The sequence below is a fragment of the Ursus americanus genome, chromosome 28 (genome assembly GCF_024610735.1).
Source record: "Ursus americanus isolate L20-20 chromosome 28, mUrsAme1.1.p, whole genome shotgun sequence".
Classification (NCBI taxonomy): Eukaryota; Metazoa; Chordata; class Mammalia; order Carnivora; family Ursidae; genus Ursus; species Ursus americanus.
This window is the reverse complement of record NC_142154.1, coordinates 2,109,660-2,241,991: the sequence shown is the minus strand read 5'-3', so window position 1 is coordinate 2,241,991 and position 132,332 is coordinate 2,109,660. Positions and strand designations below refer to the sequence as shown.

At 52.5% G+C, this 132,332-nt stretch overlaps 3 protein-coding genes across 5 annotated transcripts in view; all 3 read right to left on the bottom strand.

Moving 5' to 3' along the window:
• Window positions 1-2,469: 2,469 nt before the first annotated feature.
• Window positions 2,470-15,171, bottom strand: LOC123802416 (pro-interleukin-16). 3 transcript variants are annotated; one of them, XM_045813084.2, is made up of 8 exons: window positions 15,013-15,171; window positions 14,646-14,796; window positions 11,635-12,727; window positions 9,966-10,134; window positions 7,763-7,864; window positions 4,936-5,194; window positions 4,578-4,700; window positions 2,470-2,933 (listed from the first exon to the last, which is right to left on the bottom strand). In XM_045813084.2, the coding sequence occupies exons 3-8, from the start codon at window positions 12,675-12,677 to the stop codon at window positions 2,740-2,742; spliced, it is 1,890 nt and encodes a 629-aa protein (XP_045669040.1). In that variant the 5' UTR covers window positions 12,678-12,727; window positions 14,646-14,796; window positions 15,013-15,171; the 3' UTR covers window positions 2,470-2,739. The 3 variants fall into 3 exon arrangements, with proteins under 3 accessions (XP_045669040.1, XP_045669042.1, XP_045669041.1); XM_045813086.2 differs by lacking the exon at window positions 15,013-15,171 and having other exon boundaries at window positions 14,581-14,719; XM_045813085.2 differs by lacking the exons at window positions 14,646-14,796; window positions 15,013-15,171 and adding an exon at window positions 13,343-13,777.
• Window positions 15,172-28,422: 13,251 nt separating this feature from the next.
• Window positions 28,423-103,238, bottom strand: LOC148107537 (pro-interleukin-16-like). Its single transcript, XM_087856583.1, has 8 exons — window positions 102,833-103,238; window positions 73,217-73,632; window positions 40,721-40,829; window positions 37,434-37,576; window positions 35,549-35,659; window positions 35,165-35,280; window positions 29,160-29,233; window positions 28,423-28,483 (listed from the first exon to the last, which is right to left on the bottom strand). The coding sequence occupies exons 1-7, from the start codon at window positions 102,870-102,872 to the stop codon at window positions 29,227-29,229; spliced, it is 942 nt and encodes a 313-aa protein (XP_087712709.1). The 5' UTR covers window positions 102,873-103,238; the 3' UTR covers window positions 28,423-28,483; window positions 29,160-29,226.
• A 24,444-nt stretch (window positions 103,239-127,682) lies between these two features.
• CFAP161 (cilia and flagella associated protein 161) overlaps window positions 127,683-132,332 on the bottom strand; it is a 10,154-nt gene continuing 5,504 nt past the window's right edge. The window contains exons 5-7 of the mRNA XM_045813032.2: window positions 130,936-131,094; window positions 129,053-129,126; window positions 127,683-128,463 (exon numbers count right to left, since the gene is read on the bottom strand). Coding sequence (XP_045668988.2) covers window positions 128,247-128,463; window positions 129,053-129,126; window positions 130,936-131,094 — 450 coding nt within the window. The 3' untranslated portion in view covers window positions 127,683-128,246. The remainder of the gene's footprint in view (window positions 128,464-129,052; window positions 129,127-130,935; window positions 131,095-132,332) is intronic.

Here is a 132,332-nt window from a genome sequence, read left to right as displayed (position 1 = left end):
ACAGTGGTGCTGTTGGGATCATCCAGCCAACTTACCAAGAAGTCTTCATCAGACTCTTGAATTTAGATTTCATTCTCTCGGTAAATACGTAGCAGGTCCCTACTCTGCCGGGTGCCAGCTGAGGAGACCCCAGAAGCCACTCATGCCTCCCTGTCCAGCAGGGTGGAAAGCCAGCCCCCTGAGGACCTGGGTCACAGGGTCCACCGGGTGAAAGTGCACTGGACTAGGAGTCAGAAGACATGCACCCGGGCCAGTGCCTGCCGCTCAGAATCTCTGTTCCTGAACAGCACCTGCCCCTGCCCGTGCTTTGACGTCCCGTGTTTATAGGACAATGAATAGCAAGCCCAACATAGCCTGCCGTTCAAGAGCCCGTGCAGACGAAATGACGTGTGGACTGGTATGACACGGCTCGAAAGGAACCAGGGCTGCCTGGGAGAGGCCCTGGGGAGGGTCCTGTCCATGGGGTGGAAGTGGGTCCCTGACAGTGAGCAGTGATGAGGTGTTCGGGGTTGACGGGAAATGTCTAGCCAAGGCCCTCTTCTGTGCTTCCTCTGCTCTGAAGACGTTGGCGCGGGAGGGCCAGATCTCCCGTGTCAATCCCGGCACCAGGAAGAACCAATGGACGAGCTCTTGGGTTAAGACCTTGCTGGTTCCCGGACTGAAGACCCTCCCCCCACCCCGAGCATGGAGACTGGAAACTTGACCGGTGGTGGTGTCCTGAGTGGGGAGAGGGGGACCCTCTGAAGCAGGAGGAGGGACTGGGAGGGCTGCAGGCTCACCGTTAGCTGCGCCCTAGTCCTGAGACAAGCCTGCCCAGACCTGCAGGACGGCTTCTCTGTGTCCCTGGCCCATGGCCAGCCCTGTGCTCCTGCATGTCACCTGCTCCCAGTCCCGACGGAAGGCCACTCCACCTTCCCTGGGCTGGTCCACATGCCTGACCCGGCTGCTGGCCCAGTAGTTGCCCAATTGTCCCTGAGAGGTGATGGGGGCATGGGTGTGCCTCCGAGTCTGCGTGGCCTCGTGGGCCAGCCCTGGGCAGGGTCCTATGGCGTGCGTGTGGAAGTGAGTCACGCCTCCCAGTGCCAGATCACAGTGATCGGCAGTGTTTTTAAACCTGAAGAACCTGTCCGCACGGTGTCTCAGAGTCCTTGCCCGGCGTGGGGCATGACAGGTTTCGGAAGGGGGTGCTCAAGGCGGCAGGCAGGACGCGACTACTGTAAGCCACTGCTTCCCGGGGTGAGTGGATCAGCGAGCTGACGCCCTCTGCAGTGACGTCACATGCGGCATTTGCGTGAAGAGGGGCCCCCGTTGGGTTTTCTAGGAGTTTACTGCCCGGAAACGGTCTTTGCTTCCTGTGGACCCTGGAGAAGCCACCAGACTCCACTGACGTGGCCTCAGCACTCCCAGCCTAAGGATAACTCACTTTCGTGTTGACTCCAGTCTCCGCCATAGTCACGGGGCTGGGGCAGGGCTGGGGCGGGGCTGGGGCAGGGCTGGGGCGGGGCTGGGATGCTGCCCGGGGTCTGGTCAGGGAGCCCTGGTTGCTGCTGATAGATCTCTGTCCTGAGCGTGGCCATCGGGCATTAAGAGATGAGCAAACCAGACATCCATTTGGTCGGGCACTGGCCTCTCCGTCTGTACCAGATCCCAGAAAAGAAGGGCTTAATCTCTGCCTCCTCATTCACCAGCATGGACAGGTCACCTGCCGTCTCCCGGTCTTGGCGCCCTCACCAATACAATGGCACAAAACCACACTCTGTAGACACCACTGTGATCAGTAAAGACCGTATCCCCTGAACGCCAGCCCAGTGCGCGGCGCGTGGCAGGGAAATGGTAGCCATTTCTAGTTCACCCTCTTGTACTCGTGCTGCTCTGTGCTGTTGGCACACCTGCTCACACCTTGAGTCTCACCTGACTCCTCTTTGCCTCCCTGCCCCACCACCCGGTACCACCCTTACCTAGGATCCTATCTCCAACCCAACCAAAACCAGTTTTGCAAGTGTTCTGTGGGGTGGGTTGTGTTTTCCCAAAACAGCCCAGCAGCATCTCCCCACCCTTGCACCTGGGCCACCTCCTCCTGATAGCGCCCAGCAGAAGCTGCCGCGGGGCCCTGAGGCAGGGTCATAAGAAGGACACACTTTCTATCTGGCTCTCCCCCTTGCACCCAGCCCTCATGTGGTGAGGAAGCCCAGGCCCCAGGGCGAGTGTCCGGACTGGCCGCCCCAGCTCACTTCCCAGCCGACAGCCAGCATCAGCTGCCGGGGCCGCGAGAGACTGACCCTCGGGTGCTTGCAGCCCCCAGCCTTCGAGCTGCTCGGGCGGATGCCCAGGAAAGCAGCATGGCCTGTCCCTCCGAGCCCGCGCACATGGCAGATTCGTGAGAAAAGCAAATGCTGTCTGGGTGTGAATCGTTACACTTTTAGAGGACTTGGAAAATCTGCAAAGCAGGGCATGGATCGCGTACCAAACTAGAACATACCCCTTTTATTTACAGCACCACAGTATTATCAGCACGCTCTCTGTACATAGTCTGTAGTCTGTAGCACCCGGAGCGACGCTGCCCTTCCTTTCGGGACGACCCTCTTGCTGGGCGGCGTCCCAGAAGGTCTGGACCAGGGCAGCGACCCCAGGAAGCACATCTCTGCCTTCCCCACCCGGGCGGGGGTTAGCAGCGACCCTGAGAATTAGCGGTTGCGAGGAGCTGTGCGTTACTGGCTTTGGTCGGCCCCCAGACTCTGCCTACGGGTCTCCAGCAGCTGTGGTCCCCTTGGCCTGGAGGCTTTTCCTCCTGATGGCGATCGTGACCGGTCCGTCAGGCAACGTCTTAATGATGTTCCAGGCTTCAAACCGCGTGAGGCCCTGCACGGCCGTGCCAGCCAAGTGTAAGATTTCGTCCCCTGGCTGGACTGTCTCGCTCGGCTCCGAGGCTGCCCCTGAGAGGAGGAAGAAGAAGATAACGGGTTGCACAGGTGACTGGGGAACAAGGAAGGTTACCCCCGACCCTCAGTCTCTGAGGAGCCAGGACAACTCGGGAAGGAACAGGGTGCCCATCCCTTAGGAGCTCGGCAGTGGGTCTGAAAGGAGGCTTCTTGTCAGATGGTGACCTCAAGGTGGGCATGCCAGCCTCCAGCTCTGTGGCCCTTGGGAAAGGTGCAGCCTATGTGTCCCCAGAGAAGGGAGGTTCCAGGAAGCCTCGAGCCCAGAGCCAGGTGGAGACTTCATGGATCATAGAGGCCTCTGGGGAACTGCTTCCCCTCTGAGCCTCCACATTCACCAGCCCCACACCCTCCGTCCACATGCGGTCTCTCCCCTTCGAATGAGCTCCCAGGCACTGGGCGGTGTGGGAAGGGGGCTGGTGAGTGTTCACAGTGCCTGACTCTGCACGGCCTGGAGAAGACCCCCGCATCCGTGTGAAGAGGACGTAATCGTGTATGGCCCCCACTCTTTCAAAGCTGCCTACGGAAAGAGTGTTACTTTATTATCTATATTGAAAGAGGATTTCCCATCCGTTTGATACAATGATATTCAGAAATAGTGACTAACAGCTGATAGTAATGAGAATAAAAATTGCTGAAGTATATCGGCCTTTGTGCCTGTCAGGTGTCCTGCTAACACTACGCGTGTGGCAATAGTCCCATTGCACCTGCCAGGAGCCCGAGGACGCGGGTAACCAGCTGAGCTTCAGAGCTGCTAGTCCCCCTTCGAAAGTCAAAAACGTCTTTCCGAGAGTTGGAGTAAACATGGATTCCTGGGGACCCCCCCCCAGTGAGCCTCCGTGCACCCCGGGTCCAGACACACCCCACACCTCTGTGTGGACCAGGAGCCTCCGGCCCTGGAGACAGTGGTCGCTCAGCAAATGAGAGGCTGAGCTGGGGCCGGAACCCGGGTCCCTTGACTTCTGCCTGGTGCTCTCTGCCCACAGCTCCCCGCTCTGTGGGGCTGGGGCTCCAGCTTGAGGAGCAGTGAGGACAGGGATGGTTCTCCGTGGGAGCTGCAGGCCATTCACGATGTTCACGGGAAAGCCTGAGTGACCCCCCCCCCCCGCCTTTATGCCGGCTTGCACCTCAACCCGTGCTGAACAAAATGTCAACGTTTTGCATAAAACCAGGAGCTGACGGGTCCGGGATGAGGGGGAGGCGAGTGAGGTCGAGTGTGTACAAGTAGAAAGTCATACTCTGTCCTTAAACTTTGATGTTTTGTTCACTACAAATTTTGTTTAATTAATTTTAATTTTTAGAAATAGTGCGTTGAAATTGGCTACTGCAGATGTGGGGACCCCCTTCAGTGCTGTGCCCCCAGCAGTGCCTCCCCCAGCCTCGCCCTAGTCCCGGCCCTGCCCAGCAGAACCAAGCCCAGGGCTCAGTCACTTGCGAGGACCCAGCGAATGAGAAGGAGTAAGGGGATGTCTCGAGCCAAGGAGAAAAGGTAGAAAAAGCAGAATCGAGTCCCTAAGAGGCCTGCCCGTCTGCCTCCAGGAGGGCACGGGGCTGTGGGAAACCGACGTGGCCCAGAAGGTGCCCAGAAGCCTTGTGGGGGCCTGGCCCCAACACACACACAGACTCAGACGCACACCGCACCTTTGAAAATCCTGTTCACGGTGAGCGGCTTGTCACCGAGCAGGGAGCCCTTCCCACCTTCCAGGCTGAAGCCCAGTCCCGCAGAGGTCTTCTCCAGCGTCACCGTGTGCACTGTGGCCTCCGCTGCAGGGTAAGCACAGGGACGTTGTTAGGGACGCCCCCCTCTCCAGGGCAGCGCGCGAGCGGGGAAGGCCTCTGGCTGGACTTGCACCCGTGCCCGTGCTCGTACAAACACAGACACCCATCCCCAGCCCATGCCAGGCAGGCCACACGCGACTGAGCAGCCCCAGCAGGACTGGCCCCAAGTGGCCAAAGGCGATGTGACCCACGGGGCCTCGCCCAAGCTCAGGGCACTTACTGGAATCTACAGAAACGTCGCTGGCCACAGAGGCTGAGGCCGTGGAATCCGTGGAGGAGTTCAGGTCGGGCGTGGCTTCGAGAGCCGGCTTCCGGGTGACGATCACAGCTTGCCTGGGGTCCCGAGCTTGACGGAGGATGGCCAGGGCGTCGCTGTGCGTGGCCCCTTTGAGGGACTTGCCGTTGATGGACAGAACCTCGTTGCCCTTCTGAATAGTTCCCTCCTGGGAGGCCAGCCCGTTGGGGAACACTCTGTGGACCTGAACAAAGCCAAGGAAGTCAAGACCCAGGAGTCACCCAGCGTCAGATCCAGATTCTTGCAGGAGGCGGATCCCGACCAGTTAGTGGGACCTAGCCACCCAGAGCAGAGATCGCCAGCCACGATGGCCAGACTGGTCCTCAGAGCCCTTCCGAACACAAGGCCCTAGCCGATCACCACAACCCTAGTTAACAATCCCACTCAGATCTTTCACCTTCTGTTCTGCAACAGCGTTTCCCAGAGTGTTTTCTCCGAAGCACAGATTCTGTGCCACATTAACAGGCGTTGTATAAAGAAGGTCTCTAAGGTCTAAGGCAGTTAAGAATGCTGGATAAAACGAAAGTTCTGAAAACATCTACAGCCTGTTGAAAAAGGTATTGCAGGCTCTACGAAGCAAATTTACACGATGCTCCTGTGAGAACAGGCAGCACGATGCAGCGATCCCCCAAAGTGTTTCAGCGAACAATCCTTTTCTCCACGCGGAAATTCTCAGGCCCTCATCTTCCGCAGGATGCTTGTTTGAGAAACACTCTCCTAGGAAGTCTGGGCATTTTAAAGCTCCTCCCCCAGAAATTCTGATTCAATTAAAAGAGGTCACCCCACCTGTCCCCTTTCAGCAAAATATGTGGGATTTTTAAAAATCTCATGTCTTTGCCTCTGCCTCTTTCATGAGGTTGATTCTAACGTGCATAATTAAGAGGACCGCATGACAGCGTGCACGGGCTGTCACCGAGACATGCTACCTCGTCATGGAAACCAGGCTCTCTGTTTCTCTAAGTTATTGTGGTGTCCGAAAAATTCTGGGATGCGATCAGAGGCGGCGAGGATCCCCCCGCTCTGTATGAGACCCAAGTATGAAGCAGAAGCTCTGCCGGCATCTCAGTCCCTCCGCTGTAGTCCCTCCATGTCCAGCCCCCCTCCGAGTCATGGGGAAGATGATTTAGAGAAGCCAGTGAGCACCCAGCATGGCCCTCGGTCATGGACGGTGCTCAGCATCCGCCCTCTTGCAATGACTCGGGAAAGGAGCAGAAGCGTTCACGCACGGAGGGAGGAAGAGGAAGTCAGGTCCGAATGCCTGGCCAGTGTGCATTGTTTGGTGTTTGAGTGCTGGCCAAACGGGGTGCAGAGGTCACCGCTCAGGGCGGACCCAAAGATGCTGAGTATTATTCTCACAGGCAGCTCTCCCTGCTCCCCAGATGGAAAGTCAACTGCGCAGTCTTTGTAGCCCGTTGCTGCATGCTTAGGACAGAAATAGGTCCTGGGTGGTTTTATGTGCTTTTTATGTTTTGTGGTTGAGAGCCTGCTTGCAAAGCAGGAAGTCAGTGCTCACACACGGGTGGCTCTGAACAGACCAACAGGAACGGGCCAAGTCACCTGCTGGGGGGGTGTGTTTGATGCTGGCCCACGATGAGCTGCAGGGTTTGTGCTCCGCTGGGCGAAGGAATGTGCGTGAGCCCGCGGAATACACTGAGACAATACGGCCATCGATGAGGACAGTGCACCCCGCTGTGGAGACACGAAGCAGCCACGTCACAACTCAGCCCTTGAGGATGGGATGGCCAGAAACCGTCTGGGTCAGAGAGACGGGGTGGGCAGACAGGTGGGCTGCTGCCCGAGCAGATCGGACCACGTGGGCCAGAATAACGGGGTGCACAGAAGAGGTGCAGGTCCCCCCCCAAGCTCCAGCTCATCCCCAGACAACAGGGCTGGACCACATGATCCGAAGCCTCAGGCTGCAGCCTGCTCTGTGCTCTGTGAACCCACACAGGAACTGCTGCTTCTTCTTGCCAGCGTGGCCCTAGTGCCCCAGCCAGCCGTCGGCAGCCTCTCCCGTGTCCAAGCCAATACCCCCACTCTCCGGTGGGCAAACCAGGAAAGCAGCCTCCTTTACAGAGCCCGCCTTCCCCAGGTGTCTCTCTACCCAGGTGAGGCCCCTTGCATCCAGGTGTGCTGTGCTTTGTTATCAGGCCTGGTCTGCAGTCCCAGCTGCGCAGCCTTCCACGAGGCCTGTGCTCACAAACCACTCCTGTCTAAATGTTGAGTCACGAACGGGTTACTGGTCTCTTCGTCCAAAACGAGAGACACTGAAGAATATTTGCTTCGAGGTTTTGTTGCTGTTGTTGACTTGAAATTCGCATAACATACAATGAGCCACTTTAAAGTGTACTGTTCAGTGACGTTCAGTGGGTTTGAGTGTTTTAAAATGTCCTCTGAACCTGGAGAAATTCTGGTCCAGCAGTCCTGGTGTGAGGCTGAGACACCTGTATTTTTTTTTTAAGTTTCCACAAGTGAGTGAGACTTCGGGCCTATTCAAGTTGTTTGGGGTCCACAGACGCCTTCCTTGTTCAATGAAGGATCACGATGAGGATAGACTATGGAGTCACGTAGGTGACGTCACAGAGCTTCTTAGAAAGGATGGGGTCCCGACAGCTCCCCTTTAAAACCGTGCCCAGCGGCCTGCTGCCGGCCACTCGTCTGATCCCCAGAGTGAGGCCCTTGCCGACAGGTGTTCCCTCTGCTGGGGCCACTGCCTCTGGCTCTCACGTCCCCCCAGCACACGGCCACTCACTGTGATCACTTTGTTTTCTAGATCCGCTCCTCCTGCCAGGCTGAACCCAAGGCCAGCTCCCTCCTCCTTGTGCAAGATGGTGACGTGGATGCTGTCTAATTGCTGTGGAAGGAGACACGTATATTAAAGACGTGCACCGCACCAGCCCGAACAATTTAAGAAGCAAAGTCAGGCTGATTCGCTCTCCAAGCCCAGCGTGGCCACCTGCCAAGTTCTATCCCTTCCTCAACCCTGTTCCATCATCCGGACAGAGAGCACCGTGCTTTCTGGAGTTGCAGGAAGTTTAGAAGAGAGAGGGCATGTGTAAAATAACAGTGCCGTCTTGCCCCGGCCCGGCCGCCCAGCCCACACCCACAGGGAAACCCAGCACGTCGTAACGCAGCTCTGCTGTCTCGATGTGGGGCTGTGTGTGCCCCGAGGGCAGTACTGTTCTGCGAAGCTCACTGCTCCTGCTCTCTTCCTGCTCCCCCACGGGGCACCGCCGCCCATGGAAGAGCCCGGCCGAGTCCTGGCTGCAGCACCCACGGGCACCCGTGCCCACATGCGTGAGCACAGAAGCACATGCACTGCTTCCCACGTGCGCTCACAGGGAGCCTGAACGGCCCCTCCGTCCTGTCTGAAGTCAGAGACGCTCTTTTGGGTCTTGACCTGAGGCCTCAAGCTCAAATGCCTACGGTGGGGGGGCGGGGGTGTAGGCGGATCACTTAAAGGAGCAAACTAGACAGACGTGAGACATTTAGGGGTGACGGGAACTGCAGAGAACCCGGGAGCCCATCTCCTCTGCAGAAGAGCTGCTACCCGACCGCTCCCTGTCAACGAGGAGAGAAGCCAGACGACCAGGTATCAATTCAGGTTTTATCATCTTTAGAATACAATTATTCAGGGCGCCTGGGTGGCTCAGTCATTAAGCGTCTGCCTTCGGCCCGGGGCGTGATCCCAGAGTCCTGGGATCGAGCCCCGGCACGCCCCGCATCGGGCTCCCTGCTCCGCTGGGAGCCTGCTTCTTCCTCTCCCACTCCCCCTGCTTGTGTTCCCTCTCTCACTGGCTGTCTCTCTCTCTGTCAAATAAATAAAATCTTAAAAAAAAAAAAAAGAATACAATAATTGTAACAGTCACCACGCAGACCAGATAAAATGCACCTGCGGGTCTGAGTGGCTCTCGGGCCACCAATTTGCACCTGTGCAAGGGAATACCCTGACATCAAAGAATTCCCTTGCTCTGGCACCACAAGAGCTCCCGGCGTGCAGCTCTGTGACCCCTTGATTGGGAGTTCCCAAGACCCAGAGGGATGAGGGGTCCGCTCCACCCCCCGCTACCCCAGCGTTGGCCCAAATCTCCCCACTTTGACCCAAGTATCAGGTTACCTGCCCTAAAAGAGGCCCTCACCCAGCAGAAAAGCAAATGGTCTCCCAGTGACACCCTAGACAAGACAGCTCTTTGTTTTTGACAAAGCACTTTTGACCCTGTTACTCCGTGTGAATGAAGCCCTGGGGGACGATGGTACCAGGGTCCGGGTGATGAGTGAGTCTCAGTCCAGGCTGAGCCATACCCTTGGCCTCGGGAATTTCACCTACGATGCCTCCTTAATGCTTTCACCCCAGTCTGGGTGATTCTGGTGCAAAAAGCCTTGCCGATCCGGGACGACCCAGGAGGGCAAGCCCTGGAGCCGGTGCTCATCTGAGCTGAGCTGATCTCAGCTCTGCCTGGCCACTTCCCCTCCTCACGTCTCTGGGGTGTGCTCAGAAGCATATGGGAAGTGGGACTTTCACAATGACTTGAGTGAAATGGGGGAGTTCTTGCAAGCCCTGGGATCAATCACTTCTCCCTGTGCAGGGTAAGTCTCGGGGGGGGGGGGAGCTGGTAACCCAGGCTGCTTACAACAGCACGCTCCCATGAAGCCAGCACCTCCCTGGACACGCACGCCCGGCCACAGCCCGTGGGATGGGGACGCGGCACAGAACTCGGACAAAGAAAACTCTAGAGCCCCACCTTTCCTTTTTATAAAATGGTTGAAAAGCTGCAATAAGCCAATGATGAAAAGTACTTTATAAGCTGCAAAGCGTCCCTCGAGTGGCGGGTCTTGCTGTGGTCCAGTGAGGCAATGTCCCTCTCCCACGGGCACGACCCTGGGGCCTCTTCTGCACCCCCGGCCACGGCTCAGAGTACGGCCTTGGTCACTAAGTGCTTACAGAGGACGCCTACCTTTAACGTTGCTTCATCTAGAACTTTCACTTCCTCAATGAGCTTCTTTAATTCCTCGGAGCTCAGCAGGGAGATGACCGATTGGCCAGACTGAGGGGAGCAGTGGTCCCAGCTCTCAGCTTCCGTGGGCTCACTGAGCCCCTCCGTGTACTCTCTCAGCTCTGACAGGCTTTCATAGAGAAACAGCACATAGTACGAATCAGAATATTAACAGGAGCTCATGGTCGCTGTGAAATCACTCTGTTCCAGGCCTGGGCTAGGCCCCGGCATGCGTTCTGTAACTCGATATAATAAATCAGAGTGGAAACCAGTGTCCCTCCACCAAAGCCGCCAGGACACTGGGGCTTACAGAGGGTGAACGCCTTGCCTGTGCTCACCCGGCCGTGGAATGCCCAGATCCGGGATTCACGATCACAGATCATGGTGTGTCGGTCTCCGGGTCGGGGTTTCTGAATGTCAGCACCTCGCCCCAGAGTGCAGCGGGTACTCGGGACAATTGGCACCAACACTGCAGTGGGATCACGACCACGGCACCTCGCACACACTCACCCCTGCACTCCTTCACGGCTGCCGTCAGCACCTGCATATCCCCCCCAATTATTAGCACCTAATAACCACAAATAGGGCCCATGCAGGCAGCAACTGGTCTTCCTTTTTCTTTAGAACTTATTTCGATATTTGTAGCCAGCTTTTTTCAGCTACACCTCATATTTTGCAGGAAACTGTGGTTTTAGTCAGAAGACATTTTTCCTCCCTCTGATCGGCAGACCTTTACCGCCAGCAGGTGAAGAGAACTGCGTTCTAAAGGGGAGCCTCACAGTTCCGGCCAGAGAACAGCTTCTCAGCCAGGAAGAGCCAGCTCCGGGGAAACCTTAGTGTTACAGGGCACCTCTACGTCTGACCGGCTCCCAGGAGCTCCCCATGGGTCGGTCTGGCTCCCGAGACCCTGCCCTAGACGAGTGTCCAGGCTCGCTCCTGTTCCTTCCCAGGCTGTCTGCGGGGGCTGGAACAGGGTCAATGGGTCTCAAACATTTCTCAGCAGTCTAAGAATAAGAAATAAAGCTGGTAAATGCAGAGCTGTTCTCGTTCAAGGCAGGACCTCACCCTACAGTGGGAGCCCCAGGGAACAGTGGGGAGCCCCCCCCCCCCGTTTTTTGGAGCAGGTCCTGCCCACTTCCTAATCTCAACTGTAGGGCAAACCGTGAGAGTGAGGAACCTGATCACGGTCAGGGAGTCAGCGCCGGAGCCGGGACTGCATCCCAGACATCCTCACGCCCAGTCCTGGGGCCGCGACCCGTGCACAGAGTGCACAGATCACTTGGGGGGTGACGGGGGAGCAGGTCATCCTCTCCTGGCCTCCGTCTGGCCTTCCTGAGCAGGAGCGGGACATGTCGATGTCATTCGCTTTCCAAACCTTCATGGACAACTCACCAGGGACCAGCAGCGCCTCCCCCCTCCCACCCCTCCCAGACCAGGTGTGGTGAAACAATCCCCTTCCTATGGAGAGTGTAACACACACGCACACACACACGTCCACGCCCGGGGCAGAACAGGCAGAACAACCCCTTAGGGTGCCCAAGACATTGTTTTAAAGCTACGCACGGTTATGAAAGAAAGACTAGAAAGAACAGGAGGACAGGAAGCTGAAGGACAGGCTGGGCACACTCACTTGAGCGAGAAGCCTGTGTCCGAGGCAGGAGTTTCTGCAGAGCTGTTCGCGGCTGGGGCGTCACCGGCCCCCGACGTGGGCGAACCCCCTCCCTTAGGGCTGCAGGGAGTCTGGCCCCAGGAGATGGAAGACGGAAGGCACAGCAGGGACTTCATGACCGCCGACGACACCTGACTGCTGATGGAGTAGAGCTGACTGGTCTTCTCGTCCAGCGGCCTTACCTCCCAGGACTGGGTCCTGGACAGGGGGAAGCTCCGCGCACGCTGGCTCGGCATCTTGACAACGGGGCCTTGGGGCTCCTCGGTCTGTGTGGACAGCAGCCTCGAGAGAGGGTCGGCGTCAGGGAGGGGGGCTTTCTCACTGGACTGCCGTCCTGGCAGAGGGGACCCCGACACGCCTGGCTCACTGGTCTTGGAGGAAATGGGGGAGCCCCGCGGCAGCCGCTCCTGCTTTGGGGACTGCGGCTCGACGGTGGAGGGAGCCCCTCGCCCGGACGGGCCGGGAACCTGTCCTCCCTCTTGTTCCCCGGGAGGTGGTGCTGCTTCCCCCAAGGAGGCCTGGAGGCTCAGTCTCTGGGCTCCTCTGTGGGGCAGCTGAGAGGAGCCAAAGGTTTCAAAGGAGCTGATCCTCTGTCTGATGGAGGAGGAGAAGGTCCGAGTGGAGGGCCCCGGGCACTCCCGGGGCGCTGCTGCTGGCTGCGCGGGGGAGGCAGGGTCCGGCAGCCGCCTTGGCTCCGGGGCACGCGTCCTCAAACTTTTCAAGCTTTGGCGAAACCAGGCTGGCTTGGGGGCCACAGGGGGACCCTTCTTCACGGTGCCGCTGTCCGCTGACTTGTAAGCTTTGGGAGGACCGCTGGTGGCATCCAGCTTGGGCGGCGTCCCATCTGGGTGGCCCCGCACCCCGTCTTCTTCACCCAGACCGACGCTGGGCGGCAGAGGCATGTGGCCGTGGTTCTCACTCATGAGGGGGCTAAACAGGTTTTTGATGCAGTCAGAAATTCTAACCCAGGGGTCTTCGGCTGTGAGGTCAAGGCTATAGTCCATCCGAGCCTGCCTCTTAAGGACTGGGTGTTTGACTGGGGATGTCTGAGACCCTGGGGAGCAGAAACAAGGCCAAAGCTGAGCATTACGCCTCCGTCCTAGTTTCAGAGCTAAATAGCAAGGAGCGTTCTGGGGGAGGAGACCGACCCATGTGCTGAGCGCCGGTTGGGGGAGCAACTAACCCCCCCCCCCCGCCCCAGTGCCATTCCCTGACTGCAATGCCAGCAAGAAGCACAGCAGAACCAGAGTTAGCTTCTCCGCATTTTAGAGCTGGAAGGGTCTGCAGAGAATCTGGGCCAATCTCTGGCATTTCACAACTGAGAAATCCAACATTCACACGGGTAAGGGATCACCTGTTGGCACAGCCAGGGTGAGACCCACGTCTCCTGACTCTAAGTGTCCTTTCCGCTGCACTAAAGCAACGCCCGTAAGTCATTGCCAATTTAAAAGCCAAAGCCATTTTCTTACCTTCTAAAACTTGTAAGCCAAAGGTCCCAGATTGGTGGCCATATTTGCTTTGGACCCACCATCTCATTAAGCGGCACTGTGAACGTGCATGCCTTCAGATGGGGCGCGCCCCAGCTCACCTCGGTTCTTAACCCCCCCTCACTGCTCAGCACCTTACATATCTGTGCGTCTCCTCTGGAAAAGTGGGGAGACTCTCTTACCCAGGGACAGAGGGAGGCCGGCCCCCGAGCCCCACTCAACACAGACGCCAAGTGGACGCGTGACCCTCCTGGGGCCCCCAGGTCTGATCTTGCCTTGGTGAAGAGTACGCCACTCTGGATTTGTGCTCTGGGGGATGCTTAACACCCGAAAGCAGCCCAGCATGAGGAGGACTGACCCCTGCCGTCCCCTGTCTCGGTGCGGGGCCTCCAGGGATGCAAACCGTGACAGCGTTAAGCCTCCAACGTATCGGAGATTGTCTGCACAATCCGGAAGAGCTGTATGGTTATTACGGACCCCGGGGCTTTTCCAGGGGCCCCAGGCCTCTCAGCCCGGTTCTGCATTTATCCACCGCTCCATTGCAAGGGGCCGATCTAAAGCTCCGTAGTCGGAGGTTCCGCCGGCAAGGCCTTTGCACACGGGGGTTAGGTGCTCTTGCGAGCAGAGCACAGCACCGTGGTATTCTCCACTGTGTTCCTCAATTGGGGTGACTAAGGGAAAGGAGAGTGGAGGAGGGGAGCCCGCCGCAGTGGGGCACCTGCTCGGGGCAAGATGGGTCAGATGTTTCCACCCATAACGCCCCCCCCAACCCTCTGGGAGCCACTCATGGGCTTTTCATGGAGCATTTCTCGAACAGGCATATGGTTTGTAGCCACTACTGGGAGCTCCCAAGGCCTGAGCCGGTTTGCCTCCTCTCTAGGTCCCTCTGTCCCTCCCTCTCTCCAGCACTTAGCACAGAGCCTCAGGAAGCCAGGTTTCGATACATGTTGGGGAGACATGTGATTTTCCACACCTCGCTGATGAGTGATGGAGGCTCAGAAAAGCAAAGAAGGTCGCCCGGTGGGGCAGAACCAAGTGTCCTACGTGGGTCTCCCTGACCCCAAGTCTTCTGCCCTGACCCTAAATCCTATACATATTCATGTCTCGGCCCATGGGGGGTGCTCGGGAGCACGTCCTCCCTCACGGACGCATCGCCCGCCAGCGAATGCAATGCCTCATCCCCAGCCTGGGACACGAGGGGCACCGCATGCTGGAGTGCCGCCCCCTCCGTCCTCCTGCCGACTGTCTGGACCGAGCCCCTCCACAGCATCGCCGGTCCGACCACGGGGTCCCCAGCCCGGCAGCGGCCCCCACCATCCTGCCCCCCGGGCACCTCGGGGCTCCTGCCTGCTCACCAATGTGCATCCAGCTGCCACGTCAGGCACAACCCTCCATTCCCAGAGCAAACCCACATCCTCACCTTGTTCCCGGACCGAAACCCAGAAGGTCCTTCCTTCCTTCAGGAAGCCCGAGCTGAAAGCCTACCTGGGCTGCCTCCTCTCCTCCCAGGCTCGGCCTCCGAGGAGGGCGCCGTCGGCGGGCCTGCCGCAGGGCTTGGGCAGCAGGCGAGGGTGCGGGGGGCTCTCCCCGCTGTGTCTTCCTGCGGCGGTGGCGGTGGCAGCCGCTCTCTGGCTTCCTGTGGTGTAAACAGGAAGTGAGACCACGTGAAAACGGTGGCCTCAGCCGTGAGAGGCAGGCGCCCACGGCTGGCACTGGAGAGCCCACGCCCGGCTGCTCCCGTGACCGGCTCCCCGGCAGCCCTGCACACGGGGCCCCTTCCTCCCTGGTGCTGCCCGCTCACTGGAGGCCCAGGGCACCCGGGGCTTCCAGGGAGCCCGTGTGCTGCACACACCTCTTCTTTGCCAAGCGTCAAGTCCCTGGGCCCCGTGTGACAGGGACAAGAAGCTTGGGGTGTGGAGGGCGGCTGCCGCCAGGTGAAACCCTGCCCCGGGATGGCGGGAACAGCAGGCCCCTGGTCTTCGGAACGTAAGGTTAGGACACTCGGAGCCAGATGTGTGTCATCACTTCCTGCACGGCTCTCCATCACGGCTGTGTCGCAAGCACGCCGCGAGGATGCCAGGCCCTCGGCACCTGTGCCACGGCTGCCCTCTGCCGCACCTGCCGTGGCCTGGTCAGTCTCTGGCAGGCGTGTTCTCCCCACAGAACCTGGGATGCGGTCTCAGCCTCTTTCATTACACAGCCTCGGACAAGCCAGACCAGCCCCCGAGCCCCCGGCTCCTGCTGGCCTGGAGTTTGCATTCCCCCAGCACCAACGAGGTGCCGCCGGGGCCCCGAGGAAGCAGACAGGTGGATGAGGCTTCCTAGAGAAATGTGTTCTGTCTGATTCTTGAGCAAAGAGTAAGACTTTCCCAGGGAGAGACGCAGAAAAGGAGCGCTCCAGAGAGCAGGGCACAGTGAGAGGGACACGCGTGATGCCAGCCCAGACGAGAAGAAGGAGAAGGAGAAGTGTCATCACAGGGACGCCTCCACGTCCACTCGTGGGCAGGAGCAATGCTGGCCAACGCCGAGGGGGCCTCCGTGTTCTTTCATTCCGGGGTAGGTAGAATGACGGGCAGCTGTGTGATGAGGCTGCAGGCTCCCTCCCTCCCGAGAGGAAGGAAAGAAGGGGGAATAAATGCCTCGTTTGGGACTGAAACAGAGATGGCAGACGTCTGTGGCCTGAGACGAGCATCTGCGCAGGCAGTGAACGTTCTCTGACAGAGACTACAGAAGTGGAAATGTGTTCCAGAGCCTTGGCCCCCACTCAGGGGCCCCGTGGGAGACCTGAGCTCAGGGACAGCGTTTGGAAATACAGGGGGACCAAGCAACCCAGGAATCACTGAGCTCCTTGAACTAGTCCTTTGAAGGAGCGAGGCTGGGCCATGGCATTCGAAGCTTAAAATACTAAGTCGGTGGCATCTGGGTCCCTCATCACACAGGAAAAATGACATGTGGCTAGAATTCGACTTTGCTCATTTGGGAGCTCCGGAAGGTGACATTTGTCTACACCCGTGAACCACTGACACTCTTTCAGGCTGACACTCTGGTACCAACCACAGTAGTCAAAACAACTCTGCCTCTTGGAACAGACATGAATGTTAACAAAACAACAAAGTTTCGCTAACACATCTGATATTACACCCTCTTTGTGGGAGGGTTTTTTTTTTCCTCTTAATTAGCCCTGAAATAAATTCAAGTTTACTCGAATTTTTCTGAAAGCTTCTTTGAGCTCCCTCCCCAGCACAGTGCTCGGTGAGTGAGGGAGAAAGGGGGGAAAGGAGAAAAGACAGACACGTGGGCTTACAGGGCAGACCGTGGGTTTTCAGCCCAAGTGATGGTCTGAGCTGATTTCCTAGGAGGGAGAGAATTGGTCTTTTGTTGAAGGAACTATCCCGAGGGTCATTTTGGTTGTGGAAGTGAAGTCCCCATGAGTTACAGGGTGGGAAAGATTTGGGGCTGTCCTGGAGAGAAAAGGCTGCAGGGGGGGCTGGGACAGAAGGAGGAGGCAGAGGGAGGGACGGGGCCAAGGAGAGACATATCGCGTGAGAAACCTCCAGAAATGGTCCAGGAGACTTGAGGACTGAGATCCAGCCTTGCTTCCTGGTGTTGTCCTTTCTCTGCGACTCCCACTCCCAGTAGAAGTAGGTCATGTGGCTTGTGCTGCTGAGAGGGGCCTGCTGGCCACATGGGACCGAGCGGAGGGACAGAGAAGGACAGCTGCTGGCAGCAGTGGGGGGCGGGGGCGGACAGCGGACCCCAGCCCAGGGAAGGCTACCCAGAGAAAGTGTCCATGCTGAAGCCCCTGCCTGCACTTCCTGTAGAAACCCTGCTTCTCCCTCCAGCCAGCTCGCCTGGGGACACCCGCCGCCATCTATGGCCAGGGCATCCCCAGGAAGCCCCAGAGAGACCTCCCCTGGCAAAGCCACTCCTCCTTTCCTGAGTCTCTAGGAGCAAAGTGAAAAGTCTGGCTTCTCCACCCACCTGTTCCTCACTTGCTCCTCCGGACCCAGAGGAAAATGTGACATCTGCTTAAAGCAGGGGGCGGGGGAAGGGACCCACCTCCACAAGCCCGTCAGGCCCGGCTAAGCAGCCACATCTGCTGCTCTCTGCAGGACCTGCTTCCCTTTTGGCCTTCCTTCCGCTTCCTCCTCGGGTCACTTTCTCCCTCCTGCACAGAGCCTTCCCCCCCACCACCACCACTCTGGCCTTCCTCCCCTCCTGCTTGGTCAACCCGATGACTGGTGGTTAGGGGAATGTCCCAAGGGCCGCACTGCCACCTGCGTAGCCACAGCAGCTGCTGGGGTCCGGGGTGTGAAAGGCAGCGTAGCCTGGTGGTCGAGCTGCTGGCAGAGGGAGCTTGGGCTCGGCCCACCCTTTTCATGACTGGGTCCCTGCCCCCGGGGAGGGGAGGGGGGATAGGGCCGAACTGGGGCAGTGAGCGCTCAGCACACAGCCTGGGCGTAAGAATGCCCAAGCTGCAGCAACCGCCTGGCCGTCGGTGGGCCTTCCTCTACGGGGCTGGCACAGGGCTGCCGGGGCGGAAGCTGAGGTCGTTCACGGATGTGCTGGAGGAACAATCGCAGCCATGAACCCACGTGCACCTGAGATCCGACTGTGCATCGGCCTAGATGGTTCTACGGAACGTGCAGGGAGCCCCCACACAGCCCAGGGAACGGGAGGGGACACTGAGGCTCCGAGAACTTGGGATCCCCCCCCAAGCTCCACCTGGAAGGAAGTGGCAGCTGGGCAAGACACAGGGGCCAGGGTCTCACCCGCCCATGGACTAACTCACTTCTGGAAGCGGGTAACCAGCTCCTTGGGGAAGCCGCTCTGCCCGCCCCTCACCGAATGACCTTCCGGGGGCTCTGCTGGGGCTCCCTCAGGGCGAGCCTGAAAGGTGACCCCCGCGAAAGCAGCCGTAAACCCCACTGTATTTTAGAAGGGAGCCCAGAAGGCACTCCGCGGGAATGGGGCTTTCAGTTTTCTGCCAAGCTTCCAATCTTTGCACGGTCAGCCCTGAGCTCGAGCGGGCCTCTTCTCTCTGACGGACAGAGCGGGAGACGCCGTCCTTCCCCACGGCCGACGCTGGGGCTCGAGCTGAACAGCCATGCACACGACCAAGCGCAAACCTGAACAAGACCACGATTCCCGGCTCTGGAGCTCAGGAGAACATTCAACCGGTCAGACACCTCTCTTACCTGGCCACACGTGGCCAAGGTGTGCCCAGAAGGGCATAGGGAGTCCTCTCTCTCGTCCAGACTCTTCTGAGGGTCACTGTCACTTTTAAAGTATTTTCTGGGTGGAGGCTTGGGCTTGGAGGTCGTGGGCTTTCTCACCAAAATCTCGAAGGATTTCTTCAGTTTCAGGGGCGGGTGGCTGTCCTGCGTCCCAGGGAGGGGTGGGCTCTCCTGGGGCGGCCTGGAAGGAGCCGGGGGAAGCTCCCCCGGCTCCTGCCCCAGGGACAGGCTGGGGCTGTGGGAGAGGACTTCCAGGTCCGAAGGCTGCTGCTCGCAGCCGCTAATGGGACTCCCCCCGGGGGAGCCGGACATGTAGCTGCTGTCGCTGCTGGAACGGACCATGATCTTCTGGGCCCTGCGATGTGGGGGTGCTGAGTTCTTCTCTCTCTCCTTCTCCAAGGTCGGCCGCCCATGCCAGCTACTCTCCAGCCTTTTGACACCTGCTGTGGAAACACAGGGGACCCCCCACACCTGAGCTTGGAAGGCACACAGACCCTTGGCCGTCGTGCTCCCGACGGCTCCAGGCTGCACCCCGCACCCCCAGGCTGTCTGCTGCTCGTCTGAGGTCCCTTTGGATTTGGAGCCCAGCAGTCTTGGGTTTGGCCCCGGGGCGAGCTGTACGACTTTCATTTGGGAAAGTCACTCAACCTTTCTGAGTGTCCATGTGATGGAGATGGAGATACAACCCCAACTTGCCCATCGAGGAAGGGCTTGCTGTCCCACCCATGGGGAGCCCTCGTGGCAGGTGCTTGCCACTGTCAGCCTCTCCAGGGACTGCCTCCAGGGACCTGCCTCACCCAAGGGGCAGCTTGTTTCCAATGACTGATGGAGATGGGCTATAAAGGAGGGGCCGTTCCTGCCAACCAGACAGTTCTAACGTGTCGCTTAGCTGCCAAACTCGGGGGGCTGGCTGGAGCTGTGCGTCAGCTCTCCTCTCCCTCTACCCCCCCTCTGCTCCCCTCCCCTCCACAGGCTCCGATTCCTGGGACTCTTCCAAGGTAACATCCTGCCAAACACCATCTCAGAGCTGACTTCCGACGGAACCCAGCCAACAACACCCCATTTTCTCATCTGTAAAATGGGGATAATAATTCCAGGGCCACTGGGCTGGTTTTGGGGCTCAGTATGAAAAAGAGAAAACACCTGTGAATGTGTGCAGAGCCTTGTACCAAGAGGCTATCAGCTGGGGATGAATCAAGACCCCAAACCACAGTTTCTTAGGCAGAGGCCCCTTTCTCTTCCCTCTCATCCAGCCTTTCTTCCTGGGTCATCCCCCCAACACACCCATTCTCAGCACCAGGAGCCACCCACACAACCCTAAGAGGCCCTTTTCCTCTAGCGGCAAACTGTTCCAGGTGTTCCTTTCCTAGAATCAGTGCTCACAGGAGTGGGAGGAGGCTGAGGCCCAGCCTCTTGCTCAAATTCCAGCTCGTTCTGGAAGGCCCGGAGAGCAAGGAGAGCCCCATGGAAGAGAATCCTAAACCTTAGGAGAAAACCAAGGGCAGCCAAGCTCACAGTTCAAATCCTCTTAAAAAAAAAAAATTCTTTTGCTTTATCCTGGCCATAAAACAATGCACCCTCATTAGGAAAAAACTCAGCCACAAAAAGGAAGAAATGAAAGTGAAAGTTCACCTGCAGTCCTATCAGCTGGACATAACCACTGTCGAAATATTTGTGAGTCCCTCTGTTGCATTTTCCTGAGCATAAACGCGTGTGGAGTGGGTAGAGATGGTAGAATGTGGTTGGAGTAAAATGTCGAGACCATCCCTTTCTCTGAACATTTGCAGACAGTGTAGCCTCCTTGTCAATATTTGCATATTGTTCTATCATACGCTCCGTGATGACGTGGCCGATGCCCAGCAGCCGAGCGCCGAGCGCTTAGAGCCCAGGCGCTGGAGTCCGCTAACCCTGTTCCCGTCCAGATGCTCTGGGCAGTACACAGAGTGATTGTGGGTAAGAGAGCCTCTCGGGGACCCATCTTTTCCTTAGAAATGTGCATAAAGGGGCACCCGGGTGGCTCAGTGGGTTGAGCATCCAACTCTTGATTTTGGCTCAGGTCATGGTCTCAGGGTCTTGAGAACGGCCCTGTACAGGGATCTGAGCTCAGTGAGGCGTCTGCTTGTTCCTTTCCCTCCCCCTCTGCCCCTTCCCCTCTCTAAAATGAATAAATAAATTTAAAAAAAGAAATGTGCATAAGAATCATATGTGAATATCTGCTAAAATAATGCATGAATTAGCCCAGGTGTCTGACATCAGAAGACCTTAATAAAAGTTAGATATGATATTATTAGATATTAGCTCTAAAGAGTCTGTTATTATTAATTTGGGGTTGAAACCTCAAATGCGTACAGGGCCACCTGTGCAGACGGCAACCTGGTCTCAGAGGGCACAGTGGGGACTCCAGGGGCTGGGAGAGTGCCTGCCTGTCAAAAAAAATTCAAGTTCAGATGCTTCTATCATCCTGTGCCTCCCACACAAAGCAAAAATGTGAGCCGAGCTTCGCTGGTGGGCTGCTAGCTTTCAGCCTTCGTGCACGTGTCATGCTTGCCCGTGATCACTGTGACGTCCCTGAGGGAGAAGGCGAGTCAATGGCTAGACCCTAAGCTGTCTAAGAAGGCAAAGATATCCAAGTCAGAGCTCACTGTCTCCCTTACCTTCCAGACTCCACTGATGCCTCTCCTTCCCAAACTTGACGTTCTCCACAGTCTGGGCCACAGCTTCTTTGAGTTGCAATTCAGAGACCTAGGAAATATGAGTCACCCACTCAAGTAAAACAGCAGACATGTCTGCATCATGCTCCGAGTCCTGTACCAGCTCTCAGGCGGGGCGCCTGGATTCCAGGGTCTGTCCTTCCAACCCACTCTGCAAATAGCTGACAAATCCCACTTCTGGAAACACCCTATTGATTCCAGAGCATCAGTGGTTCCCTAGTATCTTGTTGGTGAAGTCCAAAGTCTGTCATTAAAGGGGTTTCTGAGGTGGCCTCTCTCAACAGTCCAACCTTCTCTCCACTGCTTGCTGAGAAACCCCAGGCAAGGTTACCACTCGACAGTTTACCTCTGGGAGTATCCCGTTCTTGGCAATGCTGCCATGACATCATCATCATCACCCTCATCATCATCATTATCATCATCATCATCTTTGTCATCATCATCATCACCATCACCACCATCACAATCATCATCGTCATCATTGTCATCATTGTTGTCATGTCATCATTATTGTCGTCATCATCACCATCATCACCATCACCATCATCGTCATCATCACCATCATCACCATTATCACCATCACTACCATCACCATCACCGTCATCATCATCATCACCCTCATCATCATATCATCATCATCTTTGTCATTGTCATCATCATCACCACCATCACAATCATCGTCGTCATCATTGTCATCATTGTTGTCATGTCATCATTATTGTCGTCATCATCACCATCATCACCATCACCATCATCGTCATCATCACCATCATCACCATTATCACCATCACCACCATCACCATCACCGTCATCGTCATCATCACCATCACCGTCATCACCATCACTGTCATCATTATCACCATCATCACCATCCCCATCGTCATTCCCATCATCACCATCAACGTCATCATCACCATCATCACCATTATCACCATCACCACCATCACCATCACCATCATTGTCATCATCACCATCATCACCATCATCATTACCATCAGCACCATCAAAATCATCATCATCATCGTCGTCATCATTGTCCTCATTATTGTCATTATCATCACCATCACCATTATTGCCATCATCATTGTCATTGTATCATCATCACCATTGTCATCATCACCATCACCATTTTACTGTCACAGGTCACTAATCACCTTAGAGTAATAGTTAAGAGTCAGACTCTTGGAGCCAAACAGACTTGTGTTCAAGTCCTAGTTCCTCTCCTTTCTAGTTGTGTACTCTTGGAAAGTTACTTAACCCCCCGAGCCTCAATTTCTTCTTCTGTAAAATAACAATAATAGAACCTATTTCCCAGTGAGGTCAGAGGGTTTTAAAAAAATAAACCATTTGACACCAAAAGTAAAGGCAACAACAATAAAAATAGATAAATTTGACTACATCAAACTTAAGATCTGTGCATTGAAGGACACAATCAACCAAGTGAAAGGCAACTCATGCAATGGAAGAAAATATTCATATATCTTATAAAGGATTATGCTCTAGAATATATAAAGAACCCCTACAATTGAACAACAATAACAACAAAAACAAAACAGCCCGATTAAAAAAATGGGCAAAGGACTCAAATAGACTTTTCTCTAAAAATGTACAAATGGCTGGTGAGTACATGAAAAAGCGTCCGATATCACTCATCGTTGGGGAAACGCAAATCAAAACCACAATGAGGTACCGCCTCACACCCATAACATGACTGCTATGAAAAAACAGGAAACAACACGTGTTGATAAGGATGTGAGTGCCGCTGCTGTGGAACACAGTATGGCAGTTCCTCAAAAAATTAAAAATGGAATTATCATGTGGTCCAGCCATTTCACTTCTGGACACAGACCCAAGGACGATGGCAAGCAGGGACGCAAGTAGATATGTGCACACCTGTGTTCGAACAGCATCATTCACAATAGCCACGAGGTGAAGCAGCCCGAGTGACCACTGACAGGTGAGCGGAGAAGCAAACTGTGGTACATACACACCATGGAGCATCATGGCACCGTAACGAGGAAGGAAAGGCTGACACCTGCTACCACGTGGATGAAACTTGAAGACATTTTGCTGAGTGAAATAATTCAGTCACAGAAGGACAAGTACCATATGATTCCACTTGTATGAAGTATGTAAGGTTGGAGCACAGAGACAGAAAGTAGGATGCTGGTTTCCAGCGGCTGGAGGCAGGGGGAACGGCAAGCTGTTCAGTGGACATGGAGTTTCAGCCTTACAAGAGGAAAAGAGATCTGGAGATGGATGGCGGTGCTGGTGCCCAAGGAGGGGACCGTCCTTCACGCGAACTATATGCTTAAAACGGTGAAGACGGTGAATTTATGTTGGATATATTTTACCACAATAATAATAAATCATTTAAAGTGCTGGGCATGATATCTAACAAACGGTCAACTCTCAGTGCAGGGAGCTGGTATCCACAGCAGTTCTGCCGGGTCAAGACCATGCCCCTGCTCCAGGGCTGAGGAACGAGAGGCTCTGAGAGGTTAGATGGATGTCCCAGGGGTCACAGAGAGTGAGGAGCAGAGCTGGACAGGACCAGGCATCCTGCGGCGCGTGCGCACTGGACTCCCCTGCCTGCAGGGCCCGTGCCCCACACCCTGGCTGTCCTTTCAAGACCTGGCTCTTTTTTCTGGGCCACCGGGACCCTGACTCCCTCGCCCCCATGGCCCTCACCCCTCATGGCCTCTCTGTGTATGCGCCCCACCCCTCCAGCCAGAACCAAGTGCCACAAGGCCAGGGTCCCAGCCTTGGTCCCCCACCCGACTCCTACTCCACTGCCCTCTCCCCACGGTGCCCCAGCACAGCAAGAGACACCGAGGCTGCTTTCTCTTCTTCTCTCTCCAGAGGTTTAGATGAATTACTTGCTTGCCTTCATAGGAAGTTTGCTTTGCCTAGAGTGCTCAACCCCAGGGCTCCCCAGCGGAACACAGCTGGGTCTGAACCCCACCGCACAAGGTACATCCGGATCTGGCCGGAACTCCACCTCTGTCCTGCTTCCGCGGGGAGTCTGGAGTCTGTCGGCTGAGAGCATCGGCTTTAGAGCCTAGCTTCTTCACGTAGGAGCTCCGCCGTGAGGCGAGCTGCTCTTTCCCTTCTAAGCCTTGGTTTCTTCCTCTGTGACATGGAAGGGAGAACCACACTGACCTCGGAGGGGTTTTCAACAACTAAAAGCAATTGTGTATGTCCCATCTTTCTGCAAATATGCTTGGCACATACAAAGAGTTCATAAATAGTGATGGCGAGTATCACCACATTCCCCAAAGGAACCTCACCGATGCCCACGGCCGCAGCTCCCCAGGCTCACTCCGAACTCAACCCCACGCACCAGCCATTATCAGCCCTGAATCTAACCGCCTACTGGGCACCCCACAATCACCTCAATCTCTTTACGCCCCACATGAGACCATTTCTTCCCTCCCAAGCCCCCCCCCTTCCTTCTTTTCCCTATACTGCCGGTGCTGTTGTCATCGCTCAGTCTTCCGACCCGAAAACACCCATCATCCTAGACCCCCCACACCCCAGGCTCATCAGCCAACAATATGACCAATTCTTCCCAAATGTTCCTGTGCCCCCTTCTCCTCCATCCTCATCTCACATCTGCTGTGTAGTTCAGGCCCTCACCATCTGTCTCCTTCCTCTTCCAGACTCCAGGCTGTACCCACCCCACCCAGTCCTCCACCCTGTCCTCCACCCCATTCTCCACCCCGTCCTCCACCCTGTCCTCCACGGCACCAACAATGGTTAAAAAATAAAATCCGAGCATATTCCATCTACAGCCACAGTCCTCTCCTAGCTCCTCACCCCCACCGGACACAATGCGAACTCCTGAGCACCCCGCGGGAAGCCCGCTATAGTGTCGCTCCAATGCCATGCCGACCTGGATCCTTGGCCTCTCCTCCCAGGACCCGCATCCCAGCCCCACGAGTACCCACCACTCTCCTTCCATGACAGGTCCCTTTGTGACTCTACAAATGAAGTTTATGACCCCACTTCATGGATTGACCTTCCTCAAACTCTTTGCCTGGGACGAACTAACTTCTGGTATTTCTTGCTTTATCCAACCTTCCTTTCTGTATCCCTCTATTTCCAGAATACTTAGACTCCATATTGCAATTATTTCTACGTCAGTGTCTCTAGCAAGACCGTGAGCTTCCGGAGGGCAGGACCGTGTGCTAGGACTTGCTCAGCTCTGCCTGCTCAGGGATGGACAGTCACATAGTAGGTCCCCACTAGACACACGGGTGAATTGACTGATCTTCTTCTCTAGCACGGATGCTATATTTTCCTATATTCTATATTTTCCTGACCTTGACCTTGTAGCCCAGCAGCAAGAGCTCCCCTAAGCTCAAGCCATTTGCCTCTGGTGTCTAGGAGTTTGCCGGTGGACCCCTGCTGTAGACCCGTGTTATGACACTTGGAATAGGTTCTTGGAAATTCAAGTCCAAACCCAACCAGCATCACCTGCTTTCATCCATGTCTTGTTCGAAGCTGAGTCCTGAAAGAGCGAGCCTGGCTGGAAGAAGATGCCCCGGTGGCATGTTACCTGTGGGTCTGGATGTCGGCTGACGATGATGGGGACTGGCCCGGGACTGCAGTGACTCAGGATGGCATAGACCTCGTTGAGCGTCATGCAGTGCACGGGGGAGTCATTGATTTCCACGATCTCATCACCGCACCTGTGAATGCGTACACAGGAAGCCATCAGCAAGCTACCCAACGTGCCATTCTTATGCTCCCTGCCCGGAAGTCCCGCTCCTGGCTGGGCTGTTCGATGAGACCTAAAAATTACACCAATAAGTAGAATTCCTTCACCACCCAACTGACCCTCAGAGCAGGACAGACCAAAGCAGTGCCCTGCTCACCCCCTCACTGCTCGGCCACAGTGTGTGTGTGTGGGGGGTGTTTCTTACCCAGGGTGGGACAACATGAACAAAAGTTCGTCTGCAACTTTCTTCCTCCTTTTCCCCTTTAAACTATGCCTAATCGAGATTGAGGGTGTAGGTGAACCAATATAAGTGATTAACCATGATTAACCATGATTTAACCAATCACATCCTCTCTTTGGGCCTCAGCATTCCCATCTGTAGAATGGTTAGGAGGAAAGATGGACACCGCGTGTTCTAAAAGGTAAAGAAGAAATAACTGGGCTGGGGAGCAGCTCAAGTCCTTGCAAAAAGAAGTAAGGAGAGAAGGTATGGAGTGCATTCTTGCTGTAAGACAGGAAGTGAGTTATGGAAAACTCAGATTTGTTCTGTTACGTAACCAGAAAAAAAATGTGAGGTAGAAAAGAGGGATGCATCTATACACAGAGGATATGTGCAAACCAACCCCCTTGTCTCATAGATGGAGAAACTGAGGCACAGAGGGTGAAATTATCTCAATAAGACCTAGCTTAGAGTTAAAAAAGCTTTTTCTGTAAAAGGCCAAATAGTTTTAGGCTTTGGAGGCCACACTGTCTCTGTCACAACCACCCAACTCCGATGTTGTCGCATGAAAACACAGGCCACAGAAAATGTGTCAAAATGAGTGTGGTTGTGTTTCAATAAAACTTTATTTAAAAAAAACCCCAAGCAGGTGGTGGGCCGCAGTTTGCTGACCACTGGCTGATCATCAGCATGGCAGGGATCGAACGCAGGTGTCCAGGGACTGATGTCACTGCCCCCCACACTGCGGTCTGCTGCCTCCTGCTACAGGTCTGCTGAGTCGGACCCCCTCTGCTAAGAAAGTACTATTTTCAGTGATAAAACTGAAGACCACGGCCATATAGCACCAGATGCCAAGGAAAGCAGAGGCTTCCGGAACAATCCGTACCCCGCTGCAGGTCTAGGAGGGAGGACTCTCCGTCTGAAGGGACTGGGGCTGGCAGCTGCTATGACTCTGTAGTTATGTCCTGACTGACAGGACAGCAGCTCAGCAAGTCAGCCATCGCTGCCCTGCCCGTGACAACGGCGAATCCACCTTGAACTTGAAGCACCATCAAGACACCATGCTGAGCTTGGCTTGCCCTTGCCTACACTGCAATTGTAGGAAAGAAAGCCTTTAAAAATACGGCAAAACTCTCCTGATGTAGCAAAACCCAAACCCAGGGAGAGAAGGTATAGGAGAGAGGAGACGTGAGCTGGAAGTATAGTAACAAGAGGGACTGGGATAAATGTTACCGAACCCAAATCACTGGAAAGAAATTTGAGATCCAAGGCTCCTCTTAGAAGTTCTTTGTAGCAAAATATGTCTGCAGTGCCTGCAAATATTTTGTTTCTGCCCTCAAGAAACTGAGTTAATACTACTGATCGGCTTGGCAAGCTTCTTTATCCGCACAGGGTACACAGGCAAACCTCGCCGGAGCGCCTACGGATGTCACTGTAAATGCTCTCTGAGTGAAATCAGAATTAAATTGTGGTCACTTCATGTTTTCCGTTTCAGACCGGAATTCCCTGAGATGATGCCCCTTGAACTGCCATGTGCACACGGGTCCCTGAGGGTGTTATTAAGATCCAGATTCCAGCACAGGAGGTCTGGAGAGGAGCCGAGATTCTGCACACCTAACACACTCCAGAGTGACTCCAGTGCCATGGTCCGGGGACGGCAGTCTGAGGAACAAGGCTCTGAGCCACTCTTGGGTCATTCTAAACACCTGTCTCCAAATGACTCTCCTGGCTTTCTAAGGAATTCCTTCCCTCTGCTGCAAATCAAGCGTTTTTCTGGGGGAAGGGGAGGGAGTTCCGACACAGAAATAAGGACATACCGGAGCCGTCCATCCAAATGTGCCACAGATCCGGGAGAGAGCGTGTGGACGAAAATGCCGGAGATGCCCTGGAAATAGGGCACGCTGCACAGGCCGATCCCCAGACCAACGCCAGCCTCTGCCGGGCGAGCAGGAGAGAGCACGGAGACTTGTGACCCAGCTCCAGAGGACCTCATCTCCTGCCACGGAGGGGGGGGAGTGCAGGTGCCCAAGGGGGAGCGCCCACCCCGGATCCCGGGGCGTGTGAGCTGCTGCAGGGACCCCAGCCCTGCTCCTAGGGGCGCGGGGCTGTGTGGCTGGGCCCTGCCCTGCTTGGTCCTATTTTACCCTCGGGGGTGGGAGGCCCAGGCAGGACGGCAGAGGCCGAGGAGGAGGGGGAAGCGCTGCCACCCTACCTTTCTGCAGAGAGACCTCCACCATGACCCTGTAGTTGGGCTTGGCCGTGCTGGCGGGGGCGGCGGGGCTTTCCAAGCCGAAGGAGCTGCTGCTGTCCTTGGCCACGCAGGTGCTGGAGCTCAGGGAGCGGCACAGTGGGGGGGACAGGAGGCTGCTCAGGGAGTGGGGCGCCGTCAGGCGGGTTCGCACTGTGAGGGTCAGGAGCCCTTTCTTGGCTTGCTGAAAGGAAGAGATAGGGTGCTGTAGTGCTCAGCCGCTGTGTGTGTAATTGTGTGTGTGCCCACGCGCGTGCACGTGTCCGTCTCTCTGTGTGCCCACACGCATGCACGTGTCTGTCTCTCCGTGTGCCCACACGCGTGCATGTGCCCATGCGTGTATGTCCATGCGTGCGCCCACATGGGTGCATGCGTCTGTGTGTGTGCGTGCATGTGTGCCCGTGCGTGTGCACGTGTGTGCGTATGTGGTGTAATCAACACACATCTGCATGTATCTATACAGATACGACACATCACGCATGTAACATGTATGCATGTGTACATAGATGTGCTGGGTGGATCAACAGAGTCTCGAATTGAACTGATTACGTGGAGACTTAAAAACATCTTTTCGTGGTTGCCTTAAAAACTATGAACAGATCTGTAAACATGTGAACATAAATACACTGAGCGTTTTAAAACAGTCCTACAAATCTTAAATAGTGGAAACACCCCTACCGCAATCCTGATTACACTCATATTTTCCGAGCCATGTCTTTTTTTAACACTGGGCCCAGACCTGCATCCGCGGGGTGCCCCACGTCAAGGATCCCACAGTTTGAATTTGCAGGTTTGAGTGAAGGAAGATTCCTTTGCGCAAAGCCCCGGAGTCTGGCTGTGTACCGAGAGCAAGCAGTCACCTTGAACTTCTGCAAAGCGTCCTGATGTGTCAGTCCAGCCATCGATTCACCATTGAGTTCCAGAATTTCATCCCCTGTCGGGAGAGGAAGAGATCACAGCACAGAGGAGTGTGGCCCGGTGAGGGGCGTCCACGCACACAGCCCGGGAGGAAGCCTTCCCAGCCCGGGCTCTCCCCCTGGGCGGCAGGTGGGCAGCAGTGACGGGCCCCTCCTCCCTCCCGGTGGCAGATCCGGGGTCCTCGGCCAGCACACAAGGCCTGGCCTGACCTGTCCTGCCCACCTTCTGGTTCAGCCCCTGCCCTCTTGCCTCCCCGACCCTCAGGCCGCGTGCTCGCAGGGCTCATTGCCTGATGCCCTTCCCACAGCAGTGTCTGCGTTCAGAGCTTGCTTCCCCGTGTTTCCTCACCACACCGCACGCTCTACCTTCTTCACCCGCCTCTCTCACAGTCCCTGCTGCCTTTACTTCCCGTGTCCTCCACTGTCATGGCCTGCCCCGTGACTTCGGCCTTTTCCCTGTAAGTCATTCCCTCACAGATAAGCCTAATCGACTCATTTTTTGTGTATCCAGAAATCCATTTTCATGGGGATGGAAAACCAACGTCTCCCGTGCACCAGATGTACGCAACACACAAAGCAGGAGCTCGCTCCACATCCAGTGCGAGGACTGCTCCCCATGCACGTCTGGCCCGGCAGCTCGCAGGCGAGTCGGCTGTCCCCTAACTCTGGTCCCCTTCCAGAGCGCCCGTCCCTTCTCTCCGGTTGTTCAAAAGATGCTTGCGCCCATGTCTTTGGCAGTCTGAAGTTCCACCGTGATGTCCTAGCGTGCTTCCTCACACTGAAGTTTCAAGCCTTAAAATGATTCTGGAAAATTCTTAGCCACTATCTCAGTGCGGCTTGCCTCCCCCTCTTCCACACTGCCCGTCCTTTCTAGAACTCGTCCTCCCTTTGGCCTGCTCACCGTCCATGTTTCTCTGATGCTCGCCCTGTTCTCCGTCGCTCTGTGCGGTCGGCTGGACAACGCCCAGCTCCCCGGCTCTCCTTACAGCTGGTTGCGTCTGCGGTTTGAGCTGGTCACTGCATTTCTTATTTCAATGACTTGCCTTTTATTCCCTACAAGTTATTTTTTTCACTGTGTTCTGTTCTTTCTTTGTTGTTCATATGCCCTCTTTTCCCTTTTCAAAGATCTCTTAAAACAGCAATTCTAAAAAACACAAAGATACTAATGCAAAGAGCTACATGCACCTCTATGTTTATTCACGTCATTAGCTACAAGAGCCAAATTATGGAAAGCGCCCAAACGTCCATGGACTATGAGTGCATAAAGAAGATGTGGTGTATACACAATGGAATATTACTCAGCTATAAAAAGAATGAAATCCTGCCATTTGCAACAATACGAATGGAGCTAGAGAGTATTACGCGAAGTGAAATAAGTCCGTCTGAGAAAGACAAATACCATACGATTTCACTCATATGTGCAGTTTAGGAAACAAAACAGAGAAAGAGAAAAAGAGACGAACCAAGAAACAGACTGTTAACTCGAGAACGCACTGCTGGTCACCCGCGGGGAAGTGAGTGGGGGATGGGGAAACAGGTGACGGGGACGATGGAGTGATGAGCACCGGGTGACGGACAGAGGAGCTGGACCACTCCATTGTACACCTGGAGCTATCACAACACCGTAGGTTAACTAACTGGAATTAAAATTTAAAACTTGATTAAACATGCGTAATAAAAAAATGGTAATTCTACAGTGTCTTTTAGATTGTTCTGTGACCTTGGGTTTTTGAGGGCTAACCCTCCTGTCTGTTATTCCCGCCGGCGCTCATCAATAAGGGACGTTTCCCTGTTTCTTGTGTGGTCTTTGTGGGACTTGTTTTTCTCGGGGACTCCCGTGCGCCCCAAGCTGCTGGGCGGGAGCATTTCCTGTATCTCCAGGAGGCAGCCCGAGGCTCTCACTGCTTCAGGACTAGCTTTGAGGTTAGGTTCTCAGCTTGGGGCGTCCTGGACTCAGTGGGGATATGACTGTGCCCATACACACGTACATGGCACAGGCTTGGGTCTTCCTTTGCCTCTGGGGCGACGTCTCTTCCTCACACCCAAGAGCCTTGGGCAAAGTGAGGTTTCCTCACTGCTCCCCGGAGGCCCGAAGGCCTCTCATAGGGCAACTCTCCAGTATCAAGGTTTCGTGCAGGCTCTCGGAGGTTCCCAGGGACCCAAAGCCGTGTCTCCTGTCCCGTGCAAGCAGTTAAATTCTGGTCCCATGGGGCGCCTGGATGGCACAGCGGTTGGGTGTCTGCCTTCGGCTCAGGGCGTGATCCCGGCGTTACGGGATGGAGCCCCACATCAGGCTCTTCCGCTATGAGCCTGCTTCTTTCTCTCCCACTCTCCCTGCTTGTGTTCCCTCTCTCTCTGGCTGTCTCTATCTCTGTCGAATAAATAAATAAAATCTTAAAAAAAAGAAAAAATCCTGGTCCCATGCGCACCAGCTCCACGGGCCCCTGGATCATCAACTCCTAAGACGGCTGTACTTCGATTTGAAATTTAGATGAGCCACTCTACCCAACACGTCTCTGTGTCGAAAATAAAGGGTGGAAGTGGGCTGGACCGAGAATTCAAATCAGCAGCATCTGTGAAGCTGCTGGAATTAGAGCAAAAATGAGAGAATCCGTCCTTGTACTAACGAGAGGCCAAGTGGAGTAGAAACGGACAAATTTAAAAGATAATCAAAATAGAACTAATATGTCTGAAGGAAGAATAGACAAAGAACATATTTTAGAAATGCCCATTCTTTCTTCCCATCATGGACAAGAGACTGATTGATTGATTGATTGATTGATTACAAGGAGGTGAGCCTGAGTGACAGTCCCGGTGTGCCATCAGTAAATGCCTTCCTCCACTTATGTTTTTAAATTGAAGGACTGTTGACATATCAGTTTTAGCATGTTAGCAACATGACGCCTGGACAATTGCATACATTGAGAAATGCTCACCAAGGTAAGTGGAGTCACCATCTGTCACCACCCAAAGTCATGACAGGGTCATTGACTGCGTTCCCTATGCTGTACTTTCCAACCCCATGACTTCTTTGTCTTATAACTTGACGTTTGTACCTCTTGATCCCCACCACCTACTTCACTCCCCCCTTCTCCCCCGGCGACCCCGGTCTGTTCCCTGAGGTCATGAGTCAGTTTCTGTTTTTGTTGTAGGTGTTTGTGTGTTTGCTCATGGGCTTTGATTTTTAGATTCCACATACGAGTGAAATCCTATGGTGTTTCTCTTTCTCTGGCTTATTTCACTTAGAATAATACCCTCTAGGTCTATCTTTGTTGCCACAAATGGCAAGATTTCATTCTTTTTTATGGCTAAGTAATATTCCATATATATATATATATATATATATATATATATATATATATATATGAGATATATTCATCCATTTATCCACCGATAGATGCTTGGATTGCCTCCCTATCTTGGCTATTGTCAATAATGCTGCGGTGAACACGAGGACGCATTTCTTGAGAAATGACCATTCTTGATGATGTGATGGGCTGGACTCCTCTCGTCAATCCTCACAGAACTACATAGCCCACCTCTGAGCTCTTTGGAGAGTCCTGGCCCTTCTTTGGCCATATCTCGTGGAAAGTGACTAACCTGTTTTGCCAAATCAATCTTACACAATCATTTTTGGGGGAAGGGTTATGCAAATAAAACATCATTAGGCTTGATCTGTGCAGCAAACTTTTGTTGCAACTGGATGTACCTCGTGAACTCAAGGGCAGACTCTAAAACCTGACTTTGAAAGGGATACAACAGGTGATCTTGTCAATCACGTGAGGCTAGAAGCGGGGACTGCAGGTGGACCAGCTGAACGTCTTTCCCACTGAATTTTTAGGACTGGCATTAACGAAGCGAGACAAATACTCAGGGGGGATAGAGAAGCTTGATTCAAGTAGGTTTGCATTCTGGAAAGAAGACAGAACACAATAACCTTTTTCTTGCTACCTCAACTCCTCCCCGCTTTTTATTTAAACGCAGGAAAGTTCATCAAACACTGGCATATTCTCAAGACTGACTCCACTTTTCTTCCTTTGTCTCATTGATCCCTCTTTTTTACTTGCCTCTGGATTTAGCGACTCCCCTAGAACCGTGCCTCCACCCTCCTAGAACTCAAGCGTTTTTCTGGTGTCCAGACCCCCAAATCCACACTCAGCCCAGCTCACTCCTTGTGCAGGAGCCTGGTTCCTCCGCCTGAGGCACAGCGCCACCTAGTGGCCGCCTGCGTGCCTCGCCCCGCACAGCAAGGCTCACCCGAAGCATCCTCCTTGGGCTTTCTTGGCCTCCCCCTCCCTCACCTGGTCCTACTCCAGGTAAGCTTCCTAAGTCCAGGAGCATTTTCTCTGACCTCCCTTCACACCACCTCCAGGGAGCCTGTTTCCTCTGCACCTTCCTACCCCCAGGGAGACCGCGCAGACCCTTGAGAGCCGGAGCCTGGCTCTTTCAATAGCCTCTCCGTGGGCTTGCCTGCCTCTGGTCTCCTGCCAGCCCACTTCACCCGACACCCTGCTTCCCACATCACCTATGAACCCTGGGCATAGCTGGTCCTTCCCAAATTATAAAAACCTCCAAAGACTCCCACTATCCCCTCGATAAAATCCGCGTGCATTGTCTTGCACAATGCTGGTGTCGGCAGACTTGTCCTAGGCAGGGCCAGAGAGGAAATATGGCAAGCTTTGCTGGCCCCAGGCCCTCTGTCACAACTACACAAGACCGCCGTCCCAGGCACGAACGCAGCTTCACACCACCGGCAGGTAAGTGCACCGTGCACGCGGCTCTGGCCTCCTATAGCTTTTCTGTGGATCCTGAAATTTGAATTTCATGCAGTTTTCACTTGCCACAAAAGAATCAAAAATTCCTTTGACTTTTTTTTAGCCATTTAGAAGCATGGAAAGCATTCTTCATTTGTAAGCAGTAGGAAGATAGGCAGCAGGCCGAATTTGGCTGGAGCTTGCTAACCCGGCCCCAAACAAGTGAGGTTCTTAAAGGGGCTCAGGCCCCCAGCACAGGTACAGAAACTGGCCTGCTGGAGAAGGGGGGAGATGCTGTGAAATCGCTTCTCCCAGGCATCCCGTGTGTAACCCAGCGTCTGGCCTGCAGGGGCTGCCCTCGGCCTGGGGACAGCCTGCCACTGAATTTCTCCCCCTGGTTGAAATTTGGGGATGTCCTCAGCCAAGCCTGTTGTCCAACACTCCAAAAGTGACTCTGGGGGACAGTTGGGGTGGGGAGAAAACTCTGGCCCTCCAGGATAGGTTGACGGGAAGGGCTCTCAGGAGATTTCCGTCTCAGGAGGCAGCTCTGCTCCCCAGGCCCCTTACCCTCAGGATGGCCGGGGCTTCTCCTGGCCCCAAGAGCTGGTGGAATGTGAGCTCTTCGAAAGAGAGATCACATCTGATCATTCTCTCTTTTCCTAGAGCCGAGAGCACAGTAGGCTCACAGAGAATGTTTCTCAGACGCATTAGAAGCACAGGGCCTGGTTTCCCTGGGGTTGTGGGTCAGGGAGGGCAGGAGGGAAGGAAGGGGGTGGCAGGGGCCCCAGCAACAGGGAGGGCCCCTTGGAAAGGAAAGGAAAGGAAAGGAAAGGAAAGGAAAGGAAAGGAAAGGAAAGGAAAGGAAAGGAAAGGAAAGGAAAGGGAAGGGAAGGGAAGGGAAGGGAAGGGAAGGGAAGGGAAGGGAAGGGAAGGGAAGGGAAGGGAAGGAAGGGAAGGGAGGGAAAGGAAGCAGAGTGTCTTTCACAGGCTGGCTACGGGACCTGGACTGAGTGCGCACACCTCCAGAAAGTGACAGTCACCAAGGCAGTGGCGGGGACAGGGGCGGCAGAGCCCAGAACCCACGCAAGCTGAATTCTGAAGGCTGAAGACACATTTTGCTTTCCACTCTTTTCTATGGCCTAGGGATTCTGTCTGAATCCTCAAACCTCAGCCAGGGAGATGCGGAAGACCTACCTTCCTGCAGCCTTCCATCGGCCGCCGCCGCGCCCCCCCGCAAAGATGGTTTTGACGTAAATTCCAATGGGGCCATAAATGCTGTCCTTTCCCCCAACGATGCTGAAGCCCAGGCCCTGGGGAAAGAAGAGGAGAGGGAGCATTAGGAGTGTTCCATGCTATTCCCTGCGCTGACATTTGCCGAGGGCCTGTCCCAACCCCGAGCCAAGGACCCGGGGAGGGGACAGGTGCCCTTGGTCTCACACGCCTCCGGACTTCACAAAAGAATGGGGAAAACCTGGCAGCTGGAGTCACCAGCTGTACCTCCTCCCTTCCCTGACTAGGACAGCTCCTCAGGAGCTCGTGTCCATCCAGCAGTTTCTGTTGGCCATGGCCCTTGCTTACCTTGGCCTGGCCCTTCATCAGCACAATGCTGGAGATGACGGACGCCTGCAGGCCTCCCGAGGGCTGCGCGAGCTGAGCTGTGCTGAGCGACCGTGTGGGTCGCGAGGTGCCCTGCAGGACAGAAGCGGGGCGGGGAGGGTTGAGCCGACGGGACAGCAGCACACACCTTGCGGGGCAGGAGAGGGACCAGATCCCCTCTCCAGGGGGCCCACGGCATGACCCCTCATGTGGTTGATGAGGCATGATGGGAGTCTGGTGGAGAGGGGCTGTGTTTAGCGGTCTGGGTGGTTTCAGCTTTGCTGAGTCCTAGCTCCCTGCAGACCAGCCGCTGGCAGCCCCCTGAGGCCCGTCCAGACAGCAGGTGCAGAGCACATCACAGACCACGCTGCCCCGGGACAACGAGTCCTACAGCCAAAGTCTCAAACAGAGGCGGGGATCCCAGCCACCAAGAATGCCCTCGGCAGCCTGTGTCCGATTCAAGACACACACATTGAGAGCCCTCCTTGTGCCGGGCACGGGGTGGTGGGCAAGGCACCTGAAGATTTTAAAACATGGAGCATAAATCCCAGGGGAGGCAATCAGGTGACTTGTACAGGAGAAGCAGAATGCGCTGGGAGACATATACCCTGTGTGCCACAGGAAGCCACTCGGGCAGGGGACAATAGAGCTCGGACTATGGGTCAGAGCTGAGACTCTGGAGTCCCACTGCCTGGGTTCTTTTCCTGGCTCTGCCAAGTATCAGCTGGTAACCTTGAGGAAGTAACTTAACCATTCTGTGCCTGTTTCCTCTGATGTAAAATCATCTGCCACTTTGAAAGTCATCTTTCTTCTAACCCTGGGACCCCAATGTTCCCAGTTTGCAAGTGAAAGCCATAGTAAGTCCACCAAGAGAAGAGAAGAGGGAAAAGAAACTTGCAGGCATCTACTGGTCTACCGAGTACCGTGCAGGGAGAATCAAACATCACTTGCCTACGGAGCCCGCCCTTGGAGTGCTCATGCTCTGTTGGGGTGAGGGCTGTAAGAGGACAGGTGCCCAGGATGGGCACTGGGAAAAGTGTAAGGCCCATGCAGCTGGCGGGTCAGGAGCGCTCCCAGCAGAGGCAGTGTTAGGCAGGTGTCTGAAGGACGGGGTAGGCTTTCCAGAGCTAGAAAGGAGACAAAGAGGGACAAGATGCTACAGACGAGGGTGCTGGGTGGTGCTGGTGGCAGCTTGAGGTGCTCCGCGTGCACTGCTGGGTCTTAAGGAAGGAGCAGGAGGTGGCTGGGGGCACCGTGCTTCATGTCTGCTGAGCCCCCGACCTGCCTGCTGATGCCCACGGTGGGAAGGACACGCAGTGTGCAGAGCACAGGGCGGGGCTCAAATTCTGCCTGGTCCCTTAGGTTTTAAGATGTGTGAACTCAGCCAGCCACTCACCTGGCCAAGCTGCTGTTTCCTCACTGAAAAATGGGGCAAGTAGTACATTCGTTTCTGCATTTATGGATTAAAGGCAATATGTGTAAAGCATGTCACCGCAGCACAGGGTTAAAAGCCCAAGTTTCAGAGCCTGAAGGTCTGGCTTCAAGCCCAGGGCTGTCGGCCACTAGCAGTGTGAACGTGCATGCATTCCCTCACCTGTCCCAGCCCCGGTTCATGCTACCTCCTAGTGTCGGGGTGCAGGTGGAATAAAGCCAGGGCTCAGGGTCTGCTCACAGGGAATGTTCACTGCACATCAGCTCCTAGTAGCACAGACATGACACCAGCCACACGCAGGGGTGCTCAAAGGTGACCATCCCCAGTGGGGATGGTCTTTCTTTGTTGGGAGCTGCCCACACCCACTAGCCAGGCCCCCTCGGCCACTGCTAAGTCCAGGCCCCTCCTCGCTCCCCTTCTCCCCTCCATTCTTACCGTAGCCCTTCCTGCTGGACAGTCCAGCTGTTGAGAGAGAGACTTTCGGCTACTGCAGAGGGAGTAGGGCTGCCTGTCTGTGCAAGCCGCAGATTTCTTGATCATCGGGAAATCGATTTCTCCTGTGCAGTAGGGATTAACACCTGAAGCAGGAGAGGAGAAAAGGAAGAAGTCATGTGTGCTCTCAACACGCAAAGGTCCGCTGAGAACACCCTGAGAGCCACCCCAAAGCCACGGGTAGGCACAGGGGCAGCCGCCCAGGCCGCTCTAGCTCTGCCTCTGACCCCCACCCCTCTGCCACTAGGCAGCCCGAGGGCGGTTCCCACTCCCACTACAGAGCTGGGATCAGCAAGGACCCAGGCCCGGGGTCCAGACAGGGCGGGTCCCCGAAGCACCGACTGGTCTGAAAACGGCTTCTGGACCTGCTTCAGCCGCAAGGACATAGATCAAGGTTACCATTGCGAGTTGGGGGGGGGGGCGAACCAGTTAAACATAAAGCACTGACTGAGTTCACGGAGAGTGAGGTCACGAAAGCTGGTGCGAAGGCCCAAGTAACTTTTGAAAGGGAAACTACGTTGTGATGATTGTACAATAGTAATACGACTTTGTAACGCACAGTGAACTTGAATGTCGGAATGGAAAACTGAACAGGGAACGAGACGAGGAACGTAGAACACCGTTTTCCAAAGCAGGGGTCAACTTGGGAAAGAGAGTCTCAGGTATTCCTTAGTTAGTGAAACCCAACTGATTAATTAATTAGCACCACGTAAAGGAAACCAGAAGTGGGGATAAAAACTGGATAAACCGTCCAAATCCCAGCAAAAACGAGGCACGCACAGAGCAAGACGCAGGGAACAAACGAGTGACGAGGGACCATAATAGCAAAGTATAAAAAGCAGAAAAGTTAAAGCAAATATTCTTTGTAAAACGAACACCAATGGCCTGAGTGTCTCTCCTTAACGAGATGGCCACGTTCGCTTTCGAGATCTAACAGCACATCATTTGCAAGAGATAAAACAAGCAAAAAGCGTCCAAGGAAAGGCGGGCAGAAACTGACTCGCAATCCGCCGCGCTGGCCCCAACTTAAAAGCACGTTTAGACTCTGGCTTCACACCAAACAGCAAACATAATGACAGATAGAGTAGGCTTTTTTTTTTTTTTTAAGGCAGATCGTTTAAAAATCAGAAGGAAATATATCCAAATATTTAATCATTGTCTGGATGTGGAAGAGACTTCAACATTATCAGCAAGGGGAAAAAAATCTACAGACTTGATTATAGAAATATATTCTCATCTGTATGTTGAAAATACTTAAAAACAACTGAAGAAAGTACGTCCCACAAATATGACAGCCAAATACTAAAGTAACTAGGAGCCTTTGTATAAATGAACGCTCAAACTGACCTCCCCAAGAGAAAAACCGGTGGGCTCCCAAAAAGGGAAAGGAACAAACGAAGCAATGTTTAAGGTCAGCTATGTGGAGAGGCTGGCTTTCAGGGGCAGAGAACCGGTCAGGTGTGACCGCGAGGCCGCTGAGAGGAATGAATGGCAGTCCGGGTGCAAAGTGTGGACACGTTTAAGAAAATAGGGAAGCCATCTAGGTACCCAGGAACCGGCAAGAACTGGAAGCTGGTGTCATTCCAGGACCAAGGGGCAAGGGAAAGGGACAGCCTTCCCAGAGCCCAGTGGGTGCTGGGTCCATGGGCAGGCCACCCTGACCTGGTGTCTGGTCCCAGCCAGACACGGCCTGCCAGGACCACAGCACGGGGGCACAGGGAATGGGGAAGAAATGCTCCAGCAGCTTCTCCTCCACCCTCCAGTACCTGGGAGGGCCAGGGGGCCAGGGGCTGGGAACCCGGGGGCCGGGGTCTGCTCAGTGCCCAGGGCACAAGCAGGGCTGGCTTCGTGGGTATGTGCCCTGTGAAGTCGCACAGAGCCCCACACTTAGAGGGGCCTCGGCTTGGGTTTTAATGCCCCACCGCCTCCATTTTGAAATTCTTAATATTTGAACAAGGTTCCCATGCTTTCACCTCACACAGATCCCCGCCACTTGTGCCGCCGGTCCTGGGTGAGAAGCAGACCAGAAAAAAGCAGAGGTGGGGGAAGAGGGGAACAGAGAAAGATCTGCAGCAAATACATATTGTTTAATTTTAATACGATGTGGGCTGTGATTGAAGAAAGAGGTACGCATACACATTACTGGAGTCTTAGCTGCTTAAATCTGGCGGCACGGTTCAAAATCGAAGGCGGACTTACCCTTGAAACTCCATTTCTAGGAAATTTTTCTAAAGGGGGAAATAAGCAAAAACTTATCATAAAAAAAAAACAGCCACTAGCAGTCCCCAAATGAGAAATGTGCTTGGCACACCATGGTTCAGGGGTGCACCCTGCAGCAGAGTAACGGGAGACGGAGTGGAAGGACTTGCCCAAGGTCGCACGGATCCTTAACTCTGGAAGCAAGTGGGAGCTCCTAACCGTGCCCCCATCCACGGCCCCTCGTGCTTCCCCCAGAAAATCATCACAAACGTAAGCAAAAGTTCATGGACAAACTCAACAATGCTCATTATCTTAGTGAAAAACGGAGAATGACTTCGCTATCCCTACTAGGGAGTTGGTTGACGAGGTTGGGCACATTCACATAAGAAAACACGAGGCACCCGCTGATCATGGTGCTTACGGAGCAATTTCCAAGGACGGGAAGTCGTGCTGTGCGTGCGCATGCGTGGACGCGTGCTCTGCGGGCATGTAGAGGCACAGGAGGGGAAGAACGGAAAATGTTAACATGGATTATTTCTAATATCAGCATGTGGCGTGGTTTTAATCTTTTCATGCTTTTCTGCATTCCTCAAATTCCCTGACTTTGGACTAGGGCTATTCTCTTGGCAGCAACCAAGAATCCTGACATCCTCCAGCCTCTACTTCCATCTGGTGACAGATGAGGTGATGGAGACCTGGGGAGAGCCAGTGGCCTTCCTAAAATCAAGGAGCACGTCAGAAGACAGAGCAGGAGGAAAGCCCTTGCCTTTCCCGTGTCGGCTCTTCCAACATGGCACTGAGTCCAGCGACAGGCAGAGCTTCCGGAACCATAGGGAGCCCTCCAGCTGGCTGGGGACACACAGGTGCAATGACAAATGCCCCCAGAGAGGTGAGCAGACCGCAGCCGTGTTTAATCCAGCTGGACCAGCAGAGACCCACCCTCTCCCAGACCCCCCCCCGCATCACTGATGCTCCTGGCCCTCAGAGACACCGAGGCTCCGTTCCTGGGGACAGTTCCATGACACACTTACTGGTTGAATTGCTGCGTGTCCTTTGGTGACAGGCTTTGGGAAGCAGGAAAGTACTACTTTGCGCTTCTACTTTTCCAGACTTTTCTCGGGAAGAAGTTGTGGAAGCTTCCTGCAAAATATTTCCCACCTTTTATTCAGCAAGTCAGTTAGAACAGAAAAACAGGCATAGACAGCGGAGGTCTGGGCACCGACCACAGAAGTACTTGTTGGATTGTCTGTCTCCCCCAGTAAATTAAAAGCTCTATAAAGGCAGGGATTTGGAATCACCGTCATCCATTAATCTATAGGTAGAGTGCCGAATAACCATGCCAGCCGATCCACATCTGAGTCTTTGTCAGGCGCTGGGTAAGCAGGTGCGAACAAGCCAGACAGGACATCGGTGTTGGAGCAGTGCTGTTCTAGTGGAAGAAAGCCCTCAATAAAGAAGCAAATACCAGTGATTGGTGATGACAGAGAATGACCCAAGGGGGAAAGACCTTCCCTGAACGGGAAGCTGAGGACACGCATTTCAGAGAAGAGCTCGGGTCAGTTCCCCTGTTCTGCGCATAGGAGGCACTTAGAAACTTCTGTCGAATGAATGTTACATGAATAGGTTTCTTAATATTGAACCATCCATGCATTCTTGAGAGTATTATGATTTTATTATCTTGCTGATTTCCATCTCTGAAGATTTAATTTAGGGCTTTAAAAACCAACAGTCTCAAGTTACACTTGGTTATGGTTCTCTTCGTCTTCTTTACCTTGCCATGGTGATCACATTTTCCTTGCTCCTTTTTTAGACTAATAATTTGGGGCACTTTCCCACGGCACTGAGTTTATAAAGCAGTATGTTAAGCAGTATACTTGGACTCATCTCTCCGTCAGAGTGAACAACGAAACAGAAAACATATGACTCGGGGATTTTAGGGACAGAGGATAGAAGGACAGAGGGACAGAGGTCAATAATGAGGATAATGGTATTAATTATTTTACTTCTCTTCCTAGAACTGTTTTTATATAACTTAATTACCCACAATGATCTTGACCTAATTCTTGAATTATGTTGGCTGCATTACTCACTACCATCATCCTTGAGTGTGTATGCATGTGTGTGTGTGTGTGTGTGTTTTCTCTCAAGAAAGTTATGCAGATGGAAAGCTCGCTGAATATTTGTATGTCTGAGAATGCTATTTTGTGGTTGTCATACTTAAATTATTTGCTGAGTGTAGAATCTTTGGGTATTTGTCATTGGACCTGGAAACTATTGTCGGTTCAAATGCTACCTGGGATTTAGTGTTCTGGGGGAGAGGTCTGTTAGGGGCACCAGCTGCCCTCTTCTAACTGATACGCCTGCCTTTCTTTGAAGCCAGCCTTGTCAGCACCTGGTTAATGTCATGCGTCCAGTGTGTGTGTGTGTGTGTGTGTGTGTGTGTGTGGACTTGAGCACCTGTCCCACTTCCCAGGGTGGAAGGAGGATCTACTGTTGCCTCTCACTTTGCGCCCAAGAACCCCCCACCCTCCGTCTAGCCCCTGGCACTGTGAGCCGGCAGGTTCGGGGAGGGGAGAGGGGGTCTGCTGGCATCTGCCCCACTCACTTCCCACACGGTCAGCGGCAGGCTAACTAGCCCTGCCCTCAATCCAAAGTCCCCTGCACGGTGTCACGCATGAAGTTCTCAGGGGTTCCAGAATGCGGCTGAGCTCTTTCCGTGGCTTCTTGTTCTGAGATGCACTTTCCCTGTTAGTCTATACAGTCTGAATTCTGGTAGAAACTGACTTTTTGGTAGGAATTCTAAGAGGCCGGGAATTCATAGAATGTACTCTGGAGCCATCTGGAGCCAGAAGTGCACTCCCAGCCCTTTTTACGTTCACAGTTGTGTCTAGTTCTGACCCAAGAGGGTCCTCTAAGAAACCACATATCGCTTTCCTTTTATTTTTTATTTTATTTTTTTTTTTATTAATAACGATTTTTTATTATATTATGTTAGTCACCATACAGTACATCCCCGGTTTTCGATGTAAGGCTCGATGATTCATTAGTTGTGTATAACACCCAGTGCACCATGCAATATGTGCCCTCCTTACTACCCATCACCGGTCTATCCCATTCCCCCACCCCCCTCCCCTCTGTAGCCCTCAGTTTGTTTCTCATAGTCCATAGTCTCTCATGTTTCATTCCCCCTTCTGATTACCCCCCCTTTCTTTATCCCTTTCTTCCCCTACTGATCATTCTAGTTCTTATGTTCCATAGATGAGAGAAATCATATGATAGTTGTCTTTCTCTGCTTGACTTATTTCACTAAGCATTATCTCCTCCAGTGCTGTCCATGTTGTAGCAAATGTTGAGAACTCATTCTTTCTGATTGCTGAGTAATATTCCATTGTATATATGGACCACAACTTCTTAATCCAGTCATCTGTTGCAGGGCATCTCGGCTCCTTCCACGATTTAGCTATTGTGGACATTGCTGCTATGAACATTGCTTTCCTTTTATTTCTGGTACGTATCAGCGCTTAAAACAGGAGCTCGTCTTCCTAACGCTCACTTTCCTTTTCAGCAGCAGGGGGTGCTGTATTAACCTGAACAAAACTCTCTGCAACCAGGCTCCCCGAGACTCGTCACAAGGACACAGAGTAGGAATTCTACCGAAGGTGGTTTAGCTCATTTGAATTTTTGAGACGCTATATGTCTAGGATTTAGCATCATGACTAGTCCTTTGAATCAATCAGTTCATTCCATATAATATTCAAAAGATTCCCCTTAATTACAACAGGCCCTGAGGCCATGTCCTCTGATATTATTCCCACTTCTCCATGCTCTCCAGGGACGCCACGCAAGTAAATAATCACATGTGAATTCAGTAGCTCTTTTGGGTTTGCTCCGCACAGAGAAGCCTAGTAAAACAGCCAATACGTCTCCTCGTCTAAAGTGCAGCCTTATTTGCAAAGTATCTTTGAAATGTGGATTTTCCCCCATATCTCTAATAAGATGAAGATAAATAAGTAAGCGAGGTATATACAAATCATCTTTAAAAATCACGTTTATGAAGAATTTTTGTAATATACATATGCTTGTATTATCATGCTAGGTAAAAAAAAAAAAAAAAAAAGGACTGGAAATAAATACCCCAAAACAGTAACACCCATCCCTTCAACGAATGTTTCTCAAGCACTTACTATGCACGAGGCCCTATTCCAAGCAGTGAGGATACGTCAGTAGACAGGGTTCTGCCCTTACGAGCTGGCGGAGCGTGTCTGTGACAGGGTTACGCATACGTATTTTTCTATTTCACAACCCCCTGTACGTTTCACTTTTCCTACAGCAAGCACGGATGACTTTTACAATGAGACCAGAAACAAAATGCCATTTTACATGCATTTCAAGTGTCACATGAGTAACCTTAAGACAGTGTGTTGAATGTTCATTTTTTTTCTGTCCATCCTGTTTATAAAGCTCCCTGTCCAAAACAAAACTTAGAAACAGCTCGGCAAGTAAAGCCAATTGATGGCAGAAGAATCCTAGGAATAGGAGACTTTTTTTTTTTCTTTCTGGTCCAGATTACCTGGAGATGGTTAATGTCATGTTCGGAAGAGGGAAGCTTTCTTTTGGGGTGTCAGGGTTGGCTGTAGGAGACTTTCCCCAGAACCAGCCAGATGAACCCCCAGGCCCCCCAGTGGTGCAGCCTCTTCTGGTCGGGACGGCAGGAGCAACGACCTCACAGGGGTCGACTTAACAACCTCGAACAATTGCTTTCAGCTCCACACTTTTGAACGCAATGGACGGTTATGTCTAAAGATCTAACGGGCTACTGTCCTCTCGGAGATGATCACATGGTAGATCGTTCTCAAGAACAAAATAGCTTTCCTTGGCTCCCAGGGACGCCTGGTCACGCTTGGGCAAGATGTCCTGGGTGGAGTGGTTTCTCCTCAAAGGAGTCTCTGTGGGGTCCCCGCGAACCCCTGCACAGCACGGTGCCCTTGGCGGCGCACAGAACAGAGTTCTTCTGTTCCTGTTCCCTGGGTGGGGCAGCCCTCGAAGCTGAGGACGCGCCACTGGGGTCAGGGGCTAGCAGACACATTTCCAGACGCGTTTCCCCTCGTTGCCATTGGAGACGGCAGCCTCGGGCTGCGGCTCCGTGGGTAACGTGCCCATCGCTACACAGGTTGCAGTGTCCACGCTAGTCGGCCCGCCGGCGCCCAAGTGGGGAAGGAGGTGGGACTGCCAGGAAGTTCTTCCCAACGTGAAGATCAGCCGTGTGGCTGCAAGGGCTAAGCTGCAGCCCTCAAACACGGACAGAGCCCAAGACCCCGGGGGAGCAAACCCAGAGTGAAGAGGCAGAGTCCTACAGGCAACGTTATTCTGGAGTCTGAAGTCCGCCCCAGGGGCTAGAAGGATCCATTGCTTTCCGGGGAGCGCTCATTTTCTATGTAGATCCCTGACGGCCGGCAGAAGCTTCATGCTTCTGGGGTTAGCTCGCTGCATTCCACTTACGCGGGAGTCTTCTCATTTTCTCTTTGAACGGAGACACCGCGGCAGTGCCAGGCTACAGGAACCGCGAAATAGCATCCAACTGTCCTCGGTTCGAGGCTCGCTTCGGGTGGTTGGGTGGATGCAGCGGCCCCGGGCTTTGATGTGGTCGGTCATGAGGATGAGCACACAGGCCGGGCAGATGGGCTCCGAGATGGTCACGCGGGAGCCGGGGCCACACACCTCCTGATATGGAGAGGAAGGGCGGGAACAGAAACCAGGAAAGCTTCTCAAGTCCTCCTTCCGCTGTGTGCGCTGCATGACCCCGGTCACCTTGTATTTCCACCTTTCCAAATGTCCCAACACGTCTATTCCCGCTGGCTCTGCCCTCGTTCAGAGGATTCCTCTGACACTGGAACATTACAATGGCTTAGGGGTCTAGAGAGGGCCTTTTAAAATAATTTTTAACAAGATTGTATTTATTTATTTGAGAGAGTGAGCACAAGAGGGAGAGAGGGGCAGAGGGAAAAGCAAGCTCCCCACTGAGCAGGGAGCCCGACGCGGGAATCGATCCCAGGACCCCGGGATCATGACAGGAGCTGAAGGCAAGATGCTCAACTGACTGAGCCCCCAGGCACCCCTTAAAGAATATTTTGAACAAATGGCTCTGGGACGACTAGACATCCACACGTCAAAGAACGAACTGGACCGCTTTCCTACAACAGACAAAAAAACTGGATCATAGACCTACGTACCAGCTACAACTAAAACAATTCTTAGAAGGAAACACAGATCTTCATGACCTTGGGTTAGGAAAACACTTTTTAGATGCGACCCCAAAAGCACAAGAGACAAAAGAAAATGTGGAAATGGGCTTCCTCGAAATGACAAAATTTGTGCTCCAAAGGACAGCGTCAAGGAAGTGAAAAGATAACCAACCCGCAGAACTGCAGAGAATATTTGCAAGTCGTGTATCTGATGGAGGACTTGGGTCAAGACTGTATGAAGAGCTCTTATAAGCCGATAATGGAAAGACCGATAACCCGGTAGTTCAGATGCACGAGGATCCGACCAGGTATCTTCCCAAAGAGGTTAAACAAGGAGCCAAGCAGCACACGGAGATAGCAGCATCATTAGCCATGCAGAGAATGCACAGCAGAGCCACAGTGAGGCCCTGGTCCAGACGGCGACTAGGGGACCCTGAACTCACCTGCCCCCCAGACATGTGAAATCCACAGCCACATGTGGAATTACTTGTGCCAGGGGAAAAACAAACACACATACTACAAACTGGCAGAGAGACCCCTTTACATCAGCAAATGAGAGAGAGGGGAGGGGATGGCAGGCAATTCTGAAGCACAGTCTCATAATCTCACCCCTGATGGGGCGGCCCACCTGCAGGAGGGAACTCGAAGCTGGGAGCTCCCCCCTGAGGAGTGAGGACTTTGTAGCCCACATCGGGCACCCCAACTTTTAGGGCTTCTGAGAAATGAACCCTCAAAACACTGGGCTTTGAAGACCCCTGGGGCTCATGCCCCCTGGAAGCCTGGGGTTTCAGCGAGCTGAGGCCGGCGCGGCTCTGAACGGGCTGGCGCGTGATCCCCGCCCCCGGGCCCAGACGGAAGCAGCCCTTTGGGAAGTGCCGACTTTATGTGAAAGAGACTCGTTTAATCATTTTAAAGCATTGGTCTGAGGGGTGGGGGGCTGCAGGGGGTCCTCTCAGGGGACAGAACCTGTGGGCACCCTCTTCCTGCCACCGCTCCGCCGGGGTAAAGCCAGTGGGTCGCATCTTTCCCTCTTCATTCTCTTGTCTCTCTTTTCTTTTCCTTCTTTTTTCTTTTCCTTCTCCTTTTTCTTTTTTGGTGAGTGCCAGCTTCGTGCCCCCCTCTGCTGGACTCCAGGGCACCAGCATCCCCCAGAGGGAAGCTTCTACCCACGTCTGATGTGCTGGTTTTTACGTCTGGGGCTGGTGACCCCTTTTCTGCAGCTGCCTCCAGGGGACACCGTTTGACCGCCTGACTCTGGAGGCTGGGGTGCCTGCGTTCCTCAGTCCCCTGGGACTGCAAGAGTTGGAGAGACAGTCCTTGGCATGCTGCCACCCCCAGGGCTATGCACAACTGTCAGACTGAGCCCCCCTCCCCCACCCCAGCCTTTCTGAGAAACAGGCTTACTTGCCAGTCCTGGAGCTTCAGGCTTGGGGGCAGGCTTCAGGTCCGGCACATGTCTGGAGGGTCTGGAGGTGCTGGCGGGGCATACGGGCCGGATGTCCCCTCTGCTTCGCTACGGCTCACTGGCCTCTCCCAGGAAAGAGATTACACACCTGCTGAGCAACAGCATTTGTGGCCGCTTCCGGGGGCTCCCCTACATCAGCTGGCCCACACCTGCGGTCCCACAGGGCTGCATATACGCACGTCCCTTAAAAGCTACCACCTGACGGTCTGGCTTCCCACCCACCTAAATCCAGGTGCTGACCGAGATCCTCCCCTTTGGGACGCTCACTGCTTGGCAGACCCTCACCTCCTGGGAGCGATTAAAAACAAGGCAGGCTCCTCGGATAATCGGGGTTGAGGGACAGGTGCTATAACGTGGCTGACCCTTAAAGACATAATTACAAAGTGGAAAAAGCCAGTCACAAAAGACCACAGATGCTATGAGTCCGTTTTTGTGGAAAGTTCAGAATAGGCAGATCTTAGAGACGGGGCGTAGATTCGTGGTCGGTTAAGGACGGACGGGAGCTGGGGGGCGGGGTGGGTGGAGAGTGGCCGCTCATGCGTGTGGGGCTTCTTTTCCTGGTGATGAAAATGTTCTAAAATCAGATGGTCACATAGGTCTTGGATGTGTCTTCTCAGTTCCCGGGGAGCTGGTCTTTGGCTTCTTTGCTTCTGTTGTAAATGTAATCTTCCTTCCATTACTTTAACTGCAGTTTGTACGTAAGGAAAACAGTGATTTCTTTATGTTAACTTTGAAACCATGCTCCTTACAGAATTCTTTTACTGTTTACGCTAGAGTTGTTTTGTTTTCATGAGTCTCATCGGCTTTCCGTAAGTAAAATCCTTTATCTACCAAAGAATAATAACAAAATAAAATAAAATAAAACCGCATAGTGGTGCTGGCTACACGACTCTTAAATATGCTAAAAACCACTTAATAGTTCACTTTAAATGGGCACGTTGTGCAGCGTATGAGTTACATCTTAATAAAACCATTTTGAAAGGAAAATTCATTTATTCATTCATAATGTCTCTGCCCCCGACCGCTTCTCCTGCTAGCATGATTTTGTAAAAATGCAAATGCTCCTTATGAGCCTGATTGAATCTCTGTGGCATCTGTCTCTGATAGATTCGAGATCCAATCTGAGCTCCCCGGCACGTGCTCTCCTCTGACGCTCCTCAGACCGACCCACCCCTCTGGCCCCAGGGAGCCAGCCTCCTGCCCTGTGGACCTTCGGCATCCCGCCCCGTCTTTCAGTTGTGCATCCTTGCTCTTCTTCCTTCTTGGAGACTACCCCCACCAAATGTATTCTGCAAGAATCAATTCAGGTGCCATAGCTCTAGTGACGTCTCCCTGCAAAACAGCTGTCTCTGGAGAAACTCAGGGACTCCCTTTGCTAATCGGACCCAAGGAAAGCCTCAAAGTAGAAAGGCACTGAGGAGCTTGTGGGCAGTTGTTTCCGTAACCGACAGGACCACCCTTCATTCATCTTCTTCCATCCTAGTCTTACATGTTTGTTTCACATTATAAAACCATGTTGTCTAGTTAAAAAGTTATTCCTCTTACTAGTTTTGTAAGCGCGCTCCTAAATTTAAAAACAACTCTGGGGAATACCGCTTTTCCCAAAAAACTGAGTATCTTTCTGCCAAAAGAGGGTTTATATTTCTACTAATTTAATATAAATGATGCTCGGTCGTGTTTTTATCCTAGTAGGTCCAGCAGGATTTTCAGAAGACGTACATGAAATCATCTATGCGAAGTACCTGGACGGCCAGCAAGTACCCTAATAATGCAACCGGTCACCGAGTCGTGTCAACCTAGTTCCCAGCTAGTTCATAGTCTAGACATTTGTTGCAGGAAATAATCGGACAAAATGCACAAAGACGTGGACAGAAATATGTTCATCCCATTGTCTATAAGAGAAAACAATGACGAGACCGTGTTGAGGGTGTTATGACAGCAACTCGTGCCTTCAATCCCTCTGCTAAAACCGAGGAAAAGCGTGGGATGGGGTGGGAATGCATCAATGAAATAGCAAAGGAGTAAGGACTTCTCAGAGGCCGAGAAGTAAATCAAGGCTGCACCACAATGTTCCTGGCAGGTTAGGCAGCCCAGAAGCTGGCTGATGTCCCGAGATCGCTTTATGAACCGGCTGGACTTGAACTGCACCGTCTATAGCTTTCTGGGATGTCGGGAGCAGACGGAAAGTGCTGATTTCTTCCCAAGATGCAGAGTTCAAGAGGACACGCCTCTGGCATAGAGGGAGCCTCCAATAATTACACCCTCATTTGAAATGTACCCTGGAAATAAATCCCTCCCACCCTCAGGAACTGCATGACAATTGTCAGTCTGGAAATGGCCCTAATGGAAGGAGGGAAAGCCTTCCTGATTTGCTGGTGATTAACAGTTACCAGATGGCCCTCACAGGACTTGGCAACCCTAATTCATACCACATGCATGCCTTGAAAAACCTCTAGACAAGAATTCAGTTCAAAATGGTTCCAGGCTGGCGGTGCCCCAGCCACCTGGCAGAAACAAATTCGAGTCTTCTCGGGAGGAACACGCTTTAACGTGGGTCACAAAGGTTCCCACCGAGAAATAGCAAGACTTACAAGCTCTCAGAGAAAAAAAGGTTAAAATAATAATAATAATAATAATAATAATAATAATAATAACGAAACGTATATTGGAATAAGGCACCACGAGAGAGAATCAGAAGGAGAAAAATCAGGCCTGCAAAGATTTAGGGTGGTGGGAAAAGCAGACACAGAAAGCAAAATAAATATATTTACATTTTTAAAGAAATAGAAGAGATGATTGATCAATTTGAGGAGAGAGGAACCATGAAGGTTTCAAAGCACATTTGGAGAAAGTACCAAGAAATTACAATAATCATAAACTTCTTGATAGTTGAGAGTAAACAGGTGGATTGAGTAGTGGATTGAGAGAGCGCTGGGGAGGGGACAAGAGAATTGAAATGTCCATCTGAAAAAGACACCTAGATGGCAATCAAAGGGACAGGGAACGTTACGGAGGGGTCGGAAGCTTTAAGCCGGAGCGGGAATGCCTAGATCTAACCACCCTTCCAGAAAGAGACTCACTGCCCATGCGCATGTATGCGGTTCTTCTGGTCCCGGTGAAATCATCCATCCACAGGGCTACAAAACCCAACAAATCCCAAATAAGACGAATAAAAAGAAAAGCGTACTTAGCTCCCAGTTGAACTACGGAACATCGAAACGTACAGAAGATCTCGGTAAAACAGCCAAGGGAGGGAGGACAGATGGTCCTTAAATGAGCAAGGATTAAACCCAAAGCTCCTGTCTCAGTGGCAATTGTGAAATAATTAATCCAATGTGGCGAGAGAAAGTGACCATCGATGTAGACTTGGAGGCCAGCTAGCATATCTTTAAGAGTGAGGGGAATGAAGGCCTTTCGGATAGACAACCTGAGGCAGTTTACCACCAGTATACCCTCCCCGATGAAATTCCAAATCAGAAGACAGAGGAAGGAGGAGGAGGGAGAGGGAGGGAGGGGGAGGAGGGAAGAGGAGGAGGGGAAAAGGAGGAAGAGGATACATATATTTATATATGTATGCATATATATACATATATAAATATATATATATGTAAAAATAGAGCTAAATTACCTGAAAGTAATAGAATATGAGCCAAGACAGAGCACTACTGGAATGAAAATATTTAGTGGGTTTTTTTGTTCCATTTACCCCGAGGAGGATAAAGTAAAAACTGATAAGCTTAACACTGAAAACCTGCTTGTACGTGCCAAATTTTCTGGGATAATCATAAAATTACAGACACAGAGTTATAAACAGAACCAATCAAGGAGAAAAAGGATGAGAAAATACAACCACCAAAAAGACAAAAAAGCAGAGGAAAAGAAAAAACACAGGAAAAACAGAAAAAATATTTAAAATGAAATAATTTTACATGCATGTGTGTGCGTACTTTAAAGGCTCTGTGAACCAGCTAAAAGACAGGGATTGTCAGGATAAATTTCATTAAAAATACTTCTTCAGACACTTCACTTGACTTTTAAAGAAAAACTTAATTTTTAAGAGCCGTCTTGGGCTTAAACAGAATCGAGAGGGAGGGTCAGAGGTTTCCCACTCACCGTCTGCACCCCATCATCAGCGTCCCGAGCCAAGAGGGCACACACATTCGTTACCAAAGGTGAACCTACGTGGACACGTCATCATCACCCGAAGTCCCCAGTTTGCTTAGACCCCCTCTTGGTGGTGTGCGTCCTGCGGGTCTGGACAAATGTGTAATGACACGTACCCGTCACTGCAGCATCGTGCAGAGAACACACTTCACCGCCCCTGTGATCTGCTTGTTGACCTCTCCACCTGCCCCACGCGGGCAACCACTCATCTTTTAACTGTCTCCGTACATTTGCCTTTTCCGGGACGTCATGTAGGTGGACTCACGCAGTGCGTAGGCTTTTCAAATTGGCTTCTTTCTCTTAGTAATACGCAGGGCAGGCTCCTCCATGTCCGTCCAGGGCTTGATGGGTCATCTGCTTTCAGGGCGGAACAGTATTCCACGGTCCGGAGGCCTCACAGTTGTGAACGCGTTGCCCTGTCGAGGGCCATCTGGGTTACTTCCAAATCTGGGCGATTACGAACAAAGCCTCTCTACACACCTGTGCAGGATTTTGTGTGGGCACACGTTTTCGGATCCTTTGTGTAAATGCCCAGGAGCCCAAGGGCTGGGTCATACGGCAAGACTAGGTGTAGTTTTGTAAGAGACCACCAAACCGGCTCCCGGTGGCTGTGCCGTGTGGCACCCCCAGCAGCAGCGAATGAGAGGGTCTGCTGTTCTACGGCCTCACCAGCGTGTGCTGTTCCCAGCGGTTCCTACTCTGGCCGTTCTAGCATGTGCGGAGGGGCGGCTCATTGTCGTTTCCATTTGCATTTCCCTGATGACCTATGATGGGGGACGTCCCTCCATGTGCTTCCGTGCCCTCCGTGGATCTTCTCTGGGGGTATGTACACTTTGGCCCACTTTTTCATTAGGTCGTTTGTGTATTTTGGATAATAGTCCTTTATATACTTTGTTGTATATTTTGGATAACGGTCCTTTATCAGATGTGTTTTTGGCAAAGATTCTATCCTACTCTGCGGCTTGTCTTCGAATTCTCTTGACAATTGTCTTTCCCAGATCAGTCTCTTTAAATTTTTTCTGAAGATTTTATTTATTTATTTGAAAGAGAGAGAGAGAGCTGGCGGAGGAGCAGAGGGAGAGGGACAAGCAGACTCCACGCTGAGTGCAGATGCTGATGCCAGTCTGATCTCACGACATCGGGAACATGATCTAAGCCGAGATCAAGAGTCAGATGCTTAACCAACCAAGCCATCCAGGTGCCCGACAGTCTTTTTAATTTTAATGAAGTCCAGCTAATCAATTATTTCTTTTATAGATAAATCCGATAAATGCTGATCAAAATAAATCTGGTACCATTTTATAGAAAAAGTAGATTTAAACAAAACAATTAATAGAAGTAAAGTCACTATAGAATACGTGCTTTATATCACGAAGAAGATACAATTCTAAGCTTGTTTGCACTTTCTACAGCCCCCTATGTTGACATAACAAGGAAAATCTGCATAGATTTTTAACCTACTCCCTAAGCACTGTAGGATCAAGCAGAGAAACATCAGAAAGTGTATAGACCATTTAAGCAATACAATTAACCAGAGCAGGGCACAATTTCTTCTCAAACATACATAAAATATTTGCAAAAAATAGTCACGTACAGGGTCATCAAACAATTCTCAATAATTACAATGGCCTGGAATAGTATCACACTTTCTGACGACACCACCATCAGCCATAAAGCATGATAAGAAAAACAGCTGGAGAGACACAAAAGACAGATTCGTGTTGCCAGAGGTTAGGGGTGGTGGGAGGCTGGGTGTGATGGTAAAGGGGCAGCGGTAGAGGGGTTTGGGGGAGAAGGAGCAGCTCTGTAGCCTGACTGGAGTGGTGGTTACACTGAAGCGCACGTGGGGTAACACAGCACAGAACTACGCATAGGTCATAGCAGTGTTAGGGCTCTGGGCTGGGTGTCCTATGGAGTTACTATGGAGGGTGCAACCACTGGGGGAGACTGGGTGACGGGTGTACTACCTGTACTCGGCCGCTCTGGGGGAAACTACAATTATTTCAAAATAATTCAAAAAAGCTTGGCAAAAGATTAACCGGAAAATACTCATATGTTTGAAAATTAAGAACCACACTTTCTAAATAACTCATGGGTCAAAGAAGAAATAATTTTGGAAATGTTAAAGCATTTAGAACTGAATGATCATGGAAATTTAGATATCAAATCTTGTGAAATGCAGCTAAAGATAAAGCTATGCTCATAGAAGTTATCATCTTAAATGCTTATATTAAGAAAGATAAAGGCTGAACATAATTAATGAGCTAATCATCAAAGGAAGTAGGGAAGAAACAATACTAGAGATAAGAACAAGATTTACGAGACATGCAAGAGGGAGATGGACAAGATTAAAAGTTGGTTCTGGGAAAACATTTAAAACATTGGCGAAACTCCAATAAAATTAGTCAAGAAAAAAGAGAGAGAGAAAAAAAACACAACATGAGGGGTTAAGAGGGGACATGATTACAGATGCAATATAGATTGAAAGGGTAACAGAATATTATAAACAACTTTATAGAATAAATTTGAACAACCAAGGACAATGAAAAAATTCTGAGAAAAAGAACTATCACTAGCAACTCAAGAAAAGCTAGGTAATCTTCAGAAGTCTGTAAAAATTAAGAAACTCCCAAGCAAGAGAACTCTAGGGCCAGATGGTTTTACTGGAGCATTCTACCAAACGTTTAAAGAATTAACATCAATTGTACACAGACTTTTCTGGAAAATAGGAAAGAATACTTCCCAATTCATTTTATGATACTAGTATTACTTTGGTACCAAAACCGGACAAAGACACTACAAAAAAAAAAGAAACTCATAGGTGAATATTACTTGTGATTGCAGAGGTAGAAATCCTTTACAAAATACTACCAAATAAAATTCACCAGTAGATAAAAACAGCTATACATGATAACCGTGTGGGGTTATTCCACGGATGCAAGGCTAGTTCATTCAAAAATCAATTAAGGTAATCTACCGTATTAACAGGCTAACAAAGAAAAATCATATGATCATATCAATCAAAGCAGAAAAGCATCTGATGAAATTAAACACCTGTTCATAACATAAGCTCTCAGAACACCAGGGCTAAAAGAGAACGACATCTACAACTTCATAAAGAGTATCTACACAAAGCCCATAGCTAACAACACTCTTAATGGAAACTGAATGCTTTGCCTCTGAGATTGGGCACAGAGCAAAAATACCTAATCTCAGTCCTCATTCAACTTGGTACTGAAAGTTCTAGCCATTGCAATAAGACAACAAAAAGAAATAAAAGGCATACAAATCAGAAGGGAAGGAATAAATCTGCCCTTATTTGGAGATGACATGATTGTCTGCATAGAACATCCCAAGGCATCTATGAAAATAATTCGTAGAACAAATAAGTGAGTTCAACAATTTGCAGGGTACAAACTAAACATAACAAAAATCAATTATATTTCTTTCTATAGCAATGAGCACACGGATGCTAAAATTTAAATGCATACCATTTACAATTACTCAAAAGCATACTTAGGCGTAAATGTAACAAAACATATATAGGACTTGTATGCTGCAAACCACAAAACACTAATGAAAGAAATCAAAGATCTCAGTGGATAGAGAGACATAACCATATTCATAGATTGGAAAACTCAGCATAGTAAAGACTAAGTCTCCCCAAATTCATACATAAAGTTCATGTGATTCCTGCTAAAATCCCAGCAAGATTTTTTATAGACATAGACAAAATTACTCTAAAATTTATATGGAAATGCAGAGACTAGTTAAAAACAACTTTGAAAAAAGAACAATAAAATAGGAGAAATCCACCCACCTGATTTCGAGATGTATTATGTAGCTACAGTAAACAAAAATGTGTGGTATTGGAAGAGGGATATCCATATAGAATAGAGAACCCAGAAATATATCTACACAAATAGCCCACCCGATTTATAACAAAGGTGCAAACACCACTCCTTGGAGGCAAGACAGCCCTTTTAACAAATGATGCTATAGCGAGTGACCATTGATGGGGGTGGGGAGGCAGGTGGGGAAAGAGGAAGCTTGGCCCACATCTCTCATCTCATACAAAAATTAACTCAAAATGGACCTATGTGTAAAATGTAAAACTATAAAACTTCTGGAAAAAATAGAAGAAAATTTTCAGGATCTAGAACCTGGGATAGAATTCTTAAACTTGACACCAAAAACAATTCATAAAAGGAAAAATTGATAAACTGGACTTCATCCAGATTAAAAACTTTTGCTCTGTGAAAAATCCTGTTAAGAGGATGTAAAGACAAGCTACAGTTCTGGAGAAAATATTTGCAAACCACATAGACAATAAAACACGAGTACCTGGAATATATAAAGAATTCTTGAAGCTCCGCAGGAAAAATAACAAACAATCTAATTCAAAAATGGGCAAAAGACATGAACAGACATTTCGTTGAGGAGGCAAATAAGCACATGAAAAGGGGTTCAATGCCATCAGCCATTGATGAAATGCTGATTAAAACCACAATGAGCTGTCACTACATACCTATCGGAATGGCTAACATAAAAAATACTGGGATCTAATACTGTCCAGGATGCAGAGAAATTGGATCACTCATACTTTGTTTACGTGTCTGTGAAATGGGACGGCCACTCCGGAAAACCGTTGGGCAGTTTCTTTAAAATAAAACACGTAACTATTGTACAACCCCAAAATTGCTCTCCTGGGCATTTAACCCAGAGACATGAAAATCTATGTTTCACCTGCACAGGAATGTTGAGATCATCTCTATTCATGACAGCCAAAAGTGAAAACAACAGAGTCCTTCCGCTGTGAGTGGTTAAACTATCTGTGGCACATCCAAACCATGCAACGGGACTCCACAATCCGAAGGAGCTACTGATGCACTCAACAGCCTGATGAATCTCCAGGGACTTATGCTGAGTGAAGACAGCCAGCCCCCAAAGGTCAGACACGGTCTGATACCATTTGTACAATGCTCTCGAAATGACGAATGCATAGGAATAGTTGCCATGGGGGAAGAGGGGAGTGGGGGTGACTATAAAGGGCAACGTGAAGAATCTTTGCAAGGATGGAGATATTCCATACATTGACTGCATCAATAACAATAACCCAATTGAGATATTATACTATCGTTATCCAAGATATCTGCCAGCACTTGGGAGAAGTTAAGGTCTATGGATCTCTCTGTTATTTTCTCACAACTTTATGTGAATCTACAATAATCTTGAAATAAAGAATTTAATCTTAAGAACTACTTTAAAATTGCATTACTGATGCCAGAAAATAGCTAGAAAATAGAATTTTTTTAAAGGGTAACATTTACAATTGTATCAGAAAATAAAGAATGCCTAGGAACTAATCTAAGGAAAGATACATAAGATCTTTCTGAAGAAAATTACAAAACTTATTGAAGGGCATAAAATAAGTCCTGAATAATGGAGAGATAAGTCAAATTCACAAAAATGGGAGGCTTAATATTGTAAAGTCATTTATAAATTTAATACAGTACTAATCAAAATTTCAAGTGTTTTTTAGAACATCACAAACTGATCCCTAAATTTCTGTCAAGAATCAAAGGGTGTCAAATAGGCACATATTAAATAAGCAAAGACAGAGAAACTTCCATACAAGAGAACATACCCATTTTTAAATGGAATAATTAAGATAGTAGAGTTTTGACAGGAAGATAACAAACTGGCCAACAGAACAGAATAGGGAGCCCAGAATCACTTCATGTTCATACGAGGAAATCCAATTTGTAAGAGAACTAACACTGTACTTTTGGGGGGAAAGAAAACACTCCAACAGAGGGTATTGGGACAACTGGTCAACCATGTGGACACAACGTAATGCACTCCCACATCCGCAAACATCAATTCCAGGTGGATTAAACACATAAATACAAGAGGCAAAACATAAGATGTTGAGAGGACAACAGAAGAGGATAGACATTATAACAGAATGTGTTTACTTTAGGAAGGGATAAAAGTTCCACACAAGATGCAAAACAGCACAAACTGTAGAGCTCGTGATTGGTATATTCCTCATTAAAATTAAGGACTTCATGGGGCGCCTGAGTGGCTCAGCTGCTTAAGTGTCTGACTCTTGATTTTGGCTCAGGTCATGATCTCATGGTCATGGCATCGAGCCCTGCGCTGCACTAGGCAAGTCTGCTTGAGATTGTCTCCCTCTCCCTCTCCCCCTTCTCCAGTCACACGCTCTCTCTCTCTAAAATAAATAAATCTATTTAAAATAAAATAAAATGAAAAACTTCTACTCATCAATTAAAATGACAAGTTAAAAGCTGGAAAAAGAAAAAAGACCAACAACCGAAAAGAAAAACAGAAGAAGTTCGGATGGTCGTATCACATAGGAGGAAATTCGCACGTCCCATAAACATGAGAATATGTGCAACTTGGCTAGCGATTAGGAAAATGCGAATATAAATTAATGTGAAAAACAATTTAATAGGCCCTCAGCGTGGAAAAAACTTTAAAAGCTTGAGGATACCAAGAACTGATGGGAACGCAGAGCAACGAAGAGTGTCGTAGGGTAGACTGGCACGACCACTTCAGAAACTAATTAATTTGGCGGTAGCTAGTACAAATCCAGACGCCATACCCCAAGGCTCTCTAACTTCACACCTAACTTCATACCTATGGATACTTACAAAGACGCACAAGGAAGCAGGTACAAAAATGCCCACAGCAGTACAGTCCCTAAGTTAGAGAGCAGTAAAGGGAAATACCCCAAATGTCTACCAGCAGTAGAATGGATACGGTGTGTTCACACAGTGGAACACCACAAAGCAGTGAAAAAAAATCAGTAAACTACCGCAAAATGAAATGGAACGAATGAATTTCTAGAATATAATTCGAGCGACAGAAGCAGGTCTACCGAAGAGCAGTCGCTGTGCAACCGCATCTGTATCATCATCAAAAATAAGTCGGACGGACACTTCCAAAGCTCCAGGACAAGATGGTGTCCACTCACTTTCTTCCTCCCTCCTAAGTACAACTAAACGCCCTGGAAATTATTCAACAGGTAGCCATAAAAGAATTCTGAAAGCCAGAAAGAAGACCGCTAACTGAGTAGGGAGCTCAGGACTTGCAGAATGACAACAGGGGGAGTTCCCCGGGCTTGCTTCTTACCTACTATATACCCAGCCTGGTGCTGGAGAGGCCCGTAACCCAGCACTGCAGAAGGGCAAACACAAGAAACAAACAAACAGAAAACAATGCTCTCTCTAGCCTGGCCAAAAGACCGGGAAAGGGGGGGCGATCAATAAGCCCCAGCCCCTGCCCCCGACCCCCAACCAGGGCACCAGCAGGTGGCCCAGTCTCCATTCAGCAACAGTGGCAGCAAAGCCCCAGGCTGACCCAGCCCCCACTGCAGAACTAGGGCACAAGCAGGAAGTCCATCCACCTGCAGGGGCAGCATCAGCTGAAGGCTTCATTTTCCTGCCCTCCGCCTACTGGCAAAAAAGACCCACGCCCAGCATCTCCTGCCCATCCCCACCCTGCACGGCAGATGGTCACCGGTGACACCAGGCAGGGCAGAGAAGCTCTTTCCACCCCAATGGGCAGGGCTGCAAGGAGTATGTGAGAACTCCGGCAGCGCCAGGAAAATAAAGCCGACCGGAATAGCACAACAGGGGCTCCGAAAACCGAAATGTCATTACAACAGAAGTCCACAAAAATAGTCCAGAACGACACGCTAAATTTAAGTAGGTATGGCCGGCTGAGACACAGGACTTAAATTGAACCAGGAGACTCTGAACATAAGAATGGAAATAGCCGAGATACAATTAACAGTCACATTTAGCATCCAGAACCAGGAATACAAAATTTGAACGAGAGGAGACAACACTGAGGCAAACCTGACGTCAGCATCCGCCGGCGAGGATTACAAGGCAGCCTGCGTAAACACGCTTTAACGGTCCCTTACCAACTCTCTCCGAACAAAGAAAAAATGAGGAGATATTAACAAAGAAATAGAAGGTTTTTTTAGAAGCACGTGGAGATTTAAAGAACCGAATATAAGAAACCCAAACAGATCAACCCCAAGATGGCTCACAATCAAATTTCTGAGAACTAAAGACAAAGAAAAAAGCCTTAAAAACAACCAGAGAGAAACGACACAGCTATCAAAACAAAACAAACAAACAAAAAACCAACACAAATGACAGATTTCATATCTGAAAATGTGGGGGGCCGAAGGAAGGGCTGCGAGACTTTTCAAGTGCAGGAAGATCCACGCCAACCGTGTATCCCAAATCTGTTGACAATACCCTTCTGGAATGAAGGGGAAATAAAGATATTCTCAGACGAAGGAAAAGCCAACAGAAGGCTCCGCTAGCAGGCTGGGCTGGAGGAAGCTCTCCAAATAGAAAATGACGAAACAGCCGCAAAGTTCAGAAAGGAAAGAAACACGGCAGAATGGGTAAAAACAGAAGGAAACCTCGTAGATCATCTTTCCCTTCATGAGTTTCTTGAACTATGCTCCATGGTTGGAGGGAAGTTATAACCCTACCTGCTGTGGGCCCAGTGGACGCGGGGGAAACACTGGAGAGAATTCTATTTAGGCCAGGGGGACGAGCGGGCTTCAGGGGAGTGAGTTTTCTACACGTCCCTCAAGGGAGTAAAACTCCAGCATTAATGTGGCCATACAGCCCCCATGATGAAAACTGTCAGACCTCAGAAGTAAGCCCAAACGGAACTCAAAATCAAGTTCCAGGGGTCCGTGGGACGGCGCGAGAAATGACGGAGGGAGAAGTAGAGGGAGCAGGCACCACAGGCTGGCAGCAGACAGAAGCACTCAGGGGACCTCCAAGTTCATGGCAAGACTCGTTTCTTAAACGTGGGTATCAGTATGCAGCATGCAGGGCACCTCCTTTTTTTTTTTGAGTGTACATACATCGTATAGATTTCTTTTCATAGTCTCGACATTTCCTAAAATATTTTTTGAAGATCCTGAAATAATAAATTCTGATGCATCCATATGGTGCATTAAAGGTGCAGCCTTTAACATTTTTCCAGACCTTGTCCTAAACTGGGCGGAAGCACACGCAGACACCGTCGACTCTTCCTGCCGGGAGCTGGGGCTGGAATTCATTCTTCAGGGGAATCTGACACGTGTGTGTTTCTGTGATACATTCGTGTAGTGCCATCGGGGGGCATGGCATGCCCTGGAAATGCAGAGCAAGGAGGCTATAGGGAGGGCTGAGCTCGGGTGCAGGAGGAGGGGAGGGTCACGGAAAGCTTCCTGCCAGTGGTCCACTGCAGCTGAGCCCTCGAGAGAGGATGACCAAGACTGGGGCTCATCGAAATAAGTCAGGAAGGTACTGCAGGCAGAGGGGGCAGCAAGGGCAGAGGCTCGGAGACAGTAACCAGAGGGCTGTACGCAAAGAACAGGGGAAGCCTTCGGTGGATCGTAAGGGACATACGAAGGGCCATGTGGAGAAACGGAATTGAAAAGGGAGATGGTTTACTACTTCCTCCCAATTTCCCTGTTGTCCTCGTCTTCCCACCAAAACCCCCTCTCACTAACCAAATGGTGTCCTGATAGAAACAAGGTTCAGAAGACCAGCTTCCAGGCAAATAGTTCCAAAAGCCCTTTGAGAATGGAAACGGGGACAAGAAGTCGTGTGGAGTCGGGGAGCCCTGCGGCAAGTGCACGTGAATCGTACCTGCGGGCCTCCCCTCCCACTTCTAGCACGAGGACCACCCTTGCCTCCCTCCCATCCTCCCCCCACACACAGGAGATGCGGCCGCTCCGTGGGAGTCCTGGAGCCCCGAGCTTCCCTCCCAGGGGCGGCTCTCAGCCTCGGCGAGCGGCTCTTCTGCGGCAGGAAGAGGCAAGCGGCCAAAGGATTGGGTTTCCCACTTGCCGAGGCAGCTGGGCCTCAAAGCCACAGGCTGAGCTGCTCGCGGGCAGAGAGAGGCAGGGACTCGGCCGCTCCTGGGGGCCCTGACCACCCTCCCTCCGCGCCCTGCACCAGCCCGCGATTCAGACGCTGGACCTGACCTCATCCCTCCTGAGTCACACGGCATGAGTGCTGACGGGGCCTAACCGATATTTTGAATTTGTGAAGAAAAGCAAGACTGGCCACATCACAGGGGCCATTCCCATGTGGATCAAAGCATCGTGCGTTCTCGGAGCGCAGCCCCGAGGGAGGACCTCCCACACGTCCGCCCTCTTCTGCGGCCGTGCTGCTCCCGGACCGAGTGCCCCGGAGCCCAGGCCCCAGCCAGTGCGGATGCCCGAAGCAGCGTTCAGGGCGACCCACACGGCGGCTCGAAGAGCCAAGGCCAGCTCAGGCTCCGTCAGCAGACTCTCTGTCTCAAGGGTGGCCGCCATCTACTCATTTCTGCAGCCATTCTTTCCACAAATATTTGCAGAACTATTGCGAGGTGCCAGTTCCCCATCCCATGCAGGGCCATAATAGGACTCCCGGCTCCAAAGTGAGTAAATATAGCGCTCGTGGTGCTCTGCTACTATTTAGCGGGAGAGAGAGCAAGAAACAAATGAGGTAGGAGGCATCAGACTGCACCCAGGGGAGCTGGGGCCCCCACCCCCCGTTTCCCCTTTGTCTACACTGCCGAGGGCAAATCACACCCCTGGTGTGCACAGCTGCGGGGGTGCCAGGGGGCTGTTTGCGGGGAGGCAACGATTGTAGAACTGCAGGTGTCCACACTGGACAGGGGCTGGGCAGGGCCGGAAGCAGCAGGACAGAGGGGATTGTGGCCAGTGGCCAAGAGCCAGGAGATGGCTCTCCCTGTGTCACCCCACTCTCGTGCAGAACCCTGAGAACTTCTCTGAACTTGACTATCCGAGGTCTTGGGAAGGGATATTTGTCAAGGTAGGAGGAAAGAATAGATATTTTTAGACATGTGTGACCTTGATCTATAACTTTTAAATACTTAGACATTTGGCATGTCGCGCTCCATCGGAACTCTGGCCCCATCCTGCCCACGTGAGAGGCAGGTCCACTTCCGGCAGAAGGACGGTGATGCTGGGACAGACCCAGAAGTGCGGGAAAGAACGAAGAATCATGGAGAGGGTAAACATGGGAATTAACGTAAATGGATACTGACTAGACAGAACAAGAATGAGGATGTATTCCTGGGATTTACATATAAATAGAATTAAAATGCATGAGAAAAACATCCGAGAAGTGGGCAGCTGCAAATGGTGGTGTGGGTTCTAAGGTCTTCCTACCGCCTGGGACCTGATAAAGGTGCTAACTGATGAGACTCAAATACATTCGGGATTATGTTTTATATTTTAATGATTAAAAGAACGGTATAAAAAATGTATAACTAACAGGCCAATTGAAGGGGAAATGGAGTAGTAAAAAAATATATTAAGCTAAAAGAGAGCAAGAAGAGGGAGAAAACCAAGTGTAAGTCAACACCCAGTATCATAAGATAAACACTGTGAGGCAGAAGAAAATGAACCTGATTACATGCTGCTTAGATGAAATACTCCTTAAATACATGGACACAGGTTGATGGTAAAAAGGAAAAAAGAGGGGGAAAGTAACCAAAAGACAGTAGGTTACGTTTTACTGACTGAAAATAATTTAGCAAATATCATCACTAGACAAAAGATGGAGATTTGTAGATTATAAAGGTGATAATGCACCAGGAAAGTATTTCTTTTAATTCTAAAAGTCTATGTACATAAAATATACCTTCAAAATGGACAGAACTAAAAGGAGAAACAGACCCACAATCGTAACTGGAGACTTCAACCCTCCGCTCTCAGTAATCAACAGCGGAACAGGATCAGTAAAGAGAAAAAGATCTGGAAAGTGTGATTCTTGAACTTGGTCTAAGAGACATACATACAACACTGCGTCCAACAACCACACACATATTCTTTCTCAACAAGTTTCCGTTGTTTAATTTATTCACAGTACGCTCTCTTCTCCGACTATAGAACAATCCATCTAGGAACCAATATAGAGACAGAGACACTAGAAACTCCCCAACTGCGTGAAAATTAAGCAACGCATTTCTAAATAAACCATGGGTCACCCAAGAAATCACAATAGTACACATGCACTATCTAAAAAAATGAAAATATGGAATATCAAAATTTATGGATGAAGCCACTAAACTTAGAAGGAAATTCATAGCCTTAAATTAGAAAAAAAATAAGAAGCTGAAGATCGAGTATCCAAGCTGACATCTCAAAAAGCTAGGGGGGAAAAAAAAGAAGGAAACATTGGATGTGAAGAGTGGAGAAGAAAGGAATACTAAGGGTAAGGGCAGAGGTGAATTAGACAGAACCCACGGAACAGAGAAGTCCAGCAAAATGAGAAGCTGATCCTTGGAGAAAGGGCATGCTCTGGAATGGCAGATCGTTAAAAGGAAAGAGAGAGAGAAAGCCAGGTATCACTACGGGGAATGAACACAGGACGGTAATATGCACACTCCCACAGGAGTGCAGGTAAAGCCGGGGAGTCAGAATAAGATGAGTGGATTGTGTCAATGCCCCCGTGCTGGTTGTGACACCGTGCTACAGTTTTGCAAAATGCTACCTTTGGGAGAAACCGGGAGAGGGTACGCAGGATCTCTCTGTAGTATTCTTATTTTTTTAAAATATTTTATTTATTTGAGAGATAGAGACAGCAAGAGAGAGCACAGAGGTACAGGGAGAAGCAGACTCCCCTCCGAGCAGGGAGCCCAACACAGGGCTCCGTCCCAGGGACCCTGAGGTCACAACCTGAGCCGAAGGCAGATGCTTAACTGACTGAGCCACCCAGGCGCCCCTCTCTGTGTTATTCTTCACGACATCATGTAAATCTAACAATTATCTCAACAAAAATGCCAGTGAAAATGTACTTCGATTTTATGAATGACTTTATGCTAATAAATTCAGAACCTCGGATGAAAAAATTTCTGGAACAAAAATGCATATTACCAAAACTGATACTGGAAGAAAAAAAAAAAGCCTGAATATTCTTGTATCTATTAAGTAGATTCAGTGAAAATTTAAGACCTTTCCCCAAAGAAATCTCCAGGTCCAGGCAGGTTCACAGGTAAATTCTCCCAACCATTCAGAAAAGGATAGTGCCAGTATTAGTCAGACCATTCCAAAAGATGAAAAAGAGGAAATGTCTCCTAACTCATTTCGTGAGGCCAGCACACACAGCTGTAATATGAAAACCAGACAGGGGCATCACAAGAAGCAAATATTAGGTTAACCTTTCCAACAAACAGAAATGGCAAGACTCACAAGCAAAATATTAACATATCAAAGCCACAGTTACATCCAAAGGATAACAGATCTTAACTAAGTCAGTCCTGGGGTACCAGCAGTGTTAACGTTGAATTAACATTTCAAAAAGTCAGTCAGTGCAATTCACTATATTCACAAGAATAAAGCAGAAAAAAGACGATTATCTCAATAAATGCAAGGGGAAAGTCATTTGATAAAACTGGACAACCGATGAGGGGAAAAATAAAACCTCTTCTCCAAATACAAACTTCCTCAATCCGACAGAGTATCTACAACAAAACAAAACAAAACTCGGGCAAGCATCGTACTTATTTGCAAAATAATGAAGCTTTCCCCTTGAAATCAGGAGACAAGGATGCCTACTGGCAGGACTGCCAGGCAGGCGTGGGCCAGTGAAACAGGGAAGGAAAGTATAAAAACTGGAAGGAGGAGATAGAGCTCTGATTATTCAAACACGGTGGAAGCATGACTGTCTCTGACAAAAAACAAACCTAAACACTAGAGTCAAACTGGAGAGCTCGCTCATGCAGATGGACTAGGAGATGCAATACGAAGAAGGTATCAGTGCTCTTCAAATAAACCTACACAGTCCAGGCCATCCCATAAAACTCCCAGCAGCATAACCAAGTCTAGTTTGAAGAACAAAGCTGGAGGACTTACCAGATATCAAAAAAATATTATAAAACTATCATCATTAAAACTGTGTGATGTTAGTGCAAAGAAAAAAAAAAGACTAATGGATCATAATGTGAGAACAGAAAGACTCAGATAGACACGTGATAGATACACGCGTAGATACGTAGACAGATGACAGATATGGTTCTGGACTTTTTTATGGTAATACTGCCATGCAGCGGAGCCTGCACAGGCTCATCGAAAAATCGTGCTGGATCAATTAGATATCCATACAGGGAAAAATGTTTAAATATATATTTCACAATGTATACAAAATCAACTGCATATGAATTAAAGATCCAAATGGGAAAGACAGAACAGCACCACTTCTAGGAGAAACGTGGGGAAATGTCTCTGTGAATTTGCAACAGACAATGACTTCTTTAAAAGAATCCCGTCATCCGCCCCCTGGGAGACCTCGACCGACCAGGAGCAGTCTGGTTTGGTCTTTCAATACTTGACTTGCTTTATGAATTACTAAACTTACAAAACTATAAAATAGGAAAATAAAAATAAAAAGATCCCATTGTGCAATGCAAATCAAACCACACCGAGGTACCCCTCACACCTGTCAGGATGGCTAAAATCAACAACGCAGGAAGCAAGTATGGGCGAGGATGCGGAGAAAGGGGAACCCTCGTGCACGGTTGGTGGGAACGCAAGCTGGTGCAGCCGCTGCGGAAAACAGTATGGAGGTGCCTCAAAAAAATTAAAAATAGAAGCAGCCTATGATCCAGCAATTGCACTACTGGGTATTTACCCCCAAAATACAAAAACACGGATTCCAAGGGATACATGCACCCCGACGTGTATAGCAGCATTACCTACGATAACGAAGATACGGAAAGAGCCCACATGACCATCGACAGATGAATGGATAAAGAAGGTGTGGTGTATACATACAATGGAATGTTACTCAGCCATGAAAATGAATAAAATCTTGCCATTTGCAACCACATGGATGGAAGTACACAGTATTATGGGAAGTGAAATTAGTCAGTCAGAGAAAGACAAATACCATATGATTTCACTTATATGTGGAATTTAAGAAACAAATGAGCATAGGGTAAAAAGACAGAGAGATAAACCGAGAAACAGACTCTTAACTCTAGAGAACAGACTGCTGGTGACCACCGAGGGGGGTGGGGGGGAATGGGGGATTGGTGATGGGGACTGAGGGGGGCACCTGTTGTGATGAGCACCGGAGCTGCATGGAAGCGCTGAAGCACCAGAGTGTACACCTGAAACTAATATTACACTGCATGTGAACTACATTGGAATTAAAATAAAATATTAAAAAATAATAATTTAAAAAATATAACTGGGCGCCTGGGTGGCTCCATCTGTTAAGCGTCTGCCTTCAGCTCAGGTCTTGATCCCAGGGTCCTGGGATCAAGCCCCACATCTGGCTCCCTGCTCAGTGGGGAGTCTGCTTCTCCCTCTACCCCTCCCTCCTGCTCGCGATCCCTCAATCTCTCACACTCACTCTCTCAAATAAATAAATAAATAATTTTTTTTAAAGATTTTATTTATTTATTTGACAGAGATAGCCAGCGAGAGAGGGAACACAAGCAGGGGGAGTGGGAGAGGAAGAAGCAGGCTCATAGCAGAGGAGCCTGATGTGGGGCTCGATCCCATAACGCTGGGATCACGCCCTGAGCCAAAGGCAGACGCTTAACCGCTGTGCCACCCAGGTGCCCCAATAAATAATTTTTTTAAATGTGTTTTAAAAAAATAAAACTAAAAGGATCCTTTTGTAAATATGGAGGCCGGCTTGTGCTGTGGGATGCAGATATGTCTCCCTCCCTCCACTATCTCCCCTGCCTTTCCCTCCTCATCCTACCTGCACACCCACGGCTCCACTCCTCCTAACGCTCCCGCCGAGCATGACCTGCGTCCTTCATCCACGAGAGCTGAGCCTCCAGGAGGGGCGGACAGGAGGGACTTGTGCTGGACCTGCGCTCATCCTCGCATTCTGAGATGACCGAGATTTCACAGTCATTTGGCTGGACCCATTCGCCTCCAGGGAAGTCCCATCTGAGGAGCATAAATCCTGCTACTATAGAGGCTCTGGAGAAATGAAAGACAACCCAGAAGGCTCCTTCCAGGATATAACTCTGCTACTCGTCCTCTGCATGAGATCCTTCCGTAAGAGAGCTGAACAAGGAACGCCATAGCTTGGAGCGGGGGACAAGGGACAGGATTCATTACGCTCACACCTGTCCCCTTCTCAGACCACGAGCTCCCTGAGCGAAGGAACAGTATTCACATGTTTCTTAATCCTCGGGGGACTGCTATCTCATACGGAGCAGATGCTTCACCAGCATTTGGAGAAACAGAGGAAGGAGAGGAGGGAGACGGGAGGAGGGAGAACAAGGAAGGAGGCGATGAGCACAGTCTGGGTAAAGCTTCAGTTCCACCTGCCTGAGCTTCCTTCCCTCTGGCCCAACATCCCACCTAAAGGGCATTTTAAAATACTCTTTCCATTCGGGAAAAAAAAAAAAAAAAAGACAGTAGGTCTGGAACAGCCCCATGCATGTCCTCCCTTTCAAGGTCTAGGCCTGATAAATTGAGTATTTTTGTTTGTTGGGTTAGAGAGTCTAGTTTTCAACATTCTTCCACTTGAATTCATCCCTGGGGTCCGGGAAGATCCCCCTGAAGAAGGAGCCTCACCAGTGCCTTAACGGATGACGCGGGCTCAGATGCTCGCCCCAGACTCTGCGCATTCCCTCCCCGACGCAGGCTCACGTGTTCACTCTGGACTCGGCGCATTCTAGCCCCTCCGCGGGTTCACGTGCTCGCTCCGGACTCTGCGCCTTCCCCCTCCATGCGGGCTCACGTGCTCGCTCCGGACTCTGCGCGTTCCCGCCCCAATAGAGGCTCACGTGCTCGCTCCGGACTCTGGACGTTCCCGCCTCCATGCGGGCTCAGATGCTCGCCCTGGACTCTGCGCATTCCTGCCTCCATGCGGGCTCAGATGCTCCCTCCGGACTCTGCGCATTCCCGCCCCGACCTGGGCTCAGATGCTCCCTCCGACTCTGCGCATTCCCGCCCCGACCTGGGCTCAGATGCTCGCTCCGACTCTGCACATTCCCGCCTTGACCTGGGCTCAGATGCTCGCTCCGACTCTGCACATTCCCGCCTTGACCTGGGCTCAGATGCTCGCTCCGACTCTGCGCATTCCCGCCTTGACCTGGGCTCAGATGCTCCCTCCGGACTCTGCACATTCCCGCCCCGACCTGGGCTCAGATGCTCGCTCCGACTCTGCGCATTCCTGCCTCCATGCGGGCTCAGATGCTCCCTCCGGACTCTGCGCATTCCCGCCCCGACCTGGGCTCAGATGCTCCCTCCGGACTCTGCACATTGCCGCCTTGACCTGGGCTCAGATGCTCGCTCCGACTCTGCACATTCCCGCCTTGACCTGGGCTCAGATGCTCGCTCCGACTCTGCGCATTTCCGCCTTGACCTGGGCTCAGATGCTCGCTCCGACTCTGCGCATTCCCGCCCCGACCTGGGCTCAGATGCTCCCTCCGGACTCTGCACATTCCCGCCTTGACCTGGGCTCAGATGCTCGCTCCGACTCTGCACATTCCCGCCTTGACCTGGGCTCAGATGCTCGCTCCGACTCTGCGCATTTCCGCCTTGACCTGGGCTCAGATGCTCGCTCCGACTCTGCGCATTCCCGCCCCGACCTGGGCTCAGATGCTCGCTCCGACTCTGCGCATTCCCGCCCCGACCTGGGCTCAGATGCTCGCTCCGACTCTGCGCATTCCCGCCTTGACCTGGGCTCAGATGCTCGCTCCGACTCTGCGCATTCCCGCCCCGACCTGGGCTCAGATGCTCGCTCCGACTCTGCGCATTCCCGCCCAGCGCTGGCACAACCGCGGGCACTCATTTCCTCAGCCCTGGTTATGCCAAGCACAGCGCATCCAAGACAGCTTTTTTTTTTTTTTTTCGTTTGGCTGTTCATCTAACTTCCTCTTCTTTAATTTTCATATTAGGCGTTTCTAGAGGAGAGACTGATGTCACGGGGCCTCTTTCCAGATGTTGTTTTGAAATTAGTGTAACCATGGCATTGCTGGAGACTGAGGAGTCCATCTGGGCCAACTGAGTCAGGCCTGGGTGCAGGGCGTGGCAGAAGCCAGGGCAGGGACAAGAGTGTCCCTGCGAAAAGGGGAGGGTGGGGGTGTTATTCAATACTGAAGTAGCCCCCCCCCCCCCCAGGAAGGGCACTGGGACCAGCCGTCACCTTTGACCCTTATGCCCTAGCACTCTTGATAAGGGAACCTGTTCAGACATTGAAACTTGCTTATAACTTGGTCATGCATGGTTCAAGGTCACCTGTGCTCCTGAAAAGGAAAAACAAGAGCTCGGGTTGTGTTCCAAGCTGGCCAGTAGCCCTCCCTGCCTTCTGGGGCCATCCTTGCCCTCAGCGTGACTCAACCGTGCACATTACCCTTTCCTCGCCTCCGAGCCTCCGTTCATCCTCCACCCGCTCACGCCACTCCCTGTGACCGGGACTTCTTGACCTGGATATCCTGCAGTCAACAGGCACCTCCCCCAGGGTGCCCTTCCGCAGATAGAACCACATATCCCGCAGGGTTCCCGGACTCCCCTTGCATGTCGGCACCCACACACTGAAACAGGAGAGATGTGTTCTGTCCGCGTCTCCAGTAGCAGGGCAGAAGCTACAGCCCTTGCACGCTCCTGGCACGTGGGAGGCGCTCAGGAAATGCTACTGGGTCCATTAATTAATCACTCAGCGACAGTCAGTGTCCCCCTCCTAAACCAGAAACAGTAATGATAATGCTAATTAAGCAATTACTATGTGCACTATACTGGTTCAGGTCAATTTTCTTATGCAAATACTTATCACTTAATCCTGATTTTAAAAAACCCATAGGAGCTGAACAATACTGTTCACATTCACCCTTTAATTGGTGAGAAAATGGAGGCACAGAGAAGTAACGTGAATTTCTGGGATGGTACAGCTACCAAATGGACAAGTTGGACTTAAACCCAAACAGTCAGACTAATGAGTCCACACCCCTAAACCCTGTGCCATATGGCACCCTGCCCCCCAGAAATACTCATGCTGCTGTGACTACCTTCCTCCCAAGGTTTTGGGGAGACAATAAGAGCTGTGGATACATTGTTTAAACCATGAAAGTATGGTGCCCTGTGCATCACAGAGACAAAAGAGGTGAAGCGTGTCTGACTCCTAGCCAGTTTCCTCCCCAAGCCGTTCATCTGGCTCCCCCCCCCACCCCCCGCATTCAGCCTCCTGCCACCAGACAGGTGCTGCCTACAGAGCTCCAGACACACCCTCGCGAGCGCGGTGGCCCACGCAGAAGCCCTCAGTGCCTCCCCACCTCCATGTCTTCGCGGATGCGGCTCCTTCCACCTGGGATTCCCCGCCACCTACCCCTGCTGAGCCCAACCCCGGGTCCATCAGGGAACATCCCACCGTTTCCAGATCACGTGTCCAGCCCGGGGTGTGTCCCACCTCAGCACACACAGCGTCTGCTTTCCCCGGGCTTGCTCAGGTCGAAAGCTGCAGTGAAGCTTGCTGCCTCCCATCTTTCTGGTCCACAAATGCCCTGGGTTTGCCTTGAAAATAAATCCGTACCCTGACCATTCTCAGCGCGACTACCCGTCTCAGAGCCACATCACCCCTGGCCGGGGTTACTGCCAAAGCCCTCACTGGTCTCCTAGGCTCCACTCTCCCCTCAGCAGCCAGAGTGCACCCCTCCTGGGCTGTGCCACTCGCCTGCTGCCTCAGTCTCCCGTCCTTCTTAGAACAAAATTCCGAGCATGCCCTGGTTACCACCCGGCTTCGCCTTCTGCCGCCCTCCCCTGTCTGCAATTCCCCAGGCACAGTCCTCTCCTTGCCTCGGGAAATCACTCATTTCTTCATGTCTTTGCACATGCTGTTCCTGCCGCCTGCAATGTTCTTCCCCATCTGAAACGTTCAGAGGACTCACTCGTCCACCTCCTGCAGGTCACCACTCAAATCCCTTCTTCGGAGAAGCCTTCGGGATCACCTTCCCAAAAAGAACAGTGAACTCTCTCTTCATCACTCTCTATCCCCTTTGGCTGCCTAAGATCTCCTCAAAGCCCTTCACTGTTTGATGTCATATCACATATGCAGTGTTCACAGCTGTCCCCCCACCAGAAGAAGAGTTGTGCGAGGACGGGGACTGGGTCTGCTTGGCCCACAGGTCGGTGTTCTGCAAACACTCACTGAATGTGCTGATATCCAGTGCCAGAGACGCACTCCCTCTCTGTGAGCCTCCGACAGCCCCTTGGAGTGTAACTCCCTACTTCACTTTACATGAGATCCTTGAGGGCAGGGACTGGATCAGCACAGGGCCTGGGGTGGAACAGGTGCTCAGAGAGCACTTGTGCAATTAAATAGAGGCAAGGGAATAATCCGGTCTAGGCGTCTGTTGGAATCCCCAAGGGATTTTTGGATCTCATTCATCCGAGCTGCAGCCTGGACCGTGTGATCTCTTCGCTAATAAATGTGACTTTCAGCTGGTGGTTTGCATACTTGTCACATCACTCACGGCAAGCCAGGAGTCTGGCCAGGCTCCCCCAACCCCACTGGGATGCTGGTCCCTCCTCCTGTCCTATTGGGTGAGCTCGGGTCATACCAACGGAAGTCGGGTGGTGGGTGACGGAGCAGCCCGGGCTGGGTGAGGCCCTTGGGGAAGCTGCTTGTGAATGGAGATCACCGGGGCCTATCCCCTCTCTGGGGCCTGACCTGCAAACCTGCTATATAATGTTCCACGATAGTGTTTATTGTATACATGTTAAGCAATGGTTTTCCTCCGCAAGGAAGCAAGTCGTGCAAAGGTCCTGGATCCCCTCCACTGGGACTGGAATGCCTTCTCCACTTTCTGTTGACAATCGTGTGACTGTGCCAGTAGGGTGTGGGAGAAACCCTTCCCGGCTGGCCCCTGGCGGGGTAAGTTGCATGAGCTCCAAGATTCTAGGCTGCTTGGACCCTTGAGAAATCCCACGTTGGATAGAAGGCTGAAGGCACAGCACTCAACAGAGAATAATTCAAGAGTAAAATACTTCGATTAGGCTCTATCCCCTGGTGCCTTGCAATTTCCATCTCGTCGTGATAACACCACTTGAAATATGCCCTAATGGAAGAGAAGGCATTCTGAATTTCGGCAGGTTTCCAGTCACTACTTAGCTTCCCTCACCCCCTCACCTCTTGTCAGCTCCAGCAGTCACACCCGTGTGGAAATTGGCAGGGGCACCTGGAAAACACTTGCGATCGGCACTCAGGGAGCAAACGCGCTGATCCTCTCGTCCTTGCCCTGAGTGACATAAGGTCTGCTCCTCGCCCAGGCCTTGTAGGTCAGTGACCTGAGCTGCAAGCGTATGCCAGAGAGGGCCTGCCTGAGATGAGAACTGGCCAGTATACTGACCATGGCCCTTCTCATTTTTCAGCAGGGACCCAGGCTCAGTTTACCTCCCATGCACACGGCATCTCACTGAATCTCTCAAGTGAGAAGGTTAACTGAGCCTGATTCACTACCATGCTCATTATCGTCATTCCAGTGAGCCCTGCCTCAACTTCTTCCTTGCTCTTGCTCAGAATTAGAACTCTGTGCCTTCCCGACCTCAGAGTAAAAGGGTTCAAAGACTGTCATTCAGAGCACCCAAAACCAACCACAGACTCTTCCAACCCCGCAAGTCCTGGGCATACCTTCATGAAGAATAGCCTCCTGCAGCTCTTGCCTCGATCACTCCCAGCTGCTTGGACTTGAGCCGCCTCAGAGGCCAGCGCTAGATCAGGAATGCTGCTGGGCCCAGCCTCCGACGTGTCTGCCAACTGCATAGACGAGTGGAAAATCCCCTCCTTGCCCTGGCCCAGGGAAATCTCAAAGGGATCGGGGTATTTCTCATCGGGGCTTGAGCCGTCATCACTGGTCCTAGCATTACAGAGCATCAGGGACCGGGAGATGGACCGGAGTTTGGTCGATTTCCTGCTCTTTCCAGAACGGCTGTGTGGGTCCATCCTCAGAGAGGAGGTGAAGCCGCCCTTCTTCTTCTCCTGATCTGTGGCTCCTGATCTGTGGCGGGTGGTGACCGGACTGGGCTTGGCCACCACTTCGTGCGTCCCTGGAGGAAAGAGGAAGCAGAAAGAGGCAGTGTGACTCGCTCCTGACAAATGGAGCGGGACAGGAGGCCTGGAGCAGGGCCATGGGAGCCCGCAGGCAGGGCAGCTGGGGAGATCGTCCTTTGGTGGCACTGGCCCGCCCACGTGGGCTGCCACATGGGGCTCGGGGAACCCAAGTGTTTACCACCCCCTCCACTCCGAGAAACCAGAGCTTCTCTTTTCCAAACCCTCACTCTGCAGACAGGGAAACTGAGGCACGGAGACGGGAAACACAGACCCAAAGCCACGAAGTGCCATGGCAGAAAAGCAGCAATCAGAGTCACGGGAGGTCTTTAGAGATGACAGAGGTCCAAGCTTTGTGACATCTGTGCTCCCAACAAGTTTGCAGGGGCTCCGGTCTATGGAGCGGGTTCAGGGGGAAGGGGGCGAGGAGGTACCTGCCTGTCCCCTTGCACCACCCCTGGTGAGTCCTATAGCTTCTCCAGAGACACCCCAGAATCCAGGAGCCTGTCTGAGCACCGCTGTTGCCTCGTCCTCCTTTCCAGATGCAGAGCCTATGACCAGGTTAGGACTGTTGCCCAGTGCCGACCGGCCAGAGTCAATTGAGTGTAAGAGACGGTAACACATGGGAAAAGCCTATACACAGCAGGCACTTGGCAAACCCGTGCACCCTTCCCTGGGCCCAGGGTCACACCCTGGGCCCAGGGTCACACCCTGGCCCGGGCCCCCTGCTCCATTGGCCATCCCCACGGATCTCCATCTCACAGCCCGACAGAGGGAGGGCCGGCTTTCCACACTGGTCAACTCCGTCTCTCTGAGCCCAGCCCGCCCAGCTCGGTGCCACCACGAGGCCCCTCCCTTGGCTTCAGTTTCCGTGAGGCAGGTGGCAAAGGGGTCCATGCAGGGCTCCTGACCTGGGCCCAAGCCCCAAAGCAGAGCTGTTGCTAGAAGAGCAAACCGTGGGGCCACTGTGTGTGCACAGTCAGGGTGCAGTAAGGAAACGCAGAGACCTTCCAACATTTCCCTCACTAGAAGCCCTTTCAGAGCCCCTGCAAAGAGAATTTCTTCTTAAGACTGTTTTCAACACCCACATGGCACACATTGATTGTTTACTGTATCAGCCCTTTAATATTATTAGTTTATTCACCAACCATCTATAGCAACCAATAGCAGTGAATTAAAAAGAATGAACGAAAAAATATTGGAAAGCTTGCTATATGTCAGGCATGGCTCTTGATGCGTTAGTACAAATTAACCCGACATCGGTCCATGTCGTCAAGCCGCCCTCTCCCCAGGATCTCAAAGTCCTGTACTCCATGTGCTTCCATCTTAAGCAAGGGAGAACTGTCCACCACGGACGGAGCCAGCCCTTTGCTGAGCCCCATGCCTGGCTGCAGGGTGCTGAGCCCTGCAGGGGACACCCCCACCCCCGAGCGGACCGCTGCCATGGGACACCCGTGGCCGGCCCACGGGACCCCCGGCTCTGGCCAACAATTGCAGGGCATTTCCATACTTAGCCTGATCGTACATTCTCAATGACTATTTCAAAACTTTCCCTTCTTAGAAACTAAATTTCCCTCCCTCCCCAGCATAGAGAGAGAACGTCTCCTCCTGCTTCATGAAATGCAGAAGCTCTCAGAGAGCAATCCTCCCAGGTTTCTACCATCGAATTAGCACATGCATTTGCCATCCACACATACTCTCCACGCCCTTGGTGGTGGAACGCCCGCCCCCCCCCCCATCTGTCCTCTGGCTCCCACTCCTCCCGAGTGTTGACGCATAGCAACAACAGAATAATAATAGCTAATATTTATTCAGAGCTTGATATGCCAGGCACTGTTCTAATTGCTTTTACTATTTCAGCCTCAGAAAAATCTACGGTAGGCTCCATCAATATCCTCAGTTTACAAAAAGGATCACCAAAGCACAGAGAGGTTAAGTCACTTGCTCGAGATCACACAGCTGGGGCTTGGTGACAGCAGGACTTAAACCAGGCAGTGAGACTCTGGAGCCTGCTCTTTCCCCCGGCTTCATGCTGACACTGATGACATCCCTCTCACGGGCGGATTACCTCATCTCTTCTCCCCACCGGGTCTCCAGCAACAGGGTGGAAGCATGCTCAGATTGCTTCTGGTTTTTAAAAACTATGTGTCGAGGGGTGCCTGGGTAGCTCAGCCAGTTCTTGATTTTGGCTCAGGTCATGGTCTCAAGGTCCTGAGATCGATCTCCGCGTTGGGCTCAGTGCTGGGCGTGGAGCCTGCTTAAGATTCTCTCTCTCCCTCCACCCCTCCCTTCCCCAACCTGCTCACGTGCACACGCTCTCTCTCTAGAAAAAAACAACTATGTGTCAATTCCACATCCTCCTCTTGTTATCTGCCTTTCTCTTATGCCCCTCATCTCTTCTTTTTTTCCCTTTGTCTTTTATTACAGTGAGAATACTTAACATGAGCTCTATCATCTTCACAGTGTTTAGGGGCACACACAGTGCTGCTATCCTCAACACCGCGTTGACAATGCAGCATTATGCCTTCGTATCTTCTTGAACGAGGGTTTTACACCCTGCACTTTCTCTCCTCATGCTCACCTCCCCTTCGAGCCACAACCCACGTCTGCTTCCTTCCCCTGAAACCACTGAAACTCTCATTTTATCACTTCTGTGTTTTACGTGCCCCAAAGTCATGAACCCGGGTCCGGAGGGCACCGTCTGCTCGCCAAGAGCCTGCTTCGTTTTGAGAGGATTTGTTAAAACCAGACATGCAATGCTCGGATCTGTTGGCTGAAAAATACATAGAATTCAAGCTTTTTAGTGTTCTCTTTTTCCCTTCTCATTCCTCACCTTTACACCAGATGCCACCTTTCAAATCCAAATGGTAAACGCTCTCCTCCCTGCCATCATCCCCCAAACAGGCATTGTTTCGATTCTGTCAACTCAACTTCCCAGAACTAGTAACTCTCAATGCAAAGCTCACTATGAGTATTTATATATTTATATCCAAATTTCTTAGCATTTTGTTCAACTTCATTCAGACTCCCCACAGCTCACCTGGGCCTCATGGAGAAGGAAGGGTGTGTGTGTGTATGTGTGTGTGTGTGTGTGTACACGCATGCGTGTGTTTCTCATAGCCAGCCCTGGTCCATCATCCATTTGAAAAATTGAAAGATAATCAAAGTTTTGTGTTCAGATCCTTCTGGACATGCCCTGGTACTAAACCAGGAGGATACAAATGTGAACTTGCTGAGGGCCACTGCGTAGGGAGAGCTGCTGAGAGTAAAACTAACACGAAAGTACAGAACTCACAGAGATTGGGGGACAGGTGGGGAGCAGGAAAAGAGAAAGCAAGGAGGACAGAAGGAGTAAGAAGGATGAATTTAAATGATGTAATCTGAGCACCTAGAACCAGCCATACCTGATGCCACACTATGTATTCACATATGCAAGCTAATAGACTTCTCTTTGTGCCTAAAAAAAAGTCCTCTTAGAATAGTCGTTCTTCCATAAGAAATAGGGTGATCGGTAGGGGAAGAAAGGGATAAAGAAAGGGGGAATGCAACATGAGAGACTATGGACTATGGACTATGAGAAACAAACTGAGGGCCTCAGAGAGGAGGGAGGTGGGGGAATGGGACAGACCGGTGATGGGTAGTAAGGAGGGCACGTATTGCATGGTGCACTGGGTGTTATACGCAACTAATGAGTCATCGAATTTTACATCAGAAACCGGGGATGTACTGTATGGTGACTAACATAATATAATAAAAAATCATTAAAAAAAAAAAGAATAGTTGTTCTTCTCTCTGATGCTACTGGCACACGAATGGAAAACAGTAACATCCAGGGACCAAGAGGCTTTTTAAAACTTTTATCCCACACCAAGCCTAGGACAGGAGCCAGTCACCTGCAGTCAAAGCTGAAACTCTGCCTTCCAGTGCCGGCCTCTCGTACAAAAGCCTCTGCATTCTTTTCCACCAAGCTCTGTCGCCATCTGCATGGATTCTTAGAATGCAAGCCCAATCCCCCTTCCCGTTCACATTCTCTCCCAGCCCACCATAGCTGTCCCAGCAAAGACAAGCTCCCTAGATGGGCATTTTCCAGGACACAAACATTTGGGTACATCGGGACCAGGTGCAAGGCTGTGCGCTTCTCTCAGTGGTGGAAAAATTGGCTACACGTGGGATTTAGGAGAGCAGACAGGTCAAATTCCTCTCTGGACGCTGTGCTAATCCCAGTGGACCATTTGCAGGAGAGCCTAATGAGTACTGTCAGGTTTTTAAAATAAGCTTTTCCAGAGGGAACCGAGACTTTCTGCAGCCTTGGCTCCCATGTGGGGTGGCAGGGGCCATGGGATGGGAGGCTGGTGATGTGCTGGCAAGGGGTTACCCCTGTGGTCCCGAGCAAAGATGGGTTTCAAAATGTGCCTTGTTTTTATGGAAAATGTAACAACGGAAAGGAATAATTGCAAAAGCGTTGTAGAGGAGTGGCCAGAATTGGACTTCGGTGGGAGACTGCTTTCCCTCTAGGCCTGGCATAGAGGGAGAGACAGAGAGAGAAGGGAGAGAGAATAATTGGAAACACAGTGCTGTGGTCACATGGTTCTGCTTAGCTTTGGTAATTGTGTTCAGGACATTGGAACCAGCCATGGCTCGTAATGGGAGCAAATGTTAGCAGAGCTTGGGGGCAAGCCCGTGCCTTTCCCTGGGTGCAGCAGCCTTCCAAAGGTCTTCAAGGCCTGGCCAGGGCCAGGATGTTGCCCCACGCTCCACGAGTGTTTGCCAAGCTCTCGTAGGTTTTCCTTTGCCCCTAGTAAGTCCCCTGCAAGATGACCTCAGGGGTCTCTTCCAGAGGCTTCCCAGGGACGCACAGAGAAGTTTCCAGCATGGCTACCCCAATAGCACCAGCTGCTTTCACTTCCCGGCAGAAAAACCGAAAGGATTTGCTTTAGCCCAGGAAACGGCTCTCCCACTCCCTGGAGGCGTTTTCCTCCCAACGACTAGCTTATCCTCTACCCCTTCCACAGAGTGCTGGGCTGGGGGGGGGCGGTGTCCCCTCACACACACGAGGCCACTGCATCCCAAAGAGAGAGGAGGACTGACGCCCCGTCACGGTCCTCCGTGGGCCTCTAGACCCACCTTGGCCGCACTGTCATCCATATAGAAAATGCAAAGTCCAACACGATAAAACCAGTGCAAAGAAGTGGCTAGTTCCTCTTTTAAAGGAGTTTGAACAACTTGTGGACTGTGCCGGGGAGCAGGGTCAGTAAGCTCGCCCTCCCTCCTCCCTGCCTCTCTTCCCATTTGTTTCATTCAGCACTTGCTGAAAAAGCATGACGCGTCCGTGGCTGTGCTGGGCAGAGCTAACTCACTGGAGGAAAGGCCACAGTATTTCCATCTGGATAAAATACACTTAATTCACTGGAGAACTTTGAGAGGGTAAATAACCATATGCAGAAAAGGAAAACTAGCTGATAAAATGTGTTTCAAATTTCTGAATTCCCCGACAGTGGCTTATATCAAAGGCAATTTTTCAAGTTGGGTCACATCGGCCCAGGGGGTGTTTTCTATCTTGAACTGAAGAGGGACTTGGAGGTAGGAGGAATGGAGGACCTGTGGCTGGGACTGTGGAGGACCCGTGTTGTGTGCGTGTCTGTACGCGGGCACAGGACCGGACAAAGGCACAGCATCTCTGGGCTGTTTCCCAGCTGGTACGTGAGCGGTCGTGTTGACCTCGTTCTCTCCCTCCTCTGGTACCTCCTGGAGTGGAGAGACGATGTCTCCTAATTTTGTGTCCCCAGAGCTCTGCTAGGGCTTGGCCGAGTAGGGGCATCATGTGCAAGGAATGAATGAATGGTGGGTGAGCGTCTCAAAGGCCCCTTTCAACTAAGCTTTCCCACTCCAGGCTAAGGCGAAGTGTGTGATGGTTAATTTTATGTGTCAGCCCAAGTAGGGATCGCTGGTCAAACATTATTTCCAGGTGCGTCTGTGAGAGTGTTTCCAGAAGAGATGAGCATTTGAAGGTAGACTGAGTAAAGGGTGGGCACCATCCAATCCATCATCCTTGAGGGCCTGCACAGAACAACAGGCAGAGGAAGGGAGAATGTGCTCAGCAGAAGCTGGGACAGATGCCATCTTCTCCCGCCCTGGGGTGCGGGTGTCAGCACTTCCGGTTCTTGAGCCTTTGGCCTCGGACCGGGGCTTACACCGTTGGCTGCCCTGGTTCTCAGAGGCTGTGGGCTTGATGTAGAGTGCACCCCCCGGTTCCTCTGGGCCTCTAGCTTGTAGGTGGCAGATCGTGGGACTTCTCCATAACTGTGTGAGCCAACCCTTCAGAATACATCTCTTTCTTTATATTTCTCTCTCTCTCTCATCCATCCATCCATCCACCCACCCACCCGTTGGTTCTGTGGCTCTGGAGAACCCTGACTAATGCACCAGGGAAAACACCCCACCTATGACCACAGAACAAAGGACTCCAGGTAGCGGCTGACATCACAGTGACAAGGAGCCCCAGTGGGCTGCACCTCAGAGTAGATGACAAGTCCGAGCCACCAGAAACACATTTTGGAAACTGCTTCTCTGAAAGAGCCTAGAAGGTGTGTAAGACCCTGAGAGGCGCCCCTCACCTTCCAGCACTCTGGAAGGTCATCTCAGCCACCAACGTGCAGGCACGAGTGGGGTCATCAGGATGCCCTCCCCAACACCCAGGCCTCTGAGACAAAGGACAGAGCGGGACAGGACTTCCCCCTTAATATGTATCCCCCCCGATATGATAAAGGCTGGAGATACAGTTCATGTCAAGAAGTATCCGGATACATTCAAGAAAGGCACATCAACCCGTCACCGTTCGGAAGGGATGGGCTAAGGTTACTCCTCATGAAGTCCCAGTGCCTGGAACAGGGCTTCGCACGCGGGACACGCGCAGGAAGTGCCATCACGCAAAGCCACACACAACGGGGTTTGTCACTGGGTAGAGGGACAGGCAGGAGCACAGAGGTCCTGTGCAGCCCCAAGCGAGGCGTGCAGCCCCTTCACGGCGTAGCTGACGGCCCACAGAGTGGAGACGACCATGCTAGCCCCCGAGAAAACCGAGGGAAGTACTCCCAGGAGGTACTGAGCTGAATGCCTGACACAGACAATGGACCAAAAAAAAAAAAAAAAAAATCACTCAAAAAAAAAAAAAAAGCAAAAGAGTGGAAACAATCTAAATGTGCATCAGTGAGAGATGGTGTTAAATTTTCTACGGTCCGTCACACCGCGGAGCATTGTGCAGCCAATAGTAGGGATACAATAAACCCCCGTCTGTGGGCATGGAAAAGGGCCGCCATATATCGCAACGCTAAGAAACTGTGCAATGGTTCTAGAGACTAGTTCTGTTTACAAAAATGGACTCATATTAATGAACACAAACCGGTTGGTAATTTTTTTGGAGGGTGCGTAAAGTGCTAGGGGATGGTCTTTACAGAAAGCTTTTCCTTCATGCTTCATAATTCCTTTGCCTGATTTTTTTTTTACATCATATATCACACCTTTAACCAGAAAAATAAAGCTTCCTGTTTTGAGGAACAAAACAGAAATTTATGGTTAATTTTTGCCAACAAGTAGTTCTGTTAACTTTACAGTGATTTTCTCAGGCTCTTAAATATCTGGTTGAAATTTTTAAGATTGCCTGGGATTTACAGATGAACTTAGGGAGAAAGTCTCCCCATCTGAGAACATTTCTTAAATTTTTAAAACTTTTCTTTTAAAGCAAATTTTATATTTGTCATGTAGGTTTTAAATATCTCTAATTACCTTTATTTCCCAGGGCTTTTCTTTCTATTTTGAGTGGAACCATGTAAAATATATTTTCTAGTTGGGTATTGTTTATACGTAAGTAAGTCAAGGGTTTTGCCTTTTTATCTCTAATTGGCAACCTCGTAGATCTCAATTTCCTCATACCTTAGTTCTTCAATAGCTTCTCTTCAGTTTCCAACTGATTCCAACTGAATGTTAAAAATTTGCTTCATTTAGGGGCACCTGGGCGGCTCAGTCAGTTAAGCGTCTGCCTTCAGCTCAGGTCATGATCTCAGGGTCCTGGGATCTAGCCCCATATCGGGCTCCCTACTCCTCAGGGAGTCTGCTTCTCCCTCTCCCCACTTGTGCTGTCTCTCTCTCTCTCTCAAATAAATAAATAAAGTCTTTTTTAAAAGTTTGCTTTGTTTAAAAATGCGTATGCTACTTATTTCATTTTATTTTTTAATATCACTGAAGTTTCCAGAACATTAGTAAACAATGGCACATAGAGGCATTCCACGTTTTTTTCTAGACAGTGATGGAAATTCCTGCAGCATTTTATGGTAAGTAGGATACTGACTGCTATATCAAGATAAAATTATTTTTTATTATGTTAAGGAAATATTCTACTAATTGTAACTCGGGCAGCATTTTCACCGAGAATGGGTGTTGTTTATTAAATGCTGTCTCAGCTCCTTGGCCTGCACATGTATCTTTCCTTTTCTGGTTTGTCAGTGGGAAGGAACCTGTGGCTGGCTTTTGTAGGACTGGGCTACCTGTGTTTGGGTGTTTTTTTCAAGTCCCACTGGCTCACAACATGCAATTCTTTTACTAAACCCCTGGACTCGCTTTGCCCGTATTTTGTTTGGGATTTTTGTATCTGTGTCCACAAACAGAAACAACCCGTCGTCACCCCATGTCGTGCCGGCATTCTAAAAGATCTGGGAAGCCAACATCCCTTCCTACCCTCTGAAAAAGTTGGATATTTTAAAATACGTCTAGTAGAAGCTTGAAATCGTTTTTCTGTAAAACCTTCTGGTCCCGGCACCACTTTTAAGGTGGTTCTTTGAAACTCTCCTTGGTTATTGGACTCCTCAATTTTTAAAAAATCTTTTCCTTTGTCCGTTTTGAACACATGATTTTCAAGTTTATTAGCGTGGAGTTGCCCGTTAATTTGCAAAGTTTTCTGGAACTCTGTGCGCGGGCTGTGGGTCGCCCTCCTCTCTGCAAACATCTACTCTTTCCGGTTTGCTCTCCGTCTCATTTAGTTCCACTTGAGTTTTACTCCTTTTTTCCCCCCCTCTGTTTCTTATATTTTCTTTTTCTACCTTCCAGAGCTTAATGTTTGGTTTCCTCAAATCCTTTCTTTCTATTTCAGAGAGGACAGCATCCCTGCAGTAGTTACCTGGTCTGGCTTTAGAGTCCAGCTCGACTCAGTCCACTGGGTTCAAATGCCAGTGCAATTATTTACTCAGCGTCTGACCTTGAACGTCCGCTTGACCTTTCCGTGACTCTGTCTCATTATTCATAAAATGCAGACGATTGTAGTAGCCACCCCAGGGAACTTTGTGAGAATGAATTAAAATACTGGATGTCCACCCCTTAACACAGTTTATTGGCTGCTTGTGATTACCAGTACTGCCGTCATCATCATCATCGTTTAAAGCTAGAAATTCTCCTCTGAATGTCTCTGTGGCCACAACCCCATGAATTTTGAAGCATGACGTTCAATTGTTGTTTTGTAAATTGGTCTGTAATTGTAGTTTTGATTTCCAGCTTAGACTCGGTTCTGCAAGGGACTGCTGTTGTCCTCGTTCATGTCTTATGGTCAAATCGCCAAGATGTAGCCTTGCTGTTCTTATAATTTTTTTATTAGAAAATTCCAGTTTAATTGCATCGTCGCCACAGGATGTGTCCTGGACATTTTTTACTTGGTGGAATTTATCGAGGTTTACTTTGCGAGCCGGTATGTGATGTGACTAAGTGTTTTAAATGTGGCGTGCACATTTCCAAAGAGTTAGAATTCTGTTTGGAACTTCAAGGATGTATATATACAAATGTGATATTAAAATACATGTACATAAATATATATCCAATCTTGTAAGTCACGTAATTCAACACCTCGATTTCCTGACTGATAGCTCTTCTAATTAATCTGATAAGGTTTAGACTGGCGAACATTCAAATCTGACACCGTGTTTCTAATAGTCCAAACATTTTTGTTTTGTATATGTCAGTGACTTTATCGGATGCTTAAAGTGCTCTGACGTTCCTGTCTCCATTGTGTGTTCTTCTTTGTATCACTTTGTAAGGGGTACTTCTTGATTTACCCCAATATTTATGTAGGTGGACAGAATTAACACTGCCACCCCACTTTCTTTTAATCTGCATTTGCTCCATGGATGCCCATCCCTGTACTTTTCATTTGATGCGATTTTGTTTTAAATGTGTCTCTTAAAAGTGGGATGTAACTAGATTGGGAGGGAGAATGTGCTTTTTTTAATTTTATTTTCATTTCTTTTTTAAGCTGAATCTGGGAGTCTTCCTTTTTTAAATATACAAATGACCCTTGAACAACATGGGGGCTAGGGGTCCGTATGACTCTTGACTCCCCGAGAACTTAGCTACTAACAGCCTACCGTCGACCAGAAGACTTACCAACAACATAAACAGCTGACTAGCACAAATTTTGTATGTTATATGTACCATAGATAGTACTCTTACAGTCACATAAGTTAGAGAAAAGACAATGTAGTTAAGAAAATGGTAAGGAAGAAAAAATCCATTTATACTACTGTTCTGTACTTTATTAGGAAAAAAATCCACATATATGTGAATCCACGTGGTTCAACCCCATGTTGTTCAAGGGTCAACCACGTGACTTCATACCTTATATCATCTCTCATATAGCTCACACATATCTAATGTATAACCTTATGTCTTACATCTGAATCAAGACATCTTCCTTCCGCCATGTTTTCTCTTTGTGTGGCTCCTTGTTACCTCCTGTCCTTGCTTTCCGGGCCAGTTAATCAGTTACTCACTCTTTTTTGTCCTCCTTAATGACTGAGAGGTCATGCATTTTTAGATCACTGGCAGTTCCATCAAGAATCTTTGAGCATGATATTGGAGGCTCTATCTTCTCTCTTTGTCCATTCCAACTATGCTGCCATATCTGATGGGTCTTCCCTCGCTTCCCCCCGGAATCCAACCTCCCAGTCTCCATGCTTCAGAGCACGTGACCGTCCAGGGGAGATGGTATGCTGTCGCTTTCCAGGAGTTTTTCTCATGTGTATCATCTCGGAATCCTGTTAGGAACACGACTGAAGTTTAACGTGATGGAAGTCTTCTTGGTGGCTCAGCTTCAGCTCTTCCGTCATCAGCCCGGTGGGCCCTTCTTGCACTGCTCCTTTCTGGAACCCTTGCTGGACCACTAACCTGTAAGTCTCCTGAGTGCCCCTGCCCCCTGGAGCCTACGGGCCCTGCACAGGCATTCCCCATGCCTCGCGTGCCCTTGGCCTCCCTTGATTGTGCTAGATTCCCACCACTCTTCATGCCCCATCCTTAGATAACACTTGTTCAGAATAAATCTGCACCTCTGTCCAGACCCCCAGCACTGTCTTAGCTGGGGTGGATCTGTGCTCTCTGAGATTCTGACCCACAGCAAGCGTTTGTCCACTGTGCTCAGAGCTGGGCCACCAGCCTGGCTCAGCCAGTGGCTCCTATCAGTCGCTCAATAAATATTTACTGAATGTGTGAGGATGCCTGCATTTAACGTGGAAAGGTGCTTCCTAGCCAGATAAAGTGTATAAAGTCGAGCTAAACATGCGCGGTAACTTCACCTGGACGACCTCTAACGGGGGACAATTAGTCCATTTAACCCCACCCCCAGACACACCGGTGAGCTGTCCATGCTATTTTGTATTTATTTTGACCATGAAGATACAGGGAATACTCTTCATGCATAGAGAAGAATTAGGTAGACTGTTTTTGTGCTACACAGACGTGGAAAAAAAAGTGTGTTGCAGGGCAATGTGTGTGTGTGTGTGTGTGTGTGTGTGTGTGTGTACATGGGTGTGTTTGGAAATAGAAAAATTCAGAATCCTCACCAACCTGTCATCAGGGATTATCTCTGAAGAACAGGCTGGGGGGTACGGGACAACTGGTCACCCTATTCTACGAACCATAACATTTTTATGAAAAGTAAAACTTTCTAAAAGTGAAAATGCAAAGTGATGGTATAATAAATCCATAATCAATGTGTATACCTCACTTCATTACAACCTAAGAAGGAAGAAAGAAAAAAAACAGCAAAGAATTTAAAACACACAAACCCAAAGTAAGCCCTACTTCCAAGAGACCTGGGAAAGGGCTCAAAACACGCCCGGGGGCGAACAACTAAGACCCCTTCCTGGGGAGCCAGCCGCCGGGGTATTGAATTGACATCAGGGATCTCAAAGTCGGACTGAGAGGAGATTCAAAGAAAAGCAATATTACAGCTTTAAATTACCAGAGTTTTTGGCCTGCAAGAATTTTTCAGACTTTGTGGTCCAATTGCTGCCTGTGTGTGTGTGTGTGTGTACGTGTGTGTGTGGGGGGGGGGGTGATGACTGGTTTGGGTTTGCATTTTGGTAAATGACACATCATCTCTTTCAAGACTTTCTATTTCTCTCGACACACCCACACGCACACGCACACATAGACACACTTGTATTATCGGCATTTCCCAATCGGCTCAATGCACGGGGAGTAGGGAGCCGAGATTTGGCTCTAGGACACGAAGGGGTCTCCTGCTGCAGGGCCTGGACCCCACAGCCCGGCGGGAGCTGGCCACTGAGTGCTCAGAGGACGAGGAGAAGGAAGGAGGAGAGGGAAGGTTCGTGAGGCTGGGGGCCTGCCCGCCCTCCCCGACCTTTCCATTGTCCTAGCTCTTCTGATGCCTTTAAGAAAAGGCAAGAACAGAAAGAAACAAACTCATGGCGCCCTTAGTCCGGGCTCTCTGCCTCGGATAAGGGGGACAAGGCCACCTTGTTGGAAGAGAAGATTGGGAATATTTTGGGCTTAAAATGCTCTCCCTACACAACTCCATTCCAAACCCTATCCATTGTTTTCTGAAACTTTGTAAATCCTCTCTCACCGTAAGAATTTACATCTCGCATCATAATACATACCACATAAACACATATAAGATGCGTATGTGTATCAATGTTTATAAACATAAATATATATAACTAAAACAAGAGTTTCACGAAACAACACCCTAGCTATGGTGTAGCGAAGTGAACACAGGACAGAGGTGATATGAAACATGGTTTCGCTTGGAACCTGATACGTTCTTATACACTCCTTTTTTTACTTTTAAAAACAATGCTGGTCTCAAAGCACTAAATTGATTTCCAGTGCACTAGTGGGTCTCATTTGAAATCTACGCTTCTCAAGTGTTCTCTGATGTCCCACAGCAGTTTCATACGGGAGTATTAGCTCCATTCTTCTGAGCCACTGAATCCCTTCATGTACCCTGCAATTTCCCTGCATCGCTGGTCTTGCCTTGGATTTAGGATCTGGGACAGATTCTGAACTTCCCTCTCCTACTCTTTCATTGCAGATGGAGGAAGGAGGGGGCTCGCGTTTGCTCCAGCTTTGCTCTGCCAGAGGAGGGCTGCTGGGGGCCACAGGGAGCCCGCACTGGGCCGGCTGTCCCCGCAGTGAGGACGTGTCCGTGGCGGCCACCTCCAGCTGACCAGGGAGCAGCCACGTCCCAGCTGCTGGAAGAGCCGAGAGAGCGTTTCTGGATGGCTGTTCAGGCAGGCCTCCGAGCAAGACCTATGGAGAGCCTGTCTGAGGGTGGTCCCAGCTCCTGGGCCCCGTGTAGCGGCACGGCCAGCCCTGAGTCCCACGCCCAGGGCACACCCCGCCCTCCGGTATCTCCAAGAGTGGCGAGCATGGCCGCTCCCCTGGGCTCTGGCTGCCCCCGGAGGCCTGTCCTCTACACATTGTGCTCAGCCCCTCGTTTGCTATGCAATCTCTCCTGCAGAGACCGTCGGCGTTTCTGCCATATGCTGGGCAACCTTGACTAGCTTGCAGGACCCACCGACATCGGTCCTTCCTTTGGCTGGAATCCAAGAGAAAGACTTGAAATGCATTCCTGTTCCAAGCTGCCTTCTTAACCACACTCCAAGCTCTTAGAACGGTTTGTTTAGTTTGCCTCCCCGGATATTTTTTGTGCCCATGGATATGAGTGTGTCACTATCCGCACTAATCTGTGGCTTAGGATCAAAAAACTCTTACATGTGAAAATTTGTTGCCAACCCAAGTGGGCAGTGTAAATACCAGGTAATACAACTGTAATACGACTGTTACAGTTAAGGTGATGTCGATGTTGTTATCCACTTGTTTAGGCAACAAGTAGCGTCCTGAGACTCACCGAGCCAGGCACAGGATGAAGGCACGGGCTTCTCAGGCTGCTGGAGAAGACAGGTGGGGTGGGGACCAGTCCCAGAGTGGGAAGGGTCCTAACACAGGTTTGAATCGAGAGCCACCGTCTGCAGTGACTTGCTAAATGGCCTCACCAAGGAATCAGCCCGTGAGCTGGGGCTGGAAAGATGAAGGAGGGTTTTCCACCTGGAGAAAGGAAGGCAGAAGGCTCGAGAGAACGTATTTCAAGTCACGAGAAGAGCACGCACAAAGGCAGGAAGCCTTAAAAGACCCTTCTGTCTTCGTATCAGAGCAAATCTCTTGGCGGCCCTGGAGCCCTGGGGGTGTAAGCGGGGAGCAAAGAGACTGAATCGCCAACTCGGGCTGATGAGACGGAGGGGCCGTTAAGGAACAAAGACCCCATTGTGCTGATGAGTGGATTTCAGTTCTGGGTGCACCCTCCCTGCTTCACCCCCAAATCCTGGGGTCACCACTAGGCCCCGGAGAAGGGTGGGGGGGCAGGCACACTCCCGGCCTGCTTTCTGCCTGAACAATTCTGCTTTTGGCTGTATACATATGAGTTCTCATGAAAGATTTCAGTTCTGAAGAGGTTCCCATGGACAGAAAGAGCTAGAAAACACCTGCTCTAGGTAATTATAACCCAACATTTCACCCAGTAAAGATACGACCGTCTGTGCTTAGTACATGCAGACATTTGCTAGGCACGTAGCAGAGCAGTCAAGAGTGTAGATTTGGAGTCAGACCAGCGTTAAGGTCCTGGAGTGCCCCTTTCTAGCCGAGCGATCCTGGGCAAGTCTCCGTTCTGGGGACACACGACCTAAGCCAGCGGTGCTGAGAGGCTCAAGCAAGATGCCCACACGCAAAGATTCTAGAGCAGAGCCTGGGGCGGGAAGACGCCCAGGGACTGGCTGGGGAATTGGGTATGACGGATGAGCATCCTGGGGGCTGAAGAAATCAAGAGCAGGGGCTTCGAGGAGGCGTCTGGCCCACGCTGATAGCTCCTGTCCTCATCCCATCTGGAGGATACGAGGGGCCCTCTGCCAGGACTGTAAATGCTGAGCAGCCCTTAACAGCAGGACACCAAGGGAGAGCCGAGGAGAGGGCAAGGGTGGAACGCTCCTCTCCTGCCCAGGGGTCTGGGAAAAGGGCAGGACTGCCAGACAGCGGCTCCCCGTGCTGCCTTGGGGCCGGGTTCCTGGGACACAGGTGCTGCCCTTGGGGGACTCAGCCTGAAGCGAGGGGGTTTCCTTTGTCAAGAGAATGAGGGCCGGATGCTTCCCTGTGTCCATGGAGAGAAGGAGACCTGCTGGGATGCTACATCCTCCCACAAAGAAGCAAGCGCGCTCACCTGCAAGGACCGCCTGCCCGGGGAAGTGGTGGTGGGACCCCAACTACGACAGTGGAGTGACTGACGGGCAGAGAGACCGCCCTTCCCGTGATCAAGGTCAGAGATGCCCAAGCTCCCCGTGCACCTAGGAGAGGAGGAGCCTGGCAGCAGCTGGAAACCCTCCTCCAGGTGCCTCGGCGTCTGTCTATCCCTCTCCCTTCTGCTTCCTGCTGCAGCGCCTGCACCGAGGGGGAGGTCCCTCAGCCCGATGTCCCAAAACCAGAGGCTCCCGGGGATGCACAGCAAGGGCAGGGGACACGGAAGCCCCTAACCACCCCCCCCCCCGAAGCTGCTTCCTCCTCGTGTCACAGAGCACCATGGTGGCACACGACTCCGAGCCAAGCGTTCTGGCTTCGGTTCCTGCTCCCGCCCCAACACAGCTTCCAGATAGGACATTAAGTCCCTCCCAACCAAGACCCTCCCCCAGGGGGGTCAGAGAGCCCAGCCTCCTGGTCAGAGCAGAACGCTCACTCACCTGGGCCCACCTACCTGCCCGCACAAAGTCCCCAGAGCAGCCACCTCTCCTGATTCGCTCTCTAACCGCCCAGCGGAGGTCGAGACACCATCGATCCGGGACAGCCTAGGGCTCCGGCCCGGGTCAGAGCCGGCAGAGCCTGAAAAGTGGACTTCCTCCCTCACACAGACGCCGGTCTCTGGGTCTGATCTCAGGCCCCGATGGCTGGGCTGCTCTGAGTCAGACGCTGCCTTCACCACCTGCTCTGGACAGGTGACTCGGGCAAATGTGTCCAACCTGGCATGAGTTTGCTCAGAGACTCCCGACCTGAGCCATCTGATTGCTCCACGTGAAAAGCCTTGGTCCGATGGGGCGGCTGCCAGTGCCAGGCAGCTCAGCCCTGGAAGAGTCCACCATCTGCTGGGCTGGAGAGAACACCCGGGAGGCCAGCCCAACCCAGGACCCCAGAAACCCAGCAAGGCTCCTTATTCCTGGCCTTGCCTTCCTTGGACAACCTGGGGAGGCTGGGAGGGTGGGAGGGTATCAAACACGACTCCGGGCGTGCACTGCACCTGCCACACGGCTAGGAGCTTTACGGAACCGTCCGCTCACACGGTCTCGCCACCGATCTAGCAAATCTCATCAGACCCATCTTGCAGGTGAAAAATATCACTGCACAAAAATTCGTGGCGCACCAAGGCCTGGTGACCTTGGGTCACAGCCCATCGCTGGCTCAGCAAAGTCCAGCAACTTCCCCGAGGTCGCCCGGCCAGGATCCTGAACCCAGATCTGCCCAACACCAAAGCCCACACTCCTTCTATGACGCTACATCACCTCTGTCCCTGACACAAAACCTGGCTCTCAGAAGCAGGAACTACTGCGACTCAGTGCCTCTCAAGTTCTGCTCCCCAAGCCAGTGGCATCAGCACCAGCAGCTAGAAATGCAGATTCTCAGGCGGGGCCCGAGTCCCCGTGAATCGGAGACTGGCACTGTGCTTCGGCCAAGCCCAGCAGGGGATGCAAGCTTGCGAGCCCAGGACATAACGTGCACAGAGCGTGTGGACTGCCACAGCATGAAGGGACAAAAGGCGCGTCTGTGTCTGCTAGCGGGATGATTGCCTTGTGACCGGGGCGCTTTCCCCCCACGTGTCCCCTTGCAGGGCACAGTCTAAGGGTGGCATTCAGCCCATCTGCCCCCTAAAGAGCCTCCCCCCCACGTGTCCTCAGCACAGCCTCTGTGAGCTGCTTGCCTGCGCCAGGCCGGGACGTCTGGGCGGCCCTCTGTTCTAAGAGAGGAATGTACTCCGGTCGCCCCCGGCAACTGTTTTGGGGCTTCCTGGGGGCTTTAATGAGGGTGTAGGTGTGTCCCGTGGGAAGCCCTTGGAATTCCACGCGGGGCTGCGGAGGTCCAGCCTCTGCCAAGGCAGCCAGGCCCACGGTCGCAGGGAGGCATATTGGAGACAGAGCTGTCTTTGTTGGTGGGTGTGGGGGACTGTTGCACATTGCAGGGCTGAGTCTGGAAGGCAGCAGAGAAGGAACTTCTCAAGGGCAGGGGTGGAGGCCTCGGTCAGTGATATCTTCACATGCAGACTCTCGCCATTCCCTGGGCTCAGTGCAGTTGGGGCTCCGGCCCAGGCACCAGCTCCTAGGGCTGTCTCGCTCTGGCAGAAGGGCTGGGACTGATGCAGTACCCCAGGCCTCTGGAGACGAGCCTCACCCTTCCCAGACTCCACCTCCTCCCTCCTACACCAAGCCTAAGCCCCCCACCCCTGGGCCCTGTTACCCGTGCCTGAATCCAGTTCCCTCCTTGTCCTACTCTCAGATGACCTGTCTTGCTTAACCATCAGAAGGCGAACTCATTAATCCAGTTCCCTCCTTGTCCTACTATCAGATGACCTGCCTTGCCTAACCATCAGAAGGGGAACTCATTAATCCAGTTCCCTCCTTGTCCTACTATCAGCTGACCTGTCTTGCTTAACCATCAGAAGGGGAACTCATTAATCCAGTTCCCTCCTTGTCCTACTATCAGATGACCTGTCTTGCCTAACCATCAGAAGGTGAACTCATTAATCCAGTTCCCTCCTTGTCCTACTCTCAGATGACCTGTCTTGCTTAACCATCAGAAGGTGAACTCATTAATCCAGTTCCCTCCTTGTCCTACTCTCAGATGACCTGTCTTGCTTAACCATCAGAAGGGGAACTCATTAATCCAGTTCCCTCCTTGTCCTACTATCAGATGACCTGCCTTGCCTAACCATCAGAAGGGGAACTCATTAATCCAGTTCCCTCCTTGTCCTACTATCAGCTGACCTGTCTTGCTTAACCATCAGAAGGGGAACTCATTAATCCAGTTCCCTCCTTGTCCTACTATCAGATGACCTGTCTTGCTTAACCATCAGAAGGTGAACTCATTAATCCAGTTCCCTCCTTGTCCTACTATCAGATGACCTGTCTTGCCTAACCATCAGAAGGTGAACTCATTAACCCAGTTCCCTCCTTGTCCTACTATCAGATGACCTGCCTTGCCTAACCATCAGAAGGGGAACTCATTAATCCAGTTCCCTCCTTGTCCTTGTCCTACTATCAGCTGACCTGTCTTGCTTAACCATCAGAAGGTGAACTCATTAATCCAGTTCCCTCCTTGTCCTACTCTCAGATGACCTGTCTTGCCTAACCATCAGAAGGTGAACTCATTAATCCAGTTCCCTCCTTGTCCTACTATCAGATGACCTGTCTTGCTTAACCATCAGAAGGTGAACTCATTAATCCAGTTCCCTCCTTGTCCTACTCTCAGATGACCTATCTTGCCTAACCATCAGAAGGGGAACTCATTAATCCAGTTCCCTCCTTGTCCTACTATCAGATGACCTGCCTTGCTTAACCATCAGAAGGGGAACTCATTAATCCAGTTCCCTCCTTGTCCTTGTCCTACTATCAGATGACCTGTCTTGCTTAACCATCAGAAGGGGAACTCATTAATCCAGTTCCCTCCTTGTCCTACTCTCAGATGACCTGTCTTGCCTAACCATCAGAAGGGGAACTCATTAATCCAGTTCCCTCCTTGTCCTACTATCAGATGACCTGCCTTGCTTAACCATCAGAAGGGGAACTCATTAATCCAGTTCCCTCCTTGTCCTACTATCAGATGACCTGTCTTGCTTAACCATCAGAAGGTGAACTCATTAATCCAGTTCCCTCCTTGTCCTACTATCAGCTGACCTGTCTTGCTTAACCATCAGAAGGTGAACTCATTAATCCAGTTCCCTCCTTGTCCTACTCTCAGATGACCTGTCTTGCTTAACCATCAGAAGGTGAACTCATTAACCCAGTTCCCTCCTTGTCCTACTATCAGATGACCTGTCTTGCTTAACCATCAGAAGGTGAACTCATTAATCCAGTTCCCTCCTTGTCCTACTATCAGATGACCTGTCTTGCTTAACCATCAGAAGGTGAACTCATTAATCCAGTTCCCTCCTTGTCCTACTATCAGATGACCTGTCTTGCTTAACCATCAGAAGGTGAACTCATTCCAAAGTATGGATGAGATTCTGCCCAGACCGTTACGGACACAGAGTGGTTTGCACCTCAGGGTGGAAACTATCGCATCCGTGCCCTCCAGGACCTCCTCCAGAAAAAGGACAGACTTCCCACAGCCGCCTAACACCCCACAGGCCAGCTCGCAGTGCACCAGCAAAAGGGGGGGGAGAAGCTGGCGGGAGAGCTGGGGCAGCTGGTGTCTTGCCGCGCGCAGCCGAGGTCTTACCACGGGATCTTGGTCATGTCTCGGCTTTCGCTCGCTCATCGGCCAAATGGGATCAAAGACTCCGAGCACAGTGCTCCTGAGGGAAGGGCCCGTAGAAGAGGAAGCACCCCCAACGACACTGCACACATACGCCTTCCGTCTGCGTTTAATCTTCCCTTAGCATGAAAACAAGGTTCACCTCCACGTGCTCGCCTCTGCATCCTGGCACTCGCACACACGCACACGCTTGCACTCGCACACGCGCACACGTGTCTCCGTGGCACGAAGGCTGGCACATGTCTGCAGACCGCTGTCCGTGCCTTAGCCGCTGAGGAGCGCTCTTTCTTTCGACCCTGCCCTCAGCCCCACGGGGCAGGTTCAGTTTCTATACCCATTTCACAGATGCGGCGACCAGAACACGGGGACGGGCAGCTTGCCTTCCTGGGGCGCACAGCTGCTGGCGGCGGACCGGCATCTGAACCCCCATCCGTGGGCCTCGCACCCTTCAGATGCATCCACACTGCCCGTGGGGTCTGGGAAGACGCAGACATTCCGGGGTGGCGGGGTGGGCGGGGGGAGCCGCGCACCTGTTGTCCTTCCAGCCTGTGGAGCCCAGAAACCTTACCAAGCGATTCCGATGCCTGCTGAAGTCTCGCCGCCGACGCCCCGAACCCTAACGCACAGAGTAGGTCGGCATCGTGGCTGAGGCGCCCAGACCGCTCTGCATGTCGGCTTAGGAGTAGCGCCCCGGGGCCAGAGGCCTTTTGCCCCGGAGAGCGGGCATCTTCTGGGATTACACCAAGAGTTCTATTTATGCGGTGAGGTTTGATGTATTTCTCGTTAACTCTATGTCCACAGTTTCTTCTGATGCTTCCCCCCTTTTTTTACTTGTAAAAGTAATACACGCTTGCTATCGCAAGTCAAAATTTCAGAAGGCGAAACGAAAAGTGCGTCCTTTTTAAAATACCACGACGGGGTTCACGTGTGCTGGTCCAAGAGCAGCCGAATCCAGAGTTCCGCGCTTGGAGTCACAGCAGAGGCAGGACCGTGGCTTCGGCACCGGCCCCTCCGCAAGCTCTGGCTGGTCCCGTGCCCTTTCCGAGCCTCCCTGTTCTCTTCTGCATAATGGGAACAGCCATCCAGCAGCCTGACAGAGCTCCTGCGAGGTCCAAGCAAGGAGTCAACTAGGATTCTTTAAAAACCCTGAGGAACTCCTCACACTGCGAACTTGAGGTCGTGAGGACTGGACCAGAGGCCTTGCTTGCTGTGACAATTGTAGCTGACTTCTGCAGAGACCCTGTTGCGCTCCCTCCGGCCTTCTCTTCTCTCACTTGTCCGTGCTGGATGAGGCCCAGCACGTCGCTAATATGCCGTGTGATTAGGTCCGGCGGTTGCGGGCCGTCCCCGGGCCAACACCCCCCAAACCCACGTCTCCAGCCTTGGACCTGCTTCTGAGTTGGAAACTCTTTTTTCCTGCCACCTGCTCAGTGTCTCCACCTGGGGACTGACCAGGGCTCCCCAAAAGTCACGCCGCGAGCAGCACTCTTGATGTGCCCCACTTCCCAGCTCTTCCTCCCAGGCTCCACGTCTGGGGACTTGTCACCGTCATGCATTCATTTGCCAAAGTCCAAGAATTCGGGGCCAGGAGTGGAGAACGGGGGCCCTGAAGCTGGGATTCCTGCCCCGGCCAGAGGCAGAATCACAGGCAGGGGAGAAGGCACCTCCCTGGGGACTGGCCGCCTCCTCTGTAGGATGGTCCCCACTCTCGCACCTCTCTGACAGCGTTGCGGGAGGACTAAAGCTGTCAGGAATGAGCCCTCTGAGAGCCAGCGCTGGCTCGAATTAATCCTCATTCCTCCCTCTCTGACGTCCACGATCCACCAGATTTATTGGCCATTCCTGTTGGCTCTCCCGCAGGAGACACCCCTAATGTATCCCCTTCCCCTCATCTCCGCTGCTGGGGGGCCTGAGTCCACTGCCCTGCGGCCCACCTGTCAGCCGGGCTCCACGCTCCGGCTTGGGCCTCCACGTTCATGTCTACACCATGACCAGTCCTGGTTTCTAAAAACGTGACATAGATCGTGACACTCACCTGCAGAAAACCTGCGAAGGACTTTGCATTACTTTTCAAATTAAAAAAAAAATTAAAGCTTTCCTCTTCAAGCAGTTTTCAGTTAACAGAAGAAGGGCACACACGTGCAGAGAGGTCCACACACTCCATGCACAGCTGATACCGTGTGCTACTGTGGCACGCCGTCACCACGGAGGAGTCAGTACTGAGACCCTGGTTTGGCCGAAATCCCATAGCTTACACTGGGCTCACTCTCTGTACCGAATGGTTCTGGGGATTTGGCAGGTGGGTAATGTCACAGCACCATCGGGAAAAGTGTACCACAGCCCTAAAGATGCCCTGGGCTCCATGTATTCATCCAAGACTTTGCATTGCTTTTTCCCAATCGCATTCCAATGGCTGAGCATGTCCCACAAGAGTTACGTGACCTCGCCCCTGTTCATCTTCCCTTTCCTGAGCACACCGAGCCCACGTCACCCTAACGCATTGTCCAAACGGCTCCCTTCTGAGAAGGCTCTGCTTCCAGATCTTCATACAGCAGGCTCCTTCCTGCCTTGATATCGTAAATGTGGTCTTTCCTGTCCACTCCATCTACAGTAGCCCCCAGGCACTCCCTGGTACGCCTCCTTTTTCCTTCTTCATAGAACCTGTCACCATCTGAAGGTGCTGTTAGCCTGTTTCGGTACTTAGTGCATCAGCTGTCCATCCCCCCCAGAGAGTAAGCACCGCCCACAGAAATCGTCAGCCTTGTTCACTGCAGGGTCCCCAGGTCGAGGACGTGCCAGGCCCATAAGGACGCAATAAACATGGACTGAAAGAATCAACCCGCAGCTGAACGAATAAATACGTGACTAATGCCATGTAACGAGCTTCTACGTTTGCATTTTAGAGCCTCCAAAGAGCTCTTACAGATATTTCCTTAACCAAGTGAATCTGATTAGGCACAGATTTAAACAGAACTAAAGAAAAGTGGCCACACTCTCTGTCCTAGTTCCTTGGAGGGCGCAGATTAAGAAATAGTGGGAAGAGAGTTTATTTCTAAGAGCTCTGATAACCCAGAGGATTGGACACACGGAGTCATGTGGTTTCATCCGTGGAATGAAAGGAACGTGCGTAGCGATACGGCCGTGACTGATGGATGCCCTCTGTGCGCACACCCGCTGTGGCCAGACGCCAGGCCAAGCGCTGTCAACACAGCGTCTAGCTCCACGGTGAACCCGTGGGGAGGGTGCCCTTGCTTATCCCTATTTCCCTGCCGGGCCAGGGAGAGAGAGGAAGGGCAGTGGTAAAGCGACTTTCCCAAAGCTCAGAGCCAGGATTTGAACCCAGAGTTATCTGACAACAGAGTTCAGGCAGCCCTTGTCCATGAACACAAACTGAGCAGAGCAATCTGGAAATCTCCAGCCAAACCAGTCAGCCCAGCACGGGGCGGGCTTGGAAAGGGTTAAACGCCACAGCAGGAGGGAGTGGTCCTGGCTGGCAGGTGCCTTTTCAAGGCCAAGATTAAGACTGTTGGCACAGCACGCCTCCCCTCCACCTGGCCCCCAGAAAAGGCCAGGTATTAATGAACAACACGTGGGGTGGGGGGGCAACTGTTTCCGCTCAGTGGGGCTTTGGCAGGACCCGTGTGTCCGCTTGTTCGCATTGGGGTGTCGAGTCCCTGCCTTCTCGGTCTCTGACAGGACGCCAGAGGCCCCCCAGTCAGAGTGCCTGTCTGCCGCTCCCCCCCCCGCCCCCCCGTGGAACAAGGCGGCTGGACCTCATGCTCCTCTTCCAGCCCACACAATTATCTGAAGAGCGCGGCTTCCTGCCTTGTATCAGAAAGCAACATTTGTAAAGATGAAGAAATCCCTACTTTCTTTTCTTAATTTGTTATTGTCATGACATGACTGACTCAATAAGCAAAAATTTAAAATCCCTGCCCAAGGTCACGGGCTGGTCTCCCCCGCGCCTGATGTTCCTCCAGATGGTCCTGCTTTCCTCCCACCTCCGCACCTCGGCACGCACACCCCACGCTGCCATGTCTGATGCCCAGACCCCTGTCTCCTGGCCAACTCTGGGAGAGTTTTCCAGGTTTGGGTCAGAGCCACCTCCTCCAGGAAGTCCTCCTTGACAGCCCTCCCAACTCGCTGAAACAGGAGCTGCCCTCCTGTGCTCCTGAAAGCACTCCACTCTGACGGGCTCACGCATGTCCTGTTAGTAACCGTGAGCTCCTCCGTGCTAGGGACGGCGTCCCACGCCTCTCTGTAGCCCTTACAGTCCCCCAAACAAAGTGTGGGCTGAACAGCTGTGAGAGGAGAGGAGGGGCGGGAAAGAGGAGGAACAGGCCGGGAGACAGAGGGAGAGAGGGATCTCTGTGGTCAGACGCACAAACGCAGAGAGAATACAGACAGAGATAGAGGAATGGCCGCAGCTGCAGGACCAGCTACTCGCAGGCACGCTGCAGCCTCGGGAGGCAGAGCATGCACTGAAAGAGCACTGGTCCAGGAGTCCAGGCTGCTGGTTCTCATCCCCAGGCTGCTGCTCACCCCGTGTCACCTGGGATGAGCCACTCCCCCTTCGGAGCTGCAGGTTTCCCCCTTGTGAAAGGCGTTCTTGTGAGACCTCTATAAAAATGCTCTCACCGCTGGACGCACGTGGCGGTGGGGCAAATACCAGCGCTGCCTTCCCCCCACCCCGTTCCACCCGCAGTGGCCCCAGCGCCATCGGGACGGGAAGGACCGAAGGGCCGGGGCAGGAGCCAGGAGGCCTGTCTTCAGACCCTCTCCGTTTCCGCCTTAGACCATCTTAGCAAGTCGGACAGTTGAGGGCACATCCACCCTGTGATGCCTGCAACCCACCTCGGCTGCTCGGTGCTCATCTCCCCGGTGAGAGGTGCGCGCACTCCGCCGGTTCCTGGGCCAGCCTGCTCGGCTGCGGGCAGTACAAAGGCAGCCCTTGCAGGAACAGCTTGGCACCCATCACCCTCCCTGGGGACCACGGAGGCCCCACATGAGCCCCTAGGACCCACCTATGTATACTGAGCCTTGACAGAGTTTTCCCCACCAGCCAAGGGCCCAGCTCCCGTGACAGGGCCCCAGCTCCCTCTGTTCTGTCCTGGCCCGGTACCAAGCCCACCATCAGAACCCAGAGCCCCAACCCTAACCTTACGCCAGAGCCACCCTGCTCCAGCACCAGGATCTGGGTTCCCTTTGCCCAGAGTGACCTGCTGCCGGGTGGGGCTCCCTTCGAGCAGCGCCCCAGCCAAAGTCGGCACGGCGCTCATCAGGAGGCCAGCCCGGCAGAGCGGGGGCCCTTACAGCCCAGGGTTCTGCCCCCACGGCCGAGGCAGGACAAAGCAGGTACTGTGTGTTATTAAACTACATGTTTAAATTTAGTGACACATAATATATTATTAGTAAAATCTAAACGCAACTGACAAGGGGCTTGGGAGAGCTTTCTGGGGGCAACGTTCACATGGTGCCGAGACTTGGTCTTACACATTTTGCAAAATTAATTGAATGGCACACCTCAGCTGTGCACATCTCAGCGTATGTACATTTTACCTAAAAGAAGAACAAGGAGCAAGTACCAAACTCAGATTCATTACATACATGCTGAAGTGCTTAGAGGTGGAGGGTAGGGATGCCTAAAACTTATCTGGAAATATATTCCAAAAATAAGGTGGGGGCATGGTTGGACAGACGAATGGCAGGATGGACGGACACGCGGTAAGACAAGCAAGAGTATAAAGTTGCTTGCAGAATTTAAATAGTGGGGTATGCTCACTGACGACAATTCTTCCCAGTTTTCTGTATGTTTGAACACTTTTTTATCATAATATTTTGGAAGAAATACAGTTGAGAACAAGCCAGAGAATGCACAATCTGGGGAATGGCTCAATCAGCTGTAGCAGAAGCACCTGGTGTGGGTTTCTGGGGCCGTACAGGTGGGGGTTCCGCTAACTCTGTAGGAACTGACACGGTCACGTGGAATGAGTGACGTGCGCACGTGAGGGTCACCGCTGATGCCACTCAGCCACGGGACCCACAGCATGCTAACAACACGGGCGCTAGAAGGGCGTGGACCTGCCTGGGTGCGACTCTCTCCAGCCGCCCACCTCTGGGATAAACTCCCTGTGCCTCATTTCTGTTCACCTGTAAAGACAACCGCGTTTGCCTCCCAGGGTCGCAGGGAAGGTCAGAGGCGTCGGTGCCTGGTGCTGAATGCTGCCCAGGAGGGAGACAGGCTGGTGTCACAGAGACACTTCCCAGCTGCTCCCCTTGGCCGGCCACCAGGTGTGGGAGACACAGGCGACTGGCTCACGCTCACAGGGGAGGGTCTTGAGGCCTCACCCAACCAGCAAAAGCTTGTATTTCCTGAGCTCACAAGTCACCGTGATTATTTTTCTTTTTTAAAGATTTTATTTATTTATTGGTCAGAGACAGAGCGCAAGCAGGGGGAGTGGCAGGCAGAAGGAGAAGTCCCGATGTGGGACTTGATCCCAGGACCCCACGATCACGACCTGAGCTCAGGGCAGACACTTCACTGCCTGAGCCCCCCAGGCGCCCCCATGATTATTTTTCTCAAATGCTACAAATAAACAGATGGCTGGAAGTGCACTGAAATGCTCACAGTGATCACAAGCTGCTAAGATCTGAGACCGTTCTCTTTTCTCATCCCTGTCCTATGAGGTTCTGTTCCCTTCACCTAGAGCTTGCGTCTCCCCTCCTGCCCCCACCTGATTCCCGCACACCCTTCAGAAAACAGCTCAGACAGCACCACCTTGGGGGAGCCCCCCTGACCCACCAGACCAGGTCAGTTCCCCATCAGAGCACCCTAATACACCCAACCCTCCTTGTCCGTACATTTACACGCGTGTGTGATCGTCTGTCTCACGAGTCCCACTTGATCCCCGGAACCCAGCCTGGTGCCTGCAGCCTAGAATGTTCTAAGCAAATGGTTGAAAATGAGTTCCAAGTGTTTGAGAAAGTGACTTCATTCTTTGCAGATTGAAAAGTAAATAGAAAATGGGTGGTGGGGCGGGGTTGAGGGGTGGGCAATAGACCCAGGACATGCGCATTCACCCTGGGCAACACTACGCAGCTCCTAACTACCAGAGAAGTAGGGTCGTGCGTCATGCGGTTCGACTTCTTCCCTGGGCTCGGGCCCCACTCCGTACGCTCCAGCCCTATGCAGTGCCTCCCTCTGCAAGTCCTTCCCTGCCAACGGCTGGCCCTGGGCAGTCACGAGGGTCCCCAGGTATCATGGTTCCATTTCCAGCAGGAGGAATGGAGACACCTGCGGAGGACATCACATGACCTATCGCTGGGGATACAAGCGACCGCTATGTCACATGCTCAGAATGCGCACCTGCGAGATGGCAGCCCTGGAGGTCTTCTTAGAGGCCAACTCGACTCCAGCAGCCTTGTGTCCCCCTTCTAGACAGGGACAGTGAGCCCCCAGGATGGAAGGGGTTTTTCCGGGTCTAGTCATAGTGTAAGGATTTAACTGGACGGGTGTTTGTGCACTTAATCCCCGGTTACCCTACAGCTGAACTCAGAGAAAAAGGGACTAACTCATCACTATTAAGTGATGTTGTAGGGTGTCCCCAAGATTGTCTCCCACACCTAGGACCCAGGCCCTCCTTCCCACAGCTGATGAAGGACCGCTTGTTGCAGTCCTAGCTGAGTCTCTTTCCAAGAACTACCCTCTGCTGAAGAGAACTGCCTTGCACAAGGCTGGGCCCCAGACCTAGGGCAGCCCACAGGCAGCAACGGGTCATTCCAGGGGTGCAAAACCCGAGCGATCACCTGGGTCACAGCTGAATCCTGTGCAGCTTCTCCTCCTGGGAGAGGGAGACACAGGTGTGTCCCTGAGGCCTCTCTCCAATGACCTTCTTACACAAATCTCAGTCTCAGTCTTACAGGAAACCCAACCAGACATGGAGAGACAGCCAGGGACAGGAAGTGGCAAGGCCTCCCCAGAAATACAATGGTTTCACCAAATATTGAGCACCTACTGAATACCAGATCAAGCCCAGCCCTTGAAGACTTCCCAGTAAACACATCCACATGGTCTATGGCCAAAGGGAGGCCCTCTGAAGGCCAGGCCCCCTTGCTGCAAGAGAGGGGGTGCACGGCCCCCCGCCATGGAGCGCTCCCTTTATCCCCAAGCCCCGCGTGCTCTGTGAGGGCTGCTGGGTCTCAACAGGGGAGCAGCCTGCTAAGGGCGCTGCCGCCTTCCGTGCGTCACACATACGATGCCCGGGCCATCTACACGTGTTATCCTTGATGGCTTCTGCGGTCCCATGAGGTAGGAACCCGTGATGCCCGTTCTGCAGAGGAGGAAACTGAGCCACGGAGACGTTGAATACCTTCCCCCAAATCGAGTAGCCTGTTCGTCTCAGCGCCAAGACTGTACCCTGGGTGGCTGGAGCCCACACCCAGTTCTTGGCCCCTACGTCCTGCTGCCTTCCTTCAGACCTCAGAGATGCTTTGATGGAGCCTAAGCAATGGCCCCCGGGCTCTAGCCCTATCTTCCATATCTCCCTGGAGCTGGAACAGTCAGAGTGTGCCTTTGACTTGTCTCGTTCCCCTTTCTAAAGAAAACCATGTGTTTACTCTCTTATGCCAAAGTTACAACAGAGCTGAAGTTTTGCCAGTGTTGACTTTAAAAGTTGGGCAGAGGGGTTAAAATCCTTCTCCCTGGTGCCTGTTTGTTCCCAGAACGAAAGGAAGTCGTTAAAGAAACGAACTCAGACCTACTGGGCGATACCTGCAGAAAGGCAGGGAGTCCGGCCAGTGGACTCAGGCCCCTCCCAGCCTCCCCTCTCCCCTCCCCGTGCCCAGCTCTGCGAGGCTCAGAGGGTCCCCTGCTCTGTTCTGCCTGTTCTCCGGGAGACGCTGAGCAGCTCCCTCTTCTGTTCTGTTTCCTGCTGGGACCCGAGCTCAGCGGGTGGGGACCCTGACAGCTACGCATTTAGATACGCCGGCCCCTGAGAGCTGCGGGCAACATCACAGAAGAAGCAAGGGCTCGTAGAAGCCAAGGGCGCCAACCAGGGCTCACTCTCACCCCCTCAGGGGACCTGGGAACCCCTCACCCCTCACCTTCCTGCCAAGCAGCCTAGTGAGCACACAGCCAGCTCCGCAAGGACAAGGCGGACAGACAGGGATGTGTCCTGCACCACAGGCATGCACACACACACACACACACACACACACACACACACTCTCTCTCTCTCTCTCTCTCTCTACGTACAGTATAACCCAAATCACGCTTTTCCATACCCCTCCCAGAGGATGTCGAGAAGAGGCAAACCCTCCATCCCAGCTCCCCGGGAAGCCCTGAGAAGCAGCTGCACTTACCATTCTCCCTCCGAGGGAAGATTCTCTTCTGCAAACTCATGCCGCGGGGCTTTGAGGATGGGGCTGAGCCTCGAAAAGCCCCTCGGAGCCCCGGCCGGATCAAGAAGTCCCGGGAATCACCGGCAGCTCCTGGGCGGGGAATATTTGAGTAGGAGTTAAAACTACGAAGCAGCTCCTCGTTAGAACGGCTTCCCCCGGCAGGGAGGGAGGAAAAAATCCCTTTCCCTCTGCCAGCAAATCTTTAAAGTCTCACAACGGTTGCTTCCAACCCCTGCCCTTCTTGCAAAGCAAATGCGCATGGAGGCAATGTTATTTCACTGAATCAAGCCCTCAGATCATAAGCCTTTTCCTGTACCACAAACAGAAATGTAAAACCTCAAACTTTCCTTTGGACTCAGACTCTGTTGGGAGAGGACTGAACACAACCCTCTCTGAGGTCGAATGTATGGAAAATGTGCTAAACTGTTTAGACCAGCCCCAGCCCTAGGCTCGGCTCCCCACCTCCCAGCATTTTTTTTTTTTAATGAGTTCTGGTGTGTTTATGTAATTGCAAGGGACAAACACAACACCTAAAATCTCTGCCCAGTGTTGAAGTGATTCATTTTCTCCTTCACACACACCACACACAAACACAGCGCCTGTTTAATACAAGTGAAGACGCCTTTCATAAAATCTGCTAAGGGCTCGGGCAGAGCGGCTGGCTGTGAATGCAGCTGTGTCCCCAGAAGGGCAGCTGGGCTCCGGGAAGGTGGAGGCTGACTTTAATCAGGGCAAACAGAAGGCGCTCTGACTCCCGCCCGCGTCGGGACAAGCAGGGATAAAAGAAAAGTGGGTGCGAGCCTTGGCCAGCCGGGCTATAAAATGTATTCTGCCGACTCTACCCAATTTCCCCTCTTTGCCTTCTCATACCAGGAGGATTTATTTTTAGACTTGGACAAGATGTACTATTATTTTAAGTGACCAACTTGATTGCTGGGTTATATAAATCCTTGGATTCCCCACCAAAAAGACCAAAAGAATATACAATAATTGGCGCAGAGTCAGAGCTGGAAACCAGGGAAGGATGTCAGCGTTTTGGGGGACACAGCCATGAACGGTCGGACTGAAAGGAAAGGCTGCTCCATCTGATAGAAAGAAAGCCCCACCGGAAGCAAGTGGTACAGACCCTGGTCCAGTTCTGGGGCTACCTGTCACCTGCCAAGAGCCCCCGGGCTTCCCAGGTTGGGTCCCAGCCATGGCCACCACCGGCCCCTTGACCAATGTCAGTGCCGTCACCACTCAGGACCTTGGAGAGTCAAAGGCTCCCGAATTTCCACCACTTCGCTCAAACCACCTCCGGTCACTATGGTCCCTCGACCAACACACACGCCCCACATACATCTCAAATGATAGTTTCTCAGGCCAGGGCCTCAGGTTACCAGAAAAACCTCTGCTATCAGCACCTGGGGTGGGAACAGCTCCCTGACAGTCATCCCCATCCTGGGGTGAGGGTTGGGACCCAGAGCGGGCACTTCCCCGCTGCCTGCCCTACCTTGCTCTGAAGAACCAAGCGACCGCCCAGGCCCTGAAGCTGCAGGACACCGCAGCTCAGCCGCCGACACCCTGGGGGCCGAACCCGGCCTTGCGTCCTAGTGGGACCCCACCGTAGCACCAAAGAGAGACGGGGCTACATAAGCAGGGAATGCTTTGCAGAAATTAAAATGACACACTAAAGCAAGATTTATTGTCGTAGAAAGCGGTCTGCGCTATATTGCTAAGTGAAAAAAAATAGGATGCAAATTGCAGAGTGGTCGGTGTGACCTACAGACATGAAAGAAGATTAAATTTGGGGAAGTAAGATTATGGGTGTTTTCCTCTGTGAACACCCCCATACCCATGATGATACCCCCACAATTCGGGAAGCCACAATAGCTTCCCGTTCATACCATCTAGAGGATGGCAGGAAAAAAATTTGATTAAAAAAAATTTTTTTTTAAGTTAAGTCATTGGCTTCAGAATTCCTAAGTAGATTTTGTCAAGTCAATAGCGAGAACTATAGTTTTGAAAGTCATGGCTTTTGATTGTATGCATTAAGCCTTTGACAGAGGAATTTTTATTTGCTGTGGTTGGCAGAATCTTGGCCCCTGCAGAAAAGTCCTAGTCCTGTACTAGGAATCTTTGAATGTTATAGTACATGGGGGGGAGGGGGGTTAAGGCTGCAGATGGAATCGAGTTTGCTAATCAGCTGACTTGAAGATAAAGGGGTTATCCTGGATTACCCAGGTGGGCCCCAGGTAATCACAAGGGTCTTTAAAAGTGGGAGAAGGAGGCGGAAGAGGGGGTCAGAGTTGGAGAAGCTACAATGCCGGCTTTGATGCTGGAGGATGGGGCCACGAGCCACGGATGCAGGTGACCTCTAGAAGCTGGAGGAGGAAGGAAACGGATTCTCCCTTCGAGGCTCCAGAAAGAAATGCAGCCCTGCCAACACCTTGGCTTTGGCCCGGTGAGACCCTTCCCCACTTCCGACCTCAAGAATGACAAGATAATGACTTCATAGTTTTTTAAGCCACAGCTTTTGTGGTGATTTCTTATAGCAGCAATAGGAAACTAATATGTTTGAGTTTGTTTTTATTTTGTTTGTTTCCTTGACACCAAAAGCTTGCCTTTGACTGCAAACAGCAAAGTTTGGAGGATTCAAAACACAACATTTATCCCATAAACTCACAGATTGGGAAGAGCGTGTGTGAAGAACAGTTGTCTTCTGGGGGCGCCTGGGTGGCTCAGCCATTAAGCATCTGCCTTCAGCTCAGGTCATGATCCCAAGGTCCTGGGATCCAGTCCCGCATCGGGATCCCTGCTCAGTGGACAGTCTGCTTCTCTCGCTCTCTCTCCCTCTGCCCGTCCCCTCCACTTGTGCTTTCTCTCTCTTTCTCAAATAAATAAATAAAATTAAAAAAAAAAGGAACAGTTGTCTTCTTATCCAAAAGGAGATGAAATTCTGCCCAAGTAGGGGGATCATGGGGTTCAAAGCAAGATGCAAGGACAGCACACACTGGGGACAAGAAAGAACACACTTCCCGCCTGAAATGCCTTCCCGGGGGGAAACATCGTCCTATGGAGGGAGTGTGGCTGAAGGTTGCTTGTGCCTCGAGCGGGTACCCGGAATCACCTGACCCTGCCAGCTCCTAGGGAGCTCCTGACAGGTGGATATAGAGGGAGGAGAGGGTCCTGGGTGGATGTGAGGACCAGATGCCGGGGCACCCAGCTGGGTGGGGGTGCAGCCTCCAGGACAAGGGAGACGCTGGCGAGCTCCATGCACACTGAAAGTTGGGAGAGGTGCCCATGGGTGGCTTACACCCTCCCCAGCGTTATGGTGTTACTCGGCAACCAGGCAGGGGAACCCTGAATGGACTGAGTAGGTAGGTGCCCAGAGGGGACTGAGCAAAATCAGGAGTAAATCAGGAATGACTAAATTCACTTTGCATTAGCAGAATTAGTATTCCATTGTCCGCAGAAGTGAGTTTCAAGTGAGTTCAGTGACAGAAAAATAAGGAAGGCTGCATGTTTATACATGATTTTTTTCCTGTAAGTAGCCTATTGGCTACACGCCAAGATGGGAACAGAAGTTATCTCTAGCCATGAGATGAGAGCACTTTTTATTTCTTTTGCTCTGTTATTTCCTACTTTTGTTTTTTTCCCCAAAAAAGAGCAAGTGTATTTCTTAGCAAAAAAAGGGGGCACTATACAATAGGGAGCCGTAGTGCATGGGAGCCAGAGCTCAGCAGAGACACAGACTGTGTCCATCACGAGTAAGAGGGCTTTGTGTCGTTCTCTGATGTATCCTGAGTGCCCAGAACAGTGCCCGGCACGGAGCAGATGCTCCAGAAACATTTGCAGAATGGTTTCCTCAACCAGTTTGCATCCACACGCCTCAAAGCAGCCCTCATGCTTGGTTCTCCGCACTGATGACCGTTCTCATCTCAGTCTGTGTCCCCAGGGCTCCAGTGGAAAGCTCGAGAGGCTGGCGCCCAGAGGGTAACATTTCCAAAGTGTGCAGCAGGGGAGAAGCTGAGGGCTTTGCTGTCGGCCCCTGGCTTGAGGTTCCCCTGCCCCTGGCCCCCGTGTCTGCCCCCGGCCCCCGTGTCTGCCCCCCACCAGCTCCACTGGGAAGCCCCCAAGCCACGGGGCTTCCTCACACTACAACTTCCGCTCAGAAGGCCGAGCCAGGTGAATGAGGAGGGCCACGTGGCACAATTTCAGGTATAATCACAGACTGTAAGGGAAGAGCTAGAATGTTGGGGGGAGGGGGTCTCACATCTGGGGGGAGCCTTCTCTCTGTTCTTTCCACGTGGCCTCCTCCCGTAAACTAAGTCGCCTCCTTGGCCCTGATCCCCCCGTGAGGTGACAGAGGGAGTATCATTTAGTCGCACGAGGTCAGGTCTGGGGCCGTAGCACCCTGAACACGCCCGATCTCGTCTGTCACATGAGGTCTGCCGCAAAGAACGGGAGGCCCCGTCTCTTACTAGTTAAACTACCTGATGGGAGATGTCACCTCAGCCACCCACATTCCAACCCACTGTCCTTACGTGGCCTCCGCATCTGCTCCCGCCAGCAGGGCTGGGGTCCTAGGACGGGGACATGTGCGACCTCCCCCAACTCAGCAGGCCCCCCCGGGTGTGCTCACTTCAGAGAAGTGGGTCCCCTTCCTCAGCTGCTGAAGGGGGCCTTCTGCAGTCCTGAGACAGTTCTGCCCAGGCAGCCAGCAGTGGGGGGGGCTCACGCACGCGGCTGGGGGGCCCACGGCGATGTTCACGGCTGTGCACGCAGGGCCAGCCTGGCCTGCCGTGAGCCCTGGGCCCTCCCATGTGTCGCCCTGCTCTGCCAAGCCTGCTTCCCACTTCTGCGGACTGGCCCGTCCCCTCCCTGCTGGACCTGGAACCTGCCCGAAACCCTGCCCTTGACCCTGTCCGTCCCATCTAGTGCTCGGCCTCTGACTTGGACACTGGACCATGCAGCCTGGGCCTTCCTTCCAAACCGCGCGCCACTGCCCCCACCAGGCTCTGGCACACGCACCTGCCAGGGGCGGGCAGCCCCATCCACGTCCTGCTCCTCCGCTCCCTGTGACATGGTTCACTGCCAGTGTTCCCTGGAGCCAGGCCCACAGCCGCCTGGGACCCCTTCCTGCAGTTTCCCTTTACCTGAGCCTCTAAGGCCCCAGCTGACACCGTCAGCTCCCATCTCACGTGTCAGAGAGAGCTGGGCCCCAATGTCACAGACCTCCTAGGCTCAGCTTCCTGGTCCTCCGTCAGGGCCCAGAGCAGCACGTGGCCTGCCCTGTACTCCGAGGAGGTCAGCATGGCCTCCCAGACGGGGCTGCCCCGCTGTCCGGAGGGACATGTGACGGCCTACATGACAGTGACCCCAAGGGAGCCGGGGCTGGCTCAGTGGAAGCCAGCAGACTGCTTCCTAGACTAATGTGTAATTATTAACCTGAATGCCTTCATCCCCGTGGATGGTTAAATGCGCCGAAGAATCAATTTCCTTGGTCAACCAACCCATTCATTTTTAAATGTTCACTGGCTTAAAAATTTACTTTTGTACTCCGAAAATTATAGAGACAGCCTAATATACCAATTCATGGCGTTTATAATGTCTGGGCATCTATTTTAGGGAGAAGTTGGATCTCCTAAGCCCATTCAAAAAAGGGCAAAACACAGAATGGTAATCCCAAATTTCAAGAAAGAGTCCCGAAATTCTCTCAGTATCCATGGCAACTCAGCACCCACAAGACCTGCTTCACTGTTAACTTCCTGAAGAGACAGTCACTGCCCCTCACCCCCCCACCCTGCAAGACCCCCATCTTACCAATGCGGGAACGAAGCCTTGGAGAGGTGGGCGGAGGGTTTGCTTGGGTCCCAGAAGTAAGAAATGATGGGAGCGACACCTCGGGTGCTCTTCTGTAAAGACCGAGACAGGGCCTATCTGGTGTCGATCAAGAATGAAATGCGTGGGTGACGGCATCAGTGCAGAGGGCCTGCTCCCGGGTCCCCAGCTGGGGAGGCCGGGATTCCTGGAACCCACTCGGAGCCCGAGAGAGCACAGTCACGGAACCGTGGAAGTCAGAGCCGGAAGGGCTCAGGGATGAGCTAACCTCTGTGGTTTGCAAACTTTGACGAGGACAGGGTCCCTTCCTCTCAAACGTCTTCCAGGAAGGTTAACAGATAAAACGGTGATGGGGGAGCGTGAAGTTGCTGTGACCGAAGGCAGGGTGCCGAGTCTATGGCTCTGGCCCGCCTCCTGCTGCATCACCCCTCAGCAGCCCCCGAGCGCAGCTGAGCACATCTGGAAAGCCCCGTCCTAAAGCACCCCTCCCATCCGCACATGGACACCCCGCGGTCTAGAGGGAAGATGACGTGCCCAAAGACGAAACATCGCAGGGACAGGGAGGGTCCCGGAGGCCACCCATTCCGACCACGCCTCTGCCCCAGAGCTCCGCTCGGCCACTGCACAGTGACCAGTCTGCTGAGCGCGAAGATCAGACAGAGAGAGGCCCGAGGATGCCCTGGTCCGTCTGTTCACGTCTCCTCAAGCACGGACGCGTCCCCGCAGATCGCGGAGACGGGCGGAACTTGCTTTACCAACCTTTCACACACCTTGTGCTTTTGCGAGCGCATCCGAAAGTAGCTTACTACATCTTGAATTTTTAATTTATCATGAAATATTTTCTGCAGAACCGAATGTGTAAAGTCCCATTTTATTCTGGAAGGCTTCCATTGTTTTAATGCAAAACTTTGCAGTGTGTAGTGTGTGTTACGTGTGTGTATACACACGTACGTGTAGACATACATACATGTGTGTGTGTTCACACATGTATACACACACAGACACACACATTCATCGTCCCTTGCCCGTGGCCCACATCACGTTGGCCCTGCGTGTCCCCCAGAGCAACCAGCAGCAAGCGAGGTCACAGGGAAGGTCACAGCACTATCTGGCATCTGGAAGTCAGTGGAAGATGACAAGGACTTCCCGACCAGACCCCGGCTCTGAGCCAGACACCGCGGGCAGCAGCGGCAGGAACTCCTGTGCCCGCCCTCCAGCAGCCCTCTCTCCCGCTCTCCCAGGTCTGACCCGAGCCACCTCCTTGAAGGATACGAGCATCCCCATGGCGGCCAGCACTCAGAAGGCCATCCGGAGGGTCCCCCTGCCTGCCCCTGAGCTCTGCCCCTGGGGTCCCACCTTACTCTTTTTCTCCAACCTCTTCCCAACTCGAGACTGACCACGGAGGGACTGAACTCAGTGGCCCCCAGACCTCTGAGCCCCCTGAATGACAGACACTGCTTGTCTGCTGCACAGATAGCATCTCGCATGATGGTGGGATCGTCTACGCTGGGCCTGGACAGTGCGCGATGGAGAGGTTATACACAAGTGGTTGTGACGAACGATGAGGATGGTGCGGATGGTGGTGGGGACAGTCGTTTAGTGGTGACCATTTGCTCTGTGCTAGGCACTGTACCCATCACTTCCTACACCTCACCTCTCTTAATTAAGACCGGTGTGGTCAGTACCACGTCGCAGAATGCCTCCATCAAAGCTTGCCTACCTCCTCCCACTTGGACAAGAAGGCGGGGGAGGAACAGACAGGTTCCCAGCAGGTGCTGGTGGCCACTGTCCGGCTGGCTGACTGACGGTGGAGTCTCGGCCAGGCCATCTGTTGTAGCACAGGGAACAAGGAGGACAGCGACTTCAGCACCAGCCCACGCAAGGGCACAGGAAACACGGGGGGCCTCGGAGAGTGGGGACAGGTGCAGGAAGGACTTGGGAACCAGGAGCAGCTGCATAGTAAGCCCCGGGGTGTCATGGCTTCACTCTCCCTTGGAGGAGTAGAGAGGTAATGAGCCCACCGTTTGGAGGTTCAGGTGGGTTCTGCTCCCCAAGTCAGCTTGGTTCTGCCCTGAGATATCCTCAGGGGGTCCAGCCAGGGAGAGCTGGGGGAGGCAGAGGCCTGGCGGGCATGCTGAATGGAGGCTGCTGGAGGAGGCCCAGCCAGGAGGACAAAGGACGACTGTGGGAGCCCCACCTCTCCAAGGGGAACTTCTTGGGCTTGCAAGGATGCCGACCTGAAGGAGGCCAAGGTCACCCAGAGCCCGGTCTCCTCTTCAAGGCCATTTGAAGTCCGGAGAGTTGGGGCCAAAGGCCAGAGCTTAGTTCTCCAGGAAGGCCAAAGAGTCAAGTTCAAAGTCCAGGACCCTTCTCCCCAACAGTGTCCCCAACACCTTTGTCTCCTCTTTCTGGCCTTGTCCTTGGTCCCCTGCTGTGGTCGTCCCTCTATCCCTCTGTCTACCTACGTTTCCAGCAGCCCCTCTCTTATACTGGTCTCTGAAAGGCCTGAGCCCACACCCTATGGTCACCAGCCTCCAAGCTGCTGGCTGTTCGCTAGCACCTCGGGACTCCCCACTCACCTGATAGGCAGACAGGACCCAGAGAGGTTGCCACAGCCCCAGAGCATAACAGCTGATGGCGCAGACCTCCCCGAGACCACAGTGGCAAAGGGGTCATGGAGTCAAAGCTCAGATGCCCTCCCTGATGTCCTCATTTCTGAACGCATTGAATTTCTAGTCTATAACCAGAAAGAACAACCTCGTTTCCTGCCAAGATGCATTCAGCATTCGGTAGACAGCAAGTGAATGGCTGCTGGGCTATGACTGCAGGAGCTTTCTAAGGGAGGGTGACCAGGCAGGGAGGTGGCAGAGGGGCTACGCGGCAGTGGAGGGCAGTGTGGGATGACGTCTCTGCCCCCGGGAGATTTGGGAGCACAGAATAGGCCCAGACCCTGCAGAGTCAGGTGGGGGGAGCCGTGGGCTGGTGGGTTGGTTCTGAAGGTCCAGGGAGTGGGAAGGTGGGCCTGTCTGCAGAGGAACCAGTGTGCACCGCGGTGCAGAGACTGGAGACAGGACGTGCTCAGCATCCACGGGTCCGCACATGGAGACAGTTCCTAAGACGCCCCGTGCTTGCTCTCCCGACAGCATTGCTAGGCTCCCCACCACCCAGCCCGGGATCTACGACTATCCCCCACTCCTACTTTTCCTTATTTATACGTTTAGTTCAACTCCTGCCAGTATACATTCCAGACATCTCTCAAGCATGCTGACCTGTCTCTGTTCCCTCTGCCACCTCCTGGCGTAGGCTCTCCTGCCAAGCGTCCAGGGTCCCCCCAGAGCCACTCTGCCTTCCTCTGCATCAGGGCATCCTCCCCCGTAACCACAGAAACCGAACTTTATACCTTGTAGCTAACACTCCTCTGAGCTTCCATACAGACCACTGGATAAAATCCAAACCCATGAGCAAGGGACGTAAGACCTCCACTCTCTGGTCCCTGTGCCCCCCGCAGCCTTGCTAGACACCCCTGCCTCAGACCCCGCCCCCAAACCATACTGCTTCTCACCTCCAGGCTTGTGCCCCCCCTCCCGCCCCCCCACCCCACCCGGTTTACTTAGCTCATCCTTTGATCCACGGCTAGGGCGTCACCTTTCTAAAACCTTCCTTTGAATCCCCCCTACCTCCCCACTCCGCCAACGTGATCCGCGGCCCTTGCTCATGCTCTGTGAGGCCCTCTGTGTATTCCCAACCCCGTGCTTCCAGGTGTCCTATGATCACTCATCGACATATCCATCCGACCCACTGGGTTGTCAGTATGTCGAGGGCAAGAACTGGGTCTTATTCCTCTCTGCGTCCCCTGATCTAAACCAGCAACTGGCAGACCGTGAGAAGCTCAAACTTTTCTGCACTAATTAAATAATGGCCTTGGCAATGGAATGAGGGTGGGGCACTTCCGGTGACTAAAATCGGGAATGCAGGGAGAATGGCTGGAATGGGAGCAGAGGAAGAGTGTGCTTCGGACACGGGGAGTTTGGGACACGGGGAAGTCCAGCGAGGAGGGATGCCTGCTGGGTGCATGAACATAGGGACGGGAGACCAGGGCTGGGGACAGTCATCTGACCATCATCAGTGTATAGAAAGCAGCCGAAGCCAAGGACTCGGATTGAAAATAACCTAGACCGTACAGAAAGAGAAACGGCAAAGGATGAACCCTCAGGAAATTCCAACGCATAAGGGACGGGCAATGACGAGGTGCTCAGCCCCAAGGCAGGGGTGACACTGAGGAAAGAGATAAAAATTGTTAGAAGTTCCAACACAGAAGCCAAGGGGAAGGGAGGGTCCATTTTGCATTTCATTCAGCCTGCACTGGCTTTGGGACAGAACAAATAAACCCCAGGAGCCCTTTGGCAAACTCGTTTGGCTTCTCGTCTTTCTTGGAGGCCCCCGGAATGAAACAGCTGTCATTTCTAGGGTGCTAAGGAGGCGATCTGGGGGGAAGGCAGATGGACGTGGCTCCAGTGAGGATCTGGTCGCCATTCAACTGATTTCCCAAAGCCAGCGCTCCCTGGTGCAGCCCACAGTCCACTTCCCATAAATCGGAATCCCTGTGTACTTGAACGGAAATAAAATCCACGTGTTCGTGATTCATTTGCACTTTATGTAACCAAATGTGGGGCTGTCGCCGTGTGATGTCCAAGGGACCATGGGAAGCATCTTTGCGGCCAGATGTCATGACTGGCCAAGGAAACGAGAAGGAGACAAAGCTTGGCCAGCCTCCACCGTCATCGGAGGCCACCAGCAGGGAATGGATAGGTGGAGTGTGGACGCAGAGACAGCCAATCCCCCGTTATCAGCGCACGCCCACGTTCCGCGAGTCAAGCTGCAGCATCGCATTCCAGGCAAGCCACATCCACAGGCAGGTAACGGTCGGCACGCAGGTAACTGTCGGGTCACTCTTGTGTGTTTAGCGTATTCCCAATTTCGATGTTACGAATAAAGCCAGAATGAAAATCTTCCTCCATGTTTCTTTTGCCCCGTCTCTTGTTCCCATAGGGTGAGCTTCCTGGATCAAAGGGGATCGCCGTGTCAATTTTGCATTTCAGAAAAGCTGCATTAAATTACTCTTTTGCTGACAGTGAATGAACTTGTCTTTCCTACCATACCTTCCCCAGCATTGTACTTGGTCAATGAAATAATCCAGGCAAATACAAGGACGCTATGAAAAGCCATGTTTCCGGAGACAATTTTACACAGTATGGGAGCTACTAATAACACAGATATTGTGTTTTTTACAATTATAGACACATATAAACTCAATTTTATTTAAATGATGATGTGGGTGTGGTGTATTTTCTATTGGTCAGAAGAGTAATTTTAGAGGGAATGGTGAAATTAATCCTCACATCTCAGTATTTTAACCCAAAAGAAGTTGTTTTTTTTTTTCTCTCTCTCTCTCATCCCCACAAAATCTGATGCATGTCAGGCTCCCCTTTAGGGCAGATCGTAGGGCCCCAAGCTGTCCTCTCCGGTGCCTTCACCACCATGACATGATGCCTCCAGAGCTCCGTGATGGGGGCAAGACAGGACAGGAGTCTTTCAGGGTCCTGGGCCAGAAGTGATGCACGCCATTTCTACTCAGGACCTATTGCCTAGAATGCACCCCGTGACCAGGCACAGCACAAGGCTGCTGGAGAGCACGTGGACGTCCTCGGCCTCCTTGGCCTCGTCTGAAGTGGGCTTTGGAAGGTATGTTCTCCGAAGGGGCTGCAAAGTTGTCTTCGCCCGCTTGCCGCCCGTTGGACGGTTGGGGTCTCCGGGCAACCACAGAGCTCACAGTCTCAAACAATCACAGGCTTTTTAAGGCAGGATTTTTTTTTTTTTTTTTTTGGCAGTACAGCTCTCAAACTCAGTAGTCCGTTTTGCGTCCAAAAACCACACCCGTTGTTCTTTCAAGACTTGCTTCCCAGATGTGCTTTATTTCTTCACTTCATGCCTGTAAGCCTCCCTCTGTCAACGTTCTACTGACGGCCTTCAGGCCACCTGGAGCAATAGGTGTGACCTTCATGGACCTTCTCGAATTTGCTCTGAGACATTCTAGCCAGAGGGAGGTCTTAAATAGGTGTTCCAGCCACGCCTTTCATCCACGTTCGGCCCTGGTTCCGACTGGGCGCCAGGCCGGGCGCCACACCCTCGATCTGACATTTGCCTCTGGCCACGCAAGGTCTTCCTTTATCCAAGTTCTTACTTTATCATCCAGGGGCGGTGAATTTTTCCAATTTTCTTCGTTGCCTTTTATTTCTCTTGGAAATTCGTCAGTTCCGGATGCTCCTGTCTTCCTCGTTACACCTTGTTAAACGGCCGGTGACCAGCAGCCCACACTCGCAGACTCTGTGTCCCGACCTCTTCCCCGGGGTCCGCAACCTCCCCGGCAGCCCAGGTGCCTTCTGGCTCAACACAGCAGACTAGCCTCATCAGTATTTTAGCAGTGCGCAACAGGGACTGCTGGCTTCTGGGCTTCCGGTAGCCTGGCCAATGGACCAGTGCCATGTACTCCTGGTTTTTGTCACCACAGCGTCTTAGTTCTATTACCAATTTCTAACTTAGTCAGAAGGAGCTAGGGTATATCGCCGTGCCAGATGAACCCCAAAATTGAGGAGCTTAACTGCACAGGTCACTGGCTTGCTCCTTTCAAGTCTGACATGAGTCCCTGCGGCATTCCATGGCATCTAAAATACATGTTCAGGAAACACACTGAAAATTAACAATGCTTACTTTGTTTTCCTCGATTTTCCACATTGAGTATTTATCACTTTGTGATCAGAAGAAAACAACAAATGCTTACATCAACGGACAGTTCAGTTGCTTGGTGGATATGGTTCTTGTATTTTTTTTAAGATTTTAACTTTTTTATTTGGTGGGGGCGGGGCAGAGGCAGAGGGAGACAGAATCTCAAGCAGACTCCCCAGTGAGCGTGGAGCCCGACACAGGGCTCGATCTCACCACCCTGAGATCATGACCTGAGCTGAAACTAAGAGTCAGATGCTTAACTGACTGAGACATCCAGGAGCCCTGGGATATGGTTGTTAAGTCACTGACTTTATCCCTGGAAATCTATATTCTCTGTATGGGCCTTTCACGAAGCTCTTTATACGATTCTGCATACTGTAGAGCCCTTGTCCACCGAGCTGGCCTTTCCCAGGTGAAGGGTTCCTCATTCCCAAAGCATATGAGAGCCCCTCCCTCCTCTGTCTGCGTCACTGCTGCTTACGCAATGCTGGCATTTGGATATGGTAATAATGTTCTAAAAATATATTCGTGTGCTTTCTTCTCTTGGATTTTTGTTTCCATTCTGTTTCTAGGCGGCCTGAGGCATGCACCTGTCTGGGGATGGGAGGAAAGGCAAACGGACAGGGCCAGGAACGTAAGCAAAGCTTGGGACGTGTCCCATGGGACGCTGGGGTCCCCTGTCACATGGCAGTCTTATAAGCCTATAAGATTTGCTGCAAGAAAGGGAATTCCTAATTGGTTTTACAGCCCCATTCCTCCCTGGCTTATTAGCAAGCATGTTCAGGTGCAAAATTTCTTCGTTTATTCCATAACATAGAGAAACTACCTCTGGGCCCAGGGGAGACACTGTGGCCTCAGACACTGCCCCACAGGGTGAGGGCAGAGCACAGGGAAGTAGGGGGACAGGAACCCACTCTTCTGGTCCCAGAGGACAATGGACATGAGGGGAGATGGGCACGTCAAGGGTAAGGGGTCCCATATGTTGGTCCTGAGGTTTTAGGGGAGGTGAGGGAAGTGCTTTTGCCCAGTTCATGCTGGACTCCTCGCAGGTCCGGCCATAGGGAAGTGACGACCCGCTCAGCGCAGAGGGAAGCCACATCACAGTGAACGGGAGAGGCCTCAGGACCCGGGAGGTGGCCGTCGGGTTCAGCAGTCGCAGGCAGCTTCGCCTTCCCCGTGCACGGGATCGAGAAGTTCCAGTGTCTTGAAAAGGATGAGCCGAAGTGGGCTGAGAGTTTGGCTGGGGAGCTCGGCCAGTGAGTTTCCTGGTTCAAGGGCAAAGCCGCCCGTACCCCAAGGCCTCAGGACGGCCACAGCGCTGTCGAGAATGGAGGTGACACTAGGGCAACCAGTCCTGACCAGGCCAGCAGAGAGACCGGATCGCTCAGGTCACTCACTCCCATCGACGGCATCCATGGGATGTCGGGGAGAGAGCTGGTCACCCCTCAGCAGCCACCGGTCCTGGGTGGTGATCAGGATGGGGCTTAGGGAGGGTCTAACAGGGCCGCCCACTGGTCCCAGGACCTGCGTTCTCCCTGCGCCAGGCACACCTAGTAACCCAGTGCACCCCAAACGCCATCTCGGGGTAAGGAAAGACAGCGGGGACAAACTTAAGAGATCAACATTCCTACCTAAAGGGGCTGTTTGAATTATCGCACTGGAATGAGAGGCAGGGCTGGATTCTATCTCATTAGCCCCGTCCTGGCCACTCCTTTACCAGGAGGTAGGACTTCAGGAAGAAAATCACAGTGGTGACAGAACACGAGAGTCCTCCAAACTGTACTACTGAGTCAGTGTTCCACCCCGGCCACATTGTTTCATATTCCGCAAAATCATGATCTCTTCAGCCCCAAGAGCCATGTATCACTTATGAGAGCAGGGAGGTCCTGGGGAGGGACACTCGTGAGCAGGGAGATCCTGGGGGGACACTCGTGAGCAGGGAGGTCCTGGGGAGGGACACTCGTGAGCAGGGAGGTCCTGGGGAGGGACACTCGTGAGAGCAGGGAGGTCCTGGGGAGGGACACTCGTGAGAGCAGGGAGGTCCTGGGGAGGGACACTCATGAGAGCAGGGAGGTCCTGTGGGGGGACACTCGTGGGAGCAGGGAGGTCCTGTGGGGGGGACACTCATGAGAGCAGGGAGGTCCTGTGGGGGGACACCCGTGAGAGCAGGGAGGTCCTGGGGAGGGACACTCGTGAGAGCAGGGAGGTCCTGTGGGGGGACACCCGTGAGAGCAGGGAGGTCCGGGGGGGGGGGCAAGAAGGCAGGGAGGTTCGGAACCCTTGTGGGTAGGAGCCAGGGTTGAAGGTAGGCATCAGGACCGGCAAGAGTGAAACAAGACAGCCCCGCAGTGGGCGGCAGGGAGTGTGCGGAGAGAGGTGCTGGCTGGAGGGTGGGGGGCATGGCCACACAAGGAGTCACACGTGGGGAACCAGAGCTCCCTCCTCCGCCTGGTGCACACACGTGTGGTGGGGACCACACGCAGATCTAAAAGGGATACGTTGGCCACGTTCTGTGGACTGTCCCTTGTACCCCGACACCTGCGCCACAGCCAGGGGCTCGATGAATGAATGAGTACATGAACAGACCTCAAAATAAAACCATGTGATCGACACAGCTATTTTGCCCCCAATTTTTCCAACATATGGATATCAATTAGTCGGGCTCCCATCACCGTTCATTTGGCGCCCGCCGCCCTCGACAGAATACGATACAAACAGCCGTGGTTGTCAAACCCACGCCCATTGACACCCTTGAAACTCCACGTCCTCGGGAAGCTGTAATGGGAACCAGAAAGCTTGGGGGGTTGAGAAAGACGTGGCATGAAAGAGGAGGCGAAGAGGGCGTAACTGGAAGGAACCCCAGCTTTCTGAAAAGCGAGACTCGCACAGCAGCGTCAATCGAGCACTGAGCCGAGCAAGGAGTGAGGACGGTGGCCCACAGCCCTCACATCCCGATACCCTAGTGCACGGGGCCCCGGGGCAGAGCACAGCTGAGCCTCAGACCCCGAGGTCAGCGCTGCAGTTCTCCCAATGGCTGGTTCCCTGTGACAGCCTCAGGGCTGCTGGTCCAGGCCTTAACCCCCCGCCCCCTGAGTATGACGATCCATCAGACACTACAGAGGAGGTGGGGGGCTGGATCCGGCCCTAACACCAGCCTCAATGAAGCATTCCTCGAGGTCCTCGTGCAGCATCGTGCTCGGTCAGCACACCCCAGAAAGAACCTTCTGGACCAGGCTGGAGCCTTGCCCAGCCCGAAGGACCCATTGGGCCACTCGACAAACACGTGCCGAGCATTAGGGAGATGCCGGGCACTGGGCTGTTGGTAGGGACGCTGCGGTGAGCAGGACCAGGGAGTCGTGCCGGTGCCCATGTGTTGGGGTGCTGGGCAGGGGAAGGGGGCATCGAGGAGAAAGCACCTACCTGCCTCGATGCTAGGAGAGCTAACTGCAGTGCGGTAGGTCTGCACTCCCAGATCTGATGGGACTCTGGCCTGCGGGCAGGTGGTAACCACGCCTGAGATAGGATGTGGGATCGCTCTAGAGGATGTTCCGGAAGAGTAAGCAGACCTTGACAGGAGGAGCCCTGCAGCACGGGGGATGATCCGGGGCTGAGAGCAAGCCTCGGGTTCGAGGAGGGACACATTTCCTTCAACAGGAGAGTCTAGGTAGGACCCCAGGAGTGGGAGATACCCCAAAGCCTCAGCAAAACCCTCAAGACAGACTGTCACCTGGCCATCCGTCAAGGCCGGAGAACTCAGGGGCGGGTCTCCCTGCAGTGCCTGTCAGGAAGAGACCGTCCCGATGTCCTGAACCCCTCTTCTCCCCCTAAGCGGCAGCCCCAAAGGTCGGACACCGCCTCATTAAGCTCTATGAGAGGACCTGCCAGGCCTCTGCCAGCGGGGACGCAGGTGCCAGGGAGGAGGGGAGACTGCCCTCTGCGGCCAGTCAGGGACGGGGCGTTACAAGGGAAAATCCCATTGCACCTGCTGAACAGTCTGCGTTGAACGGTTCAGCAACGTAAAGCGGTCCAAGGACGCTCTCCCGCCGAAGGGACAGCAGAGTATTCATCCAGGGGTCGGGAAGGAACCAGCCCGCAGGACAGGGTGAAGGGAGAGGGAAGGACTCCGTCCCTGGCTTGCTCAGGGCTAGGGCCACATGGGAAACCGGAGGAGTAGAGGCAGGTACGAGGGGAGAGGGGGAGGGAAGAAGGCAGAGACGAGATGACAAAGAGGTGGCAGGGATGGGCTCCGGGAGAAGGGGATCAAGAGAGCGAGAATGGGGGGGCGGGGAACTGACCATATGCCAACGCCCCTAATTCTCCTTCAGATGGGCCTCTCCCCTTGTGGCGTGACTGTCCCATGCGGTCCATGGTCCCTCTGTGTCCCGACTGCAAGCACCTGAGGCTTCCTCACCGGGGGCCGGGAAGCCGGAAAGCCAATGCCCAGAGCCGCCCTCCGTCCCTGGCAGGTGGCGGTGACAGTCCGCGATCAGCCCTCCGGCGAGTGCCTGAAGCTCACCCTGTCTTCCAGTTTCTTCGCTGGGATGGGTCCCTTGTGCCCCCTGTGTCCATCACCTGCTTAATCAGGCACTTTTCCTGACGTTCCCCCTTCCCTGCTTCACAGCACCCCCGATACATTCACGTCAAATAAGCCACTTGCATTCCCATTGTCGCAGGGTCCACTTCCTGAGGAGCCCAGACTAAGGCCCGCCCCACGCCCACATCCACCCGGTCGGGGTGGGGGGGCTCTAACACCTCCGGCTTTCCACCCCCAGCCATCTCCCTCAGGCCTCTCCTCTGTCGAATGTCCCTGACACGTCGCCATGTCCCTTCTGGGGCAGAGGGGAAGGAAGTGGAACCAAGAGGCCTCTCTTGCCACCGTCCCAGCTTCCCCCTGGAAGGGGGAGCTCTCGGTTCGGGGGATCCCACCAGCCCCCAGCGAGCCAGGCAGTGTCCTGGGGGGCTGCTCGCAGGCCCTGGCACTTCAGTTCAAGGGTGGTGCTGCTTCCTGCCCGTCCGTTTGGGAGCACATTCAGGAGACATGAGCAGATGTTTGGCAGATGTTCAACCTTGCTCACGTCAGCCAACAATAACACAGCACAGAGACATTGCAGGGAGGGCGGAAGGGAGGAGGCTCTTGGCCAGCAGCTGGGGACAGCCAGAGGAGACACCATGCCCACTGGCTCTGGGGGGGAGGTGGCGTTCCTCTATGACTGGCCAAGTTAGAGCACAGAGCACGCGGTGCCGGTGTCTGGGGTGGACCCTGGGTGGGTCAGCCTGTGGCAGTCCGCTCCCTGGCAGAGGCCAGGACCCCAACGCTGGTATGGAGCCTGCAGAAGCTGCAAGAACTGGGGTCCTTCAGAAAGGGTAGGCTGGGGACCCACCTAACTAAAATACAGCCCCTGGCCCTCTCACGGATGCACAGGGGCATCTTGAAGCTCTCCCCACCGGACTGAGCACAGTCCCGATCTCGCTTGGCACAGGGCTCCAGAAAGCCCCTACAGATCAACAGAGCTGGTACCCAAGACAACCGCACCCACCGTCCACCTGGGCTCGCAGGACGCGGCAGGGTGGGGGAGCTCCCGGGTGCGCCAACACAGCCTGCAGGTGCTCAGAGAGCTGAGCCTTTTCTAGAAGAGAGCTGCCTGTGGCCCCACCATGGGCTCCTGGCAGCTGCCAGCCCTTCTCCATGGCTCCTGCCACTGCTCCCCGCTGCCCGGATCTAGACAGCTCCTGAGCTGAGAGGCTCTCCTTGCACCCTGCCTCCCACTCATTCAGTCGTGCCCAGCAGGCTCCGTACTCCTGCACCTCCACACATACACACACACGCACACATATGCACACACACACACACACGTGCACGCGCACACATTTAAAGCAGGTCTGAGTGTAGAGCTGGAATGCACACCCGTGGTCTCTCCATAGGCACTGTCGTGTGGACGGATTTCCAATCCTACCAGCTCTGGTCCAGCCAGTGGAAATGCCCTGAGGGCGCCTGGCCTGAGAGGCGCTGCTGCTTGGTGGTTAGGGCTCTGGCTCAGGATCCACACTCCCCTGCTGCGTCGTTGGACGTTGACCGGACCTTGCGTCTCCGCTTCCTTGCCTGCCCTCGCCTGTCCGATTCGGGTAAGGATGGTGCCCCCGTCACAGGCCGCGTGCGGGAATTCTTCTGGTTGGTCCGTGAAAGCGCGCTTACACCCGCATCTGGCCCGCGTGAGGGCTCCACGCCTGGCAGCCGTGCCACTGCTGAGATGCCCACACTGGGGACCCACTCGGGGTGCGTTCTCCTGCCCTCGGGGAGCGCACAGTCGAGCCTGGAGGACGGAGAAGTGATTCAGAGGCGCAGGAGCGGCGGCCCGGAAAGGCTGCGTGGTGCGCGGTGCTGGGCGGTCAGTCTGCCTCTCCGCTCTCCTCCGCGGGCGAGTGAGGCCGGGCCACAGCTGAGCCTCGGGGCCCTCCCTCTGTGCTCAAAGAGGTCGCAGTCACGCGGAGGACACAGATGCTACTGAGCCAGCGTGCAGCAAGGCCGGGCGGCCCTCAAGGCGGCAGAGACGCACACTGGACGCCCGAGCTGCAGTGCTCAGCCCTGTTGTTATGGACAGAAGGGGACAGAAGGCTGGACGCTGCACAGGAGCCTGAGTGCCTGGCACGCGTGGTCTCACTCCATGTGCACAGCAAGCCCTCCAGACAGGTGATGTGGGGGCCCCATCTTTACCCCATGAGCCGATGGAGGCTTGAAGAGGTGTGGTGACTTCCAGGGTCCCACAGCTGGTTGGCGACCAGGGTCCCCATGGAGCTGTCGGCCCCGGAGCCAGGTCCAGAAGCATGATCCCCTCCTGCTTCTCACCTGCCTTATCTCATTGTGTCTGACCTTCTAAACATCGCTAAGAGGAAGTCAATAACCCAGCAGAGGAAGCCGGGCCTTGGCACCGAAGCCAGCACCAGAGCTCAGCGGGGCTGGAAAGGAGCCTCGAAGCCTCGGATCTGCTCGGACATCACGCTGCCGTCACTTAGGGAGGTTTCGGAGGCCAACGTCCCTGGGCCTGGGTTCAGAGTCCCGTGTCCTGGGGAGAACTTCAGACTTGGGAGGGGATGTCTGCCGGGAGTCCCAGAGGGGCTGTGCCCCTGGCAGAACCCCTCGGAAGGCATATGCCCCATGTGCTGTTGGGAAGGAATTGAACTGATACTCTGACCACAGCACTTTTATGGTTTTTTTCCCCTCTCTTAAAATGTGCATTTTTAAAACTGGAAACTCCCTAGTGTTTTGAAATTTAGCTCAACGGTTGAGCAATTGCTGGGCATTGACTTGTTTGCGTTTTTTCACATTGACCCCTTGTGGCCGCTCCAGAAAACTGCAAGACCAAAGCTGCAGGAGGGGAAGCAGGGTTCTTTCCCAAAAACCAGCAGCTCCCTGGACTCTCGTCCCAGCTGGCTTCCCTCGGGCCCATTGTGAGACTCACCAGCCCAGACCTGTCCTCCTTGGTCCCTGGCACCCAGTCGGGCCTCGAGCTACCTGCCTCATCCTCCCCACCCCTGGGCCATGGCCCTTCTCTGCTCCGGGTAGGTCGCCCCACCTGTAAGAGGACAGTGAAGGCCCAGCTGGCTGTGGTCCCCGGCTGCCTTCCAGTCTGGGGCAGAGAACACGCCCCCCCCCAGTCTTCATCTGAACATATTCTGGGGTGCTTAGTGGATACTCTCTTGCTCTAGAAGATTCTTCACATAATAACCACCTGTCTTCCCTACAGCATAGTCTCCTCCCAGGAATGGAGCCTGGCTCTCCTTATGCCACGTTTCCATGACAACAGAATTTATATTGCGTTATTAGCAAATCTATTAATGATTCTAAATGGTTATTCTTACAAATAAAACAGCGATTTCCCTTTTTAAAAGCTCCAGGTGACAGCAAGAACAGTTGCGTGAAGTTACGAATGGAGAAAACAATGTTTCTCCCAGCTTTGCCTTTGGTGAAGGGAGATAGGAGGAAAAAACGAAATCGTCCGCTAGAACCGCCGGAGTGCTCTGCTGTCCCCAGGTTCAGGCCCTCGCAGACTCTCGCCGACTGTGATTGCCGACTCAGAAATGACCCTTTACTCCCCCTGTACCTCTCCCGTCCAGGGAACCCTCCTTTCTGGTCCCATCCCCCGCTCCCGCTCGAGACCACGGCGCAGTGACTCCTCGCCAGCAGCCCACACTCTGGCCTCCCCTTCCCGTGCCCAAGCCCCTCTGCCCCTCTCTCACGCCACGTTCCGGCCCAACTCAGCTGCCATCAGCTCGCCAAGCACATCCTGCTTGTCCCCAAGTCGGTAGCTTTGCTTATGCTGGGGTTTTGTGGAGACCCCTGTTGCTGCTTCTTACCAGCAGGAGAAGCCACTCTTCACCTCGTAAAGCACCGCGTCCCCAGTTGAGGACCTGAAGGTAGGAACGCATCTCCTGCCCCTCGGATCCCCCGGGCCCAGCTCAGCACCTGGTGTGAAACAGTCAGCAAACTCTGCTGGGTTTGACTAGACGCACAAAGGTCGGCTGTGAACGGGAACGAAGTGAGTCCAGCCCTGGTTTGGGACCAAGCGCAGTGACAGAGACAAGACCTCTTCATGGCTCAGACGCACACATCGCTAAACTCACACGTGAAGGCGGGGGAAGGGGCGCTGGGGGGGGCACACCCACACAGAGCAGCTGTTCCCCGTAACTGGGCGCTGCCAGTGCGGCCCTGACTGCCCCGGTCCCAGATGGTACCCTCTCAGCAAGGTGACCTCTGGCAGCCAGGAAGCGGCCGGTCCCAGCCCCCGGGCTGTCGGGCTGCTCCAGGCTCGCCCTGCCCAGAAGGTACAGACACCATCAGTCCTGAAGTTGTATTTGCTGCCAAGCACTTAGCGCGGGTTTGGTGGGGCCAACCATCCAGCAGATGGCTGCGTTGTGCCCAGGAAGGCGCTGTCGCTGGGAAGCAGCTCCGTCCCTGGAAAGCCGCGTCTACACCGGGTCAGACATCCCCAGGCACTGTCTCAGTTTCCCAGCACAGCCACTCACCCACCTGTGTTCTGACTCTCAGGGATGGGCACCCTCTCCAGACCTGGGGTCGTCCTTCTCGTCCTCTCTTGGCCTTAATTCACCAGGGCACAGAGTCGTAGCGTTCTCTCTCTCTCTCTCTTCCCCGACCTCCACCCTGGACATCTCTCTCATCCATGCCTCCTGCCCCTGCCTTAGTTCAGAGCCTCACCTCTCCCCCCAGGACCCCCCCTACGTCCCTGCTGCTTCCATAATAATCTCTCTAAAGCAAAATCCTGCCACTTTCCTCCTCAAGCTCTTTCAAAGGCTGACTGTCGCCTTTGAGATAAAATTCGAACTCAATAATTCGATGCACACAGCCAACAGTGATATTCAAAACATTGGACAACCTGCCCAGTTTTTCCTGAATGTCACTGGGCACCAACCAAACCAAACAAACTCCAGCCACAGAGTCCTGAAGGCCGCTTGCAGGGCCAGACGCTCACTCTTCGGCGGCTGGACTGTAGTGCAGGGCAGGGGTGCCTCCGGGGGCGCCTCTGGGGCTTGGGTTAGCAGCCAGTCTCCCAGCAGTGCAGGGCTATTACGGTGCTCTACCTGCCAGTACGTCCTCGCCGGGTGTCTGTCGAGCGTCAGCGGTGTAGCCAGCCCGCAGGAACCGGCCTCTTGCGAAGGCCCCGCTTCTGGGCACGGCTCCAAAGGCCACACTTCAGGGACGTGGAATGCCCCCCACCCCATGTGCTGGAAGGCTCTTCTCCGTACTCCTGCTCCAGTGTCATCTGGTCCCTGGGCGTGAGTAATCTCCCTGCTCCCCCACGTCCTCCGCGGCCTGCAGCGCTCTGCCCATGAGCACGCTGGCGGTCTCCCGCTCCCCTCCCTCACTGCAGGCTGTTGGTCTCGGTCCTCACCCTGTCCGCCACCCCAGCAAGAGAACGGACACTCGGGGTGCGATCCACAGACCTCGTTCAGGCGAGCGGGTGAGCCCTGGGGTGGGGGGAGCCTGCAGTCCTCGACTGGGGCAAAGCTATGCAACATCACTGACTCTGGGGCATTTTCTCTATAAAAGCCAAGCAGGCGACACTCAGCACAAGCCCCCCACGATTGTCATTGTAAACCCTTCACGGTAGGTTGTGAGCACTAGCTAGACACACGCACACTTACCTACTTGCGTTTATAAATTTTACACGTGTCCATTAAACTATTATGTATATTTATAAACTAACATTTTGAACAGTAGAAAACACACATTAATGCATTTTGAAGGATAGAAGAATGACACACATAGAAGTTCTAAGCTTTTCCTTTCACATCTCTCTGGGCTGTCTTGTGGGTCCCCGCACTGGAGGCCACTACTGAGATGCTGCGTGCCTTCCGGGCACTGTAACCACGTCCAGAACAGGCTTGTCCTGGGCGCCACTCTGCACAAAATCCTAGGTTTCCATCGGAAGCCAGATCAGATGCTAAAAGCAGATTATTCATACACCTGCAGTTACCTTAAAAGCACAGTGTGTCCCCTATAGAAAAAATATATATATAAATAGAAAAAAGACCCCTTTATAGCATGCTCTGTAAGTGGGAAATAAATATCCAGAAGATCGAGGGTGGTGGGGACCAAAGGGCAGATGTGCCCCCAGTGGACGTTTAGCCACGTCTGGAGACATTTCTAGCTGTCACGAGAGGAGGGATGCCACCATCATCCGGTGGGTAGAAGCCAGGGGTGCCATCAAACATCTCCAGGTAAATGCCATGCACAAGACAGCCTCCCGCAACGAAGAATTCTCTGGAGCAGACACCTGAGAGTGCCAGGTCCTCCACTCTGGCATAGAGGAGGGTCTAAAAGGCCTGACCTGCTCCAGTGCCACCCTCAGGCAGAAGCTCTGTGGTCATGAGCAGGCGACTTAATTGTACAAGCCCACTGCTACCCCTGTGCATGGTATGGCCTCATTCACCTGCCCATTCCTTTAGTCACGCAACAGGTGCTTCTCAGGAAACGGGGATACGGCAATGAGCAGCACCCGGTCTAACCCCGAAGAACAGTGAGGGTCAGTGAGGAAATTGATCGTTTGATAATGTGCTCGACAGACCCAAGGCAGCTGTCCGATGTGACGGCACGAGGTAACGGTGGGTCCGAATTCAGTAGTGCCAGTCTCCCGGCTGCTGGCTGCCTGTCACCCCGCTAAGAGGCACAGGGATGCCTTTTTCAGAGTTTAACGTCTCTAGATTTAAACGACTGTGCTTTGCCGTCACCTTCAGCCATTATTGACAGTAACCGCGGTCTTGTAAACTTGGTCAGCAGTTCGCGTACTAAAACCCGATGGTGGTTCTCAGGATGCCACTGACACGTGGCTCAAGGCAGCAACGTGAGCCCTGACGTTGTCTGGAAGCTTCCCGGGGGCACCTGTGACGGTCGGAGGAAAAACCCCCACAACTGGTCCAGATGCGTGCAGATAGCTTGAACTGTTGAAGAACGCCTTTCCCCACACGGAGCCCCTGCCGACCTACTCCCAGTCCTGCTTTTGCACTAGGAGACACACAGGCGAACCGAACCCTGCTCACCTGTCAGTGCGCTCAGCCCAGACTGCACATGAAAATACAACGGCGAGTGTTTAAACATATTGTGAGCTCCGCTCCAAGGCACTCAGGTGAACATCTCTGGAGGTGCTCGGGCAGCTGCATTTTTAAATCCCCACCCCAGAAATTCTGACTTAATGGTGTGGCGTGCAGGTGGGCCTTGGGCGTGTTCCACGTTGTTCAGGGGATAGAAGTGCAGCCCGGCTGAGACTCACTGAGGAAAGCTTCCCTGACCACTCCCAAGGAACCGCTGCTTCTTCCTCCGCCTCCTCTCGCAGCGGGTCTCCACCTTGGCTGCATGAAATCAGACCAAGCCCGAATTTCTGGGCTGGGGCCCAGGCATCGGCAACTGCTAACATTCTCCAGGTAAATGCCATGCACGGCCAGGGACAGGAGTCACCCCCTGCCTCCTTAAAGAGGGTCGACCCGCATTGGCTTGAAGCAGCAGCTTTTTAATACACATCGACACCACCTGTGACTTACTGTCTGCCTCTTGGTGTATTTGCCTGTGAGTCGGCCGTACGGTTGATCTTTACCTGCAGGGCTGGGGGCCTCGTCATCCCATGATAACACCTTACCTTACCCGTCACGGCGGCTCCACGGAGAATAACAGACGAGCAAATACGTGGAAGGATACGTATTTATTTTGTCGGGAATCTTCTGATCACATAGGCGCCGCGGCTAGTGTGCCCGTTTCAAAGGTTAAAGAGATCGTGCACTTGGAAAATCATTACTCAATAGTGTGACAGTCAGGTAGAGGTCCTGACCCCCGCTAAGTCAGAGGTAGAAACAAACATACAAGGGGGAAGACATTTAGTGCCAAGGTCAGGCCACAGCTCACAGCTACACATGGTTGACTTGTTAATACACCGTGTGGGGGGGAGGGTGACAAAATCCTGTGTGGTTCTGACGGCTTTATCCCCCCCACACAGGGTCCTTGTAGAAGCCACTGTCAAATAGGATCTAAAGTTCTTTAGGAATTTATAGCCAACAAAGGGATATCATCTGTCACCTTCAAGTATCACTTAGGAGCGATTTCCGGAGCCACTTTTTCCTGTGTCCCAGACCCCCACCACGAGTTCACTAATCTTCATATAGCCTTGGCTTTAACATAGTGTTCAGGGACTTCTATGCTTTGCTTAAAAACAGCTTGGGGCACGACCTGGCAAAACTAGGTGTTTTTGAGGGCGCACAACTGAGGTCACTGCGCCCCGGGGTCCGCGCCCTGTTCCGGGGCTCGGGTGTCCTGCTCCAGGGCTCGGGTGTCCTCCGCCTGCGGCTTGGGCACGTCCAGCATGGTGGACGAGTCTTTCCGGGGGTTCCCAGTCACCAACATCCAATGGTTCCTTGGCTTTTCGACTCTGTGTGAATCCAGATCCGTGTGAGCGGCTACCTCCGCTTCCTTTCCAAAATACGTACTGGGGCAAGAAAGGGCGGACACGGGTTGGAAATGGAGTAGCGGCTCTGGGTAGGTCACTCTGTCCACCCCGCCCTCCAAGCCCTGGCCCCAGCAGACTCGGGCTCGGGGAGGGGGGGCTCTACGATACATGTTTGCCGGACGTTTGACCCTGCTTGGCCAATAAGGAGGGACACTGGGTCCCTTATAGCTAAAATCCTCTTGTCGGGGAAGGACTTGTGGGACACAAGGGGCTCGGGTAGGATTCGTCACACCTTCGAGTCCTTTGTGACAACACCTCATCACCAAAAGACTTCTTGTATATGTGGCCACACTCTTTGAATCGGGCATCTTGGGGCGCCTGGGTGGCTCAGTCAGTTGAGTGTCCGACTCTTGATTTTGGCTCAGGTCATGGTCTCAGGGTTATGAGATTAAGCCCCATGTAGGGCTCCACGTTGGGTGTGAAGTCTGCTTGAGATTCTCCCCCTCCCATCGCCCCTCCCCCAAACCAAAATAAATAAATAAATATAAATAAGTAAATCGAGCTTCTTTGCTTATATTCACAACCCCTCCCCTATCCGCTGCATTTTGCCGAACCGAGCAACACATACCTTAAGAACAGGTGTCGGTGGGCTGCCAGTCCCCGATTCGTGTGGCAATGATTGATGAGAACTTTTGCATTTGCCTTTAAAGATGAAGAGAGTGTGTTATTTACATTATGAGCTAAGACCTCCAATCCCTATGGGCAAAAATTTGGAAATACACTATATATTCATTTAAATGTAGCTTTAAAAAATAGAGATATGGAATAGCCTAGAAGCCAAACCATAACGGATCGATTACATGCACCGTTGCAGGTGCCCACAGGATGGAACAGCCTAGAATCACTCAGAGCCATGCTGGAGAAGAGCTTTCAGAACATGAGATATAATCAGTGGTGTTTTTAAGTGGAGAAGATAAAGATATTGCTGATGTCTTATTTTGTTAAAAAGAATTAAAATAAAATAAAATAAAAAGACATGCATGGAAAAAGGCAGAGATGATAGACGCCAGCGGCTTTCTCAGGAAGGTGGAATTACTGGTTATTTTCATATTACTTGTTGTGCTTTTCTGATTTTTCCTTCAGTGAGCAAATATTATGTTTATAATCAGGAAAAAAATATGTATTATTTCAAACTCCTGGCTCCTGGAAGCTACACGCTGTGCGAAGAAGAACAAGGCGGCCCCTGCCTGGGGACCGGCCCGGCTCTCCCAGCAAGGCCCTCGCTCTCTGCTGGGACCTACTCAGCTCAGAGGATGCCCACATCCGACCAGCCCACCTACAACCACGAAGGGTCAGAGCGCAAAAAAGACCGTTCGGTGATCTCACCCGAACACAGAACACGCTTTGTCCAAGCCGCAGATCACCTGACATCTGCCCCTTCCTGACTAAGGCCAGGGGGAGCCTGGCTCAGGCCACCCTCCCACCACTAAGGTGGGCTGAGATGCCAGTCGCACGATTACCCCCGCTTCCTGACGGCATCAAGAGCAGAGCCCCACTTCCTAGGAAGCTCCCTAAGTCCCCCAACCAAAGCCCAAACTCTAGGACGTGTCCTCTGTGCCACCTGCTTCCTGAGACGTGCCCCTTTGTGCACCTCCTGACCCCAGCAGCAAGCAGGGAAGCTCACGTGTCCAACCCCAGGGGCTCCCAGCGGCTCTGGCTGGAAGGGACTGTCAGGGCAAGGTGGCGAGGACAGGTATGAGGCTCCCAGTGCACAGACGGCAGCCGTGCACACATGAGGCCTGAGCTAGCAGAGGGGACAGAGCTGCTGGCCAGCCCAGTGCTTTCCCACAAGCCTGGCCATGACCATGACGACCAGGAACGCTTGGGAGCCGCTGGGAGCCAGGCACTGGTCTAGCGAGCACAGTGAACACACCGACCAAACCTCATCAGGCAGCTACTAGCATCACCCCATTTCACCCAAGAAACTGTGACAGTGATGGTTGAATTCATGGAAATGGGAAGCAGGTTCCAGGAGGGCAAAGCCTGGCAAAGACCAGCGGAAGAGAGCAGACGTGTCAGGCATGCTGCAGTGTGGACCGTGGGTCTATCGGCCACACCAGAGGAGAGACCCTGCTGAACCCGTGTCCACCTGCAGAGCTCGGCAGAGAAGTGCACTGTGCCAGTGGGTGCCAGGGGGCCTGGAACTGGGGGCCCTTTCTGGGTGACCACCTCGGCTGGCCCACCCTTCCAATCCTTGCCCGCTGCAATTCCACGCTCTCCCCGTGACTTCCAACAACCGCTCGCTCTGCATCGGCCAGATACGTCTGGAGCAGGAGCAAAACCTCTGGCCCACCCAACCCGCCCTCCCGTGAGGACCGTGCCTGGGGCTCCAGTCCTGCAGAGCCCAAGCTCCTGGGAAAGTGCCCAGCAGTGAGAACGGGAATGAGAAGCCCCGCCCTACAGACTGGAGTAAATCACACCCACAGAAGGGCTCCCCGGGGCTGCGCTCACCGGCACGGGGAGGCCCTCGTACTCCAGGCGGAGCTGGGGGTCCAGGAACGCAACCTGCCAGCAGTTCAGGTAGGAGGCCTCATCGGTCAGGTACACCTCCTGGAGCCAAGACTTCTTGGACGACTTCAGCAGGGTCCTGTGGTCACTTGATAAATACAACTGAACAGGACAGCACGTGGGTGAGCTACGTCGCACAACTGGGGAAGCAAACGACCCGCCGGCCAGGTGTCAAGTGCACACAAGTCGTTTCGGAAAATCCCCTTCTTGCCGACTGCACGAGAACACTCAGGTTCCCTCCGCCTTAGAAAAGTCATCTCAGAATGCCGAGCCGCCCGCTCCCGCCCCCCACATCACCTCCACCGCTTTGCCTTCCTTTGTACACCAAACCCACACCCTCCTCCTCATCCTGTCCCGGCTCCCCCTCCTCCTTTTCAGGGCTCAGGCCTGCAGCACTGTTTCCCTTCTTAGCAATAGTGTTGCCTGAAACTGTCGTGTGAAGTGAAGTGTCCTCACAGCCGACATTTGCTGTGTGCCCCCGAGGGGGCCGGCACCCCTCTGGAGCTGATGTCCACACCTGCGACTTATTTTGGCCTCCTGTAACTGAGCCAAGAAGCACCCCATCCTGCAGAAAGGTCGGAAACGTTAGTCGCTTGTGAGCTCTTTCCTAAGTGAGCTTCACCCTGAAGCTGGAGGCTGTCCCTGCCTGTTGGGTAGGTTTTCACGTGCAAAGCTGTGCCACCAGGCGCTCGCCCTGGGGAAGGCAGAGATGAGTTCCTCTCTTCAAGGCCTTTCCTGACAAGCAGGAGAGTGACAGAGGATGGGACTGGAAGCAGCCGTAAACTCCTGTAAGGTACGGCTGGCCAGCAGGGGTGGGGAGAGCTGCAGGCAGGCAGGGAGTGCAGGACAGGCTCTGGGGAGGAGGCAATGTGGCGCCGGGAGCCCGAGGGGCTGGCTGCACGTGGACAGGGAGGGCTAGACATACCACAGAGGGCCTTAAATGCCACCGTGAGCAGCAGCGCTAAGCAAACCTGAGCCCCCAGGGCATCAATCTGGCAGCGCGCGTCTACTCTGTCTGAGGTCGGGACCAACTAGAGGGGTCAAGCCATGGACGCCTGGACTGAGGTCCAGGCATTGGGGATGAAAAGACAGGCCCAAAAGCACTATGAAGGGAGAGCCATGGGCTCTCGGTGATCGGGGCGATGTCAGTGAGATCCGGGGCTACTGGAAAACCAGGACTTCAAATGGCAAAGAGTGTCCACTCAAACCACAAACTCTGCTTTGTTAATGTAAAGAAAAATAGTCATGAATCAGGAACAAATCTGGAAGGCCGGTATTTTTTAATGAATGCTTCAGAAGCACTTGCTAATTCAAAGACGGGAACGGAAATAAGAGAATTT

What these genes read in the sequence shown, in the direction of transcription:
- LOC123802416 (XM_045813085.2), bottom strand. Translation starts at nt 13,505, where the DNA reads ATGCTGGGCTGCTTTCGGGTGTTAAGCATCCCCCAGAGCACAAATCCA. An exon ending in GACACAGGCTTCTCGCTCAA is followed by an intron (nt 10,135 to 11,634) that starts GTGAGTGTGCCC and finishes TCTCTATGAAAG; the next exon opens with CCTGTCAGAGCTGAGAGAGT. An exon ending in CGACGTTTCTGTAGATTCCA is followed by an intron (nt 4,701 to 4,935) that starts GTAAGTGCCCTG and finishes CTTACCCTGCAG; the next exon opens with CGGAGGCCACAGTGCACACG.
- LOC148107537 (XM_087856583.1), bottom strand. Translation starts at nt 102,872, where the DNA reads ATGAGTTTGCAGAAGAGAATCTTCCCTCGGAGGGAGAATG. An exon ending in CTTCCCTCGGAGGGAGAATG is followed by an intron (nt 73,633 to 102,832) that starts GTAAGTGCAGCT and finishes TCTTTCCTCCAG; the next exon opens with GGACGCACGAAGTGGTGGCC. An exon ending in TGATGAAGGGCCAGGCCAAG is followed by an intron (nt 35,281 to 35,548) that starts GTAAGCAAGGGC and finishes TTCTTTCCCCAG; the next exon opens with GGCCTGGGCTTCAGCATCGT.